Source organism: Poromitra crassiceps, assembly GCF_964638095.1.
Source record: "Poromitra crassiceps genome assembly, chromosome: 7".
NCBI classification, from domain to species: Eukaryota; Metazoa; Chordata; class Actinopteri; order Beryciformes; family Melamphaidae; genus Poromitra; species Poromitra crassiceps.
The window spans coordinates 40492431-40636609 of record NC_139628.1 but is presented as its reverse complement, the minus strand read 5'-3'; the positions used below and the strand labels follow the sequence as shown (position 1 = coordinate 40636609).

Here is a 144179-nt window from a genome sequence, read left to right as displayed (position 1 = left end):
CTCTGACATGTAAAACAAGTGTAAAGTGAAAGCAGGAAACAGGCCCAGGGCATTATAAATCACTCTGTTGGAGAAATCCATCAACCTATTGATTTAGCCCCCACAGTCAGCCGGACCAATCAGCATCCAGAGGCAGCTACTGTATGGGCGGGATTGAGGTGTGAGGACAGTCAGAGCCATAGAGATAAAAGAGTTGTAAAGAGTCCTCTCTATTCACTCCAATGGACCCTTTTTTGTTTACACCTCGCAATTCATAGCTTTCAAGGGGCGTTACGTGCTGCCGGGAACGCCCACCTGGCGGTCAAAAAAAAACTTGTTCATTCCGTTGCCTGCGAGTCGACTCACGCTGTTTGTTCAGCCAAAGTGCCGCATAGCCTACCTGTTGTGCTATCGGTTGCACTAAACCGACGAGGAGACACGCCTGGCTTGTGTTTTACAGAATCCCGTCGGAGAAAGAAAGGAGAAGATTGTGGATTTGTGCGACGTGGTTCAGTCGCTGGGGGCAACATTTTTTTGCTTTTTTTTCTACCATCAAAGTACACACGTCTTTGCTCTTTGCGGCCAACATTTCATCAAAGGTAAGCTCAAGTAACGTTAACGGGGTATTAATCATTATTGTAACGTTACTTGAGCTTACCTTTGATGAAATGTTGCCCGCAAAGAGCAAAGACGTGTGTACTTTGATGGTAGAAAAAAAAGCATTTTTTTTCCCCCTGCCCAGCGACTGAACCACGTCGCACAAATCCACAACCTTCTCCTTTCTTTCTCTGACGGGATTCTGTAAAACACAAGCCAGGCGTGTCTCCTCGTCGGTTTAGTGCAACCGATAGCACAACAGGTAGGCTATGCGGCACTTTGGCTGAACAAACAGCGTGAGTCGACTCGCAGGCAACGGAATCAACAAGTTTTTTTTTGACCGCCAGGTGGGCGTTCCCGGCAGCACGTAACGCCCCTTGAAAGCTATGAATAGTTCCTGGAATTAAGGTTCTATCTGGATTAAGCAGCGCTGTAGAGATGCGGCAGAATGGGCCGTTTGTGATGTACTTTGAGAGGGTCGGATGTTCAAAGAATCAAATTGTATTATTAGCTTTATTTTATGCATTCAAACGTACTTCCTGGAACTATTCCCGACGCACACACTATAGCTACGTGAGTCATGTGACTATCAGGGATTTGGGACTTCCGTTGGTGCCACTCTCTTTTTAAATGACTTTTGACAACATTGAGAAGGGAGCCGTGATAGACGGTGAAAGACAGATGGTTCATCCAATCATACCTGCCAGGTATTTTTTTAAACGTGCCTGCCCTTTTCCAAACACTTTCCAACAACGACATATCAGATGCTTCAAGAGCAACACCTGATAGAAACTTCATACTTACAATAAGTAAGTATGAAGTTTCTATCATGTGGTGTTCTTGAGGTTTTGTGTTCCTCTATAGAAGAGTTGATCTGATCTTACCGCATGTATTTGCAGACTTGTTCCTTCTTCTTTTTTTACAGTCCATGGCTGAAACTGAAACTCTTCTATGTGTTTTTCTCTCTTGTCTCTCTCTCCAGCTGTGAGGAAGCCCAGTTCAGAAAATGGGCCAGTCCACTCAACGGAGCTCAGTTCTACACCAGTCTACACAAAGCTGAGGTGAGCAAGCCGCATTCTCCACCACAGCATTTTAGGTTTTAGGTTGAGCCACCTGGGTCCAGCTAACTCACTGTCAGTGAGTGTGTCAGCGTCTCTTTATGCCTGTTCGCATCAGCACCAGCATAGCCTCGCTTGCCAGACTATCTCTACACGTCGTTTTGCGCTGTACTACTAACTAGCGCAGGAGAGAGTCTGGCTCCACTTACTCTCACTCTGGCATAGCGGACAGTTTCAGATGCTGTGTTAAGGCTTTTGCACACCAAGTCCGTATTTTCGTCCGAAGTTGACACACGAAAAAAAAAAAGAATACGACCTCATTTATGTCAATCATCAATGACACACCGAGTCCGACAATTACGTCCGTCATTTAAGTTTTCGGACGAGGTTCGATTTTCTGCATTTTTCGCATCAGCCAATAGATTTTTGTTTTCAGATGACGGATTAAAAAACACACATACGAAAACAATCGGACTGTGTGTGCAAAGACCTTTAGTGACTGTGGAAAATAAAAAATGGTCTTGATAATGCATCAAAAAGTTTTGAGATTTCCAAGTGGGCCCCCCTGAGTTAGAAAAGGTTGGGAACTGCTGGGTTAGATGTTAACCTTAACTAAGCTGTCATTACACATACCATAACCACAGATAGGCCTATAAACCACACTTGTCCTTATACACGTCCCATTTCATGTAAAACAAAATGTCCATGCTTCTTTGGTTATAAAGGACTTGGGCGTGCTATATAAACATCATGGAAGTCTCAAAACGCAAATAAAGATAAAGCCAGTAAGGAGTACCAGCCATGTAAGGAGAAATGCCTCCAAACGGGCTGTTTTGACTTCTGTGACGTTGTGACATCACAACTTAACACTCATTTAATTTACCCGCTTACAGCGTCACCCACTGCCAACTGAATGCAGACGACGAACCTTGTTATCTGTAGCATAGCTGTGTAGAATGGGGGGAAAAATCCAGAAAACAATCAACTGCACCAAAGTATCCTAACACAGATCATCTTATCGGAGGTCCCGCCCCCTTCCAAACAGTGCATATGAGGGCAGAGACAGAGTCGATAGAAGAAGTCCCACAGAGGCTGGATTTGATTTATTCTTGGGGAAAAATTGGCTACAAAATTCATAACCTTGTTTTAAAAAGCAATGAGATATGTTTTTACAGTGAAACGCTTCGGTAACATAATTTGAGACCCTTAATTGGTATTTCACTTGTGTAAGAGAAGGAAAGCAGCTCTATGTCAGTCTTAAACCCCTTCAGCTCTCATAGCTTCCTGCCCGCCCGGCCGTCATGCGTGTGGGAACCTATTTTCAGCAGTTAGTTCGCCTTCCAACCCTTATATTAGAAGGCTGTTCAAAGTTCGCTTTCCACTTTCCCGCTGTTAGACATTAGCTTTCCTACATATACATTTCTAACATCATGCTTGTCACTTTCATTTTCAATTTTTTTCTACTGAATAACCACTAGGGCTGGGAATCTTCATTGGCCTCACGATTCGATTTGATTATGATTGATCTGTCTTCGATTTCATGATGCATCTCGATACAGCTCAAAGTATCGCAGATCCAAGTATCACATCCTCAATTTTCTATATTATTACTGCACATGGCTACTTTTTCATCAATACAAGCAGTCGGATAAATATCAACTGCCTTTTGTATTTAGAAAGTGTCTTAAAATCTGAACGTACATACATTTTAAACATAAACAATTCAATGATTCTTCTGTTAACAGTGCAATTCGATTCCACGTCCGCATAGCGATGCATCTTAAAAACCATTAATTTTGACGCCCCTAATACACACTCTTCATACTTCATACTCAGTGGCAATTTTTCCATTAAAACTTTGGTGGGGCCACACAATATTTTTTATGAGGAAATGGTATATAATCATACCATAGAGATTAGAGATATATATTAAACTGACACCAAACTGCGCATGATGAGACAGAAGGAGAAACAGAGTTTCCTTGCTGTAACCTAACTAGTACCGTTACCAGTGATGAGAAAATGCCAGTAGGATCATGCCATCTAAAAATCACACAACCAATGAATATCTACCAACATATCTTGTCACAAAATATTTCTCTCTCTGCTCCCCTCAGACGGCGGTGTGGGTGAGCTTCTTCTTCTGGCTGATCATCGGGGTGCTGGTGTTCATCCAGAGGGGTGAAGGGGTGAAGATTTTCGGCCTGCACGTGGGAGGGGCAGTAGCGGGGTCCAGTGATCCAGGAGATCCCAGTGAGACGGAGCCCATCTTCAACCGCCCTGCAAAGCCGTAGTGAGGACGGGCGTGTGCCACAGAGGGACACGCAAAAGTTACAACAAAATACAACGTACAAACGTACACATAAACATACAAGGCGCGTTGCCAAGATAGACGTGGGAAAGGGTGATCTTATTTATCTGTAAATGTGTAAATCTTTGGGAATATCTCAGTGGAGCGGTGTGTGAGCACATTTTCCAAGGTATGTCGTTTTCGGACACCAATCGGAGTAACTTGTGATGAATTCAATCCATTTAAATTCAATAAAACTTTGTCTTTGAAAGTGCGACGAAAACGTTTTTAGGTGGGTCACATCCCAAACAAAGTAGAAATACTTGTGCTTTTCGACGAGGATGGGATTCGAACCCACGCGTGTAAAGCACAATAGATTAGCAGTCCATCACCTAAACCTCATCTAGCATGTACAGTTTAGCAAAACAGCAGAAACAACAGCACTGTGTAGGCTTCCAGTTACACCAGTGGTTCTCAACCTGTGGGGTCGCATGGAATTCAAATGGGGTCGCCTAGAGAGAAAAAGTACACCACGCACATTTAAAGGAGAATTTTGGTATTTTTCAACCTGGACCGTATTTTCATATTTTCTTTATAACTAAGTAATGTGAACAGAAATCTTTTAAATTGATGCATTGACCAAGACGCTTCAGTTGGCACTGGCAGCCGTTTTTCCCACATGCCCCTACTGCACTAAACAAGCTTGTTCTTACCAGTGACAGGATCAGATTATTCCAAAGGGATAGCTTCCATACTGTACCCCTGGTGTAATCCAAGTCTCCACAAGCCCTGAGATGCCAGGTTGACTTGAAAATACGTCATTTACACCCTGTTTTTAGATCAAATCTGCACTGTAGCCAGGTGCTAAAGGAAGAATAAAAAGGGCACATCCAGCTGCATATATATGGATATATTTCAGCTAAAAACAGGGTGTTAATGATGTTTTTTCAAGTCAACTTGGCATCTCAGAATGGAGTAGTATTATTTAGCACTGCAAATACTATTACAAACATTTTTTATTTATTTATTTTATTTTTGGGGTCCCTAGATTTTTGTGACGTCAAAGTGGGGTCACAAGCCAAAAAAGGTTGGGAACCCCTGAGTTACACATTTAGAGTGTGTCTGGAACAGATGAGCCACATCATGCCTAAATTGAGCTGCAGATGTACATGTATCTATTTCACATAACTAACAAACACACACACACACACACACACACACACACACACACACACACACACACACACACACACACACACACACACACACACACACACACACACACACACACACACACATACATACATACATAGGCTACCCAAGCCTTTTCACATTTTCTTCCTAGTCCTGCTGTATCACATAACAGTAATCTGTATTTGTCAGTATTTGTTCATTCTATTATATTTTGTTTACATAGACTTGGGAGAAAGTGTATTGCAGGCATTCATTTTGTATTTCATCAGTGTTGTCAAATGTTGCCTTTTTTGTGATTGACAGCTGACATTGTTTCCCACAAATCTTCACTCACTACATCAGTCATTAACAATGCATTATAAAATGTCAAAAATACATGGGCCTCAATATCGAATTCTCAATATTCATTTCATTTTCTGCAAAGTTGCCATTTGCAGATTTTCTTTATTTTTTGTGTGGACTCTGGTAATTTGCTAATGTGTTTTTCTACTTGGCACTACAGAACTGCGTTTTCATTTTTATGTTGTCTGTGTTTTTATGATTATGAATTGAAGTTTCTCTTGTCTTTTGGCTTATTTTCCTCTTGAAGTGAAACTTCACCCTGAGACAGAATTCACATGTGAACCAAAGTCCTGTATCTCATGGTTGTGTTTGTAATAAGGCTACTACACATATTTCTTTTTAAACCAATAAACCAAAGTGTTTAAATACACTGAGCCATCCTTGTTTGCTGCTATTGGAGAATAGAGTGGCGCGCTACCTCCCTCTGCTGGTTGATGAGAGAGATTGCACCTCAGCACATGGAAGTATTTATCCTGCTTTTGCATCATTTTCCAAACAATTCCTCGCTGGAATCAGTTTGTGAGAAATAGGCTACCCTAGGCATTGGAGATGTCATTTCAAAGCATCAGCAATGTCTTATTTTACACTTGACTGTTTCATTTGTTTATTCACGTGGGCTACATGTTTTAATGTTTAAAAGGCAAAATAAAAATTATACTATAAGAGCTTAATTTAAAAATGAAATACATGTGTCCTGCCTGTCGTTATTCAGAGAAATCCATTATCCAATAGCTCGACGTCGGCAATTAAAATCTTGCATGATCATACAGTCTCTTATTGATTTTTAAATGCTCAAAATATGTCCCCATCACTCTGTTGCATTGACTGGTAATGTGGTCAAAATGATTACTGCAGATATTCTCTACATTTTCTTTATAGAATAGTCAAATACTCGTATTGGACAGTCGAATTTGATTCGACTGGCAGAGTTCTGAGTCGAGGACAGCCCTACTTGAAGCCATGTCGTTGTTAGACTGTTTTATTAGGCTTATGGATAGAGGCAATTTAAGTTACATTGGCTTTTCTCTCGCAGCCAATCATTCATCTGCATCTGCAGCTATATATGAGGCTGATTTGTGAATGTTTGAATGTTCTTGAGCTTTAGGATCTCGTGCTGAGTCAAGGCAAAGCAGTACTCCATGCTGCTGCTGCTTTGGTTTAGTAAACAATTGCTCTGCCTCTAGGATCAAGCTTGTTGGCTAACTCCTACTAAATTAGGAATTGTCAACAGATGGTGTTTTGAGGAGACTCACCATCTCAAAGTGAATGTAATGGGAGGGACACACATGTCAGATACAGTAGCTACTTAAATCAAATAGCAACAATTATGCATAATGTAGTAGCTCAGATTCTGATCTAATTTTTTTTTTAAATCTGATTACTGTCTATTATTACTCTATTTTTTTTTAAACCCATATAATCTTTAGAATTCAGTCAAGACAGGGTAATGGTCTTAATAACCCAATATGTTCAAGATGATCATGACCAACACCTCCTGCTGAAAATTAAGTGACAAAAGTGCATAATTGCTAGGTTGGAAGTGCTATGACGCCACCTTCTGGAGACTAGAGCAAATCACATGGACTGTGGGAACTCAGGCAGCTTGCAAGTGCAGCTAAGTTCCCAGATGAAGTCATGTTCATCTGTGCTCCAATTTGTTTTGAATACACAAATGTAAACCTGCACATAAAAATCCAATTTTTGATTTAAAATTCCATGCATGTGCTTATACTTTTTTTTTTTTAGAAGCATGACCACTACAAGGCGACTCTGGAAAGAGCATTTATTTCACACCATCATACAAAACTACTGTGACAGGTTGAAGGCATTTTCATAAGGTTATTTACAAAACCCAACACACACAGTACCCATACACTTCCTAAATCCCACCCCCAAATATACTGCCGGTTCACAATATTGTAGTGGCATTCCTAGCTGCAGATCAGCGGCTCCATCTCAACAGTCTGCAGTAATGTCCTTCCATTCTCTCGAATGGCTTGGAAAGATTTGTTAAAGATCTGTTGCTCCAGTTGTTTATAAAATAGGAGAAGAGGCAAGGGGAGGAAGTCAATGCGCACTAATGAGACAGATTGAGACTACAGCCAGGTCCAATTTCTTTAGCAAGGTCAGTGCTTTCAATCATTAAGAGTTGCTGATTTCATCAACGCTTGAATCCACCCAAAATTTTAACCTAACTGCTTGATGGGCCCCCACATGTAGATTGATTCTTTTGAAAGTCCTCTTTCCAAATCATCCGTGTCGGTTGATACGTGCCATCTGCGTGTTTAACCCATCAGGTATCCTCTGAAAAGAGAAGAGGCACATTTGTAAGGACTGTGTGACACATCCAAGGGTCGAACTATAAAAACCTACCAGTAATTTGTCATGAATGCCAAATGCGGAAAAACAAGGGATTGTTTTAATTATCACTGCATACAGTATTATTTCAGGAGAGCATTGCAGAGTATTATATTAAATACTGTACATTTTAAATTTATTGTTGTATGGTGTGCCCTCCATCTCATGTAAGTCAGAATGAAATGTTAAGAAGACTGTCTTAAGGCTTTTACACACCAAGAGTGATGCGAATAAACAGCACGAATTTGCGAGGCTTTTTGTTGTTGTTAAGATTGCCAATAGTACAGTATGTCATTAATGTTAATGTTTGCACATGCTTATATCACGGTTTTATTAGATCCACCCAATTCACCCATTTTGTGTCTAAAATGCGGAAAGTAACGCGGGTGCAAGCTAAACCCGTAACAAGGGCCCCCGGCACTGGATCACCAAAATGGATTGGAAGTTGGAGACCCTCATTAATCTTCTGCTTGCACCTGTGTTACTTCCTGCCTTTTAGACACAACATGGGTGAATTGGGTGGGAAGTGAAAAGGGCTAATGTCTACCTTTTCCCTACAGAGTGCACTATGCCACTGTCAAACAACAATTTGACATTCAAGAGTAGTGTAAATGCACCCAGCTATCCTTTGCTTTTATATCCAGGTAATTTTGCAAAGCAGGCAAACTTTGGGGTGTGGTTAACAGAAATATTACTAGATATACAGAGATCTTCACGTCGGTGGAAAACATGCATAAAAATAAAGACTTACGGCAACTTCATGCGCATGAATACCCGGGCCATGAAGAAGCTGAGGAGCACGCTGACAAACCCAATGAAAAGCAACAGGAAGCGATTGAGTTTGGGAATGTTTGGCGCGTTGGAGCGGTCCAGGATTATAAAGCCCAGGCCTCCCATAGTGAAGAGGAAACTGGACGCCAGTCCTTCCATAATGTACTGGCCGTTTACTCTGGAAAGGAAATGTGGCTGCATTAGTGAGGCTTTGCCTTGTCTGGCTAGTGCACCAATCACAAGTGTTGTGTGAGATGACAAGACCAATTAGAGCTCAACAGTCACGTGACACTCATGATGTAGCTTTGGTTCCGGAAAACTATTTCCCCATTCCTTTTCTCCATCGCGATTCGAAAAACCCTTAAATAAAGAGTTTTAAGCCTGGAACCAATCCAACCAGTCAGTTACAGAATCGTGACCTTAAAACATTTGATTCAGAGAGCGCGCGCGCGTGTACACACACACACACACACACACACACACACACACACACACACACACACACACACACACACACACACACACACACAGCATTGAGCTCTGTGTGCATCTTTCTGCAGCAAGGGGGGACGGTTGGGTAGGGTAGAAGGGACACAGGTGCTAGTTTATTTTCTGAGTGAAGTTACTACTCTTCCCATATCGTGAGAGCGAGGCGGGCGCAGATTTGGAGCGAGGCGCCGCAGTTGCGCCCCACCAACTGTGCCCGACTGCACAGCGCAGAGGATGACGAGAAACGCATCGAGCTAATCGCCCATTCGTTCAACACAGGTGCATCACAAACCCACAGTGAAGTGTAGAAACTTCAATTTTATATCTATTCCAAGCTGTCACTCCATATTTTACATAAATACCACCTGTAATGCCTACATTAAAATAAAAATAGGTAATCTAAAGGGCTGGGTCATTTGAGCAGTGAGTGTGGGTGGCGCTAATGCATGTTTTAATTCGTTTACAAACCGCTATTAAAAAAAACTGTAGAAGAAGAAAAGCAGCAGTGAGTGTGCAGTCGGGGGTGTTCGCCTGACTGCGCTCGGCTGCTCTCGTCTGATTTCCAGGTGAGGCAGCAGTCAACTCAAGCGAGCCTAACATTACACTTTAGGATTTTGGGTGGTGTAGTACTTCTTTCTCCATGACAAAAAAAGGGGATGATATACAAATTTGTGGCTTCTACAGGAACATTGTTTCCCCTGTAGCTCGCCTGTCGTAAGTCTACCTTAGGTGGTTACGACATCCTATATACCAAGAATGCGAAGTCTCTGTGTGTGTGTGTGTGTGTGTGTGTGTGTGAGAGTGAATGAGCAGAAATTGTGTTCGGCCACAGATATGCCATTTTACATGGGATGGCGCCGACTCTTTCAGTAAGTGTAAAGAGCACCCCTGCAGTTGACCTAACACAGCGATATTTTTTAATTAGTTAATTAGGGGCGAATAATGGACGAAATTGCAATGGCTGCAGAACTTGCGATGCTGCGTGCGCAATGGCTGCGCAGCGTCCACTGGTCACACAGGAAGCACACACATCAATGCAACACTTACACTCGATACACTGCACAGGTATTCTGCTATATATGGCTAATAATCTCAATGCAGAATATGAATGGGGAATTATTCTTCTGCAACCAAAGTGTCATGTGACTGTTGAGCTGTATTGGCTTCAGTTAAATATGATTTGAGATGCTGAACCTGTAATGACGACGTCATACTGTCTGTGACTGACATACCTGTATGCCAAAAAGGCGACTGGCCGCTGGTGCCCGTGCTCATCAGTCATTGAACCCACACTCGGCGGCTCCACAATCACATCGTAGATGATCCCTACAGAGGAGAAAATAATACTGGTTACAGAGGGGTCATGCCAGGAAGCGACAGAGATGGGGACTTCTTTCTTGGACTTGAGCGTACTTAAGTCGCACACACAGTGACTTGAGACTTGAGTTGGACTTGAGGTTTGGGACTTGTGAAGGATCTTTATTTTTGTGGTTTTGTTTGTGTTTTCTTTTTTGGTGCATTAACATTAAAGAAATGTCTGGCAAGAGTTTAATGACATTAAAAGTTCATCAGACATGTTGTACCTTGTTATTGAAAAACTAGATTACAGCTATTATTGCATGCCTAATGTCAGCCATGTTTTCCTGTTACCGAGTAACTCTATATCCATTTTTTAGCCACCCTCTCTATTTTATCAGTTACTATTAACTTTAATTGAAAGCTTTCAACAACAAAAATCCATATTGGATTGCAATAGCATGTTTAAAGTGATCATATCCAACTAATCAATGCTAATAAGGAGTGATGATAACATGCATCTACTAATAAAAAGAAAGACAGGCAAGTTAATTTTGTATCTTTGGCTCACAGGAGTAACGGTTGAATGATATAGTATATTAACGTTATCTGACTAACGTTATTATCTAAACATTAGTTAACTTCAAAATAACAAGGAGAGAGTGTTTTGGCATGAAAATCAGATGCTAGCTAGCTAGCTAGTCTTGCATTAGCTTAGCATAGAGCGTCCATTTACCTCCAGTGATGAGAAAGTACGAGACAATAACGATTGCATACACCGTCATTGCAGACGGCATGTGCAGCCACGAAGGCTTCTTCAGTTTGATGTTTGGACATTCAAGCACAGCATATGGTAAGCCGTATAGAGTCTCCATGTCCCTTTCCAACGGTACAGCTGCCTGCCTAGTAGAATCTGGTTGCAGCAGCAGCAGCAGCTAGGTTGACGTGTCCAGGAAGCGATCCCCCCCAGGATGGTAATGATCATGGTGAAGGCATGACCCGCCCTTCTCTGCCTCTGATTGGCCTAGAAAAAGACGCAGGATAGCCAAGCGAATGTGATTAGATAAACGTTTGACGCTAGGCCAATCAGAGGCAGAGAAGGGCGGGTCATGCATTCGCCAACCTGAGATAGCTATTATGGAACCCACCGCGGTTCCGGCAAAACCACGCCTTATGTATGCCTACGCAGCAGTCAAGCGCCGGGATTGGCCAGGAGCGAGTCTTTTGTTCCCTTTTGACAGTTCTTGCCACTTGACAGCTCGAATCTCCCACACCACAACACTGCGCCCACGCCGCTCAGCCCAGCGATTTCATTAACGGGGCCCCGAACAAAATGTGATAATTTGCGCTTACCAACGGTGAATTTAACAAAAGATGTTTGGTGTCGATTGGTCGACTAACGGCAGAGCTATTTCAAAACAAAGGCCTGGAATTACACCTTTTCCTGTCTAGTCTGGATGTTTTTTTCTGCAAAACAAAGGGTGTGAAACCGTAACGGTAAACTTGCAAAGGGGCGATGCGCCTTCCCTCCGCAGCTGACAATAAACCTTATGGTATTCACTCACTAGAAATGTCGTGCTTTTTTGAAGAAGTGCACAATTGTTATAAGCATATTAGTTTTGTACATTAGACCCGGGAAAATGGTGGCCATCTTGGAATTTTGGTCAAATCTGACTTCCCTCCCAATCTGAAAATAAACTTTATGGTATTCCCTAACTAGGCTATGTGTCACATTTCACGTTTCTTTCAAAAAGTGCACAATTATTGTGCTTATCCACTCTACTACAGGGAGAGGACAGCCAGAGGGATAAAAAAAAAACATGACGATGATGGCAAACATGAAATAGTCTAGATCAAGTGAAAGTTATGTGGAATGTCATAAATATTTCTAGCTTTCCAAATGGGATGCTCAGTCTGGCCTGTAGCCTACTATCACTCTACCTCTCCCTGCATCAAGAGCAGAGATCTTCACGACCTCCTCGCCTGTCTACGCTGCCACCAAGTGATGGGTGAAGGGCCAGAGCAGAGGCCAGAGAGGCTGCGTAGGGCTGCGCATCACCATGGCAGCAAGGGCTGTCATGAGCTACAACCGTGACGCTGGCTCTGCTCGTACCCTCCCGCCGAACTGTCTCGCGATTTTTTTTCTCATGGGGGGGGACCATTGTAAATAGAGGGGGGGGGGGGGGGGGGGGACTAAGCTTTGGCCACATTTATATGACCATCCAAGATCGTACCAACATGATACAAAATAAAGAAAAGCATAATATAGCCCCTTTAACAAAGTTAGTTTGTTATTCCTCCATGCAAATATAACTATTTTCACAGAACGCCAACCAACAGCTGAAACTCACACCGGAAGGCGTCGTGTCCGCGCACCCAAAGAATTAGCCAATCAGAGAGCAGAGTGCGCTTGTAACGGTATGTTTGAATTATGTACACTGCAGTGCAAGCTGAAAGTCAGAGAGGGTGTCCGTGGATTTATCTGGATTTTCAACAGTTTCGCAGGTGTCCGTGGATTTACCTGGATTTTCATCAGTTTCGCTTGTTCCCCTCAAAACAAAGACTGGAATTCAACCATGAGGAAGAGGTAACGCTTTTACCAATCATACATTTTGGATTTTTTTGAACTGTGTAAAATTAACGTTAGCTGTTAGCTTAGCTTTAGGAGCTAATGAAACTCCATTGCCAGTCAGTGTAGTACGTTGATGTTGTTGGCAGTTGTTGGAGTTGGAGAATGTTTGCTTGTTTTGTCATGGGCTTTAGAGAAAGCAGGTCTGTCAGCAACTAGCTAGTATTAGTTGAGTTCGGTAAAGTTGGAAATATATTAACGTTAATATCTCAAACTATACATCACATCGCGCTTATACTTTGACATTCTGAGTGAGAGCAGAACTGGCTCAAGGGTCTGATGTAGGCTATAATATGTCGTTAAACAGAGGCTTTGGATGAAATCCAAACGTACTAGCACACGGATCAAGTGTAGGCCTAAATATAACCTTTTTATTGAACTAACTTTTCGATGCAGAGTGCGTCTTCATCAGATTCATCAGTCTTGATGAAGTCTAACGGCAGAGCTATTTCTCTACTCTGATGAAGACGCACTCTGCGTCGAAACGTTAGTTCAATAAAAAGGTTATATTTACACTTGATCCGTGTGCTACAGTACTTTTGGATTTCATCCAAAGCTTCTGTTCAAAGACTTGCCCTTTCCTGAGAGCACCGGACCAGCCTGCTGGCTGCTTGGGTCGAAGCGCGCCTATAACTTCATCCTGCAAGTATAATATGTCGTGTTAAAGTTGTGTGAACTGTCGCAGTTCTTAAAAAGAAGTGAATTTTAAAAGCACAGCCTGCTAGCGCAAGACACTCACGGCTGGCTTCATAGCGTCCCCTTATAAAGCTACCCCCAGTAAGCCGTTTGTTTACCAACAAGCTGATCGGCTGATCCCTCGTATAGTATTTCTGTATTCCTAAAACATTCTGATAGTAATCCTATAATATTCCTATAGTAATCTTCATATTTCCTTTTTGGATCTTATTTTTTAATTTATTACCACAAACAAACAATACAAGTGAAACACACGGAGGAAACAAAAATCTCATAGTACATGTAGCATCACATCAACCCCTTTTTCTCTGGTTCAATTCATGCTGGCATCACAGACATGACTCACAACTCAACTTAACATACAATCACCCCAGAGAAGCAATATTATCATCACTCAGTCTCTCTATCTGTAATATTACCGGAGACCATTTATCATTGAATACATCTGTCTTAAGATGGAGTTTAGCTGTAATATTTAGATATATATTTTTTGATGTAGCTCTCCATTGTTGGACATTTGTTGGACATTTGGAGGATGCCTTTTTTCCAAGTCATTGTGATCATCTTCCTTGCGATCAGCAACAACACCCCAAGTAAATAAGTAATAAGATTGGCTTTTGTCAGTTACATTTTCTGGTGTCTCACCCAAAATAAAAAAACACTGGCTCTAGTGGTAGGTCTATCCCTATTATTTGCTTGATCTCGGCATGAATGTCAATCCAGTATTGGCATAATTTGGGACAGTCCCAGAAAATATGGGTATGATCACCAATTTTTCCACATTGTCTCCAGCATAGTTCTGAGGTGTTGCTGTATCTCGCTAACATACGAGGAGTCTTAAATACTCTCTCGTTTTCCAGTCTCGTTTCCATCTTCATATTTCCAAAAACAATATATATCACATGTAGTCAGTCTTTCTGACTGTTTCAGCAGCAGGTCTGCCTGCCAGGTCTCATCAGAAGTTGCACTGTGGACTATGTGCTTCATCTCTTCTCACATAGGAAGAGGTTGTTGCATTGGTTGTCAAAACACATTTGCATTGACCAGCATTTCTGGGGAAGAACCATGTTTCTGCTGTCAGTCCTTATGACCATGTTGTTTCTCCCATCTTTCCATCTTTACAGTTTTACAGCTCCCTCCTTCCCAGATGAGAGATGGCGCATCAAAGCTCGCAGGCCTCTCTCCATGAAGGAATATTGGAATGTGAGTGATTCATATCAAGGCTCATGCAACAGCCATGGCTCCATCACACACACACACACACACACACACACACACACACACACACACACACACACACACACACACACACACACACACACACATACTACACTCACACAGTCTGCTTCACACAGCGCACACATATACAAGCATGCACACCTCCCTCTTAAGCAGAGCCACAGACATAGTCCACAGAGTTACTTTTTTCCTGCTTATTAAAATGGTTATATATATTTTTTGTTAAATTTACCCACACAGGGACTCGACGCTCTGGAGAAAGATAACTTCAACCTGAAAATGCGCATTTACCATTTGGAGGAGGCCATGAAGCAGAAATGCAGTGACTCCAGCGAGGACATGTTCCAAATGGTGTGTATACTTTCAGTTCTCCTGCCTCACTGTAGCTGTATACTGTTCTCCTGCCTCACTGTAGCTGTGTATATACTCTGTTCTCCTGCCTCACTGTAGCTGTGTATATACTGTTCTCCTGCCTCACTGTAGCTGTGAATATACTTTCAGTTCTCCTGCCTCACTGTAGCTGCACACTGTGTGTATATACTTTCAGTTATCCTGCCTCACTGTAGCTGGACACTGTGTGTATATACCTTCAGTTCTCCTGCCTCACTGTAGCTGGACACTGTGTGTATATACTCTGTTATCCTGCCTCACTGTAGCTGCACACTGTGTGTATATACTTTCAGTTATCCTGTTTCACTGTAGCTGGTCACTGTGTGTATATACTCTGTTATCCTGCCTCACTGTAGCTGGACACTGTGTGTATATACACTTTCAGTTCTCCTGCCTCACTGTAGCTGGACACTGTGTGTATATACTCTGTCATCCTGCCTCACTGTAGCTGGACACTGTGTGTATATACTTTCAGTTCTCCCGTTTCACTGTAGCTGGACACTGTGTGTATATACTTTCAGTTCTCCTGCCTCACTGTAGCTGTGTATATACTGTTCTCCTGCCTCACTGTAGCTGGACACTAATAACCACCTTCTGCCTGCCAGGCTGATGTTGGTGCTTTATTTGTGTGTTAAGCCACAGTAACCAGTTTCATTGTTGTGATTGTATTGTTATCTTTTGGGGTGAGAAGTATTTATGAGAATCTCTTTGTCTCACCTGGACAGTTCATCTTCTCTTTTTTCCATTAAGTGTAAGAATAGTATCTTTTTGTAGTACACACACACACACACACACACACACACACACACAATTTCCGTCTTCAATTGGTCGACTTCAAATTGGCCCCCCCTCTTGTCGCTGCCGTCCACCGCTCATCGCCCATCCTATGAATGGGCAGCAGCAACAGCAGGTGTCTACTACATGCGAAAGAAAATGTTGCCCTGTGTCTCATTTAATTTTAACCAGGGAGAAAGTCAGGGAATCAAGTAGCTGCTTTCACACCCCCCCCCCCCCCCCCCTCGGCTAAACTAGGCATGCCTACTCTAACTGCTTTCATTCCTACTGCCAGTGTTTTTGCTATAGATCCATCTGTATTTGTCCTATAATGGAATTAATGTTGTCTCTCCCTAGAACATTGAGCTGAAGGTAGAGCTGGAGTCCATGAAGACAGAGCTGTCAGAGAAACAGGAACTACTGGTGTGTGCATCGTAAGTATCAAGTGCCTTATACAACCCCAACATATTGAAGAAACTATCAGTGTTAGCATCACAGCGGTGATTAGTCATGTTTGTTTGGCATTATTAAAACCCTTTCAGAAAAGCTTAGGATACCACGGTAGGTGCCAAAATCCCTGAAATTATGTAAACTTTACATGAGTTTCTAAAACTTTAATACAGATACAGAACTTTGCGTAGTATTCAGGTCAAAATTCTCAGAAGGCAGGAAAAAAAAGATGTCATGGAAACTTAGTGGTGAAAATGTGCATGGACCCTAACCTAATCTCCTCTGTGTATGTCATCAGGAAGGCATTGGAGAGTCTGGCTGGAGAGGGTCTGAGAGAGCAAGCTCAAAGAGAGATGGCTGCACTTCAAGACGCATTCAACAAGAAGGTCACCAACTTAGAACAGGTGAATATTCAAGATTCTATGGCGCTAATCATTTCCATTGATTTTCGATACACTTATAAGGAGGTGAAAATACATGTTATGCATTACAGGAATAACTGTATAGGTGGTCACCAAACCTTATAAGTCCAAATTTGAGTCAAAAACTAGCATTAACCATTACCAGTAACACCAGTTGTTATGGTACCTGTCTGTTACAGTCCCAAAATTGGCTTTGTTACCTTTTGCCTTCAACGATGTGGATAAGTGAACTGTTGTCTTGCCTGTGATGTTGTGAAAACAATACCGCCCCATCTGGCAGCATCACGTTATTGCCTGTGCTGTGCGCTTCTGCGTGAATTTAACCAAAGGCCTCCTTTTCCAATGTTCTTGCATTACTTTTGCTTGATAAAATCAAAGTACACCACAGTAAATATATTTATATGTCATAAACTGAATAATGATAATATAATAATAATAATCACCCAACACTGCTGTAGATAAATGAACATATACCTGTATGCCCGGTTGATACAGTATTTAAACAGTGTAGAGTTTAATCCAGGAGAAACATGCTTTGTATTCCCTACAAAACACAGCCAATCCAGCAGTGTAATCCAGATTATGATTTTTTAACCTTTCTTGAATTAATAATACTACTCCTTGACCAACATTTTTGCCAGACACAAGTGCATTTTTGCTTAGCTGCAGAGGAAAGAGGTGTCCAACGCAGCAACTGGTCAAACCATCTGCAATAGACGCAAAATATTTGACAACCACAAAGGACAAATCTGTAATTACTGCAGTAGTAGTTGCCTCATTCGGTCTTTCCTCCTCCACCTCAGGACCTACGCACAGCAGAGGAGGAGGCGGAGAAGATGGCAGCCATTGCTAAGCAGGAGAAGCTCAAGAATATTGACATGGAGAAGCAGCTCCGAGCTGTGCGTCTGTCCAGAACCTTCACCCCTGTCTCCGTCCCCAGCCCAGTCCATGACCAGCAGCAGGTCCTGCAGGAGAAAGACAGGTAAGGCACACAGGAGATGTCAATCTGAGATATAGATGTTTTTTTCTGTGCGTGTTATTCCTGTTGGCCACTTTTTGACCATCCTTCAACGTATGAAAGAGACTTAAGTACTTCCCTGGTCTTCTACTCATCCCAGAATCATCGAGCAGCTGAAGATGATGAAGAAGAAGACCCTGGAAGCTGATCTTTCAGCTGATCGTGTTAGGCAACTCTCTTCCCTCCTTGCCAAGAAAGATCAGGAACTTGAGGTATAGCTGCTGTTTATTGGTGCTTTCTTTCTTGTATGTAATGCTGGGTATCACAACTTTTTAGATGTCAATTAAATTATATCGATACTACAGAGTGAAATGTAAAGTCTTTTGGTGCCAATTTTTGACAGTAGATATATTCAGATAAATGTATTGCTACTCTTCTCACATCCAGCTGCTAGATATTTGTGAAGCAACACAATCTAATGTTTATGTTGCTTCAGTTTCAACAAGACCTTAACGTGCAAGGCTACTAGCTACATTCCAGTCACAACCCAACTGAATTAAACACTGCATCATTTCAGGTTGAATTTACTTTTCACAGCACCAATCAAATAGTAATCGATCAGCCATTGATCATAATCAATAAGTATTCTAAATGGGTCATCATCAGCCAATCGTTTCATCTGCCCAATCAAAACAAAGAAATGCTGTAAAAGTATAAGCCTTAAAAGCATTAAAGCTCCTCAGCAGTGTTGGCCACAGTTAACACACTGATATTTATAAGATGCTAATGTTTTTTTATTATCTTCTTTTGATGTATTCTGTTCCTGTGCTCACTAAAAAACAGACCCTGTCTGGGAAGTTGCAGGAGAGGGAGAATGAGATCCACTCTGAGAAGAAAAATGCTCTGAAACGAGACAGCACCATCCAGAGGTTCACTCAAGTCCTCAGTCAAAAGGAAAAAATGGTGAGGTTTAAAACAACACCACTAATTTCACTCATTGATGACATGAGAACAATTTAGATGATAACCTAGGCTGCAGTTTGATTGATGTGTCTTCACTATTATTCTCTGTCATGTGTGTCATAATGTCACACTAAGCCGTCTCTCCTTCTTGGTGATGTGCAGATTTCAGAGCTGCATCATGAGATTGAAGACAAGGACGTGGCTTTGGCCAAGTCTAGAGAGGCAGCATACAAAGCCCTACTGCAGAAAAGCCAGGTAAGTCACCTGCACATTCAGTATGCCAGTGTAACGCTATGCTAGATGCTAACACGAAGTCTTTGAGTGTGTCCATACCATTATTTTGCTTGCAGAAAGTCAAAATCCCTTCGAACAGTCATTGAAGAAAAAAGTAATTTTATGCATATCTTAACATCTGTATACTGTATATCTTGACATCTTCCTCAGGGGGTGGAGGAGAACCAGACTCTATTGCTGAAAATGCAAGCAGAGCTGGCACAACTTGAAGGGGAACACCATACCACACTGCTGGAAGCCCAGAAGCTGCAGCGTTCCCTGACCATGAAGCAGCAGGAGCTGGCTGCAAAGGACCAACTGGAGTTTGAACTGAAGGATCTGAAAGAGCAAAAGAAGAAAGGAGACAACGCCCTGAATGTAAGGCAGCTGGAAACTATCTTATGTGCTAGTAGCTCCAGGAGAAACCCACCAGTCATTCCAAACCTTTTCTCGGATATATATATTCCCATTAATATATTAACTTGTGTGTGACCCCTCCTTGTGTGTGACCCCTCCAGGATCTGCACAATCAGCTGCAGAAGTTGACTGAGAGCGGGCAGATTGGGGACAAGATAAGTGCTTTGACGCAGCAGTACCAGGAGCTGCTGGAACAAACCAAAAGAAAAGGGCAGGCTGACGAGGAGCAACGCAGGACCTTCAAGCATCTGCTGCAGGCCATGGAGGCCCTCAAAGTCAGGCTGGACAAAGGTGAGATGTTTTGCTGTTATTTGTATATTTTGGCTTTTGAGTAATGGTTCTCAACAGAACAACACCAACAGATACAACTACTCATGACTCATATTGCGTAATGGAGCTTGAAGAGACTTTAAAGGCCACATACTAACAAAAGATGCACGCATTTTTTGCATGACAAGCCAACATTAAAATTACCATTCGTATATTTACTTATATTTTCAAAAGAGGCAAGTTGCATGCAAATCCTGCAATGCCTCCATTCTGCCTCTGGTCTGAACCAGGGCTTAAAAGCGGAGAGAAATTTTGGTTAATACAGTGCAATCATGAGCTAAATTTCCCTCTCCTTGGTTGTACCTCTGAGCAGAATCCAGCGAGGCGTCCCAGGAGCCTGTCCCTGCCCCTGGCTCGGTGGACCTAGGGGAGTTGCTGCTGCAGATCAGACCCCTGAGACTGCAGCTGGAGAGGAGCATCCAGAGCAACACGGCACTCCAACATAGGCTGGAGGAGCAGCTGCTCAGAGTGCCCGACTGCCCGAACACCATCAACATCAACTACCTGCACTCTAGCTCAGGTGAGAACCCTTGTCGGGGGTTGGCAAGCCTGTACTGTGCTGTTACAATATGTACAATGCTGTTGCAGTGCTGTTGCAATATGTACAGTGCTGTTACAGGAGGGAGTTAAACTGGTATTCATAACTCTTTCCAGAAATGAAGCGTGGTGCTGAGATGGAGGTGGATGAAGGCTACCAGGACACCGGCAGCTCTGGTGACGGTGTCTCCAGCGCTCCCTCCCGACTGGTGCCAGGCCACCAGCTCTGGGCCAATCGCAACGGCCGCCATGTTTTGGGCCTGTGGGAGGACTACAAAGCCCTGTACAAACAGATCTCAGAGGGCCGCAGGCTCACACAGAAGATGGACACACACTTGCAGGAGTGTCTGCACACACACTCTGATGACAGGGTAATGACACGCTATATCCAACATCTATTTTCTGGTTGTAAATGTGTGGTGGTGGTGGTGTTTTTAGATTAGATCTTCTTTCAGGATTTGATTTCTCACACACACACACACACACACACACACACACACAAACACACACACACACACACACACACACACACACACACACACACACACACACACACTTTTCCCACTTTTTCTCAGTTTCATCTGTTCTGTAGTATCCTGACTATCCAGTGTTGTGCGAGTTCACACTTCACAAGAGCGAGCTCAAAGTTAATTTCACACTGATTTAAATTAACTAGTTCACATTCATAGTTGACTATTTTGAATTTTCAACTAACACAGTCCCTTGTGTGAATAGTCTCCAGGGCCGGTTGCACCAACTGGTCTTACACTGGTCTTAAGCTAAGTTGGTCGGTCGTAACTTTACGACCTAACAGCTACGCCAGTTGCACCAAGACGGCTTAAGCCTTCTTTTCACTACGCCCAGGCGTAAGAGTTACACCTGGTCAGGAGGAGGCGTAGAGCCTGCCTGTAACAGAGATCTCCGCGGAGACCTTTTTGACCGTCATCGTCGTAACACAGCCAGTTCTCCGTCTTTGAAGCACGATGTTAAGATTATAACTAACTAGTTGTGTGGCTTAGCCTTCCCAAATGTTGCCGTTAATTTTTTTAGAATTTAATACATAGAATTGGGAACGTTACATTCAATTTCATTCAGACTGCCTGACACTAATCGCCGCCGCCATTTTCCCCAGGGGCTTCTACAGGAGGAAGGGGGTGGGAGGAGGGAGGGTGTGGTGACGCACATACAGTAGTGGGTGACGGCGCGAGGCGCATTTGTGGGCCAATCAGAGGGCATTCCCCGACAATTCACATGAACGCGCATTGCTACGACCAGCGTAGGTAAGGCCAGACGTAAGCCGTGTTGGTGCAACAGGCGTAAATCCACTCTAAAGACTGGTCTTAACACATTCACTGCCAGCCGTTTTTTTTTTACTGTAGGTAGCTTCTGCCAGAGTTTTTTTTTTGAGGATTCTGGCTCATCTTTCAAGACCCGAGGATTCTTTTCTGCTAAGATTTTGTGAACACAAAATATCTCAAAAGAACTAATAGAATGTGTGCTTTCTCTGTCTAAAAGAGTTAGTTTGTAGAGTTAGTAGTTATGTAGGCATTAGCACTTGAATACAGCATGGTTTCAGCGTCTGAAAATTTAAGCTGAGATAAATAGCTTTTTGTGAAATTCGATAGAACAGTCACTTTAACCATTCATTTTTGGCATCAGTAAGACGTCAGACATCTAAACAATAGTTTTGAACAGTAATTTCCTCCATAACAGCAGGAAACACCCCTCTCCTTCAAACTCCTCCCTCCGTGTGTGTTCTTCTTGGCTGCAGCGGGCGTGTCACAAGCTCGTTTCTGCTGCTGCTTTGCTGCTGCTCCTGTCTGCTGGCGGCCGCTGGGCAAGTCTGGATGGGCTCGCTCGTTTCTTGGGGTTTGGGTTGAGAGCTTTGATGAAGCTTTTGCGATTCTGGTCTTATTTATGCTGCGTGTTTCAAAGTGTGTTCCACCCGTAATCTATTATGCAAATTTGCAATCCCGCACCGCCAGCTCCCAAGCGCGAAAGCGAAAGCGTTTTCGCCAATCCATTTTCATGAGAATGGCTTCCTCACACTGCTTTTTGCTTGCCTTCCTCTAGTCTGGAGAGCACTGTCGCCACTTAGTGGGTCGGTGGAATGGGTTGTACACGTTCGGTGGCTCCAATATTTATATAAGAGATGTAAAAGGGTTAGATGCACATCCCACGGTCAAAAAAAAATATATATTTTTTTTGACGTGTTAACACGTCATTGGCAGTCAACCGTTGGATTTTTTTTGACGTGTTAACACGTCATTGGCAGTGAACGTGTTAACTAAGACCGACGTAGGAGTTACGACCAGGCATAGTTAAGACCAGTTGGTGCAACTGGCCCTGCTGTGTATCTCTGCCACCCCACCCCCGTTGGGAAAACTGGATGGGATGGTTATGTTTTAGATGAGCTTTTAGTTGAGTTGTATTGCCACTTTTCATTGACACTGTTTTTAAACAAAGTCGACATACCGGCATTCAGCAGTTCAGCAACATTCTAGACAACAAACAGCATATTGAAGTGGATCTATTGTGTGCATGTCTAATCAGGCAAAGGAACCGCAGTATCTGAAGAGTTTGACCAGCGGTGTGAAGAGCATGCAGCAGGTTCTGGAGGAGGCCCGTCGACTGCTGAGACTGCTGTGGAGAGTCTCTCTGCCAGCTGGCAACACGCCAGGGGACAGCAGCAACAACCAGCAGGTAGACACACACACCTGCACACACACATACGCCTGCTCACACACAGACACACGTGCGCACACATACACACACACCTGCACACAGTATCCACTCAAGCATCTATAATGGACCACACTTACTCCTCTTATCCACTGTATCAGGTTGAGCTGCTGAAGAATCAGATAGCCAGGCTGAAGAACCAGCTGTCCCAGAAGGAGCGACTGCTGAGTGGAGGCAGCAACCAGATCATTGAACAGTGTACGATTTTATTCATATACTTTTATTAACTTGTCACCTTAAATACCAATATGCAAACAACTGGAGATATGACTCTTTTTTTCTCCTCTCAATGTAGTGTCACTAACCTATGAAGTCTTGAAGAAAGTCAGATCGAATTTAGAGGTAAGTTCAAATAAGCCAAACTAATGTTCTATTCAAAGTCTAATTATGTTTTCTCACATTCTCTATTCATTTGAAATAATGGTAGACAAATTACTATAACCTATTTGGCCTGAAAGGCCCATCTGGAGGACCAGATGAAGGATATTGATGGTTGAGGCGCAGGGTTTTGAGAGTGATCTGATGCAGGAGGTGGTTCATGAGGTGCTGTGGATTTAGTCTTGTTTGTTGCATGAAGCAGATACCAAAACATCTCATCATGAGGAGTTATATTGTCATATTGTGTCTGAGTGACTGGTTAAATCTGTGCATTTATGATGCATGAGAAGTTATCCCTACCAGGGTGGGAATTTCGTCATTTTAGGGGCAAGGCCATCTGGCTTTCGGCATCACAATTCTCTTTAGGGGACAAGGCCACATGCCAGGGCACAAAGGCCATTGCTCTATTGACATCACGAAGAGCGATTTTTCTGAAATGTGTCTTAAAATGAGCCAATGACACATCCTTTGCATACATTAAACTGACATACATTACATACATTAAACTGAGACCACTTTTAAAGCAACTGACAGTAGCAGGCTGGTAGCAAAGCACTGCCAAGGTGGCCTTAGGGATCTCAGGGCATCATGGCCTGAGGGAGGGGCAACACAGGCCGTAGCCTGATGGCCTCCGTGTAATTCGCACCCTGATCCCTACTTGACTGAGGCAGATTTTCCGAGCAAGATGCATGCTTCTGCAGGCAGTGTGAAAGCTTGGACATTCCCATTCATCCAAAATGAACAGACTTTTCCCTGCATGTCTGAGAGCAAAGATATGAAACAGCTGTAAGTGCTAGCCTGGCCTTCATGTTGGTGTGCTGATGCTGGTAGAGTGCTGTAATGTGTCTTTGCTCCCACAGGAGGGCCAGGTCAATGGCCCCCACCAGCCTGAGGAACCACCTGTCCCGATCACCAGGCGGACTGCTGGCAGGCGCGCCCACTGACACTCTGGATCACAACAGTGACCGACCGCTCAGCTATTAAATCTGAGACATGCTTCCTGACTCTTGAGTTCCCTGTCCTTTTTGCCTTGCTTTACATCTTCCATAATGCTTTGTATATAGTTTTTCAATTCCTCCTTTTCTATTCCTTTCCTATTCTTTTCCTATTCCTATTCCTGTTTTGAATATTTGTTATTTGTATTTATTGTTAAATAAATTTACAAATAACTTGTTGGATACAATACTGTGAATTTCTTAACCCTGTATGGTTCTAGCTTTGAACTTTAACAATGTGTTTGACTGTTTCTTAAAGCAGCAGTGCTGGACTTGATGATTTTTATCTATGAAACCATCAGTATTAATATCATTATCCCAGTCTTTATCAAAATAAGTCAAGAGTCCTCGTCTCCTGCGGTGTGTACAAGAGAGTCATTGTAATATGTTTCAGTATTTTTGTAAATACAGGTGAAGTCCATAGAAGTTTTTATTCTATGCAGAGAAGTTTTTATTCTATGCATTATAATTCAAGATACTTATAGCAGTAGCTAAGAAAAATACAGTATATACAAAAAAGAAGAAGTAGAAACTAAAATAAAGTGAACTAAGAATAGAAACACATTTCCATTTGGATGCCAACCGCCATTAAACTCTAAACAAGGCCAGGTCGAAACCTAGCATAGGGCCGGTGCATCGTATCGTCACCCATGTAATGTATTGTGATACATATGGTATCGTGAGGTCCTTGCCAAGATCCAGCTTTAGCTGTGGTGGGGCATTACCTGTCCAACGTGTCAGTGTTGGAAATTAACTCCTGCATCGGCCAGCCAAAGAGGCTGGCCGATTAGAAATTATACCAGCCATGCACATTTGTTTCCCAGGCAGGCATATTTTGTAATCCCACGTTTTGTGTATAACTAACATTTGTGTAATGGTTGTCTTGATTTGGGAAAAAAGTACGGTAGTTTATCTCCAACATGAAAAGAAGCAAATTAAGAATTAATAATCCAAGTGGTTTTTATCAAATGCACAGTATAACCAGGGTATTTTGAAAAAAAGAAAGAAATGGTAGGTCAACACAACAATTACATAGGTCTAAGAAAAAAAGAAACAAATACAACATGTGAAAAAAGCACAAACGAAGGCCAACTTTACAGCAGGGGGGGTCAAACTACGGCTCACACACTGAACAAAGGGTTCTACTGTTTCAACATTTTCTCGAAACAGGAGACACACTTTGCGTTGATACTGAGATTCTTTTGAAAAGTGTGTTCCTGTGTTCGTACTCAGTCCGTGTATATTGTGTTTTCAATTCGTAGTCGCATCTTTCTCTCTCTCTCTAGGCCTATAAAAACATAAACTATCCTTTTTTTTGTAATTCAATTAAATAACAGACACAAGTTTCAAATGCAAGTGATAATTCAAAAACAGATTATCGTCCTACAATGTGTTTAAAACTTGCAACAGTGCAGGTAGATTCATCAATAACAACAGTGAAGAGCCTGGTCAGTTGATGATTTTTTGCTTCTGTGGTGATAATGGAGATATGACCATCTCTGTGCTTCGGTGGTGTTTTCTTGTGAAATGTGCACCACAGCACGCAGAGAAAATAGAACATGCATGCCGGCGCTCCACATCGCGAGCTGCGAGCAGAGCATCACGGGTGGCGCTGCGCTGGCCCGTCCGTACATGGGCACCGTCCCGTGGCCAGCACCACGCACCTAGGCAACCGCCTATACGGCCTATGCCTTGAGCCAGGTCTGGGTGTGTGTGTTTGTGTGTAGTGTCATGGACAGAGCAAGTCGAGCAACACGGGAAACGAGCAGTTGTGGGTCACAGCGCAGGAATCGCTGCCCTATTATATGCTCGAGTGATATCACTGATGACATCAATGTGTGTGTGTGGTGTCATGGATGGACAACTGAGCAACTTGAGCTGGCAGTGGCCAGTTTGTCAGGTGTGCTGGGAGTGGCCACCTACTTATAGAAGTTCTCAATCTGCTCCTTGTACATCTCCATGACCACCGGCCTTTTCACCTTCATGGTAGGACCCAGCTCTCCTCCGGTGATGGAGAAGTCCTGGTCTAGTACAATCCACTTCTGGATGCGCTGGGCGTTGGAGGCTGCATTCTCGTTGACGCGGTTGATTCCCTCCTGGATGGCGTTATGGACGGCACGGTCTCGGCTGCCTGAGATGTCAGAGACGCGCGTGGCGTTGCTGCCCATCCTCCTGCACAGCTCCATGGCCTCCGCTGTGAGCTTATCCTCTGGCGCGCCTGTCACGCCGTTCTCCTGGCACTTAATGGTGAGCAGCATGGAGAGGAACTTCCTTTCCTCGCCGATCAGCATGGCGTTGCTGATGAGCGGCACGGCCTCCTTCACGGCATCCTCGATGGGGACGGGAGGGATGTTCTCCCCTCCTGCCGTGATGATCATCTCTTTGATTCGGCCAGTGATGAAGAGGAAGCCATTCTGGTCGTGTTTGCCCAGGTCGCCGGAGTGCAGCCAGCCATCTTTGTCAAGAGCCTCCTCCGTCTTGTCAGCCATGTTGAGATAACCCATGAAGACGTGACGGCCCCAGAAACAGATCTCGCCATTGTGCAGCACCTTCGTCTGGCACCCTTCGATCTCCTTTCCACAGCTGGTGAGCCTGAAGGCGTCAGGCAGGGAGACGGTGTGAGGACCAGAGCTCTCGCTCATGCCATACAGCTCGCACACGGGAATATCCAGGCTGAGGAAGTACTGCAGGGTCTCTTTGGCAATGGGAGCAGCACCTGTGAAGCACATGCTGCAGCGGTCCAGGCCCAGGGCTTTACGCACATTGTTGAACACCAGCCACTTGGCCATGCGGTACATGAGTGGTGCTCCGTCTTGGGTCATGTTGGAGAGATTAGTCTGCAGACCCACATCCTTCGCCCAGGCAACAACTTTCCTGCGCACAGTGGAAGACCCGGCCCCGACGGACTGCATCTTCTCCTTCATCTTCTCCCAGACTCGTGGCACGCCCAGGAAGCGTGTGGGATGCACCTCCTTCAGGGTGTTTACAAGAGAGCCCTTGAAGGCATCTCGCTGGGCGAAGTAGGTAGCCCCTCCGACCTTTATGGTGGACCAGATGTCGATCATCTGAGCTGCGATGTGGCTGAGTGGCAGGTAGCTGACCACAGTCTCCTGAGCCTGGGTGGCGTCTGTCAGAGTCAAATGCCGGCCATTGGCGAATGCTGTCCATGTCACATTGTCGTGGCTGAGCATGACTCCCTTGGGCTGTCCTGTGGTTCCCGAGGTGTAGATGAGCGTGCAGCACTGATTTGGCTTCTGGCTGGAGATGATCTCATCAAGGAAATTGTCTGGCTCATCACATCCAAGCTCCATAAACTCTGCCCACGTGTACAGATTTGGTATCTTCTCTTTTAGAGCATCTTTGTACTGGATAATAGCTTTCAAGTGTGGCAGCTGGTCTTTAACCTGAAGGATCTTCTGCAGCTGTTTGTGGTCCTCAACCACAATGACATTGGCCTTGCAGTTCTCTGCTACATACTGGCACGCCTCTGGAGAGTTGGTGCTGTAGATGCCCACAGCAAAACCACCTGCCAAAATGGCACCGATGTCAGAGATGAACCACTCGGGAGAGTTGAAGCCGATGATGCCGACACCGTGGTAGCGCTCCAGACCAAGCTTGAGGAAGCTCTTGGCTGCGGCGCGGCACTTCCTGTAGTAGTCTGTGTAGTTCATACGCTTCTGCTGCTCACCCTCCTTCCAGCTCAAAGCGGTGTAGCTGCCGAAGCGATCCACAGCTGAGGTGAACATCTGGTTTATGGTCAAAGGGGGCTCGGCAGCCATGCCAGACGTCCCCATCCTCAACTTCACCTCCCCATTGCCCTGAGACGTCCACAGGCTGGGCTCCCCTACTGCTGGCACCAACCGGGAATCTGGGCGGCAGGCATTCACTTTCTGTGTGTACTCCATGGCTCTAACTTGGCGCAGAATTGCGAACACAACACAGTTGCTCATAAATAGGACAATGTCATGACATCAGTAATGACATCATCACTGATGAGTGACATCATCACTGACATCAGTGATGTCATTGATGAGCTTGGTGATGTCATCAGTGGTCAGTGACATCAGTAAAGTATGACATCACTGATGATGTCACAACATCTATATCCATAAAATGACATCATCAGTTGACCTACCACATGCATATGAATGTGGCTTTATTAGCTGTGACCAGTCATGGTCCATCTCTATAAGCCACTCTGTTGGTTGGACCACAAAAATCAGAAATTCACACATCTGGTCACAGCTATTGTGAATTCACGCTTGTTTATTTTTAAATTAAAATCAGATGAAAGCTTACAAGCGCAAATTCATTATATCCCAGGCAGCATGTGTATTACTAATGACATCACTGATGACGTGTCCTCAGGGTTGTGAGGTAGTCAGGTAGTCAGTCAGCTTAAGACAGTCAGATGGAAGAAATACCTAAAAAAATCAGAATCGTATTTATTGGAATATGAAGACCTATAATACAATACAATACAATTAATCAAATTTCCCTATGTGATTAATAGGCAATTAATCCAATGTACCCTGGAGATAAAGAAATTGGTAAGTTATTTGTCACTGTATATTAACTTAATGTATACATATATTAAATTCCCTAAAAACTCTATTGTTCCAGTGTTTGACACTTCAAGTTTTCAGCGCTTTCCTAAATCATCCAAGCTAATCATGAATTAGAACAATAAAGCTAGACAATAGCCCAGAATATGACATGGCCCCGATAGCCTATAGATGGCAGTGGCGTTAGGACGGGCCCTAGTGCACGCAAGTTACTAGTTATGAAGCACAAACACACACTGTGTGTATGTATGTGTGTGTATAGATATGTATGTATATATATACTGTATGTATATATATACAGTACACCTCTGACACGAGGTAACATGATGGTCAAAGTGCTGAAATGTGAAAATAAGCATCAGCGCCTGAGAGCAGCTTATTTCTGCCATATATTCTACATATAAAAATATGAATATAGCCTGCTGGTACACACGACCGTGTGTAGGACCCGGCCTAGACACCAGCAGAATGTCACGCGTCAGTTCAGCTAAAATCACCATAATAGCCTCTTATTATTCATAACGAGACTAACAACTAACTGTGTTTCTCCACTCAACACATTGTTGGAGGGCTCACTCGCTCGGCTCTACCCGGCCCCCTACCCCACAGCAACACCTCTGGTAGATAGAGAAAATATGACCGATCCAAAGAAAGAAAGACAGTCTCACTCTCTCTTTGATTCTTCCATTCAGCCTCCAGTCTGCTAGCCTGACTCTGCCAGATGGGGGCGGTATTGTGTTCACATCACAAGACCGCCCCATCTGGCAGCATCAGGTTACCAGTCTGCAGCTCTGCATTCAAATCCAAATGAACTCAACTCTCATTTCTGAACCTGAAGTGTGGCTAATACATTTCAGATATACTGTAAAAAAAACAGCAGCGGTGTTGACCTTGACTGAGGTTACTAAAGTATTTACAAATATAACTGGAACTATTTGTTCAAGTCCAAAGACCAGGTAATGAATGCGAGTAATGAATAAAACCCAGCCACCCATAGTTCAGATTTCACAACACAATCAGATGTTCACTGTTATTGGTGATACATAAACAATGACAATAAGTAAACTGTGATTTATCAATATATCCTCAACCTTTTTATGCCAATCACACACATTCCATCCCACAAATCAAAAAAAGGTAGAAAAAATTATTACAAAGTAATAGCAGCTGTTACAAGAATTCACATAAATATCAATGGAAACATCAACAGATCTGATTCTGATTTGTAACCAAAAAAATCAAACCAAAGGTAGCAAAATACGGTACACATACAATTTGATCGATAAAACATTAACAATGTGATTAAAACAAAGAGTACGGTACACACCCACTATAAGAACATAAAATAAGCTTCAAGTGAAGAGTCTTTCAGAAGGACCAGTGGTGAAAGTCACTAAAGAGACAGTGAGCTAATATGTGAATCAGTGCATATACAGTAACTGCTAACTGGACTTGTGGTATAACCTGTATTGTATAGGCAGGAAAGCGAAACATGCATTTACTGAATGCTTACAACTCTGCTGCAACACTTGACCCAGGTCTTTGGCTTGTACGAAAACCAAAGTGCATAATTATGATGTATCAGGAAAGTGAGAAATGTCTCAAAAAGAACATCTCGACAGGCACTTAAAACTATTTGGATACTGTGTTATTTTCCCCAAACGGCAAGCATCGTTCACTACAGGTTCAGCTAACAGATTGCCAAACGAGAGAAAATGGCAGCTAGCTACACTATGCTAGCATTATGCACAAAGACACGCTGACATTTATAAAATCCCTGTTCAGTATAATAGCATCACAATGAAACCATTATAACTGTCCAGTGTAGCCAACTGTATGTTACCAAACGTAGAACAATTTGGTACTTTCGTATATGAGCCATAAAGTTCTACATCATCTAAGACCTTATCATTTAAGACAACCGAAGCTCTGAAATCCTGTTGCTTAGGGTAAAATATAAATCACAATCCATATTTGAAAGGCAATGGAACATAAGTGATTTGTAGATAGAGTAGACTTAAGCTTAACAGACTGTAGATGTGACATTTGAGCCCATTAAGTATGGAGTTCAAATCACCTCAGAACAGACATATACTAGGAGATGCATCATGTTCATGTTGTGATTCTAATTGGCTGTGGCATGTTTTGAGTAATCAGGGCAACAGCTATTAATCTATTATACACGAGAACTTACTCCTATTAGATATACAGCCTAAGGTAGATTGTGTATGCTTGTGTCTAAATTCTGATTTCAGTGTTACTTTAAATTCTCAGCATCTTCAGAATCTGGCTAGTGTCTGTCCTTCATAAAACATCCCTTCATAGAATAAATATGCTTTCATAAAATAACGCAACAAAACATTATGAAAACAAACATACATGAAATATCAAAATCATTATTGATTTATGGGATGTAGTCGATGCCCAATCCCTCCATCATCCACAAGACATGTAAAAGATTGGTCGTCCTAACCCTAACCCTATTCTCTCTTTCTCTTCTTAAGAGCGCTCAGTCAAGAGCATTATTGGATCGAAATTATTTCAGTGCGAGAGTAACATAAAACAAAATAACTGCTCATGCATGACAGATAAAAATTATATAAATAATTAAAAGAACCAAGGCACAAACCACTGAAAAAAGAAATAGCCTTTCTTATGGACACTGTAGGGCTAATGTAGACCGCCTCCGGAACAGATGCGGTACGGCTGCGAACAGACCCACACTCATGTAATCTGTCAGACGGTTTCGGGATCCGGCAAAAATAGAACGGGTGCGTAATTTTTCCGTACCGCATGTATCGCCCATCAGTTAACATGGGCGAGAGTCGATCCAGCAGTTTTGCCGGATCCGCAACGCAGCCGTAACGCATCTGGTGTACATTGCCTGTTAGCGTAGGTGTGTCTGTTGTGTCGAAAGGTTCGTTAAAAGGCTCTTTACTAAAGTAACCTGAGAGGGGCCCCTTTCGCCAGTGGCCTTCAGGTGAAGATGTTCCATCATTCTGATGCAATTGTCCATTAAAAAGTGGTTCCCAAACGCTAAAAGGAGCAGTCACAGTGAGTATTATGTGTTTGACGTCGCCAAAAGCAACGGAGTGGTTTCTTGACCCTGTTTGCAGTTGGTCCGGGAGCTACAGAGAGAGAGAGGGGACATAAAAGCTTTGTCTATCCACTGGCAAACCAAGCCTGCTGCCCAGTTCAGCTCCCACGGCACAAAGAGGACGGTGAAGGCGAGCAGACGGATGCTTTAAGTGTGTGTACAGTGTTACTTCTTGTTTGGACCGGGCAGCCCCTGCCATCGGTGCATGTAGGTAGGAGGTGGAGCTGCTCGTCTTCTACACGTGGGAGCGGAGACGGTGGCCGGCCAGGAGCGGCTGCCTGCTTCGTAGAGGGATGAACCACAGGACTTTCCAGTGAGTGCCAAACACTTCAGCCAGTGCCCACTTCCAGGATCTCCTTGAACCATACCTGGGAGAAAAGAAGATTGGCAATTTTCATGTATGGTTTCTTAAGGGCACCTTAACTAAACTGCAAATAATTTTAGACAGTGTAGGATAGGCGAAGTTACGAGAACTCACACTTCACTTGAGAAGGGAGCCATCTTCTCAATGGTGGTAGTGTCCTGTCAAGGGAAGACAAGAAAAAGGGATAATGTATGGATGGATACTAGTAGGACCGTTTACATGAGTAACCCAGCTATTGGCCTTACTCAGGTTAAGGTTGTATTTGGGCTCAGCTGTTTACATGACGAGATTGGAAAATCACTATCGCTGTAGCGAGGACATTTCAATTGAAACAAAATCATACGTCTGTTCGTCGGTACTCACAGAGAGAATGCCAGCCACCTGAGTGTAAAACATGCTGCTCATGCCACCAAACATGACCAAACCCATGAGCGCTGAGACCCGCAGCAGAGCCAGCTCGTGGCGTGTTGTAAATTTCTCCTGGAAGAAGCGAACACGGGCAAATGTGAATGACAACAAACCCCACCATCTTACTATCGATGCCTGAAAAACTCTTCACTAGGTAACTAACTCTGAGAGAAGAGCTGTATGCATTTTGGGAAAACATGATCTATTTATCACTCAATTCTCCCTGAAATGCAGAGAATGGTGTCTGTAAATTGGAAAAGCTTTTTTTTTGGTCAACTGAGCTTATAATTGACCTGTTACCCTTTAATAATTCTAATTATTGTGATCTATCATTTTGTAAGAGTAGGTGCCATGCTCTTCGGTAGCTATATTATGTTTGGACAAAATGTTTTAAGTACAACTCGTGTTTTTTTTTTTTATGTTATGTTGTCGTTCCTGTTATTCTACTCCAGTGGCTTTACCTGGTCTAGTCCCGTCAATGGCTGGAAGTAATAGTACTGGCAGAAGTCCAGTGCCAGGGTGAGCAAACTGAGGACCTGAGTGTAGAAACAGAGCTGCAGAAAGAGCCAGTGGTTGTCTTCTCCCACACAGTTATTGATCCTGAAACCAAATAAACAGGATTTAGGATATTAGCATTCAATCAATGTTTTTTTTTTAAGCTGATACTGACATTGGTAAGTTTGAACTGAAGTCGATAGCTTTCAATAGACCCTTTTCGCGGGGGCCATTTTGTGTCGAAAAGGCAGAATAAACACAGGTGCAAGCAAAACACTAATGAGGGTTTCCAAATTCCAATCATGGAAGTTTGAAACCCTCATTCGTGTTTTGCTTGCACCTGTGTTTACCCAGCCTTTTCGACACAAAATGGCCCCCGTGAGAAGGGTCTATTTGACCATTTTCATAGCCTGATATTCAGACTGCATCGTCAATTCAGAAACTCATTTCCTCTTCAAGAAGAGCCAAATCCAACTCTGGAGTGGGCGTGGCTTCGAAGATCTGGAGCCAGGCTACCATTTTCATGCTATAGTACATCACAAATATGTAATGCTTCCTCCTGGATTTTATTTTCAGCAGGGTGCAAAGGCTCAAGTGGACTGCACTAAGTACAGGTGTGAACGCAACCAAGACGCATTGAGATCCAATCGCTCAGACCACATTCAGAGGTGGTCTAGAGCTGTCCACTTGCGATTGGATCACCCAAGACACATGTTAATACCAGGTCTGGACAGGGCTTGAACTGGCTGATATCTGAGATCTAATAAAAGGCCAATGTCGATCTAACCCTGTAGGAAATATCTACTGAAATTGGTATTAATATGAAATTCTAATTAAATGATAAGCTACACATAATATTGCCGTTATATACAGGTATAATGTCTACTGTGTAACCCCAGAGGTCTGACATTTGGGGCTCTTCTGTCTATTTTGTTTTTCAACAGTTCGAAACTATAGGTTTGATGTACACATACTGTAAGTCATTTCATACTACGTGTATCCTTACCAAGGACAGTGGTGGTCCATTCTGCGAACGCAATGACCACAACGACTGCAATGGTGGGACCGTTTAGGTCTCATCAAGTTGCACTTGCTGCACAACTCCCAATGCTCTCGCTCTGCGAAATGAAGAGGATAACCAGCAGGTCATTTTAGTGCCAGCCGATTACACAGTAACAGCAAATACAATTCTACTAGATCCAATGGCAGAAGTGCCATTCAGAAGATGGCGGGAGTTTTCCTGGCCATCAAGCTCACATCACTGCACTGATATTTCACAGTGTGCAAATACGTTTACTCTTCAGGATCAGATTTTTTTTTTGGGGGGGGGGGGGGGGGGCACTCGATTAGCAAATGTCATGCGAGGAATCAAACACTGCAGACACATTTGCTTCGACCAGGTTCTTTTACGAATGCAGATTTAGGGTTAAACAAACAAACAAACAAACAAACATGCACACTCCAATAGGGGGTGATATGGTAGACTCTCATTTCTATGATTATAGCGCTGGTGAAGATCTCAGAATAGAGAGGGGGACTTTTCTGTTTCCTTACCTGAGTGAGGTATGTGGGGGTCCACTGGAAGACGGCCGGGGTCCGCTGTGGAAGCTCTGAACAGCGCGGCAAAGCAGAGTGCTGACGCTATGTAATAACCTGAAGAAAGACACAAATATCAGGATGTCGGTGATCCTCGACTGAGCCAGGCCAGCCTATCCTGCATGCAGATAAGTCAGCTCTCTGATGACAGTTTCAGATAATCCAAAGGAATTACTGTATGGTGCCCCTTTTAAACCAGTGGTTCTCAATTAGTTTGACATAGGAAGCCACATTTTCCCTCTGCTATGAAGTTGAGACCCACTGTGTAATATTGAGATATTCAGGCAGGTATCGTCTCAAAGGCATAATTTTGGTATTGTGACAACACTATGTAAGACAGGCATGTCCAAAGTCCGGCCCTGGGGCCAATTGCGGCCCGCGGACAGATCTTAAGTGGCCCTCGGCTTGTCTCTCAAAATATACTATATGTGGCCCTCTCTACACAGTATTGGTTAATCAAGCAAGTTCAATTTTGCATTTTTTCCCTTTACCTAACGATGACAGCACTACTATACAGTTTGTACAACAAGCACCAAGTAGGAACAGCACATGCAGAACTAATGTTTTCAGATGGTAAACAAAATCTTTAGAGTACATTTGTATGTGATTTTTTATTTTATTTTTTTATAACCCATAGGATGCGAGAAGCACCTGGCCCCACGGCATTTTCACATGATCTAATCTGGCCCCCATTCAAAAAAGTTTGGACACCCCTGATGTAAGATTATAACCTGATGCTGTCAGGTGGTTTGTTTTCACATAACCATCTGGGAATGAGTCACTTGGGAAACCGTTTCAAATGGCAGGCACTTTAAAAAAATACCTGGCAGGTGATTGGATGAACCATCTCACATCTGCCTGAAGCTGCCTCTGGACAGCGATTGGTGCAAACCACTGCTGGTTTGCATTCAAACCAATAAATTGGAGCATGGTAAGATGTTTGTCATGTGATTGTGATCTCATGATCTCACGCAAATCCAGCTGTTGAATATATGGTAATGTATATAGGCTATTCAAAATTATGGTTGTTAAGTTAAGCATCACAAACCGCACATCCAGTTCAAAGAGAAAACCTTTCCACAAGCATCGACTAGAACAGTTCTGGCCCACCTGAAGGACGCAACAGGTCACCTGCTGGACCCCCTGCAGTTTGCCTACCGGGCAAACAGGTCAGTAGATGATGCAGTCAATACAGGACTGCACCACATACTGCATCACATCGACTCCCCAAGGACATATGCCAGGCTCCTGTTCATCGACTTCAGCTCGGCGTTCAACACGATCATTCCAGAAATCCTCCGTACCAAACTCACCCAGCTCGGTGTGCCTGCCTCCACTTGTCAGTGGATCATAAACTTCCTGACAGACAGGTCGCAGCAGGTGAAGTGGGGAAAAACTACATCCGGCATCCAAATAATCAGCACTGGCGCCCCCCAGGGGTGCATGCTCTCACCCTGGTTATTTCTGCTATACACAAACGACTTCACCTCAGGGGACCCATCCGTCAAACTCCTGAAGTTTGCAGACGACACAACAGTCATCGGGCTCATCCGAGACGGCGATGAGTCTGCCTACAGACAGGAGGTTGAACGCCTGGTCCTCTGGTGTGGTCAAAACAACCTTGAACTGAACGAGCTCAAAACTGTAGAGATGATTGTAGACTTCAGGAAAAGCCCCCCTGCATTGCCCCCCCTCACCATTTCCAACAGCACAGTGTCTACGGTGGACTCCTACAAGTTCCTGGGATCCATTATCTCCAAGGACCTAAAGTGGGAGGCCAACATTGGCTCCATCATCACAAAGGCACAACAAGAGGCTGTACTTCCTACGCCAGCTCAGGAAGTACAAACTGCCCCAGGAGCTGCTGGTACAGTTCTATACTGCCATCATCCAGTCTGTCCTCTGCAACTCCATCTCTGTCTGGTTTGGGTCGGCCACCAAACAGGACAAGCGCAGACTTCAACGGACAGTCAGGACCGCAGAGAAGATCATCGGTGCCAACCTGCCCTCCATCCAAGACTTGTACTCCTCCAGAGTCAAAGAAAGGGCAGGAAAGATCATCACGGACCCATCTCACCCTGGCCATGACCTGTTTGAACTCCTCCCCTCGGGCAGACGCTTCAGAGCTCTGCACGCCAAAACCAATAGACGCAAAAACAGTTTCTAACCTAACCACAGGCCATTACTCTGTTGAACCCCTTAAAACCACTTAAAACCACTTAAACCAGCCACTCACTTAATTTATGTTCATTGTTCACTGTGTTCACTGTCAACTCCAGCCTCGTTCACATTGAACGGCATACAACTGTACCGTGTACCGTGTAATATCTGCATAATCCTTGTCTACTAAACTATGTGGCGTTGTTGCACATTTTCCTGCACACATTTTTTGTACATTCCCTTATATATTGATATTTAAAATGCAATCCCTGTATAAGCCTTGTTTACAAACCTATGTAGCGTAGCGTTGTTGCACTACTGTACATCCCCTTATATATTCATAGTTAAAAAATGCAATATCTGTATAAACCTTGTTCACAAACCTATGTAGCGTTGTTGCACACTCTTACCGTACACTTTGACTGTACACTCCCTAATATATTCATATTTAAAAATAGCCACTTTACTACATTGTATATAGCACAGTCACCACATTGTATATAGCAGTCACTGTAAATTGTTTGCTTACATGTATGTCCAACAAAGTATTCTTGCCTTGATCGCCTTGACTATGTGTAACCTTCTTTCTCCTTTTTTTTTCTTTCTTCCTCTATATGTGTGTGTACTTGTGTACTCTGTGTGTACTTGAGAGCAAAGCTAACCGGAGCGCAATTCCTTGTATGTGTTTGCATACTTGGCCAATAAAGCTGATTCTGATTCTGATTCTTTTGTCTGTCACTCTGTTAAGTTGTGAAAAAGATCTCTCGCCATTAGTAAAAGGCGCTTAAGAAAAGGCTGACTGTGACAAAGTTCACTCACACTTGAGAACGTGTGATGGAGCTAAAGCTTGTGAGGAAGGCTGCAAAACATTGATTCTACATGCTGAAAACTTTTCAGCCTACCTTTTCTTAGAGCCTTGTCTGGTGAACATGTTTTCTCTGACCACAAAATGCTTGAACTGGTCAAATTCAAATGTGATGGGGAGGTGGAGAGGGGCACCTACACACCAATCACAATTCTATCTCTTTATGCATATTATTTCTTTATTTTTTTGTATCAAAATCAAAGGTTAATTTTGGCCGCATATGCATTCCCCCAGAGAGTAGGCCTATTCTATATAAACAAAATATGACAAAGGTTATAAAGGTAGGCTATATACCATAATTGTGGTTTTAATGTGTGGTGCCCACCCAACCAGGCAAATTGGCTGGTGCCCACTGTGATATATGGAATCCGGCCCAGAAGGTACTCACAAACAACTATGGCCCAGGGGATGTGTCCTTCGGTGTAGTGGGGGAGCAGCACTAGCTTGGAAACGAAGAAGGAGTTGTACAGCCAGATCCCAAACACCATGCTGATGCACAGCCAGCCCATGGGGTCCACCACAAAGTGCAGTCGCAGCTTCATGGCTCCTGTGGCACATAGGAACACATCTCCATCAAATGTCTCCTGTGACACATATTGACACACATGGAATGGAACACATCTCCATTGAATGTTTTGTCAAATTTTAAATCCAGATCACAGACAGGTACTGCTGCAGAATTTTATAGTCTGAATAAACTTTCCATGTTGTCAATGGCGATTATCACGTTTGTGCTGGCCTATGATATCATCATCATCACAATTTGGCTCGTGGCATATCTGAAAAAAGGTGGTGTCCATCATTATGAAAGTGTGATATTTTCTCATTAAGAGTCAAATGTCACTGATTTAAATAGCCATTTTTAATGGTTTGATTAACTACAAAATGCAATGATTGAAGATACAATTGAATTATCTAGCTATGTTATATTTTAGAAACGCCAAATAATGTATAACAAAATGTATTTTTCAAAGTGAATATGTAGCATGAGATGAATCCTCATGCTATCTCTCATGCTCTATCTATCTATCTCTATCTATCTATCTATCTATCTATCTATCTATCTATCTATCTATCTATCTATCTATCTATCTATCTATCTATCTATCTATCTATCTCTATCTATCATGCTCTAGTTCTTACAGGCCTGCTGTACTGGTATAGCAGGTGTGGTGTATGTACATGGTACATACTAGCCAAACCAGCCACTGAATCCCTGTTAGCATCCTCTGCTAAGCTAACACAGCCAAGACAGCATGGACTACTCCCATAACCGCAATAGCTTCGTACACCTACTGTGAAAGTAGACTGCTCCTGTGTTTAGCAGGATTTCTAGATGTCTTAAACCCAAAATTAAAATATGGTTACATACTTGCTGTTGCTGTCTTTTTCAAAATACAAGGTGTGACACTTCCTCATCCGAGCCTCTGGGGGCTGGACAGGACCGGGGTGTCAAGCTAGTTACAATATAAAACAACAACATTGTATCTATCCGGTGGACCCCCCAAAAATAAATAAATAAAATTAGAATTATTTATAGAATTAGAATTAAAACATGTAAGATAACGCTACACTAGCTAACTCATAATATATGTGGTATGGCCGTGTGACAAGAAAATACAGCTCTGGACAGGTGGGCGATAATTCTTCCTAGGATGGCGAAGGCATGGCCCGCCCTTCTCTGCCTCTGATTGGCCAGCGCCAAACGTTGTTAATCCAATCATATTCGCTTGGCTTACAGTCAGCTACTCAGAGGCAGAGATGGGCGGGTCATGCCTCCGCCATACTGGGAAAGAATATCGTGGGCGGTGGATGGGGCGTTATGCGAAGGTGTTTTAAGATTATTATTGTTTACTAGATGAATAAGAACAGTTTCTATGATACTCGATTACATGTTAACGCCATTAACAGTGGATTTTAATGGAACGCAATCTCCCCCAGGACAACGCCCTCAACGTCAAATGACGTCGTTGAACTTCCGCTAACATAATAGCAACCGGTTTTATGTTGAGCACCGTTATAGTTAATGTTAGTTTTATCGTGTTGTCGGAGGCGCAAAATGGCATCATCTAGCTCATATAAACTCAGGTGCTCTATTCCAGGCCACGAAATGGACGTCAGAGGGCTTGCAGCCGCTATTTTTCCTGATGGAGCTTTTGTGTCTGTGTCCAGAGACCGAACCGGAAGGGTCTGGGTACCCAACTCAAGGTAGCTACATTAGCTAGCATTAGCTACTTGGCTACAAGCGTGATGTGATGGCTAACGTTAGCTGTGACAGTTTCGTGATATTTAGATGTAGCGTTAGTTGGTCAAGAGAAGTAGCAATCCAACTAAGCATCCACACAAAAATCACTAATTGCCCAATTCTAATTAATGTTAGCTTTCGTAGCTTGTGAGCGAGTTGGCTATGTTGTTACTCAAATTAGCTTCGTCATTCATTCAACGGGAACTCGGGACGTAGCTGTTGCTAATGTTACATGTCAAAGTCCACCACATTTAGCGTTACTTTAGTGATCATTATGCCTTCTGCTGGACACGCTTGGTTTTACGGCATTAGCTACGTTAAGCTATCTTAACGTTAGAGTTATTAACGTTAGCCACAAAGCTGTCAACTACTTTCTTTCTACTACTAGACACACTTAGCTAAGGTCTGACCCTCCAATTCTTCTCTTCCATACAGCCCAGACAAAGGGTTCACTGAGATGCACTGTATGACTGGACATTCAAACTTCGTATCCTGTGTATGCATCATTGCACCTAGCGAAACATATCCTCGAGGACTTGTTGCCACAGGTGGAAATGATCATAATATTTGTGTTTTCACACTGGACCAACCACAGCCCCTATTCACTCTCCAGGGTCACAACAACACAGGTAAGATGTGTTCAAAAGCACATGCATCAAGGATATAACTGTCATAATCCTATTCACACAGCACAATATTAATAATAATAACAATAAGGCCCAGTTTAGACCAAAGATTCACGTGGAGACTAGTTGCAACTTTCCAACTGCTTGCAACCAGGCCTGTGACTTGACAAGCTGAATTGCTGGCGCCGCCATCAGCCAGCTGGAGTCGAGATGAGACGGGCCAGTTACATTGCTGCAACTTTTCCCTGCAATGTTCTAAAATGGTTTTGTCGCATTGCGAATCATTGGTGTAAAATGGGCTTCAGGCTTCTCATCTGTACTGCTGCCCGCTTCTGTTAATGACACAGATCTCAACTACATCTCTACAGTGTACGTGTGGTGTCAACTCTCTAACCAACTGCTATCATATCCCCAGTTTGCACTCTGTCCTCTGGGAAGTTTGGAACACTGTTGAGCGGCTCCTGGGACACCACAGCCAAAGTCTGGCTCAATGAGAAGTGCATGATGACTTTGCAGGTATGCTGAAGCTTGTGTGACTAGGCATCTTGCTCTGATCTTTTCCTTAGCAAGGGACCATAGCAGGGTTTTTTTTTTAGAAAGAGGCAAAGCAGAGGAAAGCACTAGCGAAATCAGATAAGTTGCTGGAAAAACAGGTTCTCTTCATTGCATATGGCTCATATCCTATGTTTTGCAATCTTCTGGCGATACCTGCCGTGTGGAGAGGCTTCCAACCCTCTTGGATACTTGCTTTTCTCCATTCTCCGTAGTAGCTCCGGCAGAGCTGCCCCCCCCAGCGACGTCATCGGAATCACGCGGTTGCAAACAACACATGATGTACTTACTAAAATAATTTGTGTCAAAATTTGTCCTGACATGGACTTCGGTGTATTATTTGCACATTTATAACATGTTTTGATTGTTTTAGCGAGGTGTGACCTTTGACAGTGCCTTTACATTTGATAAACAGGTTAGCTCTGTTATAAAAACTAGCTTTTTCCAACTAAGGCTCCTAGCAAAGGTAAAGGGCTATCTCTCCCCCAAAGACTTAGAGAATATATGTTTTTATTAATACACAGCTGGATTATTGTGTCTGTCTGTATGCTGGTATCTACCTGGCTTTCAACTCAGTTTGAGCTGGACATCCGAAAACTTTTATAATCTCTTGTATTGTGCTGCATATTTATGTTATGTTGTATGTGCTGCATTGTATTTACTGTGTTTACCTTTTAAATAAAGTTTGACTTGAGTTGAGCTAGCTGTAGCTTGTTAAACCATGAGTGTGCTGTAGGATTTTGCAGAATTTGTACTTGTTTACTTCACTACAGGGCCACTCTGCAGCAGTGTGGGCAGTGGTCATCCTACCTGAACAAGGCCTGATGCTGTCTGGATCAGCAGATAAGACCATCAAACTTTGGAAAGCTGGCCGCTGTGAGAGGACGTTTACAGGTGAGCAAGTCGGCACCTTGTAGTGCTTTGCATGCGTGATAGTATATTGTGTTTAGTTTAAGATTAGAGTTGTGTTTACGTTGACTGTTAATTAATTGTTTTGAGCTTTTCAGTTCAAGTTTTTCACATTTGTGCTCCAGCTCAACTGCAGCAAATGCTTCTGTTTGTTCATATATATTCTATATACTAACTGTATCGGTTCATTGTAGGCGGTCCACCTTACTTTTTTTTGTTGCTGGCTTTAGCTGATAAACCAGAGAGGATGACGGGAAACAACAGCTATGATTGTAAAAACATTTCAAATAATAAACTATTAGTTGTGGCAGTGGGATTGCTATTTTTGTTGGAGGTACTTAATATAGTCTCGCAATAGCCAGCTGTAGATAAATCTGGGACAACCCTACCTTTTTTCCCGGCTTCCTGTACAGCGCACATCTCCTGCCACCGTCACTTCCTTTTCCACGTGCGTTTCGGCTATTCGCTAATAACGTTAAACACACTGCATAGAAGACGTCAACTCGTTTCACAACAACAGTGGAAAATTACTGGAGCTGTAGTTGTTGTGACTAGTAGTATCGCCAAATTCGCAGCACAAGTTGCTATTCAGACTGTAAACAGTGGAGCACGGACGCGGAAAAGGAAGTAACGGTGGCAGGAGAGGCGCGCTGTACAGGAAGCTGGGAAAAAAGCTAGGGCTGTCCCAGAGACTTATTTTTTCAAATAAAAATAGACTCTGGGTTCCCAGATTGGTTGTAGATAAATATCTACGTCTGGGGCACAACTCTTGAAAAGTGGTTAAGGACCGCCCCCTGAGACCAAAACAAAATGCATGACAGACCTATGATTTGACCAACTACAGACCACCTTATTTGTGTGACGCAACTCGTGGGGTGGTACATTTTGAAAGATGCACCAATGCACGGAGACAGTCGGACTTAGAGCCCAGCCGATCAGTGGAAATTCTGACTTGTGATTCAGACCATCCGTAGCGACGGAGAGACTACCATGAATATAACTCCACCTTTTTTGTTTCCTTCCTTTCTAGGTCACGAGGACTGCGTAAGGGGTCTAGCGGTGATCAGCGATACTGAGTTTTTCTCTTGCAGCAATGATGCCAGTATCAGAAGGTGGATGGTGTCGGGCGAATGTGTACAGGTGTATTACAGCCACACCAACTACATCTACAGCATAGCCGTCTTCCCCAATTGCCAAGGTGTGTTTGTGAAAACCCAGCGACAGAAAGTCTATTGCACTTTGTCAGATCCCCAACTTTCAATGCTCCCAATTGAATTGTCTGGAAAAAAATGTGGACGCTTCGACAATGATCTCTCTGAGGAAATGACATTTACAGTACATTGAGTTATCTCTGAGGAAATGACATTTACAGTACATTGAGGTTCAGAAGCCATCTCTGAGGAAATTACATTTATGGTACATTGAGGTTTAGGAGCCATCTCTGAGAAAATGACATTTACAGTACATTGAGGTAAATGATATTTAGAGTACATTGAGGTAAATTACATTTACAGTACATTGAGTTATCTCTGAGGAAATTACATTTGCAGTACATTGAGGTAAATTATATTTACAGTACATTGAGGTAAATTACATTTACAGTACATTGAGGTAAATTACATTTACAGTTCATTGAGGTTCAGGAGCCTTTGAAGATTTCACAAGGAGACATGGATTCATGTGAATGCATGCACAATCATTGGGGCTTTGTTCCTGCTCTGAGATGCTAGCTGGCTGACTCTGACCACAGGCTGCTCTTTCCGTCACAGATTTTGTAAGCACTGGAGAGGACAGGACTTTGAGGATATGGAGGAAGGGAGAATGCACTCAGACCATCCGCCTGCCTACCCAGTCCGTGTGGTGCTGTTGCCTCCTGCCCAATGGTGACATAGCCGTCGGAGCCAGGTAGCATAACTGCATTTGGCACAGTAATTTTTGGTCAGCCCATGATCAGGCAAATGATCATGGGCAGTGATGATCGAATGCTCCTCCTGTTTCTCTCCACTTTTTTGATGTTCACACAAAATGATAGAAAGCGATGATGAACAGAGAATATTATGTCGCTTCTTTTCTAACCTGATGCTGCCCCTCTGCCTACAGCGATGGTATTATTCGTGTGTTCACGGAGGTTGAGGACCGCATGGCCGGTCCAGAGGACCTCCAGGCCTTTGAGGACGAGCTCTCCAAAGCCACCATCGACCCCAAGACGGGCGACCTTGGAGACATCAAAATGGAGGACCTTCCTGGAAGGGAACACCTGGATGAGCCTGGTAATGGATAGATTCACTGGTCTTTTATTTAAATGATACAAAATTATACTGTATAATTTTGTGTCATTTAAATAAAACAGTGATTTTGTATAATACAAAATCACTGCATCTGCTGTTAATGATTCCCTCGACATACATAATATGAACAGTTGGTCAAATAAAGTGACAATATACATTGATTGCTGTGAGTATAAAGGAATACTGTAAACTTTATTTTTCGCAATTATAGCAACCATTCAGATGTGATGATCAAGGCTTCGAGAGTCTGGACATTTTCGGTTTAGGTACCTTGAAAGTGCTTGAATGTTACTCTTAAAAAGCTGTATGAACCCAGCATACAAGATGCTACAGTTCAGTCTGATAAGGAAGAAAAGGCATTTGCCATGCTCTTTCATCAAGGTGGTTTATGCAAGGCGCGTATGCGTTTCTCCAGGGAATCGCGACGGACAAACACGGCTGATTAAAGATGGACAGAAGGTGGAGGCGTACCAGTGGAGTGTCAGCGATGACCGCTGGATGAAAATCGGAGATGTGGTCGGAGGCTCCAACCAGCAGACATCCAAGACGGTGATGTATGAGGGAAAGGTAAGGCCATCATCAGTAGCCCTTGTTATAAGCTCATTGCCGAGGTAAACAGTGGTGCATGCGCAATGAGAGCAGTCGTAAATGTTAAAACGAGCTTCCACTTAAATGACTCCCCATCTCCCCTCAGGAGTACGACTATGTGTTCACCATTGACGTGAATGAGGGCGGGCCGTCCATGAAGCTGCCTTACAACATGTCGGAGGACCCCTGGCTGACGGCGCACAACTTTTTGCAGAAGAATGACCTCAGCGCCGCGTTCCTCGACCAGGTTGCCAATTTTATCATAGAGAACACCAAAGGACATGTGGTGGGCCCGGCTCAGCCCAGTAGTGCCGACCCGTTCACTGGTAAGGCCAAATGACCCGACAGCGGCTGCTCCACACCAGAAAGAAATTATTTGATTGATCCCCACTTAGGTAATCGGGTCACTGCAGCAGCAGAGAATAGGAAATGTATAACAATAGGGCAAATGCGTTATAACGTAATATACTGTTGAAGTACAGTGTTAGTACAAAGAATTACAAAAGAACATATTAGATATTACAAGTCAATAAAAATACACAATCTTTGTGGCTGCTTTTACAGGTTAGCAAATGTTTACGGATCTTTACATTATCACACCATTGTGTGCGCCAATGTGTTTTTGGCTAAAAGTGTTCTCATACTCACCCCGGTCTTGTCCTGTTCTTCGACAGGATCAGGTCGCTATATCCCCGGAGCAGCTGATGGTAGGACAGGCTTTGGAGCTGATCCGTTCACAGGTACAGTATGTTTGCTGGAAGATCTCACTGAGAGTGAGAACACTGAGACAGCGTATGCTGACATCGTATTTTGAACCCCCCCAGGCTCTGGCCGCTACATCCCAGGGTCAGATGTGACTATAGGCGCTCCAGGTGGTGTGGCAGATCCCTTCACAGGTGAGCCACAGTTGCTCAAGGTACAATGGAAACTGTCGAAACCAAAGTGAAACTAAAGCCAACACACTTGAACAGCTGCGGCGGTGTAATGAGGCCTTTAGCAGCAGAAATTTGTAGCGTATGACACATTTTGACACGGCTATTCTATTGACCCTTTAAAGGAGAATTTCTGTATTTTTTTAACCTGCACCCTATTTAAATTTGTAACCGGATGGAGAGGAAAACTAGCGCTGTGGCACCTACTGCAGTAGGGGCATGTGGGAAAAGCGGCTGCCAACTGAAGCGATCTTGGTCAATACGGCACCAATTTAAAAGATTTATCTTCACATTACTTAGTTATACATAAAACAATATATACATAAAAAAAGAAAATAGGGTCCAGGTTGAAAAAGACTGAAATTCTCTAACATTGAGCATTGTGTTACTTTGATTATTACCCCCCCCCCCCCCCCCCCCCTTTTCTCCACAGGTGGAGGTGCCTACTCCTCAGCAGCCGTCAGGCAGACCGCAACCAATATCTACTTCCCTAAGACGGATGGTGTGACTTTTGATCAAGCCAATGTCACACAGATCATTGGTGAGCATTTCTTGTCATACATGACTGCAAGAAATAACTGATAACCAACTTATGAATAATTATTACTTACCTTAAAATTTAAGGCCATGCATGGATAAGACAATTGGTCAAAGGATGACTTATCCAAGAGGCATATCTAAGAATAAGCCACTCTAAGAACCTTGTAACAACTGATAATTTAACAGTCTGTCACATAATATAATAACTTTTCAAGATGTAAAAAAAAAATACATGTCCTTCTAAATATAATAAACCTGTTAGTGTAATACATTGCCAGTAAATGTAATATTGTGATATTACACTGAAGGTGAAGTTCGTATTTTTCTGATGCATTTTTTAAATCCGTCATGCAATAAAAATCATTACGCACAGAAACCTTCCACACTAAGTCCGATGCTTTTTATGCCTCCACCGGCGATAGCCAGACCGGAGGCATTATGGATCCGGGTTGTACGTCCGTACGTACGATGTTTGTTAACGCGATATCTGAGGAACGCCTTGACGGAATTTCATCAAATTTGCCTCAAACCGACTTACACTCAAGGATGATCTGATTAGATTTTGGTGATCAAAGGTCAAAGGTCAAACGAGGTTTGAGGTCTCAAGAAACTAAAGTTACAATTATTTCTATTATATAATTTAAATCTATTTTAAGAAAATACGTTATAGATTTACCTCTTGTAAAGAGAAAATTATGCAGTAACTTGTCACCTTGTTTGATTAGTTTTCCTTGCCAAGTAGATTCATGTTTTGATGTTGTCACCAGCCAAGCTGAAGGAGCTGAACAGTGGAGCCCCCCAGAAGCACAAGCTCTCTGAGGAGGTTCTGGAGAGCCTGGACAGGCTGCTGCTGAGCGTCTGTGGGCCCAGCTCCTCCGAGCAGCCCCCAAACCTCCAACAGATCAACCTGCTCTGGAAGGCCTCTCACTGGCCGGAAGGTACGCAACCACCAACCAGCACTCAGGTCGTAGTGAATGGGACTCCCAACTAATGACAATTTATCACTTTTTTTTAGAAGTGATGATATTCTCATTCAATTTCATAGTTTAATTTTAAGTAATAGCCATAAAAACAAATTATAGCTGCTGTGCAGCAGTGAGTCGGGGCATTCCATTTAAAGTGCTATTAAAAAGTCTTAAAAAGTCTTAAAGTCGAGCTGAACCCAAAAATGACTTATTTTCTTTTAGTTCAAATACCTGGGTATGCAGTGCACCTATTTAATGATGTATGCAAAGAAAATCACAACAATATAATTTCTTTCGTTTTTCACACTTTTTCACATCAAAAGTTCATTTCAGTCTGTATACAGTTTGCTGACGTCACCTAGTACTATCAAATTTCTACCCCATTTCAACCAATCATATCACGAGATGCAGCTGTCAATCAAATCTTTATTTCAGGATAATTTTCTCTTCCAAATGAAGTAGAAAATGGCGCCTAGTGCCTGTCATCTGGCAGAATTCCTATCCCATAAACTAACTACTAACTTGGCCAATTGTTAGAAACATGAACAAAAAACAAAAACTATAATCTCTAAGAATGCAAAGAAATGTAACTGGCTCGTTAAAACGCGCATTCCAGGGATATCGTATTTACAGCAGCGATATTGGCGCGCATCCAAGAGCTTGGTTGTCAGGGGTTGCACTTCGGAGATTCCAGGCCGACGTGCTGCACTCTCCGCTCGGCAACACGAAGGCAGCTGGCTGCCTGTGGCTCGCTGAGCTCCACTCCTCCCGTCAAAAGGCTCTTCCCGAGGGGAGCGCCACAACACACTGAATCCCACTCGATTTGGAGGCGGAACACGCCAGGATTGGCCAAAGCCCAATCCAGTCCCCAGAATTGTCAAATAAAATCATCGACATGATACTATGACCCGCCTCTCAACCTGTCATCTTAGACAAACTATGTTTTTCAGTCTGAAACGGACTCATATGCACGTGACGGACGGGTTCAGTTCGACTTTAAATTTAACTTTTAAACCTGTAGACACATGTATACATTAGGGCAAAATTCTAAAGACTAAAAGAACAAAAACAAACATTTTTTAGGTAAAATTCTGAAATTTGACATACCATGACAGTAAAATGTTGTTGATTTCTTTCATAAAATTGGAGATTTAGCAAGAATTTGCAGTAGCTGTACCATTTATAGCAAAACATTTTGATGCACCATCATTTTTTGATAATTCAAAAATCCGGCTGGATCACAGTCTGAAGATGCTTTTAATGAAGGTTTGGTGTGAATTAGTCTCGCTAGCCAGCCTCTCTTCCTTTCCATCAGAGAGTCTGGCGCTGTGGAAACAGGCAACAGGGATCAGCCCGCCCCCGCTCTAAAGCTGCTCTCCCATTCGAGCGGCTGTTTCGGTGGCAGCAGGATATCCGCTCCCCCGCTTGCAAGCTCTGTCACGCTCTGTTCATTGGCTCCGACCATATGTCAATCAGAGCGGCTTCCGCACCCATTGGGGCGGCTTAGCTCAGGAGGTAGAGCGGGTCGGCCAATGATGCAAGGGTTGGCGGTTCGATCCCCGCTCCCTCCCAGCTGCTGTCGTTGTGTCCTTGGGCAAGACACTTAACCCTCCTTGCTCCCGATGGTGTGTAGGCACCCTGCGTGGCAGCCTGCCGCCATCGGTGTATGAATGGGTGAATGTAAACTATCTACTGATTGTAAAGCGCTTTGGATAAAAGCGCTATATAAATGCAGGCCATTTACCATGTGTGTCGCTGTAATGCTCCCGCCGAACGCTAACTAGCTAGCGTAGAAAGCTAACGGCAGAAACCTACAGGCTAACTCGTTGCTACACGCTGAAAATGGCAAGTTTTGAAGAAAAATTGGATTGTGCAATAAAGAAGGCCTGCTCGGCACAAGTTCCACCCCGAAACTATTTTCCAAGGGCACTAACGCTAAGCACCGCCCAAGACGAGGCTGATTGGTTAACCCAAACAGAGCATTTTTTTTCGCAATCCCACAATGGAAACCTGCGACGCCAGACTCTCTGATGGAAAGGAAGAGAGGCTGGCTAGCGAGACTAGGTGTGAATTGAACAAAACATGGGAGAAGATCAATTTAATTAGTTTTACAGGTTTTAAGAAAAACAGCATCATAGACTTAATTCTAACTAATTTGCTATGAATTTTCAAAGTTTAGAACTTCACATGGTTGCTGTAGTGTGGATTATTGGCCCCCATTTCTTGTTGACGAAGTTTGGCATTGGACTGGACAGACCTGTGTGCAAAGTTTGGTTTATTTTCATGTATGGGAAGTTAGATTTCCTTGGTAGAAGAAGAAGATCTTGGCAAATACAAGCGGGAACGGCAGCAGAGCTGCCCGGCCCCTAAAAACCCAGGTTGCACACAGAATAGTGAGACTGTCTTGCAACAAGGCAAAACGTGAATTTCTCCTACAGTGATTGGAAGAGTAGCATAAGAAAAACTTCACACTTTGGTATTGGAATTCCGAGGTTCTCCAGTACATAACCGTTCACTTATCAAGCTCCTTTTCTGTTCCCCCGGGACTCTAGACATCGTGTTCCCTGTCCTGGACATCATGAGGCTGGCAGTGCGCCACCCGCAGGTGAATGAGAGCCTGTGCGGAGAGGAGGAGGGAGTCCAGCTATGCAACCACCTGCTGAGCCTGATGAGGCCTGAGGGGCGTCCGGCCAACCAGATGCTAGCGTTGCGGACTCTGTGTAACTGCTTCAGCGGGCGGCAGGGGCGAGCCCTCCTCCTGGCCCAGCGCGAGACAGTGCTGTCGCGTGCTGCTGACCTGGCGTCCGTCTGCAACAAGAACATCCACATCGCCTTGGCCACTCTGGTCCTCAACTATGCCGGCTGCCTTCATGCAAGCTCTGACCTGGAGGCCAAGGCCCAGTGCCTGTCCGTGGCCAGCACTGCCCTGGAGTCGGTGCAGGACAAGGAGGCTGTGTTCAGGCTACTGGTGGCCCTGGGCACCACTCTGGCCTCAGACCACACAGCCCAGGACCTGGCTCGCTCCCTGGGGGTCAACTCCCAGATTTCCAAGTACTCCTCAGTGTCAGACCCAGCCAAGGTGGGCGAGTGTTGCCAGCTGGTTTTAAAAGAACTACAATGATGTGAATGATTAGAAACACCAACACTACTTCCCATCATTATTATTATTATTATTATTATTATTACAACTGTTCTGCTCAATCATTTGTGGTGGAAACTTGACTAATTGCATGTGCTGCAATAAAAAAGATGTACAAATTAAATCTTTGAATAAGCATGGCCTGTGTTTTTTATGCTCCTCTAAATCAACTACTCCTCTCTGTTACATGGATAATTTGTATGAAATGTAGAATTAATAAAAATGTAATGAAAATGTATTGCTAATAATAGGAAAGAAAGATGAATGATAACATAATAGGAAGCTACATCTGATCTGTCTAACCCTGGATATTATGAATTGATTTCCCTTTCTTATAATTGGGCTCAAGGAAACCAGGCATAAATGCAGTAATATACTACAGGGGTAGCTATTAGCTAAATGCATTGTGGACAACAATGTGGATGGGAGCACTTTGGGTGGACTGGACACTAAATAGTTTGCACTGTGAAGCTGAAACAATCCAGTAGGTGGTGGTGATGTTCAATCATTACAACTCCAATAAAAGAAGGGTCCTCCTCACACAGGAAGTGCTTGTAAACAACATCCGGGTCAGTCTATTGAATAAAATTGGCGCGTGAGGAGTTTTCTCTTTTGACTAATGTAAACTATGTCATTCGACGGATTTGCTTCTAGTAACAGGTTATCAGTCATCTGCTGTCTTGAAAACATCCCGTCAAAATGTGTATGCTGACAAACTCAAAACAAGTTCGAAAGCTAAGTTGGCTAACCTAACTTCCGTTAGCTACTAACGCTAGTTGGCTAACGTTAGCTGGGCGTTTAATATTAGCCAGGCTGACTGATTTGTCAGCTAGCGACGTAATTATTGCTTTGGTTACTGTGCCTTGATTAGGCGTTATTGAGCGCCAACAGTTTCTGTTTTTTTTTTTTTAAACAATGGCGAATTCAGAACAGAAGACGAACGGTAAATATCTGTGGTTTTCTCTTCTGGGTCTTGGATTTCAACCAGATACTGCTGCGTCACTTTTGACCGGCAGAACCAACCTTAAACACATGAATCTTGGAATGTGAGTATATTACGATCATATGAATAATAACAAGTAATGCATGTGTTACCAATACCATGGTTCCATTCCATTTGTGTTCCAGTGCCAGGAGTCAGGACCCTCATTAATGTTATTGGTTACACCTGCTTTACCACCTCAAAACGGTTGCTGTGATGTTCTTTTCTGGCCAACAGGAATATGTTTGAGAAACCAAACAAGGATGCATTCTACATAGTTACTCATTTCTTGTTGGAGAAACTCAATCCAACACGCTTTCATGAGGCATACAGGTAAAATACTGTCCTACTCGCTCATCTTTAATTCATATTTTAAACATGTGTTTTGGAATCCTTGACTTAATGAGATGTCTGTCTGGTTAGGCATTGCTGGCCTGTTTTGGACCACAAAGCAGATGCTGAGTTCCGAAAAGTCACCTGTGCTTGGCTGCGGGAGATAATGGTAAGAATCAGCATCATGGGAGGTTTTGAGTGTTATGATATGCAATATGTCCACTGTCCAGACATTTGGCTATAATATCTGCCCCGCCTAGGATCATTTCACTGTGTTAAACGTTAGGTTTGTGGGATCCTACACTGTTTTTGTAATGTGCATAGAGGGAATGTCAATATCTCTTTTTTGGTGAAGAACCTTACTTTTAGCTAATTGACAATGATCTGACTTTGTCTGGCCCACATGCAATCAGCAATGAAAGCGACATGAGAGCAACATGATGCCTGCCTATCTATTTAACCTGTCCTTGTTAGACCTGAATGCCAGTAGCACTGATGATAGTCACAGACTGAAACGTTTGCTGCCTTTTAAACCCACCTTTTCTTTTTTGCACTGTGAAAATAAAGTAAGTCTATTTGCTTGATCTCAGCCTCTGGACCTCCTCTGTGGCTTTTTTAGCCCTGTTACATCTGGTGTGCGGGTATTCCCATTGACCTCTAAATGGAGGGAATGGAAATAGAATACCACTCATGAAAGTGGTCCTCGTGTGTGAAGATGATCTCGCTGAACACAGGTTCGCGTTTGAATAAGCTTGCGTTGCCCACAGACTTATTTGAAGCATCGCGCCAAAAACCCATTCAAAAATCCCATAGGTGGAAATAGTGAAGAACCCGGAAGTCCGGGACTTCCGTGTTCTGACTACAAAAATACATCATCCCTGCGGTACTCTATAGTGTCCATGCATGCAAAAAGTGTTTCAGACCAAGAACCCCACAATGCATGAGCTGAGGCACTGGTGAATCACATTCCGGTGCAAACATGCAAGGGACAAAAATGCATACAGAGGGTGACACAAATATCATAAATCACCAATTCAGATTTAACCGTTTTTATGCTAAGTCCTTTTCCGAAACCTATACATACATTGATTTGAAAATTTTGAAATGTGTAGAACCGTTTCCGTTCACTTTTGAAGACAATCAATGTATCAGGCCAAGCTGTTCTTTCATGGTAATGTCAGTTCTCTTATAGTTTATTTTTCACTGTGTCCTCAGGATGAAAATGGCAGTGGAGGATCCAAAGTGGTAGCATCATTGTTCCTCTCACCCGGCGGCGCCAGGTTCATCAACCTGATGCTTGATCTGGCCAAGCATGTCATGCTGCAGGAAATTAAGACTTTCACCACTGGTAGGACTTGAAGAAGATCATATCACACACACACACACACACACACACACTGGGCTGTTCCTGCCAAGAGCCTGCTACAGTTTGCCTTATTGTTTTTTCCCCCTCCCCTTGCTCTTGTTTTTTGAATGGAGCAAGATGCACACCACTTTTTACAGGGTTCCTACGCAGGTTTGGAAATTATGAAAAAGTATTAAAATGAATTTGATCATTTCCAGTTCTTGAAAAGTTTATGAATTTGAAAAAAAGGTCTCGAAAAGTATGGGAAATATCGTGGTTCAGGTCCGACACACACATACTTTTATGTTGTAGAGCCACTTTGAGTCCACAGTTTTTGTTGTGAAGAATCATGTTCAGATAGAGGATGCTCTTATTACCCAGCCACTGTCTGTATGCATTATATCAAATACTGACCAAAATCAAATCCACTCAAGAACACAGTGATCTTGAGGGAAGGAGAGTTTGCTCAGTTCCCTGTCACAGAGCAGCTTTTGTAGCTGAAATCACATACTTTACCAGCATAACAAGAGTACAAACTAGATTCTGTCAAATCTTCTAACATTTGTCATGCTATGGACTCGACATGCACAACACTACATACAGTAATGATGAATATTGTTGTCATCGTTAGATGGCAGCTGGGTTCCTGAGGCTGCAGCGATGCCTGCCTCCTCCCTGGACATGGCAGCCAAGAGACTCCAACTGGTCAAGGCCAGGTTCCTGAAGTCTGCTGTGGAGCAGGACAACCTCATCCAGGAGTACCAGAAACGATCCCAGTAAGTCCCTCTTGGAAGGTGGAGAGAGTTTGGTAGTGTTCTGCATTCACATCACAAGAGAAAAGCCATGGCTACAAGCGGTCTACTTGAACATACAGTTCACATCAGCTTTCAAGTCCTATTATTTGGGTTTGACGATGAGCCCCTACAGTTTCTCAGACATAATGAATGAACACTTTAATTAAACGGCTGCGCAGGTTGGGTAGCGGATGAATTTAGAACATGTAATTAAGCTGGACTGCGTGCGCGTTAAACAATTTTAACACACCTGCCGACCAATCAGAAAAAGGGTATTCACCCAGACCATGGCGTATGCTGCCTTCAAATGAAAGTCGTGAACTCGTGTTTACGAGACTGAAAGTCATGTACCTACACTACACGACATGCTTGGCATTAAAGTGGTCACGACGTGAGCATGGGCAGTTGAAGCCAGTAAGCCACCGCGGCTAACAATTTAACTCTAGCTTATGTAGGAAAATGCAAAAGCATAACAACGAGGAAAAAATGACTGTTGAGAATATCAACATGTTCCTCAGACATTTTATAAAACGACTATGAAAAGCTCTATACAGCTAAATGACAATATATTTACATTACATCCACGTCCATGGCGTCCACCATTTTCTCAAAACACAAGACATGTCACAAATCGTGAACTTGAAGCTTTCAGAAAATCTCCACTTAACATGTCGTAAATACTACGGTACATGAGGGGGTCCATTCATTGGACTTAGGTCATATTCACGCTAAACACAATCTCACTTGAAGGGCCCAATAAGTAAGGGATAATCAACGACTAGGTGTGCATTGTACGATTTTAATGTACGACGTGGAGGCAAATAACCACCCGATGCCGCAGGCAGGTGGTTACCTCTGCGAAGTGCATTAAAATCGTATAATGCACACCTAGGAGTTGATTATCCCGCTTATATCATGGTCATTTGTCAACAATATAAAATAAAAGCATTCGTGAATTTCTGGTGCAAGTTTAGCAATCAAAATCAAAATAACTTGGAGAACCGACTAATACCTGGAACGAGCGTTACCATCCCGTCAGCTTCTCCTGCAATGGAAACGTTTGCTGTTCCAGTAAATAGGACGAACCTTGGATAGGAGCCAGTATGGTGCAGGGAAGCTATAGTCCGCTCAGCTCATAGAAGCTGAGTTAGCGAGTTGAACAACGTTTACTGTGCCGTTTGATGAAACAGCTGTGCCGGTTGGGGAGCAGATGGATTTACAACATGTGGTTAGACTTGCGCTGGACTACGTATGCATTCTACGGTTTTAATTCACACCTGCCGGCCAATCAGAAACGAGTATTCACCCAGACCATGGTATAAATTCAGTTAATCACCGGAAACCTGTAGCGGTTGCCAGAGGTGTCAATGAATCAATGTAATTTAAAACCAAGTGTGCAAGCAGCCACATTGTGCAAGCAACTCATATCTTGCATTTCTCAGAGCTTTTTGTTCCTGGGCATCAACTTAACTTGCTGTCAAAGAGTTTGTCTGCTAACTTGCTTTACATCCATTAGTCAGTTTGTGCTTCTTTGTTGGTCAGATATTTTCTAACTCAAGTCTTCCTGTGGTTTCCTCTTGTGAAGGTCCCTGGCGAAGTCTATGAAAGATCTCAGGGCCGAGGGTGCCAAGTATGATGATCTAATCAAGTACGTATGACATATTTTTTATTCTCTGTATTTCCAAGAAATCTTCTTAGTACACCTAGGTCAATCTATCTTGTTTGTCTTCTCAGAAAAGACAGTGGTGATGCTGCACAGGGGGGAGCTTCTACAGCTGAGAAGATCCAGAAGGTATGCATTTCTAAGCTGATTTACTGTGAAGGGGGGCAGGATCTGTACTCGCATTGTTCAGAAATGTTGGAATTAATTATTGCAAGCTGAAGATCTTTCTGCATCAAATGATGTCAGAGCTATGAAAATGTTCACCTTACATGCGCACAATTACATGGTAAGTTTGTTGCAGGCTTGTTTTGAAATGTTCTCTTTTTCCCCCCATCAAGAGCTGACACTATTTGGTTGTTTGTAGGTGCGCTCCCTGTGGTCGGACATCGATGGGATGTTGTCAACCATCAAAGAGCAACAGCGGGTCGTAGACTGTGTTATGAAGGGTGACGTAGACCAATACACCTTGGACGGGACGGACGTGGTCCTCAAAGTTCCTCGACCTCTGCTGGAGCGAATCGAGCAGCTCCCACAGCATGTGAGAAAATGGAGGGGTGGGATGATTTGTTCTAAATTCTGGTTCTGTCAATGGACAGCACTCTGGAAAAGTAACAGACATTTAATACATTTCTGTTACTTTTCCAGAGTGCAACAACTTTATTTAAATTTTAAATAAAGTATAGACCACTACAGGGATGTGAACATTTGGATAATTTGAATCATTTCACATACTTTTGACGCGTCTAAACATTGCCTTTTGTTTATGTGTGCATGTTTTCCAGTTGAGTACAGGGAACCTGTATGAGGCAGGGCAGCTAAACCTCCTGTGTGTGATGGAGCTGATGAACCACGCTCTGCAGCTCCTAAAGGAGGAGCGCTCTCTGGTTTCCCATCCCCAGCCCCACCTCCCTCACCTACAGGAGAAACGTCTGCAGATGTCCCGTGTGCTGGAGAGCCTCCAACTCATCAGGTACACATTGCTGTCACACTGTCACATGTGAATATTTTAGGTTGGTCGTCTCCATGGTAACTCCACTGGACCTTCACTGCCTTCCCATCTTGGCACGCATCAAATTCAACAAGATATTGGTACTCTCCTACAGGGCAGTACACCAAACTGCTCCCTCCATATCTGCAATCTATGGTCAGGTCTCAGACCTCACATCGCTCCCTCCGGTCCGCCACCCTTGAGCCCAAAACGCACAGGGAGCGTCAGACGCTCGCGTTTTGAAGTCCACCCATTGTTTTAAACGGCGCGTCAAACTGCCTTGACGCCCTCACTCCAAACCTGTTTCGATTTTGGAGCGTCAAATGAGGTTCCAGCAGCCACAACCAAAGCGCTCTGAGCTCCCCTCCCTCTCTGCCCACTTCCATCCCCGTCTGTCTCGATATGCTCCTCAAACAAATCTTGCGCGTCATGTTTAGCTCCCTGTGCATTCCGGCCTTTGCAGATCCATCGCTACCAGCGCTCAAAAGTCGCTCATCCTGATCGTGACTCTTCTCGTCCCTGGCGCCACAATTGTGGAACGAGCTCCCCCCTTCTGTCAGGACGGCCGAATCACTGCCCGTCTTTCGGCAGAGACTAAATACACACCTTTACAGGCTACACCTGGACCCTTCTTGAACTAACCATCCTTCTTAAAAAGAAAAACACAAACTCAAAACAACTAATGCTACTTATTGCTCCAAGTATTGACAAATGCTGCTTATTACCTTTTTAAAAGGTCTTTGCTGACATAAGACTGTGTTGCACAGTTAATTTCACTACTGTTGACAAAATGTAGTATTGTAAGTCGCTTTAGATAAAAACGTCTGCTAAATCTCACGTCTTCTAAACGTCTTATAAATTAAGTGCAAGTGCGACGGCCTCAACCTGGCCCCTCCCACTTCCCAGCTACAGCGACTCGAGTCGGCTCCACTCCGAGGAGGAACCCGGTGCCCCCCGGCTGTTGCTTTCCAATAACCTGCTGTAACATTGGAGTCCTAAATGCAAAAAATAACCACAGGCCCTATATCTTAATCTCCCCGCCTCGGTTTCCACAGACCACGGCTCGCTCCTCTTTTCCTAGAATCGCTCCGCTCCTCCACTCTGCCTACCATACACCGCCCCCTGCTGGTTTTTGCAGCCGGAGCAGGCTGGCTGTCACAACGCTACAATGACTAAACTCTCACACAGACATACTTGGTGACTACCCAATCATATTGTGTGACAAAATATGACCGTCTGCGACATAGCAAAATTCTCCAGGTGCGCAACACTAAAGGAAAGTGTCGACACTTCTTTTGTTGTTGTTAAAGACATCATGCAAACCATATGAGTGATCACGTGAAGTCACATTCTGTTTGGTTCTGGCCTCCAGCCTGCCCCCAGTGATGACATTAGTAGAGTAAACAGCCGTAATTGCAGTTATTGCAGAAATAACAAGTGAACAAGATTAACTATGCACCAGCGGAGTTTCTCAGTGGAAAACAGATTTTCGCCGTTCCTGCGTGTGGATTTGGATTGGATTTGGCGACGCTCATTGGCTGAAGGAGTTGTCTGTCAAGGCAAGTACTCCTGCCCACTGGAATCCATGTAGACGGCTGGGTGGCCAGTCTGATCCGCAGAACCAAACAGAATGTGAGTTCACATCATGTGATCAGTATGGTTTTACACCAAGCTAATCACATCTGTGTCAAGCGACGAAGCATCATACATCAGGGTTTTCCGCCAGTGCATACAATGTCCAGCTGGGTGAAAATAGTAGCCCAGCCAGGGGGGATAACTGACATCACACACGGCAATTTGCATATCAACATCTACAGTCACCGCTCGCAATGGTTGAATCTACACTGTTACTAGACATGTTGTTCAGGAGTCTATCTGGAACATCTATATTTCAAAAACTGCAGCCATTTCCAAATTTTCCAGATTGCAATATTGACACTGCAATTTCCAAACCACAGAAGTAGCAGTGGTCAATACTGCGGTTCGGAAAGTTTTTTATTTCGGGAGGAGGGCGGCCTTTTTTTCTGGCTAATTTGGAAGGTTTAAATAGATATTTTGCATAAGACTGCTCTGACCTGCCATGCTCTTTTTCCAGAGAGAGGATCTCCAAGGAAGAAATCCCTGGGGTCAAGAAGGCCATTAGAGAGCGGGAGGCGGAGTGGGACAGGAAGTGGATGGATATTCTTAAAGACACGCCCCTCGTCTCTTTCCTGAATGCCGATCCTGTGAGTGGAACTGGGAATTTTTGAGCAGAGTCAGACGTAGTGTTGCTTTAGTATCACTATAGTGAACGATGAACTAGTTTATTTTTTATCAATTAATTTATTTAAAAATGGTATGATACCGAATAGGTTTTGTCACATTACTGTCGGGTAATAATAAGCCTAATCACATTTCCATAATGTGCTGCAACTTGAATCTTATTTGATGTCGCTGCATAATCTGATGGCATTGTTCCCATCTCATGCAGGCTCTTGGTTTCCTCTCACCAATGGCTCCACTGTCTTTTGAACCGGCAGCTGAAGCCACAAGCGGTCTCTTCTCCCAGTATCCTGCTAAGCTTCTTGGTGAGCACAATTGGATTACAGACAGACAATCACATTTTTTTTACGTTGGATGTGTCAAACAACTTATCGATTATCCACATGTTTCAGCGGAGAAGCCTGGAGAGACTAAATCACAGGAAGGACTCGCCACTAGTTATTCTGACCTCACAAGGTACTGGAAATGTTGTTTTGTTAACCATGTAGCGACCTGCGTGCTATTGGATGACATGTCTTGTTTGAATGTGTTGTTCGACGTATGCTGAATTTGTTTGTGGTTGTGATGGGAGGTTGATACCTGGGCAGTCCCGAGCAGTGCTCTGTCCGTCACTAGTCCTCCCTACAGCATCCCTGCTCTCTGATGACCGCGGCGAATTAAGAGAAATCGCCACGGACAGATACGGGGCAGACACTCGCCCGCTCCGCACGTTTGCTCTGAAGTCACAGTAGTGCAGTTTTTGAATCGCCCAATGATGCTTCCTCTCTTTTTGAAACAGCTTTTGCCTTCCAACACTTGAGAGCGCTCAAAAAACAAAAGAGAAACTTGAGAGCGCTCAAACGCCTGTCGCCACCACCGAAGTGCCGTCACGAGCGAATACCTCACTCCATGGGCTTTTTGACATGCCAGCATGCCCACCTCAGCTCGTCAGGTCTCCTTCACCACCACCACCACCTCAACAGGCTAGTGTTAACCAGGTCACACTAATGACACCACCACCCCCACCTCCTACTCAACAGGCCGGTATTAACCAGGTAACGGTCACACTAATGACCTGGACTTTGTGTTAAAAGCATCTGTTTTGGTTTGTTTTTTACTCCACAGTACTTTTTTTCTTTCTTCTTCAGACAAACCATTATGTAACACAAATCTCTGATTGTTTTTAGGCCAGTGTGAGGACAAAGACTGGTGCTCCTCCAAAGGCAGCTGCCCCGAGGAATAGGGCTCAGATCCTGAACATGGAATGTGATAACTTGGCCAATCAGGTATGCTGACGGGACTCTCTGACCTCGACGACACTGATCCCCACACAAGTTTGATTTGAAGCCATAGGGATATCATATTTTTGAATGCTGTTTTTTACTAAATGGATTAATTTGCGGACTTCCCTTACTGACGTGTGCCTGTGCTAGTTTGCAGATGCTGTGACCACAACAACCTCTCCCATGGATGGCAGGGTCAAAGGTTTGGACCTGGGAGACTTTCTCACCACTCTGGCTGCAGATCCTTTCTCTACCAGGAAGAACTTGCCACGAACCCCAGAGAGCCTGAGTGAGTCATCATAATGATGATGATGGTGTTCGCTTGCATTCAGTTTTACACTCGATGTTGTATTTGAAAAGTAAATTTAACCTGGACACATAGAGGTGAAAGCTTAAAGACTGGGTTGTATTTGGAGTGGCATGATACTGTGATTGCGATGAATAAATGCTACTCTTTTCATTTAGTTAGTTTTTCAGTGACTTTCACAAGGTTCCAAGGTTCTTAAAGCCCCCTCCAGTGTGTTTTGTCATTTTTAAGATATTTCATACGTTTCTCTTCATCATGTCCTGACGCCGTTGATTAGCCGCACTGTTCACCAAGTATTGTTTGACAAATAACTTGATTTAGTGCTCAAGTTCAAAAAGCTCAGTAAGTTGCTACAGAGGGAATAATGTTCCCGGCGTAACCGAAGGCGCTGTTTTTCTGGGCGTATCTCCTTGGTGTATTACTACAGTACAGAATCGGATGACGTGCGACTATACAGCAGGTGCTGAAATGGAACACAAACCGTTAAAAGGAGTCGAAAACCGACTGAAGGGGGCTTTAAGTAATTTAGAAAAATTGACAATAAGAGCTTTTTAGTTACATTTTCCACCTTTTTTCTTTGGCTTGTAAAAGTAACTGCATATTTCTCCCTTCCCTGTTTTCTCTGTCAGTTATGGATGTGAAGAGCTCCTGGCGAAAGGCAGTGGAGGAAGACAAAGTGCAGAAGAAAACCCGTCAGTCATCCAAGTTCCATCACGACAAGTTGGAGGGCGACAGCATCATAGGGCGCCTCACTCCCCTCAGTGAGCCACGGGACGTCTCGCTAAGCCCCGACGCTTCCTCCCAGAGCCTCTCCTGCGATCTGGATCCCGTGTGCCCCAGCAGCCCCCCCATCCACCAGCAGGGTGTCTCCCTTATGTCCACTCTGTCCTGGGACTCCGCCAACACAGAGGCCCTTCACAGCCCGAGCGGCGGCACCAGCAGCAGCAGCGCCATCCACTTCGGCCCCCTCGACCATGAGACTCTTCCCGACATGCTGAGCCTCAGCGATGAAGCCATAGACATCAACACCTCTGACGAAGAGGAGGAGGAGGAGGAGGAGCTTCTCCTCCCCCACATCCCCTCCCTGAAGTTTGAGGCCAAGCGCACGCCGCTCGCCGCACGGCACCATGTGCGCGGCGCCCCCTTCATGGACAACACTGAATGGCTGCTGCCAACCACAATGGAAATGGACACGGCAACATCAGTGGCAGCCAACGACGAGGTCTTCTCACTGAATCTGGATTCGCTAGAGAACCCTTCGCCCCCAAACATGCGATATAGCCTCTCCAACCTGGTCACATTCTCCCCCATAGATGATGTGTAGCGTTTGCTAGCTTTAGTCCGTAATTGTGCCTCCAGTTTTTTTGATAATAGACGTTGCAAATATTTGTACATAGCTGTAAATCTAGCATGTATTTCTACAGTAGATTAGTTTTCTGTACTTATATTTGTTTTAATTTAAACATGAACTCACCCTAAATATATAAATAAAGGTGTTGTGGACTTACAAAAAAAGAAACATGATTTAATAAAATAAAATTGTAAATGTCTTTTGGGTTGATTCCCCCTTTATTTTTTATGCATTTTTGATTGGGATTAAAGCACGACCTGCTTCGTAGGGGTTAGGGGGTGCTTTATGCTGAATCCAAATGTCCCTCCGGACTTACAAGTGACATATAAGCCGCTGATAGATGGACCTATATTTCTATATAACATACAGCCTAGGCTACACACATTCAAATGCAGAAATGTTTGTCAATAAGGAAGCATTTCTTACCTCGCCCACAAAGTCGACAAGTGGAGTGAAGTCTGGACATTTGGATTCAGCCATAGAATACCTACACAACATGATGTACAGCTTCTTCCTAGCAACGATCCCCATTTGTTTTGGCTAGTGAGAACTATGAGAATGTACAACCTTATTTTAAACATTCAAAATTAGAGATTCGCATTTTAAATGTGTGTGATTGCTGACAAACTGGTCTTGATCAGGGTATCCATGGGATTTGATTTGATTTATTCTGGATATAAAGAGACAATCCAAGGGAGTAAAACATGCAAAAGTGTGGACACTTTCCAGCATGGTCCCTGGTCTTCAAAACATGACATAAAAATTGAACATAAAGGAGCAGTACAAATCAATCAATAGTAAGAGTAGGATAAAAGTTAGGCAATAAAAGACCATACAAAATATACAGATTAAGAGAACTATATAACAATTAGGAGAATGCTAAAGTACAAATAAATAGGACCCCCTAGCTAAGGAAACACAAGTTAAATTACATAGGCACCTTATCCATCAGCCATGATGTATATGTGTGTATGTATATATATTTATATATATATATATATACTGCACCTGTTGCTTTTTGTGTCGGGGTAACACGTTGTTAGAGTAGGATATTTAGATAGGGGGCGTCAGAGACCGAATATTAATTATGCGTAAACCCATCTGCGTCAAACAAGCGATAAATAGCCGAATAAAGGCCGGAAGTTATGCTATTTTGCCTTCGCAATGAAAATTGCGAAGTGTCCCGTTCAAAGAAAGAAAACATTCTTATTTTATGTCGGTATGGACATGTAGTCATCAGCCATAACTATTTCCCCCTATAAATGTAGTCAATAATATAAACGCGTGTGGACGTTTTGGTGGCAGTCTTGTACATTTTCGTCAATTAAGGATTTTATTTCGAAAATACGTGACGGAAGTTATATTATTTACTCCGGCTAGCTTGGCGCTGGTCCTGTCTGTCCTGTCATTTGCAGCCGGGGGAGAGCTCGAGAGCCTCGTCTCTTGTCTGGGCGGTTCCATTCTGCCTCAAACTGCCGAGTCTGAAAAAAAACCAAAGGAAGAAAGCTCACCAGAACTATCAAACACAAACATGGCGTCTGCCTCCTCCACCGACAACTCCAGATGAAAGTGTCGCGGAAAAGTGGCTACAAAGTTTCCAAGGATTATCTACGTGCCTTCTATGCCCGTGGGTTTGGTTGAGCACATTTCGTTTGCAGAACTACAACAAGGGAATATATCGAGCGGGTAAAAACAGCAAGTTGCCTACATGTCAACATTGTGCCTTGCCGCGGTGTAAACAGCTGGTAAGTTGTGCTAATCTTTTCTGATGTGTTCAATAGGTTCAAGTTGACTTTGCAGTGGAAATGAGAAATGGTAGTGTCGCTACTAACGTTACTTCTACAATGTTTGTGTTAACATGTTAATATCACCGACGAAAAATAAATTTAATTCACGACCTGCGACCTTATCCAAGTAAACGTCACGGGGACTGGAAGAGCTATACAACTCTGCATGGGTTGATTTGTAAGGACATATTTCTTTTCCGCAATCATGTGTCTTCCGTACACACCAGAGTTGACCTAGTTCCATGCAACAGTTGGGAATATAACACCTCCCCGCCCCTCCTAGGCTCCAGTCCAGATAATAAGGCTCGGCTGGAGCCTACTAGTATCTACGTTAACCTTGCAGGTGTCTGCTCTCAGTCAGGCACACTTGTCCCTCCCCTAATAAATGATTTACGTTACCTGCTTGCAAAGTTGGCTGAGTGACGGGGCTATTTGACATGTTACTTAGAAGAAACGGACACATTTGTTACCATTTTCGAAATGGTAACGTTAGACAGATACACTTCGTTGTTATAATAAACCTGTTGTACATGACAAAGGCCTAACTATTGCTGCCATCCCATGAGGGCAGACTAGTGGGAAGCCGACTTCCTCTCTGTAAACCTCTACGATTGTGACAGATGTGGCTTTCATTCAGTGACTTTGTTGTAAATATGCCTTGTCTGCATTTGTGTAAGCCTTAATAATGCTCTTTTATGGTTGTAAGGCAAGTGTCTGTCAACAGCGTCTTCTTAAGATGAAAATGATGTAAAAAGACACAAGTATGTACTGGATCTTTGCACACATATTGTACATTTGACATAAGTATGTAACGTTACAGCATTTTTGCTTAAGACACTGTCAACAACCATCAGGGATCCAAACTTGTCACCTTTAGGCGACAGCCACCTTTTTGATCCCAAAATAGGGCCCTTAAATGAATGGTTTTGAGTGGTTTTGTGTCTGCCTTGGTATCTGTCACCTTGTTCAACCTCCATGTGGTTGCATCCCTGAACCATAAAACAGTGTTTACTCCAGTCTCTGCTTGGGGCATGGGGTTGTGTAAGATGCCTCTCTTTGGTGTGTTGCTGCAAGGGGTGAGCCGAGCACAAATGCCTTTGAATGCAACGCCGAGGTGCTCACATATCTTTGCCTCAGCACTTGACTATCTGCCAGCCCTGGGGTTAAACCCTGGGGGGGGGGGCAGCACAATACTCACTACTCCAGCTTCCCATCAGTTTGGTGACTCACGGCATGTGATGTTCCTGTTGTCGTGCCATGTATGGCACAAGTCCCAGCAGAGCAAAGGATGGCACTTCGTCATCAATGCATGGATGGCATTCATCTTCATACAGGCATTACAACACTTGGAAAACTTTGGAAATTGCTCTTGCAGAGTTGCAGCGGCCCAGTGGTTTCCTTTGGAAAGCTGTTTTTGACACATGGAAACACTGTAGAATAATGTCTTGACCTTGACTTGCTCAGATGGCCTGTTGGAAAAAGGGAGCGGAGTGAATGTTGCCTCCTACTAAGCGTTGCAGCAGGATGAAAGTGGGTCACGGCTGCACTGTGCCTTTGTGTACATTCATTGAACTTGCACTTTGGCTGTGTCTCAAACCAGCGAGGCAGTATCCTTTGAGGCAGTGTTTTGCATGAAGTTAGTTACCTATAAGGAGTCTGGATTTGAGACAGACTTCCAAGCATGGATCTAGCTTCCAACACAGCAGCAATGCGTCACAACATCATGATGTCACCAACTGCTTTTTGACGATGTTTCTGTTTCATTAAAAATACTGATTGATGGATTTTGCACATGGAAGCTAAATATATAAAGCACAAATGTGGGTAGCTGCTGATACCTTATATTTTTTTCCTTTAAATTACTCGACTTTTTTTTGCCAGCCTGTAGGGGAGATACCGTCTCCTCCAGTCCTCTTTTCTCAACCACTTCTATGCATAAATGATGTGTGAATAGTGAGAGAAATGAATAGAAATAGAGAAAGTAAAGGGAAACTACTTTGAATTCCATTCGGTGATTTAAAAAACACTCAGGTTGTTTGTACAACATAATGACTGCTTGCAGAATAGCCTACTGGTAGACTTCAGGGATGGAAATGTTTTCACTACTAAACAAAGTCAGCTGAACTTACTTCCATCCATTCGGGGTACTGTTTCTTTGGCCAGTGAAGTCTGGTCAGTGGAGCAGACGCACAGGATTGTGGGATATCTTGACTAGCGAAGGATACATCTATGCTGCCTACTAGTGCCTTCAAAAGCTGGCTAGTTGGAGGCACCTCAGCAGGCAGCATAAACATTTGATTGAGACGTCACTTGATGGCTCCCTGCCTCCGAAGGCTGCCTGATTATGCAGCATTGTCTCCATCACTGGTCGGCTAGATGCTCTTGTCAGGTGACCGAGGAAACCAGGAAGTAGAATGACCAAGGGAGCAGCAACAGGCAGTCGAAGGACGTGGCGGTTGCCTAGGCAAAGCATTTTGACTACTGTGAGAAAAGGCAGTAATTCATACTGTGGGACAGTATAACATTGTTTCCCACGAGTGAGAAATGTGACTGTTTCTCTGAAATCCACCCAATACATTGTAGTGGGTAGATTTGAGAGGAACAGTTAGACTAATTCAGCATCAGGCCTGTTCTTTTCTTCCAAATCAACTCTGAAAGAAAATGCAGTTTGTGGGTTGATGGATTTCTTTTATTGATACCATGATACATTTTATTGAGACCATGCAGCACGTAAAAAATATATATCAAGAGAAAATGTGTTGTCTTTTTCAGAGAGGTGAGGAATATCATTATACTGTATAGCAATGAAATTAACATTTTAGCCACATCTGATCTTCGAGAAAAAGTAGAGACACGCACATCCAATACCTGAATAGGGCAGGTGCAGAACTCGAGGTACAGACTGAAAAAAGAAAAAGAAAGCTCGCACACTGCAAAATAGGGATGTTCATCAATTATCGAAAATCGATAATCGATCGTTAAGGATTGGAATCGATCCTGTGGCATTTGGATCGATTTTTTAATTATTAAAAAAAAAAAAAAAAAAAAAAAAAAAAAAAAAATTTGGACTAGGTTTGGGTGGAATTCGTTCCTCCTCGCCCCACTCCATTGCACAGCCGACTAACGTGAGGTGAAGCTTCATATAGTCTCTAGTTTTCTGGCTGGGCACGGGCCTTTGTGCCAACAAAACTTTTTTAAACATGAGAAATTCACACCGGCATGCGCCGGGGACAGCAGTGTTGGAGAGGAGACACATTGAAATAAAGAGTTCATTGAGGAGAACACGTTGTCTTTCGTATTTTCTGCCATAGGCATTCATTTTGTTAAAAAAAAAAAAAAAAAAATGAAAATATTGAAAATTTTCTAAGTATTAATAAAATCGATAATCGATAATTGATCGTTAATTCTCACCGATTATCGATTTTGGAAAATTTTCAAAATGAACATCCCTACTGCAAAGGCTCCAAGTTGAGTGTATTCATTTTACACCGGTAAAAATGAATACACTCAACTTGGAGCCTTTGCAGTTTGCGAGCTTTCTTTTTCCACATCTGATCTTCAGCATTGGTTAATGAGTTGGGCTACATTTTCAAATTGAAGAGGTTGTGGTGAGGGAAAGGGGCGGGGCTAGGGAACAGCGGCCATAGCTAGGGATAGCAAGGTCATAGCGAGTCGCGGTTCGAGGGGTGGGTAGAGGGAGTGGCTAGGGGGATATGGGTGTAGACTGCAACTTCACTTGTTGGCGGAGGCATCCAACCACAAGGCGGTTACCATATTTTCATTTCAGCACCTGCCCCCGAAGGTAGGTGTGTGTGTGTGTGTGTGTGTGTGTGTGTGTGTGTGTGTGTGTGTGTGTGTGTGTGTGTGTGTGTGTGTGTGTGTGTGTGTGTGTGTGTGTGTGTGTGTGTGAGAGAGAGAGAGAGAGAGAGAGAGCTGTAGCCGTGGTCCTGACCTGTATAGGGTCTGTGCTTGTTGTCCTAGTAGTCTCCCAGTATAGGGTCAGGGCGTCAGGCGTCCTCGTATGGTCCTAGCTGCTGCAGGCTCAGCTAGTTAGGAGATCAGGGATCGTTGCGTGCTCCTAGCTGGTGCACGCTCAGCTAGTTAGCAGATCAGGGATCGTTGCGTGCTCCTAGCTGGTGCAGGCTCAGCTAGTTAGCAGATCAGGGATCGTTGAGTGCTCCTAGCTGGTGCAGGCTCAGCTAGTTAGCAGATCAGGGATCGTTGCGTGCTCCTAGCTGGTGCAGGCTCAGCTAGTTAACTTAGCAGGGGCAATGGGTTTGCCCGCTCTCCGCTCGCTTCAGAGTGGAAAGAATGCTCTCTGTCTGCCGGGCCGTCACGCTCAAGGAGGGAGGCAGTCTTGTGACGTTTTCTGTTGAGCCTAGCCTCACCTCTTCTCAGCTACCTCTCATCTTCTGAGCCACAGACGTGTGCCTCTTTTTCATCATAGTCATATTTTGAAGCAGGTTTCAAATCATTTGACTTGCCTTTAATTTGCTTTCACTCTCTTGCTGTCTTGACATCACAGTTGTTTATCAGACCTAATGGAAAACATGGCTGCTGCTGCTGCTGCTGCTTGCCATGCAGGCAACAGTTGTTTTTGACACCCAGCACTGCACTGCACTGCACAGCAGCACAGCGCAGCACTCTCTCAAAGTCTGTCAGTTTCCCTTGTAAACACACCTGCATCTTTCATCTCAAGCTCACGGCATTAGAGAGACAATCTAGTGTTACTCAAGACTAAAAGGAGCCAGGAAGACAAGGGGAGAATCTTCCCTCCGGTGATCTGGTTTTATTTTTACAGCATCTTTCTCCAGAATGTTTCTGGCCATGTTAGGATTTTCTTAATCAGTCGCTTTGACGTGATCTTGACAAGACAAGCACCTGATGGTATTGCTTGAGAAAAGCTTTTGTGAGGTGGAATACACACAGAGGAGGAGACAGTTTGGAGGAGGGGAAGAGGGTTTGTTTGTTGTGTGCATGTGTTTTTACGTCCAGTGAGCCACTTATTGTTGTTCAGGGAGGTGATTCTTGGGCATCAGGGCCAACCTATGGTAATATTTATTAGAGTGATACTATTTAAGAAATGGCAGATGTTGAGGATAGTCTACCCTATGCCTGATTCATCTTCTTGTTGACTTTGCCTTGGTGCAAATAAAGAGACTTTTAAAGAGTTTTTGTGCTTCTCTGTTTATGTCACACTTCAGAAAATCTTAATTTGACTGTGATCTTTGTCAACTAACACACAACCTTCACAATCATATTTTGAGCTCTAAAATTCAACCAAAACAACCTGTGCCAAATTGAACAACATTGCTTGCAGGGGAAAAAAATGAAAATAACAATAAAATAAATCAAAGCATACACTCATTACACTGTGTTATCAGGGCTATCTGTTATCAGTGCGATTTGACAGCCCGATTATTGTTAGTGTCGCCCAACAGAATTGACTCAGTCGATCAGTTCTTGATGGCGATTGACGAATTCATATTCATATATGAAAATGCATTTGATCTATTGCCCCTGTATATTTGAGCAGCTGCCAGGGTTAAATAAGGATATCAGAGGAAGTGACGTCACTGTTGGCCTGTAGCTTTGTTCAGGCCCGGCAGATGAGATGATAATGCCAGGATATCAGGCAGGCTTATCTCCAGCCAGAAAGCAGATAGACCTCCAACACCACACACCTCTCGGAACAGCAAATATTGAACAGTGGGTTTTTGAACAGTGAAATATCTCTCCTGCCCGTGTGTGTGTGTGTGTGTGTGTGTGTGTGTGTGTGTGTGTGTGTGTGTGTGTGTGTGTGTGTGAGAGAGAGAGACAATCCCTTTATTTTTATTTTCCTTGTTTGCATCTTAAAGTAAAATGTGATGTGGCTCTGGTTCTTGCCTCTGCTCTTGCCAAGTAGGGCAGTTTGAGTCTCTCCACAACACATTGAGATTACTTAACAGGGTGAGGCTATTCCAGACTGCACTGCAGTGTTGGACCCAGCTCTGCACACACAATGGCTTGCACCATCTGAATCTAATCAGACAACGTCAACTGGCTTCAACACTCATTTCGACCCCCCGTTCCAACCCATAGTCCCCTTCAGAAGAAGGTGAGGAGCATACCTGGTTTCTCTGTGGTCGGAGGCTTCATCACCTCGTTGGCACCTTGTATTGGGTCTGGCCTACAGCAGCAGCAGCAGCATGCTGTGATGACAGGTGGGAGGGAGGGCCACTTTGACACAGCCAAGGGCCATTGAGTGGCACTTGAGTCGGACACCGGTCCTGCAGAAGCTGCCACTGCAGCTGAAAGGGTGACATTTTGCAGGCCATCATGGCAGCTTAAATTAGGGATGTATTGCACGGTATATATTGATCGGATAAATTATCGGCCGATATGGGCCATTTTATCTTATTGTTTATTATTCCGATAATGAAGTTTTAACCGATAAATAGAGCCGATAATTTGAACTGAAGCCAACGTTGCTTTCGTCTTGGCTTTCATTGACAGCGCAGGCAGGCTGTTGTCACGTTCATGATCATCATCTATCTATCTATCTATCTATCTATCTATCTATCTATCTATCTATCTATCTATCTATCTATCTATCTATCTATCTATCTATCTATCTATCTATCATTTATACACAGAGATGTGACATCTCCTTGTCAAACAGTTTGACAGAGCAAAGGCATTTTTCCCCACTTTAAATCTTGATTGTACACAAGTTTGTATACAGAGTGCATGTGCAGTTGTCAAAGCACTTCATACTACCATAGCTGGCATAAACCATATAAAAACCCTGGGGCTTTACCTGAAATGAAACATCCAGGGTTTGTCTTTGGAAAACAAACCGCTAACGCTAAGCTAACTAGGGCTCATTCTTGTTGTGTTGTCTTTGGCTTGCCAGAAATGCATTGCATCCAGAAACCTAATAAAAAGTAGAGGGTTTGGAGAAAAGTCAGCGAGAGCAGAGCACAGACAGCCCAGTAACATGACAATAAGAGTCTAGGTTATACAAAAAAAATATATAAATATATATATATATTAAAAATATATATGTAAGGGATAATGTATATTGAGGCGGTGATTACGGGGGAAATAATGACCGACAGGTGATGATTGAGCCCGACGCGCAGCGGAGGGCTTTATAATTCACCTGAAGGTCATTATTTCCCAGTAATCACCGCCTCAATATACATTATTCCGCTTAGAACACGGCCTACAACTAAATCATTCAATAATCTGACAAAAATAATTATTCAAATAGATTTTTTAATAGCGTTTTCAACGACAAAGCGGTTTCATTCGTAATTGGCACACAAGACACCACAGCTGCAACTGGTTGGCCTAATTAGTAGTGTTTGCTGACAAAAAGCTCTTATCAACTGATTAATCCAGGTGTGGCAGAGCAGCGGTCGGTTGTCGAGAAATAATGACCGGTGAATCTTGTTGATTGACCAATCAGAATCGAGTATTCAAGAGAGCCGTGTTCTAAATATATATATATATATATATGTCATTGCCTGGCCAACATTTAAGAGTCAGTACTCAGAAGTCTTCCTTGTTTTGTGTGAACAATAGTGATGTATGTCAGCTTAGCTATGGAATGGAATATTACATCATCCATCTTCGCTCACTACATCATCTTAGGCTTTCATACCCCCAGGTGTGCATAAACGACAGGTTAAGATAAGAACTTAAACTCCCAAAATGTGAAATTATTGATCGGTTATCGGCCATGAGAAGCAGATATTTATCGGTTATTGTCTCGGCTGAAGAAATCCACACCGTGCATCCCTTGCGTAGAATGACATGTATCGCCTTCAGTGGAATCAGCTTTTCCTTGAGTGACTTTTGCCTCAATTGTCTTTCATGGCAATTAGTTGCATTCATTGTTTTGCGTCTTTCCTCAGTAGCCATATCGAACACAGCAGAATAAGCAGCAATTTGTTTCTTCACATATTGACGCACACAAACATGTACGTTTCACCAGAGAGATTGGACTTTCCTGCTGCGGTCTCTTTAACCACGAGGCCACCGTACACTTAGCCTTGTCAAAGTCTGTCTATTATGAGGTCGGGCCACTCCCTATTGGCATTATCACTGCACGTGTCCACAATTAGGCCTCGAACGTGCGGCTTTTCTTTCTCGTCTGTAACGTGCAGATGAGTACATGACGATAGTGGAGTGTGTGTCATCCTCAGCTGCTGCCTCAGAGAAGCTGTGCTGCTGAAATGACTGAGACAGACACAGCACTGTCTGTTGTCCAGCATTACACACACACACACACACACACACACACACACGCACACACACACACACACATTACGTGCCTACACCCCCCCCCCCCCCCCCCCCCCCCACACACACACACACACACAGGCGCTCTCACCCTTCGAGACCCAGCATCCAGGCTCTTTTGTGTGAAAAGGGTGAGATCAGTGTGGGGTAGACCATGGGGGATGCAGTAAGGGGGTCCCACGCTGTATACTTAAATAGAGAAATCTCTCTGTTAAAATCTCTGTCTGTTTCTCTGTCTCTCTCAGCTTGGTTTGAATTGAATTTAGGGTCTTACTGACTAAAAAGCTAAGCCAGGTGAATGTTTTTAACATCAGACAACAAGTGCTGAAAGTGAACAAACATCAACTTTGGCACACAAGCCTGTGAGTAGGACCTCCCCAGTTTTATTTGCGGCAGCCAGAGCGTTTTCCTTCTGCCCCGGGGGGGGGGGGGGGGGTGGTGCTGGCTGGCCTAGCCCACTTTTGGCCCGTTTGCAAGTGGAGACCAGCACCGCAGCCAAGAGACAAGACCTTGCAGTGCTCAGGGAAACCCAAGGCCTGTCCTCTTTTCATGGTTGTGAGACCAAACGATTTAGAGAGAAATCACAGGGGAATGGAAAAGTGAGGAGTGGTCTTGCTGCCCACCCAATTAAATGGGATTTAAAAAAAGTTCTGTCGTCCATTGTGAGTGGAGTTAAATGTAATTGCATAAAGAGCAAGGTTAGGTGAGTGTGTAGAGAGAGGTAAATAGTGCATTGGAATTGGAACGGAGCCTCAGGCAAGGCGTTGTTGCCTAATCCTTACCAATTCATGCAAGGAGGCCAAAGAGCCGTTTCCAAAATATCCATTTAGGAGATGTAGACGTAATATAGTAATATAGTGAGTGTATATATAGTCATATAATGAGTGTCAAGTCTACTCCCTGAGTGCAGTCCAAAACAAAACGTGTGTGACACCCGATCAGCGGGCTCAAGAGGAACAGAGGAACAGGTTTCAGATGGGAAGGGAGGGCCAGTGCACAACCTTTATAGGCAGGGACTCAAGTTACAACATGGGACTTCATACAATGGAAATGCAATGGACCAGTTTGACTGTGAAACCTCTGTAATTCGGCCATCTTTGACGCACTATTTTTGCACAAGTTTTCCTGAATGTCCCCCCCCCCCCCTCTGCATGCTGTTACAAGTCCAGCATAATCCCTCATGTCATGTTCACTTCTATTTACAATAGCTTCAACGCTTTTAGTCTAATCCCCTATCCAGCACAATCGCCATTTATGAGTGCCGCCATGTTTTATTTGCCTGCCTGCCAGGCATTAAAATAAAAATAATAATAATAAACCCACCCTTCCCTACCTTTTTATTTACTGTATGTCTATATAAATGGAGACTGTGGGCTTTATCTGCCAAGTCCAGTGAGTTGGATGCTAGTGTCTAGTAGTGCATGTCTGTTATAGTACATGTACCCTTTAAAGACCTGGGGATCTATTTCCTCAGCGAGCGTAACACTACTCGCAGCTCACAGGCGCAGCCTGGCATTGTTGGGGCTCGGTTGCCATGGCAGCAACAATGTTTGTCTATCATGTGCTGCTCACAAAGATATGTTTGTATGGTGCTGCTGGGGTTTGTGTCTGTGAGTTTGTGGTGGGAGAGCTGTCCACAAACGGTTCCAACCGTGAGTGTGTGCCCGCTATGCTCGCGCCTAAAGCCAGCCATACACTATTTATTTAGCCAGGCATGGACACGTAAAATACACACGCACGCACGCACACACACACACACACACACACACACACACACACCCACACCCACCCCTTCACCAGTCACACATCTTCACCAGTCACACACCTTCACCTTTGCCAGTCAGTGATGATGAAGTGTGAGGAGTTAATGTATGGAACTCTGATAATACTCCAGAAGATGGATGATAATATGATGATAATCAGTTATGAATAGGACTATCTTTATTAGTTTTGAGTGTATCATGTTGGTTTTAGTAGCTAGCTGCCTTCCAAGCTTCCCTCTAAATAATTATCATAGATATTCTGGAATGTAAATTGTACACTGGCAATATAGCATGAGGAATTAAATGCTAAATGACATAAAGTAAAGTAAAAGAATTGTAAGATCATCTAAACTAGGGTTGTGTGATGTCAACCAAATAGCCATCGCTATTTCGCAATGGACGATGGCATCGTCATTGACTGAAGGGGGGGGGGGGGGGGGCTAATTAATGATTTATGAAGTCGTTGCGATGCCGTTTGGCTGCGCCGCACGTTCACGTTTACAACAGGACAGCTGAGCTCTACATGATGAGACCAGCAGGCTTGGATAGGCTGCTACTACAGCACAGAGCCAGGCGACTGAAGCAGTGGCTGTCACTACCAGCAATACTGAGCGCGCGTAAAACAAATAACGTTAACGTTACAGATCCTGACCAACAATGTGTGTGTGTTGAATTTAACTAGCTGGCAGAAAACTGACAGAATTACTGCCGGATATAACGTTGGATTTACGTGGGCTCAGTTTTGAACCTAACATTACGTGGAGAATTATACAACATGTGGTTCCGACCAAGCAATCTGATTGGTCAAGGACCGTTCTTAAATGAGCATAACAGCACACCTAGCCGTTCTTAAATCGTTAATTTAAGAACGCCCTCATCACTAAAATATCACTCCACCGGCCAACATTCTGCAGGCAACATGGCAACTACTCTATATTGCCTGTAACCCCACAGAATTTCTAGCCCATAAACTAGTGCTGCATGATTTGGGGGAAAGGTGCCCCTGAGCGCACTCCCGAAGTTTGAAGTCGATCCGACCAACGGTTCTTGAGATACGCGAAGGACAGAGAGACAGAGAGAGAGACGGAGAGACAGACAGACTTATAGTATTCACCTTATGTAGCCACGCCCATTTGGTAAATGGTAAAATGGTAAATGGACTGCATTTATATAGCGCTTTTATCCAAAGCGCTTTACAATGTGCCTACATTCACCCATTCACACACCAAAGGCGGCCAGCTGCCACGCAGGGTGCTGGCACAGCCATCGGGAGCAATTCGGGGTTCAGTGTCTTGCCCAAGGACACTTCGACACGCGGACTGGAGGAGCTGGGGATGGAACCACCGACCCTCTGATTAGTGGACGACCCGCTCTACGTCCTGAGCCACAGCCGCCTCCAATTTGACCCGGGTTGTGTGGTCGTGTGACGACTTCCGGCTAAAAAAAAATAAAAAGAAAATGGCTGGCTGCTCCAATATCATCTAACTCTGAATTAACTAATAATTTAGCCAATTGTATGTAACATACCAAATGAAAGCAAACGGCAATGTCTAAGAATGCAATGCCATGTAACTGGCTCGTTAAGTCTCGCATTCCAGGCAATTACGTTAACGTCTGCGGGTCTTATAGACGTAAGTGGCTCGAGCTGCGCTCGGAGGAGAGAAAACTATCTGAAGCTTTCTTTGTTGGAGTCCAGGTATGTTTTACAAGAAAGTGCTCGTCATTGTCGACGATAACGTTATCTGACCTGGCTAACAGTGGATACTCGCTTGCTTGTTGTGTACCGAGCTCAAAGTAGTAGGCTAGGCTACGCTCTTTATTTTACCCCCTGCACTGTCCGCTACAAAAACAACTCTCTTCTTCATGATGTTCTTTCATATTTCGTGCCGTGACCGCCGGAAGTGTTAACACGACCCGGAAGAATTTGGCCCACCCCCGCGTCTGAACATAAGGTGAATAGATAAATTTGGGTTAAAAACAGGAAAGAACGTGAAGTTTCTTCTTTGTCTTAACATTTTCACAACACAACCGACTTCTGCTTATCCTCCCCTCCCCCTCCTCCTCCCCTCTACTGCTTCTCCGAATTGGGTCCGCTTGTTTAATGCGTGTCACGGTTGAGTTGAGTGGAGTGGAGTGGAGTGCAGTTGGCCTTTTTTATTATTAAAACTATTTTTTTCCCCCCTACTGCATGTATGGTCCATCTATTAACATGGACGAGAGTCTGTTCCGGCAGTTTTACCGGATCAGCACAGAGCCGTACAGCATCTGGTGTACATTGGGTGTAAGAGAAAGAGTTATTATGACATCACAGCACACCATCTGGTGTACATTGGGTGTAAAGCTGCGTTCACACCGACCTATTAAAGTTTTTCGCTGGCGTCGAGTTTACATACAAAGTCAATGCAAACGAGCGATTGAGCGTATAGTCGCCTGGGAGAAAAATCGCTGGGCGTCCGAGTGGCAGAGACAGAGCGATAGGGAGAAAATACGCTCGTCGCTCGAGATGAAATATCCCAACTCGAGCGAAAATACGCTGGCATCAGTCGCTCGCCGCTCAACGCTGATTGGCTGCCGTGTGAGAGCGAGTCAAGGATCACACTGGCTTGGAACAAACAGCTGGTTTATTAGTGTGGCAACAAACCACATTGACAGCCTGACAGCTGACATGAAGTGAAGTCTGTCCTACCGGTATGGAGCTCGCATTAGGAGCACGCTGATAGGCTTTAGCTTGTAAACAATGACGGTGGCTCGTAGTGGACAAATATCATGACATTGCATAACGTTATATCCCCCACATGTCCGTCATTTCGTGTGCCTGTTGATAAGCGATTTAAACAGAGCGACAGAGCGATTCCAAAGGGTTGACTTGAGCGACAGAGCGAAAAATAAATATCTCGGTGTGAACGCACCTTAAGAGAAAGAGTTATGACATCACAGCACACCAGCTGCACTGGCATGCTCGCCAGCATAATGTCGCGGGCTTTGACGTTGTAGCATGTTTTATGCATAACAGTGGAGATTTGTGTGACCTTAAGTGTTGAGCGGATAGCCTAGTTTCTTGCCCAATGTAGAATTTGTCACGGTAACTGAATGGTCTAGTCTCAGGAGGCATCAAGCTACCATTAAAACAACTGTAACCTTAACACAAGGGAACAGGTCACCTCAATTCCTCACATTTTCAGAGGTTGCTTTGATGATTATTCTCTGAAATCCATGCAGATGTGTGTTTCCTACCATGACAGTTGGCAATTCTGTGACAATTTGTGCCATTGGGAAGCTGTATGACTCACAGCTTTCACGTCTTCATATACCAACATCACCACTGTTGAAGATACTATACTATGCAACTTTTTTAGGGACCTTTAAATGTAAACAAACGTTTTTACTTTTTTACATGTTAAAATCATATTCTTGAAGAGTAGAACTTAGATGGACAATGTGCTTTTATGGTTATTATTGCATCGTAACTCAAAACACAAGCTTGTTATAAATGTAAAAGAGAGAATCCCACCGCGCTTCAGCTGTAGAGACAGGCAGGTCCGGTGCATCACAGGAGGGACGCAAAATCACAAAAGGAAGAGATCTGGAGCAACAAATTGCTCCAGATCTCTTCCTTTTGTGTTGTTATAAATGTAATCAAACCGTTTATGGCATTCAAGTACATCTAAGACTCATTTTTAGCTCTTACAAACTTTGTGCCTTATATCAAGAGCTCTGTTAGAGCTAAAATATACTTGAAAATGTATGACAAAATGACAAAATATAAAAGTTTGTTTACATTTGAACAAGAGCCCTAAATACGTTGCATACTACACCTTTACTAGAGGCTAAAGTCTGTGACAAAAGTGAAATGTTCCTGTTTGACATCTGACCAAGCTTGCATGACAACAACAGCAGAACTTTCTTGTAGAGTCAATTAAATTCAATTAAGAGAATACCAATGAATTGGAGTGTGAGCATAGGGCTCTGGGGCAACAAGCAAACCCCCTTGCTGGCGACCTGTGACCCAGGCTTTCTGTGAAGAGAGAAGGAAGGTGCTAGGAGCATAACGCCAGTTTAAAGAGGAATGCCTGGGAACTAAGGCCAACATTTAAATTAATAATTGATGTTCCCTTGGACGGCTTGGTCTACACTGCAGTAGAGAAAGCTCACAACAACTGGCTCTTACAGCTAGAAAGAAGTTGAGCCCCTTCCAAACTGCTGATGTCAAGCTAATGCACAGACTAGTGTTGAAAGGATTAGAACTGACATAATGGCATGTATTTATGCAATCCTCACCAGCTACCACCTTTTCAAGGGACCACCAGGCATGCAGAGGGCAGCCAATCACATTGTGCTACAGGATATGGATATAAGGTTGATACTGTAGTAAGTGACTGTGGAACCATTTCTTAATAAAGCTTTGCACTGCAGAAACCAGACAAATATGATATTCTCTCTTGCCAGGAGCAAATTCTGGGTGCCCCTTGCCTTGCCATGTGGAATATCGCCAGGCTGACTGACTTGGGTCAATATATCCCTATAAAATGTGCTTCTCAGTTCTCACCAAATGTGTCACCCTGATGAAGACATGTTGAAACATCGCAAAATTAATATAAGTTTCTGCGTTGTGGCTACGTTATTTTTATTTGTATGACTTTGACTAGCGTGGTCAGCATCTCTAACACCAGTTGTGTGTCCTTTGCTCTTTTGAGGATCACGATATTCCCCCCAGTTCCCCTCCCCCCAATTGCCCCGTGTGGGAATGAAGTTCGTATGAAGTTGAACGGGGGGGGGGGGGGGGGGGGGGGGGGGGGGGGGGGGGGGCATCGAACATGCGACCCTCGTGTCAGTAGGCAGGGAATGTCACATGTCATGAATAGTTAAGGGGTTTCACTAAAGCTGTAGCACCTTCATATTCTGCTGAAATAGGCCTAAACATAAAGTGTGTGACTTTTGTATTATGTGGAATGTCTGTTTTTTGTTTGAGCTATATCCAGACAATGCACCCACACACATACATCAAGACTATCCAGTCAGTGGTAAAAGCACCAGAGTACATTTGGTGAGAACATATTTAACAGTGTGGTTTGTTATAAAGCAAATAAAGTCTAAAAACAGCACTTAGCTCTTGAATGATGTTTTGGGCAGTGAGATGTAACCATGGCTACAGTGCGGTTCATGTCTTCAGAGCAATAAGTCAGACACAGTTATGTCCATGTACATTTCCATTGAGCATCAGCATAAAGAAAGAGCTGGACCCAGTCAACACTAGCTGGCTTCAACTGGCTGTTGAAGGAGCAGGACAAACAACATTCTTCACGGTGTTACGAAAATGCACATCTGGAATAATTTAGGCAGGTGTGTAGGACAGGTACAGGATCTACTCGGCCTACAGGAAGTCTTTATTTGCTATTTATTTTCAAAAAGTAAGGCTCATGTTTATGAGAAATGGTCCTGTAACACTTGAATCATGATCATTTAATGTTTGTATGATTCATATTTTTAATGTCTATCATGTCTGATAACATCAGTAGTTTAGCTTGTTAGCTAATGTAAAGCTGTCGGCCATTTTGCTCACATTAACCCCACGTGCCCAACGTACATCTGTCTCAGTGTGTGTATCAGTGATGTCATAAATCCCTTTTGTGTCACTGACTGATGATGTCATATACCCAGTAATGATGTCATAGATATTGTGACATCATCAGCCCTCCAGTTAGTCACAATTTGGCGGGTGGTGTTAATCATGATTTGCGGAGTCTGTTAGTCACGGTTTGATTGTGACATCATCAGTGACATCATCAGTGATGTCATAAATCAATTGTTCACAATTTTAGTCGTTTTGATTGTGACATCATCAGTGACATCATCAGTGATGGCATAACTCCAGAGAAAGCAAGTTCCAAGAGCCAGAGAACCTGAAGACCAGCCAGTTCAAGCTCAAATTAGCCAAAGTTCAGTTTCTCTTTTCTTCCCTCTTAGGTTATTTTTGGGGTCATTTTGCCTTTATTCATAGGCCAGTAGGCAGACAGGAAAGGTGGGGAGAGAGACGGGATGACATGTGGCAAAGGACCACGGGTCGGATTGGAATACGGGCCGGCCACGCGTAAGCCTTTGTGGTGCGGCACGCGTTCTACCCATTACCAGGTGAGCCACCGGGGGGCCCCCAAAGTTCAGTTTCTGACTGAACTCAGTTTCTGACTGAACTTTGCCTTCAGAGTCTCTCCACCCTGTAGAAAGTCCACACTTTAATAACATATAGTCAAGTAGACAATAGGGGGGAAACAGACTCCAAGTTAGAAGAGAGCAGATTTTTGTGGTTGTGAGACTAGAGACTGTGCAGAAAGTGTGCTGTGGTGTCTTGGTGTAGCAGACTCTTTTTCCTCACAGGCAGGTCAGTCAGACTCCTCCCACACCTTCCACAACACAAGCCAACGGATGTCCTGCACTGTACTGCAGCCAGTGGACATTACACACACACACACACACACACACACACACGCACACACACACACTGCTAGGAATGATTGAACAGCCTTATGCATAGTACACTACATGCATAGACATTTCAGAGCTACTCTGTTGTATTGCATGACCTAAGTCATGGGGGTGCATTTGGGCATCTTTGATGCCATTGTGAGCAGCCAGTCACTTTGCAGAGTTTCTGGATTGCCCCCAGTTCTGTTACCTTAGTGACGGCCCTGTTTTGAGATTCCTATCTGCCATCTACGTGGTGAACTCCAGAGTATGTTGTGAACAGGAAGTAGGTGAGTCGCCGTCTAATACAATACAATACAATGGCCCTGTGCTTCACTCGCTACACTTTTCATTGCTGGGTTTTCTCATCTTTTTCCCCATCCATGTTTCCATAGGCTATCTTTTTCTTTTACCACTCTGGTCATCTTTCTTCGGTGACATGGCTTCCATGTCAGACTGTATCCTCTGCCTAGTGGGTTTCACATGATAGCAGTCAGGCATTCCAGCCCCACATGGTACCATGGATTGCTTCACAGTGATGATGATGATAAATATACTCTTCATTTAATGAATATTTCTTAAGTGGAGTGTGTGCATGTGTAACGTGAGTGTGTTGTGTGCTGAATATGATCGTCTTGTTGTCCAAAATCCGAAAGCACTGAAAAGATACGACGCACACAGGCGATATTAATCTGTGTTATGAAGTCTTGGGCCGTCTCTGCTCACTGTGGCAGTTCAGTTTTCCCCCCCTGCCACAGCTGACTCACCACTGGAAAAATGTAACTTCCTGTGTGGGTCCTACAGCTCTTTGAGAGGGACGTGATGATGCGTTTGCTTTTTAAGCCTCTCTTTCTTCTTTGGCTGCCATTTGCTCTGTCATTTTTGGCTGATCTTCCATAAGACAAGTGCTTCTCTTGGACAGTGGAACAAGTTTTCTTTGCACCGTAGTACACAGATGAACTGCAATTGATGTCTCCACCTCCCCCATATTACATAGTAATGATAGTACTTTTTTTTTTTTTTGAACTGGGTTGTTTCAGGCATTAAAGAGATGGATTCATTTTCAGGTCCAAAAGTAAAAATACACCATCTCTCTTCAATAAATAATATATCATGAATTTGATGCATTCCAGGATTTATCTTATGATGAAGAGTTATAATTACTTTCTTGGTGCATCTGCTTTCCCTCAAATTGCCTTATCTATTTCTACTTCAGTTAGTGATATCCTACTAGGAATATTGCAATGACAAATAATCAATAATTACAACTTGCTTATTATGAGTTACAAGAGTGACTGACTGACTGACTGACTGACTGACTGACTGACTGACTGACTGACTGACTGTCTTGAGGTCAGGTCAAGGTTCAAAACATTCATTTGTCACAAATAATTTAGAAAAGGAAAGGTGCACTTTGAAAGTTCCGTTCATGAAGTCGAGTACATAGTCATTTTATATATTTGTTGTTCTTCAAATGAAAGTCAACGGGGGGAATTTCCAAAGTCTTTTTAAAACTTTGGTGTCTTGATTTATGCTCGCTTGGCATTTTCTGAGCATTCCTCTGGGCTCGGCTCTTCTCCCTTGGCTCTCCCCAGGCAGCCAGCAGAGCTTGAACTCTCTCAACATGTTTGGAACAGTGCGCTGATATACAATGACAAGAGTGTTTGTGAATGTGGACAAATCCAGTCCCTTCATTACCCCTAGTGTTTCCCCACTTTGTTTGCTTCTTTATGGTGCAGCAGTCTTAAGGGATCTTCTTTTTGCTCTGCGACAGCTATGCTATCATTAAGCATTCTGTGTACGCTTGTATGTGTAGCCCGTCCCAGTGTCCTGAGTGGGATTGTAAGTGCCATTGCCATGGCTTTGCTTTCACTACCACAGCAACCGGCACGGGTGGGTGGAGCCTCTTCTTCGTCTTCTTCTTCTCTTTCATAAAAATTAACTGGTTACTTTACCGGTAATGGGTCTCGGCTAATCAAAAGCTAAATTAACCAAAACTGACCAAAACTGACCAAACAAAAATGCTTGAATCTATTTGACTCTGAAATCTCCACAAAGTGCTATTGGAGGGCTTGATGACATGAAGCCGTTACTCTTTTGGTTATTAATCTTACTTCTTCACTTTGTTACTCCCCAGGTACGTCCAGCCATGATCGAGGACCAGGGTCACCGTGTGACAGACTACTTTGTGGTGGCCGGGCTGACCGACAAGTCCACGCCCTTGGAGCAGGACCTGTCGGAGACCAAGTCCAGCGGGCCCAAGGCGCCCATCACTGACTTGGCCGTCATCAACAAGTCGGCAGGCGAAGCAGTGCCTGAGGGCTTCACCTGTATCGACAGCACCTACAGTGGCCAGCAAGCAAACCTCAACCATGGCAGTCTCAAGAGCCCAGAGCTCTTCCTGTGCTATAAGAGATGTCGCGGGAAGCCCCCGCTCATTGACATTGGGTGAGTTGTGATTTTCTATCTTTGTGTGTTTTGTTTTGTTTTGTTTTGTCTGATTTTGTCTTGTCTTGTCTTGTCTTGTCTTGTTTTGTCTTGTTTTCTTTTGCTTTGAGTTGTGCATGTGCTTGTAACACACCAGCACATGTTTTATGCCAGCTTATTGTGTAACTAGGTGATATTTAATATGTAATACTGCCCGACCCCATGAATAGCAGTGACAATGACAAGAGTTCAGTAGAGTTCAAAACTAGACTGGTCTACATCTGCATCAGGTATCAGTGTTGCTTAAGTTAGGCTACTCTACATCTCCTGCATCAGGTATCAGTGTTGCTTAAGTTAGGCTACTCTACATCTCCTGCATCAGGTATCAGTGTTGCTTAAGTTAGGCTAGTCTACATCTCCTGCATCAGGTATCAGTGTTGCTTAAGTTAGGCTAGTCTACATCTCCTGCATCAGATATCAGTTTTGCTTAAGTTAGGCTACTCTACATCTCCTGCATCGGGTATCAGTGTTGCTTAAGTTAGACTAGTCTACATCTCCTGCATCAGGTATCAGTGTTGCTTAAGTTAGGCTACTCTACATCTCCTGCATCAGGTATCAGTGTTGCTTAAGTTAGGCTACTCTCTACATCTCCTGCATCGGGTATCAGTGTTGCTTAAGTTAGGCTAGTCTACATCTCCTGCATCAGGTATCAGTGTTGCTTAAGTTAGGCTACTCTACATCTCCTGCATCAGGTATCAGTGTTGCTTAAGTTAGGCTAGTCTACATCTCCTGCATCAGGTATCAGTGTTGCTTAAGTTAGGCTACTCTACATCTCCTGCATCAGGTATCAGTGTTGCTTAAGTTAGGCTAGTCTACATCTCCTGCATCAGGTATCAGTGTTGCTTAAGTTAGGCTACTCTACATCTCCTGCATCAGGTATCAGTGTTGCTTAAGTTAGGCTACTCTACATCTCCTGCATCAGGTATCAGTGTTGCTTAAGTTAGGCTTGATTTTGCTATATTGGACTTGACTTCAGTAGCATGTTTTTCTTTTAAGGGTTAGAGGTAGAAGTAGGTGGGAATTTTATGGACGTATAGTCTTGATCCGAGGCCTAGCCTGCTGCTTACTGTGTCAATATTTGCAGGCTTATTTGCTCATTGATGTGGAAGTTTCCCATTTGGGCAACGAAACACAAATTCCATTTATTGGCATTATCCACTATTCTGCCGTAGTCTTTAATTACGCCAGTAATAGCACATCCCGTAAGAAGAATGAAATAAGCTCTCTACAGTACACACCTCCGTCTCTGTCAAAAGTCTGTTCCCAGTTCCCACCAACCCTAACCCTATCCCATGGCTGACCAATTTGGGGCCCGCGGGCCAAACTTGGCCCTTGCTCAGTTTGTTTTGGCCCTCCATGGTTTTGAAAGGGAAAAAAATCACGGCCAATATTACTGTTAGGATGACGTCATCATTCCTACTTTGACGTCGTCATTCCTACTATGATGTCATCAATCACTGATGATGTCATGATTCATAAGCGTCTTTCATGCCCTTCGCTGGTGATGTCATAACACAGGTGATGTCATATTCACATCTATAAGGGCCTGTTCCTGCAGGTCCTCGCGAGTGATTCATAATCTAAATTCACATCAAGATCAAGGATCATACCAATCTCTGCAACGTCTGCAACCTGCAACTCCTGCAACCAGCAACTTCGGCAATCTCTGCGACCGTTCCCAAACCTCGAACTGTGCAGCCCCAGCCATCAAGTTCCACAACACCCCAGCTTCATCAACTACCCGCGAATAGATCCACACGTCTAACTCCGATCCTGACAATTACTGCCTTTCTGAGGCTGTGGTGGAGCTCATTTTTAAAGCTAGCTTGATGATACTTTTACCACATGAAACTAGAAGAGCTATTTTAGATTTAGAATGTAAATTGTCTATAAAATAATATAATTTAATGTAAATTTCACATAACATCAACATTTATTTTTGCCCCACCATGGCCATCCATCCAGATTAATTTGGGCCCTTTCATAGGAAGTAATTTGGGCACCTCTGCTTTAACCTGTGTGATAGAATGTTAAAGCAGTAGTTCACTTCCCACCAGATCTCCTCCTCCTCTCAGTCACTCACAACAAACCAGAGTTTCCAGTTACATGGGTCTAAACACTCTGCTGGCTCTCTGAAAGGATTCCCCTTATCTCTGCAAACTCAATTCTCTGTGTGAAAGACATCATTGAAATGGATTTTGCATTATAGGGCTGGGCGGGCGATGTAGACAAAATCAAATATCACTATATTTTTTGACCAAATAGCTTGGTATCGATATTGCGACAATATTGTAGGCATGACTATTGTTGCTTTCATAAATTTACACGACCAGATTTTTGATAAATAATCATCAGTAATGTGGGATATGATAACTAAGTGTGTAAAGGCAAATTAACAGTCTTTTAAGTTCAGAAAATGACGTCACTTTCCTCTAATGCAGCCTTTAAAACCAGGAAAAGACTGTGCCATATGTCATATCACGATATTGCACTATCCCAAATCTAAGAAAATATCTAGTCTCATGTCTTGATATCGATATAATATCGCTATATTGCCCAGCCCTAGTTTGCAATATATACAGTACAGTAGATAGCAATATATTGGCCAGTGTCCCACCTGTCTCCTAGATTGAATTTGGTTTGATTGAGCACATTTTATGAAAGTCATTCATGTAGATTCCCCACTTCTGAATGTAGTTTAATTTGCACTGTAGAACTGTGTGGAAAGCACATGCATTACTGCAGCCGTCGCTGCAATGAGCAGAAACACCAGATCTTATGTCAAGTCAACAGATTACACTATCCAGCCATCTGACAGACATTGTGTGCTGCTGGAGAAAATAGATGCAAATTTACATTGAACGATTCCCACTTGCAGTCAAGCTACTACACAGATTTCTTCAGTGGTGGTGGATGATGGACCCTGTTTGTCCAGCATGCTTTTTTGCATTTACTGAGGTTGATGATGAAGGTACATAATTATCACAAGCTCTTGTTTTCTGTTTACACGACAAAGTTGAACACACATCATTATCAAGAGACTCAAGTGTCAAAATGCATGGGAATGCCATCATTGAGAAGTGATACAGCTTCGCCTAGATTGCTGATCAGGTCTGATCATGCATTTTGATAAAAAATTACATTAGTGGTTGGTTGCATTATGGTATTTGTACATTGCCTGATGGCTCTGTTTTGGTTATCTTGGGACAAATCTTCCGTTCCCATCAGCAGATGTCTTCTCCTCCTGCCTCCTGTCATCTCTCCCTGAAAGAATGAATGGAAAAACTAGCAGTGTGTAAATCATTGATTCTTCCTTCTGCCACCTCTGCTGTCAGCAAAGCCAACCTTCCTATCCGGGGGCCTCAGGGCTTCACGGCTGACTGTGCCCATTATTAAGACTTGTTTTGTTGTTGCTTAAATGAGGATAATTTGCTGCCAATTGTCCTTTTGGTCTCTTTTGGTTGTTCCTGCACTCTTTTCCGAATTAATGCTGTGCCGGTTGCCAGGGAGTGCGACGTTCCAGGACTGCAATATCGGCCATCACGAGAGTAATAAAGTCTTAGTTTAAAGAGGGCGCATAAAATCTACGCGTTCTGGCCCTGTGGAGTGTACTGTGTAGTCCAGCTGGTGAGGGAGCCCATGGAGCTCACTGCTATAGGAGCCCTGCCTGCAGTCATGCAAGGCAATACAGTGGGGCACTACTGATTGCTTTCCTGATGGCAACTTGTAGCCGTGTGTCGTGCGATATTGTACAATGTAACATATTAAGGAGCGTGTGGTAACACACAGCCAATTTGTGCATAAATCATATTGAATGAATTGGATGGATTGTACTAACATGGACAGTGCCCATGACCATGAGAAATGAACAATCTGGATGTTTAGCTTCCCTTTACTGTCTGGGATTTTACATGAGTCAGCAGGTAAATATGTCTGAATCACATCGCCCGTTGGATTTTGTGTGTGTGTGCGCACGCACGTGTGTGTGTGTGTGTGTGTGTGTCTGTGTGTGTGTGTGTGTGTGTGTGTGTATGTGTGTGTGTGTGTGTGTTTGTGCGTGTGTGTGTGTGTGCGCGTGTGTGTGTGTGTGTGTGCGCGTGCGTGTGTGTGTTAGGGCTGCACAATTAATCGTATTTTCATCGTCATCGCGATATGAAAATGCGCGATGAACACATCGCAAAAGTCACGTGTTATCGCAAAAAAGAAAATATATATATATATATATATTTTTTTACAGTGCACCTGAACGCAACATGCAAGATACCGGCTGAATAAGTGTTTTAATGTTCATGTCATTCTGGCCAATACTCCACTTCTGTTATAACATTTCAGTCTGGAATATGGAATATCTTTCAATAATCGTTATGTCTAAAAGGCTAAAAGTAATCTCATGTGTAAGAAATTACTGTTCTACATTGAAGTAAAAATGTAAATAGTTAACTTGTTGGTTTTGGATTTGGATTTGAAGTTCAGCATTAATACATTTGTCATTTTTTGTCTTAGATTTACCTTTGTGTGTTATTGCAATATAAAACTACATAATTGAGAATCGATTCTAGATTCTGGAATCGAGAATCGTTGGAATCGAGAATCGATTCTGGAATCGGATCGTGACCCCAGGAATCGGAATCGGATCGGATCGTGGCTTAGCCGGATCGGAGCACCCCTACCCATTAATATTTTTGTTTATAGCATTTTTTTATTTATCGCAGGTCATATCGTCATCGCAATATTGAACAATGTTATCGCACATCACAGCTTTTCCTCATATCGTGCAGCCCTAGTGTGTGTGTGTGTGCGCGTCTGCGTGTGTGCGTGTGTGTGTGCGAGAAAACGCACAGATGCCTCAAAGGGAAACCAGAGCTATGAAGCAGAAAGACAGTGCTGTTCACCACAGACTGACCCTCCCTGCGATACAGGAGAAGCAGCGATGTTCCTCACCGCAGAGAGTTTGAGGCTCTTACGTATCAGCTCCATAATATGCGTCTCTCTCGGAGTGACTGGAATCAGATTGATTGGGCTGCTTTTAAGTCCTGCGTGAGCTTGACCTCTAACTGTCTAACATGTTAAGATTGGCCTCATAACGGTCTTAACAGATTAGCCTCAAAGGCCATTTTAGCTCCGTACTTACTGTATGAGGTTATGGTGGACACCTTCCTTGCATGTGTGAAAGACACAGGATGAGGTTATGGTGGACACCTTCCTTGCATGTGTGAAAGACACAGGATGAGGTTGTGGAGGACACCTTCCTTGCATGTGTGAAAGACACAGGATGAGGTTGTGGTGGACACCTTCCTTGCATGTGTGAAAGACACAGGATGAGGTTGTGGTGGACACCTTCCCGGTGGCTCACCTGGTAGAACGCGTACCATTAAAAGCCACAACAGACTCGTCCGTCCGCCTCGAATTGGAGCCGTCTCGCCGTCTGCCGGCGCCAGCGAGCCCTACATGCTAGGACGTCAGTCAGCACGTTGGTTGCAGTAAACCTCCGACACACACAGAAGCTATTTAGAATCGACGCAGTAGGGAGCGGTTGGCACACAAAGGAAAATGATTCGGATTTGCTACTAACCTCTTTATCGTCGTCATAATTTGACTCCGTGTCCCGGTGTCCCGGCAACGGCCAATCACAACTCTCGTGCAGCTGACGTCACGCACGTATCGTCGCCGCTGAGTTACATTTTGGAGGAGCCCCCGACGGCGTCCCTTCCCCGCATGACGGCGTCCACCCGCCGTCATGCGGGGAGGACGGGGCGAGGCTCTGACGGACGAGTCTGTAAACGCCTTTAGGCTTAGTCCTTCACGCAGCCGACCCGGGTTCGAATCCGACCTGTGGTCCTATGCTGCATGTCCTCCCCTCTCTCCCTCCCTGCTTTCTTGTCGCTGTCTAGCACATACTACCCTATTATAGAAAGGCAAAATGGCCCAAAAAATCATGTTAAAAAAAAAAGTGCTGTCTAACACACGTTTGTTTGCTTGTGGTCTGTGTGTTCATCAGGGTGCTGTATGAGGGTAAGGAGCGTCTGATCCAGGGCTGCGAGGTCATCCAGGCGACGCCGTACGGCCGCTGCGCCAACGTCAACAACAGCTCGGCCAACTCACAACGCATCTTCATCACCTTCCGCCGCGCGCAGCCCGTCCAGCCCCAGAACTCCCTGGCCGTGACTGACATCTGCGTCATCGTCACCAGCAAGGGCGAGACGCCACCCCACACCTTCTGCAAGGTGGAGAAGAACCTCAACTGTGGCATGGTGAGGAGTTGGTGCTGCTGCTCCTTTTTTCTTCTTTAGCTAGCGTCAGCAATTTTGTACCTACCAGTCCTAAGGTGTAACGTCTCTGTGTGACCTTGTTTTAAACTCTTCAGTGGGGCTCCAGTGTCTTCCTGTGTTACAAGAAATCAGTATCTGCATCCAATTCCATCAATTACAAAGCCGGTGAGTGACATTGAGCTGGTTCTTTGATTGCTTTCTGATTTCCATGTAGCTTTTGATATTTAGTTCATACAGGTATGCCATCTTCAAATCTCACTTGGCATCTTACCGGTTCTACATATTACTTTTTTGGTCTTTCTTTCTTCATTTTCTCCTTTCATCATTTTCAGCCTCATCTTGTAGCTGGTCTTACGCAATGTCACTGTCAGTATTTCATTCATCGCCTTTTTTCCTCTGTTGCTGCTTTGGTGAGTCATAGCTGACTGCTTCCCTCCTACTGTTAGGCTTCCTGCGTCCTGCAGTCACTGATAAGAGTCATTACATTGTCATCTTTCTTCTGTCGTTCAAATCCACAGAACCTGCGAAATATCTCATTATCTCAAAGCATTCCTGTTTATGAAGCAACACAGCCTTCGCCTAGAATGTCTGTCAGCTAGGGATGCAACAATATTTTACTTACTTTAGAAATGACAGTGTGCCACAATATTGCCGAGTTGTAAGTCAAATAAAATTGGATTGGGCTTGATTTATTTAAAACTTGCGTTGCAAACTTAATTTATGAAACAAGACAGGGCCCTATCTTACGGCCGGTGCAAGGCGTTGTCATTGCTAGTTTCTAGCACTACAAATTTAATTTTGTTTCTATTTTAATTACCACTGGGTCGCTGAAACGTGTGCATTGATGTGTTGCTGACCCCCAGTGGTAATTAAAAGAAAAAAGGGAGATTCTGAGTGCTAGAAACTAGCAATGGCAACGCCTTGCATCGGCCATAAGATAGGGCCCACAGAGTCTAATAATTGCGTGGCTTCGCTGCATTCTTTAGCTATGTCTATATCAAGTATGCAGTTTGTGAACGAAGCCTTAGCTTTCACACGTGGGCCTTGTTTTTGGCTGCTGAAATAAGTTAAATTAATTTTGTTTCTTTTTTCCTGACTTTCCCTCACGCGGCCCATAGTATCCTGGTAGTATCGCGTGGCTCAATGCCAGATGGCCAGTCCCTCCCTTGAATGTTTTTTTCACTGATGAAGGAAGTGTCATCAAAACTAATTTCACACATATTACTTACATACTACATGCACAATGTATGAATTCTGTAAATTGCACTTCTTTATTTCTGGCGAATCTATGGGTCAGTCAAAACACAGATATTATTAACAGCTTCTGGTCAGAAAAGTATTAACAGATTTTTTTTCAGACAAACCAGCGTTTTACAATGTGGCTGTAAAATGTCATATAATGAAGTAACGCCTACGCCCTTAATTTCCCCCTGAATGTGTTGTTAAACTTTAGTAATAAAAGTGCAGACACTTGGCTGTGTTTGCATTTCAAAGATAACGTTTTACAGCATAATGTTGTATTTCCTTTGTACATTCGATTGTGAGATTGCTGTGGATGCCGACATCAGTCGTAACACTGTGCGGTCTATTGGCATCTTAACTTTGTTGCCTTAGCGGGATTCAAAAGTCCAGCCTTTCTAGTGATTAACTGACAGAACAGTGTGTGAAAGATAGCAGTACAACAATATAAGCCCTTTGCACAGTACATAAGATATCATTAGTCATTTTAATAGGCAAAGGATGGAATATACAACTCCAGTGAACAGGGCGGTCATTACTCTAACTTCAGCGTTTTTGCACATTCACTTTGCGTTTCGTGCTTAGGTTATTATAGAAAAATGTGTAAATGTGAGTTTGTGTGGGACATGAGGAGAAAGCATAGTGCAGATGAAAATGTTAATACAATTACATGTACCGGTAGTAGGATAATGTAGAAATCTTGCCTATGTAGTGCAAATACACACCGTTGCAAATAATTCAGAAATGGCATTGTGTGTGCTGTAGCAATCTGCCCTAGTCATGTTTTTGTGTCGGACTCTCTAAAGCAGTGTAAATGAAGATTTAAAGTCGAGCTGAACCCAAAAATGACTTTTCTTTTCTTTTAGTTCAAATACCTGGGTATGCAGTGCACCTATTTAACTCATTGAGTGCCAGCCACTTTTGGAGAACAGAAGCTCCCAGTGCCAGAGTTTCAGAGCGTTTTCAGTGATTTCTCGAGGCCCACAGAATATTGTGTGATATTACTATGTAAACACTGAACACGCACAAAGAATGAGGAGACTCTCTTCTATCATCTGCAAAAAAAAGTTTATTGATACCATTTTCCGTTCTTTAGTTATGAGCCGGAGAAGATAGGCTGTTTTGAGCAAAAAGACAGGTTTCAAATTATAAGCTGAGATATTCAGCCTTTTGTGAAATGAAGCATTTCAAGCACATTCACTGACTCTAGCTAATATTTTCTGATGTAGTGACGTGGTGTAGTTCTGTGGAGCCTGCGTGCCCCACCCCCCTCTCCCCCCCTCAGCTGCAAACTCCTCCCCACACGCACCCAGTCTATTTTCGGAGCCTCCGTTTTTGCTCCGGGCGGCTCCCAGCGCGACAAGGAAATGCCAAACGGGACTGCAGGGAAAGGTTTGGCCCTTCGGCGTCGGGTGCTGCCTTTCTGGCGGGTAATCGTGTGGAGAAACTATATGCAGACAGACAGACAGAGGCAGAGGAGCTCAGTTGTGGGCGCGGATTGACTGATGTTCGCAGCCAACTTCAGCTGCAGACAGAGCAATCTATATGGCTCTGGCTGCAGCATGCATCGGTTTCTCTTTGATCATGGCTTTTTCCTGCAGTTTTCCGGACCTTTCTGTAATCTGGAGAGCACTGTCGCCACCTAATGAGTCCGTAAAATAGGTTATACACCTTCAATAGCTCCCATATTTGTACAGGAGATGCCTGATGCTTTGATCCACGTCCCACCGTCAAAAAACGCAATTGACGAACATACTCGTCCTTGGCACTCTACGTTACTAAACGAAATGACGAACATACTCGTCCATGGCACTCAATGAGTTAATAATGAATGCCAAAAAAAATCACAAAAATAAAATTTCTTTAGTTTTTCATACTTTTTCCACATAAAAAGTTAATTTTCAGTTTGCTGACGTCACCTAGTACTATCAAATTTCTACCCCATTTCAACCAATCATCACGACATGGTAGCTGTCAATCAAATCTTAATTTCAGGATAATTTTCTCTAACAAATGAAGGAGAAAATGGCGCCGCCTAGTGCCTGCCATCTGGCAGAATTCCTATCCCATAAACAAACTACTAACTTGGCCAATTGTATGTTGATATACACAATAAAGTAATGCCTGAGAATGCAAACAAATGTAATTGGCTCGTTAAAACTCGCATTCCAGGAATATTGTATTTACCGCAATAGCGATAATGGCGCGTGCCTGAGAGCCTGGTTGTCAGGGGTCGCCCCTCGGAGATTCCAGACCGACGGGCTGCACTCTCCGCTCCGGCAGCTGGCTGCCTGCGGCTCGCTGAGCTCCACTCAGCCACTAAACCTCGTATCACCAGGCTCTTCCCGAGGAGAGCGTCACAACACGCTGAATCCCACTTGATTTGGGGGTGGAACACGCCAGGATTGGCAAAAGCCCAATCCAGTCCCCAGAATTGTCAAATAAAATCATCGACATGCTACTATGACCCGCCTCTCAACCTGTCATCTCACTCAGACAAGTTATGTTTTCAGTCTGAAACGGACTCCGACCCACGCGCCACTACGGGTTCAGTTCAGCTTCTATGATCTTGCCAGAGATTGTAATTGCTCATCATAGCTGGCATTTCTGAACTGTTGTGTGTGACATGTTCACCAATTGAAAGCTTTCTTAACACCTTGGCCTTTGGAACAGTTCATTGTGTAACGCACATATAATAAACGTCAATGTGAAAGTGTGTACTCAGACACAGGCTGGCTTTTATCTTTGGCAGGCCTTCTTCCTGTGAAGTGGCTGTTCATTCATCTCAGACTGCAGCACTTCCTGCTACACCCATTATTCATGTGTATGTGTTTGTGTATACGCGCACTCACATGAGAATGTGTGTGTCTTGTCAGAATGTGAATTGGTTAGCTCTAAACTATAGATATTGCTGCACTGCTGTATCATAGTCTGATATTGTTTCTGTTGTCACCACTAGGGGGTTGTAAGTCTAACCTTTAGTGTTTCCTCTCACTCTTCAGGGCTCATCTTTCGTTACCCAGAAGAGGACTATGAGTCTTTCCCTCTGTCAGAGTCTGTACCTCTGTTCTGTTTGCCCATGGGTGCCAAGATTGAGTGTTGGGCACCGAACACACGTGACCCTCTGCCTGTCTTCTCCACCTTTGTCTTAACCATCTCCTCTGGTGAAAAGGTGAGGTCCTGCTACCGAGAGTCTGCTTTCGTTTGCGAAAAACAAAGCAAGGTTTCGCACAGTCGGCATCAAATGTAAATTTGAGTCCATGCGTGTGTCCGTTCCTGGTGCCAGGTGTACGGGGCAGCCATCCAGTTCTACGAGCCGTATCCAGTGGAGCTGTTGAGTGAGAAGCAGAAGATCCAGCTTGGCCTCCTCACCACTGTGGAAAAGAAGATGATCCCCAACCGGCCCGTCAACACCAACAAATGCATCTGCCTGCTGTCCCGCTGGCCGTTCTTCGAGTCCTTCCGCAAGTTCCTCATGTTCCTCTACAAGCTCTCCGTCTCAGGCCCGCACCCACTGCCTATTGAAAAGTAAGAAGCAACATACACCCATTGATATTCTCATATGTCATTTGATGTCTATTTTATCCAGAGTGGACTATAGTATTATTAACTCACTCGGTTATAGATCGCTTTAGCTGCTGCACATTTTTTAAAGGATTTTGGAAACATCTGACTTCCCTTTTGAATCTGACAAATTCATAAAGCTTATGTCTGTATATTTCTCCCAATAGGCACATCTCGCATTTCATGCACACCGTGTCATTTCCTTCCCCCCAGCGGCCCAGAATCTTGGTCCAGGTGAGATGCTTCTGGCCAATTGCAAGTTTACTGTTATGTTTGTTTCTTTTTGTTTTTCTATTGACATTGTCAAATTTGTCCTGCAGCTCTCGCCACATGACACCTTGATCCTCTCCCAACCTGTGTGTACACCCTTACCCCTCAGGTAAGATCGCCACAGTCACATGTGTCTGGCAGCACTCTTTGCTAAATGACTTTTTCACGTGGCAGGTTTTGTCTTTGTACAATGACTGTTTAATTATTTCCATTTCAATAGAGGTAAATTAAGTTGTCTTTGGGTACTCGCACATATTTTACTTAGTCTTGAATGCAAAAGGCTAAGGAAAATGAGAGGGCGAAAAAGTCCAGTGTATTGTTCCAGAGGGAATGGCCTTCACGTTGTGAAGGTAATCATCCATTTCATTTTCCTGGCTGGCTTACACAAAAACACTTTCATCCATGTCACTTTTCCAAGGTCAAATCCTCACACTGCAAACAGCCACTGGAAGTCTACACTATTTATTGCTGTATGTTCTAGTGTTATTTTTAATATATATATATTAAAGCACTTTGGAACTCTGTTTGGAAAGGTGCTATACAACTTTTTTTTTTATTGTTATCATGTAGCCTACCAGTTTTTTTATAACATGGGTCCAATATTTAAATAAGTTTAAAATATATTCTGCCTTTGTCTCTACCTAGTTCCCACATTTCCCTCTGACTTAACTCATGTAACCCAGTTTTACCTTGGACCTTTAATAATGAACCTTTATAGTAGGGTCATCTGTGGCACTTCCGTGACCGTGGAGAGCGAAGGTCCGTTTCTCAATGGATTTGTCATCTAGGAGGGTTAATAAACAAATTTAGCCGGGGTGTATTTTTAAAAAAGGCGGGGAAAATATTTGAGAGACCAAAATCCAAAATGTCTGCCGTGGAAATGAACTTTTTAATGGTTTGACCTACAATGATGCACAATACATGGTTTCAGAGCTTATTCTGGTCAAGGAATACATATTTGGTGTTTATATAATGATTTGACTTATTTTTGACCTTCAAATACAAGATGGCTGCCAATTTTGAGCTCTAAAAGGCAGTTTTTTCAAAATCGTCATAGAGCCTTCATATTAGGCTTGAATGACAGGTCTTCTCATGATGAGTTGAATAATATACAGTATAAGTACACAGAAGTAATCTCTGAGGTCATTAAAGTCAATGTTTGTGTGTAAACAACAGTTGCTGATTTGCGGTTTCCCATTAAATAGGGTAGGCTACTGAGAATATGGTGTCCAGTTCATCCCATCACATTTTCATAATGAACCAAAAACAATTTTGCACTATAGCCTAACATAAAATAGTATTCTGTATGCAAAGCTAGCAAGGTTAGTTGCTTGAGCTGAATTTAAAGGTCAACTCAAAACAAACAATGAAATTAACTTTGAAATTAAAACTGAATCCTAGGCTATTAAATTTCATCAGCACACAGTAAAGGAAACTTGTCTTTGAACTCAGCTGACTGTCTAGTCCTAATCCCTGTTGTGCAATGTCCCTTTTCAGTGAAGTTTTAGTTTTTGTTAAGAGTATGGACTTTTAATCTTGACCTTGTTGGTAGGCAACGGCCCTTTTTCAGTCAAGCATTTTCAGATTAGCCCAGTCAGTCTGTGAAGCAGTCAGTGTCAGCACTTGCGCGAGCTCGCTTTTTCTCTAACTAATGTTAACATTACACACTTTAAGACACTTTGTTTGAGGATATAAAAGGAGGTACGGTGGTGTAGTGGTAAGCACTATCGCCTCACAGCTCGAAGGTCGTGGGTTCGATTCCCACCTGGGACGATGTGAACGCTGAAGGAATGCGTGCCCGTCCGCATGTCCTCGAGTGCCCACCGCCTGGGTGGGGTCGTCAAAAGGGCCTTTCTGTGTGGAGTTTGCATGTTCTCCCCGTGCCTCCCGGGGGTTTCCTTCATATAGGAACCCCCTTCACCAAAAACATGCAATATCCTGGTTGCTAATGTGGTTCCTCCTCTGGTCGTTAAGGGCGCCTGTTCAGAGGGAGGGGAACTGGTTGGAATAGTGTGAACCTCCCACGTGCTATGTCCGGTGAAGCTTCCCCTGTCAGGTGAAAAGAAGCGGCTGGCTAACTGCCCATGTCTCGGAGGAAGCATGGAGCCAGTTTTGGCTCTCCCCAGATCGGCAGACGGTGGAGTAGCAACCAGGATAAAGAAATTACGTTAGCACTAATGGGGGATAAAAATGGGATAAAAAATCGGGGGGGGAATATATAAAAAAGAAAAAGAAAAAGAAAACTTTGTTTGAGGTTATCAACGTTATTCACTAGTCTAAAGATAGTTCTACCATCAAGAACATATAAAACAAAAGCAAAAACAATTTTTATTTGCAGAAGTCATCATTGATATTTGGTGTTAGCTAACGTTAGGTAACGTTATTATTTTTAGCTAAAGTTAATGTTATCTGTCTCCACAATTCTGTCAACTGACATATGCATTTGCTTTTGAAAATAAACAGCGTATAACAGCAATATAATATAACAGTAATATAATAGCGAGTTGCTTTCCCTCCCAATGAAAGACAAAGCACACAATGTCCTATGAATGTGTCCTAAAATGTGACAAGCCTTGCAAGCCCACCGATACAATAAATCAAGGCAAATGGGACAGCTTACAATTAAAAGCCCAAGACTGGTCAGGACTTGATAAATTTGATGATGTTTACACCACCACCTCCTGGGAAGATGGGGCAACCAATCGGTACATGCATTCGTCATGTTATATTTCTATTTAATCTTCAGTTATGCTTAAGCAAGCCAGGCTGTTTATTTTCAAAAGCAAATGCATATGTCAGTTGACAGAAGTGTGGAGACAGATAACATTAACTTTAGCTAAAAATAATAACGTTACCTAACGTTAGCTAACACCAAATATCAATGATGACTTCTGCAAATAAAAATTGTTTTTGCTTTTGTTTTATATGTTCTTGATGGTAGAACTATCTTTAGACTAGTGAATAACGTTGATATCCTCAAACAAAGTGTCTTAAAGTGTGTAATGTTAACATTAGTTAGAGAAAAAGCGAGCTCGCGCAAGTGCTGACACTGACTGCTTCACAGACTGACTGAGCTAATCTGAAAATGCTTGACTGAAAAAGGGCCGTTGCCTACCAACAAGGTCAAGATTAAAAGTCCATACACTTAACAAAAACTAAAACTTCACTGAAAAGGGACATTGCACAACAGGGATTAGGACTAGACAGTCAGCTGAGTTCAAAGACAAGTTTCCTTTACTGTGTGCTGATGAAATTTAGTAGCCTAGGATTCAGTTTTAATTTCAAAGTTAATTTCATTGTTTGTTTTGAGTTTACCTTTAAATTCAGCTCAAGCAACTAACCTTGCTAGCTTTGCATACAGAATACTATTTTATGTTAGGCTATAGTGCAAAATTGTTTTTGGTTCATTATGAAAATGTGATGGGATGAACTGGACACCATATTCTCAGTAGCCTACCCTATTTAATGGGAAACCGCAAATCAGCAACTGTTGTTTACACACAAACATTGACTTTATTGACCTCAGAGATTACTTCTGTGTACTTATACTGTATATTATTCAACTCATCATGAGAAGACCTGTCATTCAAGCCTAATATGAAGGCTCTATGACGATTTTGAAAAAACTGCCTCTAAATTGGCAGCCATCTTGGATTTGAAGGTCAAAAATAGGTCAAATCATTATATAAACACCAAATATGTATTCCTTGACCAGAATAAGCTCTGAAACCATGTATTGTGCATCATTGTAGGTCAAAGCATTAAAAAGTTCATTTCCACGGCAGACATTTTGGATTTTGGTCTCTCAAATATTTTCCCCGCCTTTTTTTAAAATACACCCCGGCTAAATTTGTTTATTAACCCTCCTAGATGACAAATCCATTGAGAAACGGACCTTCGCTCTCCATGGTCACGGAAGTGCCACAGATGACCCTACTATTAGTCCATTATTTTAAGCAGTACCTGTCCTGACAGTTCTACCATCGCTGCCTCTTCCCCCACCATCCCTGCTCCTGTGGTTCTCCTCTCCCTCTCTCTCTCTCCCCGTCTGTGTCTCCCTCCCTGTCTGTGTCTCCCTCTGTGGCTCTCAGTGGGGCGGACTACGGCAATCTGCTGCTGAACCTGGGCCCAGAGAACTGCGCCACACTGCTGCACTTTATCCTGCTGGAGAACAAGATCCTGCTGCACTCTCTCCGGCCCGCCGTGCTCACCGGGGTGGCCGAGGCTGTGGTGGCTGTGAGTACGCTCCATTTGCATACAAGTTATACTGGAGAATAGAATAGAATAGAATTCTACACTCTGCAAGACGTGTATTTAAAAATACACACATCTTTCCAAGGCATTTCATACCCTCAATTGTGACTCACACATCATCATCACCTTCAACCGCTTATCCAGGATCAGATCGCGGAGGTAACAGTTCCAGCAGGGAACCCCGAAACTTTCCTTTGCCTGGCCACATTAGCCTGCTCTGACTGGGGGATCCCACGGCGTTGCCAGGCCAGTGTGGAGATATAATCTCTCCACCTAGCCCTCGGTCTGCCCCGTGGTCTCCTCCCACCTGGACGTGCCTGGAACACTCTAGAGTAGATTGATTCACTCTAGTTGCCCAAATGAAATTCTGGTGTTAAAGAATTGAAATTTCAGAGTGAAATACAAAGCTTTCTCCTAAACTGCAGGAAATGAGCTCAAGAGAAAGCTGGACCTCACGCACATGACTGTGGCCTTTGGTGTCCTTTTTGTATAAAAGCCTACACAGCTTTCAGTACTAGAAGGATCAACAGCTGTAAGACAGATGCTCTGTGAAAATTGTGATGTGATTCTTTAATCGTGTTAGTTTTGCATTTTAATTAACGGCCCTTTGAATTTTTATACCTGCAGCGGTTGTCATTTGAACCCCTTTATTATTGAGGTAATCCTGCTTCTCTCTCTCTTCCCAGATGATCTTCCCCTTCCAGTGGCAGTGTCCGTACATCCCCCTGTGCCCCCTCTCTCTGGCGGGCGTCCTCAACGCTCCCTGTCCATTCATTGTGGGGGTGGACTCCCGCTACTTTGACCTTTACGACCCCCCACCAGATGTGGTGTGTGTGGACCTAGACACCAACACTATCTACCTGTACGTCTCTGGTTTGATACTGAGCCCATCTCGCTACCTGCTTTATATATTCACACTTCCTGCTGAAAATGTTCAAGCAATGCCACCACAGCTGTCTCAAGCATTGCAACAAGACATTCATTCAAGCCTCAGCACAAGGTAGTGTTTTTATAGCCATGCCATCACTTGTAGCTAACCGTCTGCTGGGTATTGTGTGTTACAGGTCTGACGAGAAGAGAAACAGCAACTGGAAAAACCTCCCAAAGAAGCCCGGCAAGAGCCTGATCAACTCGCTGAGCAACCTGCACCACCAACTGGCCACTAGTACAAACAGCATCTCTCCTCTTGATTTTATCATAGTTGAACCATGCTAGTAGAATGCAGTTGTAGAGTTAATTAATCTGAATTGAATGGATAATTCAGTATTAGCGTATATTATTTTCACACGGATTGCTATACTACTACAGTACACTATGCAAAAGAAGGCATGCAGAATTAGTTTTTCTTTTTACATGAAGAATCTAATTGAATGGTTTAATTTGGTTTGGCTTTCAGTGCGTCGAACAGCGCAGGAGGGCATGGCGGTGGAGATGACCCCCATCGAGGCGGACTTCACCTGGCACAAGAAGATGACAGCCTTGGAGATGGAGATCCAGGAGGCCTTCCTCCGCTTCATGGCCACCATCCTGAAGGGCTACCGTGGCTACCTCAAACCCATCACCCAGGCGCCGTCCGAGAAGGCCACCGCCGCCGACTCCCTCTATGACCTGCAAGGTAAACGCTCAAACGAATGGAGACCAGGGGGGGAATGAGGTTCAGTTTCTTGAAAGTCACGGGGATTGATGTGTAAAGACACAGGGATCGACGTATAATACAGTAGGTCATGTTTTTGATTATGGATGATATAATGGAACTTTGCATTGTTAATGGGTTGTCGTCCATCCATTGCCCGACTACACAACTCATGCATAATTCACTTTATACAAATTGCTTCATCGAATGCAATTTTTTATTGGCATTTCTATTTGAAAGACCATTTCAACCAAAGTGTTTCCAGAAATCAATCACCTTTGTCATTGGCTATAAAAAGAGTCCGCTAATGCATGTTTCTTGGAAATGGATTACACCCTGATTTAGGTTCACAAGGGGATACAAAACCACTGAGGAGGGTAAAAACTGGATGTCTTGACACTTCAAGCAGCTACACATTACCTCAAAAGATGTTCAGAAGATTCCACACAGGAATAAATAAAGAATGCTCAAATAAACAATTCTGTTTTAAATCTTTGCTAATTTTGAACGGCAACATTTGAATTTCAATTTGGCTTGAGAAATGACACCTCGACCTGCCGATGTCCTCCCCCCAGGACTTCTAAAAAGTAGGGACCGCGCCCACCAGAAGTTCTACTCCCAGCTCACCAAGACTCAGATCTTCATCCGTTTCATTGAGGAGTGCACCTTTGTCAGCGACAAGGATACAGGTCTGGCCTTCTTTGACGACTGCATCGAGAAGGTGATTACCAACCCAGCAGCAATCCAATACACACACACATGCACACACACACACACACACACACACACACACACACACACACACACACACATTTGTGTTTTTAGGCAGGGTTTTTTTCTTTATTTTTTTTACCACTGCTTTCCATGCATGAAAGAGCCTTTGTTTGCTGTTGTTTTATTGGCTAAATGAACATTCATCCTGTGGGAGAAGGAAGCCCAAATTTCCTCTGATTCAATCTGTTCCTTTTTCTCTCTTTCCCCCTCTTGCAGCTTTTTCCCTCTGATAAAGGCGCCGACAAGGGCACCAAGGTAATCGGCCACATTGTAATCAGATTTCCTAGCACCTTGTTTTTTATTTTTAAAGAAAGTAACTGTATTCAGAATGCCACACATTTAAATTGTGACTGTAATACAGTGTAATACAGTTACTCATATTTTATATTTTAAATACTGTATTCTGAATACATGTATTACGGTAGTTACTCCCCCACCTCTGCTCGGGGGAGGTCAGTCTGTCTTTCCCGCCTTTCTTCTTTCCTCAAGTCCTAATCGGCAACAATAATTACCAATCATATAAGCGCGTTTCATTGGTTAATCGGATTTGCTTATGAAATCCCTTAACTTTTAAAGTGTAAGGGGTTGTCATTATGTTACTGTTATTGTCTTTCTGCCGCGGCACCAGACAGGACACAGCCTGCCATGTAGTACATGGACGCATGAGTGTGCTCTAGTTTCTCAGAGAGCCGTTTTCAGAAACCGTAAGGCTCTTGATACAGTCTGATCGTCACTGCAGGTTGAAGGAGAGTCGTCTGAGGACACGAGGCTGATGGAGCTGGACGAGTCCCAGAAGAGTGAGCACACCGTCTTCGTCATGCCCCCTGAACCTGCAGCCGAGGACGGACCTGAACCCCCATCCCGATACAGGTCAGTCTTCTGTTCTAAGACAAGAAAACGCCATGCAGTGTGCGGTTATACTAGGACAGGGCAATATGACTTCAAATCAATATCACAATTATCTCAAACGTTTACCTCCATTCCTATGAATGATTCTTTATTTTATACGCTTTTGTTAACACTGCCCTCATAGTTCTGTGACAAGGTCTGTACTGTAAATATGCTTAACTATTCACTTGAGTGAAGACAGGTCTAGTACTGTAAATAATATGCTTATCTATTCACTTAACTGAAGCCAAAATGTGTCCAAACGATGGACATGTCATTCTTTTTAGGTCTAAGTTGCTCAGGTTTATTTGTTGGCTCGGTGTTTTCGCTCGTATCATCCATGCCGACAACTTTGCTTTGAGAGAACACCTGAACACGGACTAAAGTTAGTTGGACCTGGTGGAGGCACATGTCTGAACACGACAGTCTTTTAACACATTGGGGAAAGTATTAACCAAATTAGCCGGCATGACTAAGATTAAGTCTGTTAGATGTTCTAATCTAAATGTCGGTTTCGATACATTCTGGGTTAATTGCCCCTAGGTTATACTATAATGGTCCCTCACATGTACTGAGGTTTCATGTTTGACTTGCAATTCTTTCCTTTGCCCCTCCCACACTTTGAGTTGCTATGAGGAAGTGTCTATATATCTATCCAACCTCCGACCAGGTTACCTGTCACATCACCATTGTTATTGTTGTTCCTCTGCCCAAGTTGTTCCCTTTTAGAATGCATGACCACAGTCTGATAACTAGTTGCTGATCTGGACAAGTATTTTGAATGCATCGTTGTTGTCAGTGCATTGTAACATTCTCCACAATAAATTATCTCAGCGCCCATCTCACGACAATCCTATCTTTCTCCCTCCAGCTATAAGAGTTTCCCCCGGCTGCGGATGGAGCTGTTTGACCGTCCCAGGGAGTTGAGGCCCGCACTCAGCACCAGAGCAGCAGGGGCCAGTCTGTCCAGCAGCCCTGCACTACTGGCTAAGAGGACTAAGCAGGTACACACAAGCACACTCTGCAGTGGCACTGCTGTAATAGTGATGCCAAAGACGATGGGATATCAAAGCAAGACATCCCAACTTCCAGTCACTTCCTGTATCTGAGGTTTCGCCACTGCAATGCCCACTTAGGAGACTGGTCAGCCAATGAAGTTTCATACCATTGACAGACAGCCAATCACAAGCTGATGACCACGCCCATTTAGGAGACCGGAAGAGTACAATTAATTATTATTGGCGGAGCCTGGAGTGGGGTGTCTCTATCTATTAAACGTCTCTGGTGATGCCCTGTTACTTGACGTTTTCTCCATTGGGATTTCAGCCACACATCGTCGTATGCTTTGATGAGCCATTCTTTCACTTTAGGATTGCACATTGGACTTCTAATCTGTCATTACTCTCCAGTAACTTATTTACTGAACACTTATTTACAAGGAACACTCACTGTCTTTGAGCTTTGGGCCAAGTGCAGAATAGGCCTGCTCTGATGGTTTGTCTATCACACAGGATGCTAATGGGTTCAAGTCAACGGAACTCGGCATGTGTTGGGCAAAAGCTGCTTTATTTTGTATGGAGATAGGGGAGGTAGAAAAGCCTTTATTGCTGCAAGCGACAGATGAATGACTAGAATAACATTCCCTTCAGGATGTTTTTTTTTCTGTTTAGTCACTTTGCTCCACTGAGAAGCAAGTTTCATGTGCCGTTGTTGAGACAGCAAACACACACACACATTTTAATTTCTTTATTGGATTTTCGATTAGAGACATTAATCGTATCAAAACCCAATAGTAGCAAGAGTCAATGCAATACAATACAAGATCATGCTCACAATGTTATCTGTAGGCTATAGACATGGGCAGATCAAAAAAGAAACATGAGGCTATGGGTATAAGTGACAGCATCTTTTCCAAATGAAATGACTGCCAATGATGGCAGACACAGAGCAGTACTTGGCCAACTGTTTTGCAGCTTTTTTTGCCAGTCCAGCAAGTTGGAGTCCTCGCACACACATTTTATGAACATGCCCCAGACTACCAAATATCAAGACTATAATTTTACAATTATACCCACATGCAGAGATGGCATTTGCAAGTGTTTGATATTTTAGCCATTTACATTACATTACATTTATTCTACAACCTGATCAATACAGGTTTGAGGTTTGGGTGTCAACCAATTTACACAAACTAATCAGAATTGGTCCTTTTGCATATCCCTCCTAGACACACAATCACACACATTAATTAATTAATGCAACCTTTATTGCACCTCAGGGAATTTGCATTGCCCAAAGAGCATAAAAAGAATGTCAAAACATAACAACCATACATGACAGCATATGATATAACGTAAAACATAAGCATATAAGACATCCTAAAAAAAGAATAATTTTGTGAGGACCTTATACATGTAGTAGAAGAAAATCAGAGCAAGCTGTGTCTGTTAACCTTTGTGAAAAATTAACCTGACTTGTCCTTTCTTCTATCTTCATTCTTCTGGTCTCGTTCCTGTCTTACTAGAAAAATCAATATGATTATTTCAAACTTTTACCTCAATTACGATTAATGAACAATTATTTTTTATTTTTTTACCACTGCGCTCATAGTTCTCTGACAAGGTTTCTACTATATATATACACACACACACACACACACACACACACACACACGTTTTAGTCAGTTCCATGTCATCTTCCTCCTCCAGCACTTGTGAATTGAGGTTTGTGTAGGACAGACTTTTGCACTTTTGTACTGAGCTCAAAACAAAACAGTTGCAACACGTGTTTTGTCGATGCATTTATTTTAAAGATTATGATTGGGACACAGCTCGTTGAAATGGCTTTTATTTTTAAACGGGCCCACCTGACGTTCTGCATCTCGCTGTGTTGCTTGTGGAGCCGAGCGAGAGGAAAGCCGAGAGAGGAATCACAGAGGAAGTTTGTTGTCACGTTGTATGGATTGCGTTTACACACAGCTAAGATCCGAACACAATGCATCGCGACAGCTTTGCTTTGAGTGAATGCCTGATCACGGACTAATGTTAGTTGAACGGGGGGGAGGCACGTGACTGAACACAACATAGTAGTTTTTTTTAAGGAGACAGTTAATGCGCACACACGCATTAGGGAAAGTATTAACCGAATTAACTGACTTGAGCAAGATTACGGTAAGTCAGAAGTTCTAAATGTTTGTTTCAAGCCCTCTGTCTTGCTCCAAAATGCTTGAAATGTAACTTGACAGGATGCGTTTGGTCCGGCAGGAGATCAAGCTAGCATACAAGATGGCCAAGCGTTTCTACTCCAACCCGCCGCTGTGGGCCCGGTGTCTGTTCAGTCACTGCTACAGCCTGTGGTTCATCTGCCTGCCAGCGGGCGTGCGCCTGGCCAAGTCTAAGAGCCGAGCCATGCAGCAGGCGTACAACATCCTCCTTAAGATGAGGACCGCCGAGGTGGAAGTGCTGGACGAGGTACCCTCATATTTGTGCAACATGAGAGGTTTTGTGTTTTCATGTATTAGTGCTGACATCCTCCCTCTGGCGTTCAGGTGTGTTACAGGGTGGTGATGCAGCTGTGTGGTGTGTGGGGTCTGCCTGTCATGGCTGTGCGTGTCCTGGTTGAGATGAAGAAAGCTGGGGTACAGCCCAACGCCATCACATACGGATACTACAACAAGGTAAAACTAAACATTTACATAGCCTCTCTGTGTTTACTACAAGGTAATATACAGTATAAACCTATTACATAACCTAAATATATCCCCAGCTTGCAAAGAGGTACCAACAGAGTAGTTATTACCATCAGCAAAGTTCCAAGGACCACTAGTAGAAACCAAACATTTTTGTCATTGTGAGCTGCTGGATCTTTAAACCTTTGCACCAACACTGAAAGCACCGACGGTTACAACCACAACAATTTTGAGGCTTGCTGTCTGCTTATTTCCTCACCCTTCATTGTGGTCCTTCTCCAGGCCGTCCTAGAGGGTCCATGGCCTAGCCGTAACCGCAGTGGCCTCTTTCTGTGGGCTAAGCTGCGTAACATGCTGCGTGGAGTGGGCCAGTTCAAGCAGGCCCTGGACCCCACACCTTCCACTAAAGGACCCACTCTTACTGGCACAGGTGAGAATGGAATATATGATAAGGCTGCCTAAAGGGAGACATCACCTTTTGCCGAATTGAGAATTATAGAACAGTGAAATTAACCAATTAACAAGTAAATAATGGGAGTTGTAGATGGGGGTTTTTTTTAAGTTAGGAGGTTCAACATCCACTTGAAAATAAGGTCTGTGGTTAACAAAAGTTTATGGGGACGTGAATTTGGGTTCAGCAGGATAATCTTCATCAACATCAATAACTTGTGTGACTTTTGGAATGTAAATGCATTTTTTTTTTCAACGCGGTTTTTAGAAAACGCTTCAAAAGTCATACAAGTGATTAATGTTTGTGAAGATTATCCTGCTGAACCCAAATTCGCATTCTCACAAACTTTTGTTAACCACAGACCTTAAATTTTGATGCTTTCAAGTGAAATCCCCATTCTAAAACCCCATAGACTTTTCCACTGACGAACCAAAATGGCGGCGATTTCTGGTTAAGCCTAAAAAAATATGTCATCCCTGCGGTACTCTGTCATGTGAGACCTCACTTAGTTTTTTTCTCTCTCTGTTTTACTTTTTGTCTTTAGCTGCAACAACAGGTGGGGCAGCAGTCAGCGATGGTGACCGTCTGAGTCACGGGAGTGCTGATAGCTCGAGTGAAGTCAACGGCGAGGAGCACACACTCTTTGCCCGCAGCCTCGTCATGGGAAACGCAACAAACAACCATTGTAGCACCGGTACTGATTCCCCAATACTACTGGCTTAGCATGTCTGACCATTTCCCCTAGCCGTTTGTTTGCCCATAACATACGTTGAACCACATCATGTTTTGAAAACAATATATATATCAAACTGAAAGCTATTTGCTACCTCAGGGAGGCGCTTTCGGGCCCTGAAAACCAAAAAACCTACAGACTGAGAAACAGCTTTTATCCAAAAGCTGTAACTGCACTTAACAATGCAAAGTTCTGATGCACTTTGAAAATGGCTGTGCAATACGGATGTGCAATACCTAGATGTTGGTTGTTTGTTTTGTGATGTGCCATGTGTCTGTGTGTGTGCCCTTGTTTTAGTCTAAATGTATAAATAGATAGGTTTTTATCCCTTTTTATTATCTGTTTTTAAATGTTTATGAATGCTTTTTAATAGGTAGATAGGCTTTGACTCTTTTTATTTTCTGTATTTAATGTTTATGAAATGCTTTTTAACTGCACTGAATATGAGAGGGGTACCCTCAATTTCGTTACAATAAACTGACAATAAACTCCATTCATTCATTCATTCAAGTGAGCATGCTATATACGTGTGATCCACAGGAGGGCAGTCTGACCAAGGCTATGGCTCCAAGGATGAATTACATCAGGACCTGCCTGACTCGTCACATGCAGCTGTGCTCCTGTCCATAGAAGAAAGCAGTAATGCTAAAGCACAGCGCAATGGTACTAGTTCCACAAGAGTGCAAAATACTGCCATTCTCATGTGCTGCATGTGGCATCAGGATTATATTTAGTTCTAGCCATATATTCAAAGGTGTGTGTGTGTGTGTGTAATTCCCGTATCGAAGCGCCATTTCCTTTTTGTACCTTGATGTTAGCGTGTGCCCCTCTGTGTGTGTTTGCAGGTGGGGACATGGCTGGCTCAGTGGACAGTGCAGTAGCAGTAGCGGAGCCCCCCAGCCCCATCGCTGTTCTGCCGCATGTCCCCAGTATTGTGAAGCTGTCCACAGGGAGCTTCGACGCTGCCAGGGAAACAGGTGAGGGCAAGAGACCAGGCTGTCAGGTTTATGCAGTCGTTTTGATGTCTTGGTGGGAGGTGGCATTAGAATTTGGAATGGGAATTTGTAATAATTTCACTGCTAATTAATCTTGAAATTATCTCTCTTTAGTCTGAAAATAGAAATACATAACCGGCAGCTCTGTTGCTTTGTTCGCCAAAAACATAGGATAGAAAGAATGTACAGCACAGGTGATGGATTGATTCTTTTTGTTTTCCACTAAGATTAATAAAAATTAAATGTAAGTGACCGTTTACTTAGTGATAAGCAAAGGAAATGTGATTTGTTTGGGCAGCTCTGTCTGTAGCTGAACTTTAGTTGAATGACTTTTACTGTCAGCTATTACATCACCCATTTCTTAAGCTAGTAGTCCACGTCCAGAAATGGCTCAAAGATTCCTGTCTCCTCTTGAATACAAAAAAAACGGTCTGTATGATGTTCACACACAAAAATAACCAAACTGTCACTCACTCAGGTGTGTTCCTGAACGGTGAGGAACTCGTTCTAGTAAGCGAGTTCAAATATCTCGGAGTCATCCTGGACTCAACCCTCACCTTTCAGAAACACATTAAGAAAGTGACCAACTCAGTCAAATACAATCTGGCGAACTTCAGACAAATCAGAAATTTCCTGACGGACGATGCTGCCCTGATGTTCTTACACTCTATGATTTTTTCACACATTGACTACTGCTTAACAAGCTGGTCTTTGGCATGTAAAACAGCTCTTAAGTCAATTGAATCTCTATTTAAAAAAGCCCTAAAGATCTTCGATAAAAAATCTACCTTCGCCCATATCTGTAACATTATAAAGAAGCATGATTTCCTTGATTTTGACAATTTTAAAACCTTCAGACAGGCCTGTTTTGTTTTTAAGTGTCTCCATGGTCTTGCCCCACCCCCTCTGGGAGAGTTTTTTAAACGGAGGTCCGTGGAGGGCGTGACCACTAGGGCGTGTCTAAGAGGAGACTGCGAGTTGGGCCATAGACGCACCGCTTTCGGGAAGAACGACCTGTCCATTGTCTCCCGGCCGCAGTAATGGAATGCCCCACTTACCCTACTTTTAAAGTCAAAATCAAGGAATGGCTCAAAACGACACAACATTGCACCCATAACCAGTAGCCTTCTCTTGGACATTTAATCTTTTTATCATTTTATTTTCTTATCTGTTTGTGTGTATTGTTTTTATTCTGTATTTATCTTGTAGTTTTTAGTTGTCTATGTCCCGAGGACTGCGGGTGAAAATTAGCTTCGGCTAATCCCGGCACTTTTATCGTTGTCACGTATGGATGATTCTGTATGTGTATAACTGTCTTATTAATGTGCATTGTCCTGTCTAAATAAACAATAAAGTAAAGTAAGTAAAGTTTAATTGTTCCCATCCCAAATGAAAAGGGACAACTCTGACTTTGTCTGCACCTCTGCCCCAGGTACGTTCATGCTGCGCAGCAAGAGTGAGGATGTGTCTCTCCCTGAGGAACATGCCTCGCTAGCATGCGCCGATGGAGGCACCCCATTGCAGCAACAGCGGCAGAAATCGTTTGCCGAACGCAGCTGTAGCTTCAGTGCTGAAAGCCGGGCTGGCATGCTCTTGGAGAAAGGCGTGGACCACATGGCCAGCCAAATGGGTGCCGACGCCCGCATCCTGGCCGCAGCGCTCTGTGTTAGCACGAGCCCACCCCCAAACACTGTGTCCAAAGCCCTTTTCAAAGACCTGGAGGAGGAGCCCGAAGATGAGCAGGGCTTGATATTTGGGAAACTGCCAGAGGTAGAGGGTCCTGGAACAAGCACACCTACTCTGGAAGAAGGGAAGGGACTTGATGATGAGCCGGCGGGGAGTGAGGTAGAAAGGGAGGAGCTAGACAAGACGCACACTGAAACACACGAGGAGGAGGAGGAGGAGGCTGGGGTGCGGGGGGTGACCCTGGAGAGGGCGGACGTGGAGGTGGGTGCCGACCCCCTTTCCCTCTTGGTGTCAGAGAATGAGGAATCCGCCTCTGTTACCAGCCAGGAGCCATCGCGCTCCCTGCCCGTCGTGGTTTCCCGCAACCTGGCAGAGGAGATCGAAATGTACATGAGCCTGCGCAGCCCTCTGGGCGCCAAGTCCTCCAGCATGGAGCTCCAGCAGGCCCAGGTAGACTCCACTGACGCCCCTCCGGTAAAGCAGACCCTGGAGCGGAGGTCCAGCCTCCCCGTGCCTCCTATCAAAACTCCAACTGGCTCCCCAGGCGACACACCCAAACGCAGCCCCAACACTGTTATTCGCTCCAAGACTTTTGCTGTGAAGACCAAGACCCCAGCCAGCGCCACAGCTAGTCCAGGTCCCAGGTCGTCCTCTCTGACAGCTCTGGTCAAGTCCTCCCAGGGGGGCTCATTAGGCTCGGTCATTAACACCTTTTCAGGCATCAAGATGGACGCCCTGCTCTCTGGGCCTAAAATGGATGTGCTGAAGTCAAGCATGAAGCAGGCAGCTAATGTAGCCAGCAAAGTATGGGGGGCAGTGGCTTCAGCTTACTCCTACTCAGATGATGAGGTGAGTGCCCTCATCATCAGTGGGGGGGGAATGAAAATAATGTATATGTTTGTAATCTAATGTATGTATATTACCCTTTGAGACATATCCACAAGACTAGACCATGGTAAGAGCAAATGTGGCATTTTTCTCTGTGAATTCCATTCGATGTAAAACAGTCTTTATTCTGCAGGATGAATTAGCTCCGGGTGGTGGTGGCTTCCCAGCCCGCCTGGATGAGAACATGCTGGCCACACACGATATAGTTGATGCTTCCACCGACAGAGGGGTCATCCCAAGTTTGGTGGCCAACGGCCTAAACCAGAGTCGCACTAGCCTGGGCAGCAGCAGTGGCAGTAGTGACACGGGACGAGGAACCCACCAGACACGTAAGCACTCACTCTCTCTCTCACACACACACACACATACACATATATATATATATATATATAGTCTTTTCTTATTTTAGAGAGGTCCCCAATGATATTGGGGAAAAGGTAGAGAGGAGAATGGCTTAGTAAGTTCCTTTCTGTATTCACCTTATTCCTGGACTTACGTTTCCCATGATTCTCAGTGGTTGCCGTTATCGATTAATCAATTAATTTTTTTTCACTAGCAAAGACATGCGCACCGCTGTCAAAGAGTGGGAACGTATGGCTTATTTTATCCGAAATGGCTAAAAATAGTAACGTTGTGTGGTTGCATAGCGGCGATATTTGACAAAAACGAGGTGAATGTCGATTCACTCGTACTGTACGGGCTTATTTTAGCCGAAATTGCTAAAAATAGTATGTGGTTGCATAGCGGCCGCTTTTGTTTTGAAGGCTAAACATCCAAACCGGAACTCTTATTATTTGGTCATTGAACGTAGCTTTAGCGGTCTCTCTCTTTCAAGATTCAATATATTGTCACTCCGTTGTACAATTATGCACGTGTGAAATTATTGTGCTGCGGGGCTCCATTACAAGACATGGGTAGGTACAAAGTCACAACAATTGTTATGATTAATTTCAGTCTCTTTCACTATGAACGGTCCTGGGCGGAAACAGGCAACCGGCAGCTGGAAACAGGGAGGGAGGGTGTCATGGAAGCGAATAGCTCAGAGAATATTAATTATAACAAGTGCACATGTTTGTTTTTGTCTCCATCTGTAGATCTGACACCAGGGCGAGCAGTCAGGGGCCCCGACTCTGAGCAAGGCTCCTCACATCACGCTTCCTCCTCCAGCATCTATCAGAACTGTGCACTGGAGGTCTGACACACACACACACACACACACACAGACACACTCACTCACTCACTCACTCACACACACAGACTCTGAGCAAGGCTCCTCACATCACGCTTCCTCCTCCAGCATCTATCAGAACTGTGCACTGGAGGTCTGACACACACACACACACTCAGACACACACACTCAGACTCTCTCTCTCTCTCTCTCTCTCTCTCTCTCTCACACACACACTCTGAGCAAGGCTCCTCACACCATGCTTCCTCCTCCAGCATCTATCAGAACTGTGCACTGGAGGTGTGACATACACACACACACACTTATTTTCTGCTGCGCTTACTTAGCAACATGTACATAATATGTAACTGGCTACATGCATCTCTCTGCTGCTAGGTGCTGATGTCCAGTTGCTCTCAGTGCCGCTCCTGCGAGGCTCTTGTGTACGATGAGGAGATCATGGCGGGTTGGACGGCCGACGACTCCAACCTTAACACCAACTGCCCTTTCTGCCGCACAGCCTTCCTCCCCTTGTTGCACATAGAGTTTCATGACTTACGCACCACCAGTGGGTAAGGACCTGTCGTCTTGGCGTTCAAATAGGCCGGGTCATTTTAAGCCATGCCCTCCCCTTATTTTAAAGTTGGTTGTAAAGGTTCATTGTAAAACCGAGATTTTGATTAAACAAGATTTTTGTTATAGATTGTAGCATCATAATTCAGTTTGTAGTCATAGGCGCATATCTTCCGTATTGTGGCGCAGCAGTGATGCCAGGGCGAGTAACGCCACCTTTCCCTTTAAGAGCGGCTGTTCTCGGAACTTGACACATTGCTATTTTAACGGAGGATCATCAGCTTTTGTCTGGACTAATTACTCGTAGCCAAGCAAGAACAAACAGCATCAACCTCATATACAGAATGTGGATCAGAGTGTGCCTCACTACAGTGTAGGAAATTAGCCAGGAACAAAGGCAAAAATGCCCCCAAGAAATCTCAGAATGCACCTAAAAGCCATGATCATGGAGCAGAAAATGCCCCCAAGATTTGGATCATTTTATTTACGTTCAATTTTTTCAATTTCCATTTCCATCTCTTAACACACACTCAGCACCTGCAAGCTGTTTGCCAGAAGAAGATAGATGAAGAACACACACAAACAAACGGCACTATTGTTCACACAGACACACACTACACTTTAGCAACTTTAGGGTTGCCACTGTTTTGTAATGGTACATTTCAAGCAGTTTTCAAGCAATAAAGCCTGGGGAAAAAAAGATTAAAACAAAAATGTATCCACCGCAGGTTACCTAAGGCGACCAGCCGCATATTTGAGCTATGAACGCCTATGAGAGAGCACAGCAGCCAATGACAGCTCAGCGATCAGCAAATCGCTGTATACTTGTAGCCTACGCAGGGAGTGATACTGTAGATAGGAAGAAAGTGTTTCAAGCTTGGCCCAGCACTACTGATGACATATACAGTACATGTAACAATGGTATCATAGGTGAATTTAGAGATTAGAGAGTGCACAAGGCTATTCAACTGTCTTGTTATAAGATCTACTATGACCTGGCATGCAATATATCTTTAACTAGAAATAATGGCCTTGAAGCTCCCTATGAGTCCTCTGTACTCCTCTGTAAAATAGTTTCTCACTGGAAATTATTCACTAGTATCATACATGTCAATATAGTGATAACTTCCGTTTTGGAAAACACACACGGACTTAGTAACTTTTATGAATTAATTTCCTTCAAATACTTCACTATGGATGTACTGTAGACTGCAACTTGACTTGTTGGCGGACAACCGTGAGTTACAGTATTTCTAATTAAAGATATATTGCATGCCAGGTCATAGTAGATCTTATATTATAACCATACTATATAATGTAAAGCACTGTATATATTGAACATTGCAGCACTTGCAGTAGATGGTTAAGGGAAACTGTGCTGACAGATGAGTTCAGTATAGCCTGTCCTTTTCCCTGACAGGTTCTATATGAAGTCCAGTACCTCAGGAGACAGTATCCACAGCACCAATACCCACGCTACAGCCAGCAGCTCAGCTGACACCAAGACACCGGACCTCATCACTTTCCCACAGTCATCTGGAGAGGAACCTAGTGAGAGCCTGGATACCCATCCTGCAACACATAAGAGGTAAACCCAAAACAAATTCACATCAAACCATTATGTGCACCCAAGATTACAGGGCTCTGTCTATAGAATCAGTTTCACCTTGAGTGTGAAATGCCATTGGCAGGGCGATCTGGTCATTTACAATAAAATGAGCATTCTTACTCCAAGAAGTATGCTGAATACCTGCCCAGATTCTTCCAGCACCACCACCTCCTCACTTGTCTTTGTCTTGCTTTGCCAGTCTGGTTCCAGAGCCAGTGCAGTCGGACCCCCTGGGTCTGCTGGAACACCAGGCAGCAGGGAAGCAGCAGCGATGCAGCGTGACGTCACTGACACGCAGCAACAGCGTGGGCGGCCCGCTGCAGAGCCTGGAGTCCTCCCAAAGACCTGGACATGGTGTCTCTACCACCAGCCTGCCCTGCAGCCTGCATGAGGTGTCGGTGAGTGCCCCCCTGGTGTCCAAAATAACCCCAACATTCTTAAACAATGCAGAAAAGGCTGCAATGCTACATGCTTTTATTGATGGGGATAGGAGGACAATATATTGATATTCAGTATATTGCATATCGAATCATCTCATGAGATAAGCATATCATGCAATCCCTAGTTCAGGCCTAGTCAAGTCAAGCCAATCAAGTCACACCGGCCCGCCGATCAGTTATGACCAAAAAGAAAACAAAAATTGCCTTGTGTTTTCCAAGTTTTCTCTCTCTCAAGATTTTCCGCCATTTTGAATTTTGTCCAAAGCAGTTTTTTACCGCTGCTACTCCTGCAGATGTTGTCCAATCTGCACCAAACAACAATACACAGTATGTGTGGACTATCCTGCACAAAACTAATCGAGCAAATGTTTTTTGATAGTCCACACCGTTTTCATATGATCCACTTCCAAAGTTTCGTGAGTGGGGCCTATTTTACAAAAAATCTTATAACTCAGGAAAGCATTGTCCTATTGTAACCAAATGTTGCATACAGTACGTGTGCAGGTATGTACTCTGAGCTACTATATTTAAAAAAGTGTAATTTTCCCTATAGCAACAAAAAAAGGTATGTAACTTGTGTAGGAAGTACGTCACCGGTGGGTCACTAGGATGATGGAATTACATGTACTGTACAGCATATTTAAATTGTGTGTGTGTGTGTGTGTGTGTGTGTGTGTGTGTGTGTGTGTGTGTGTGTGTGTGTGTGTGTGTGTGCGTGCGCGCGCGTCTGTGTCAGGATGGCATGGGAGCAAAACGGCCAAACCCCAAGCCTGTGTCTGTGCCCTACCTCAGCCCTTTGGTGCTGCGAAAGGAGCTGGAGACCCTGCTGGAGAACGAAGGAGATCAGGTAATAAACACACATACAGTACATGCAGTACTAATCCTGAGAAATGACTACTCCCAACGTCTCAAGCCATTGTAAGCCCAACTGCTCTAATGTGTCCTCCCAGGTGATCTACACCCACAAGTTCCTTAGCCAGCACCCCATCATCTTCTGGAACCTGGTGTGGTATTTTCGTCGCCTGGACCTGCCGAGTGACCTGCCTGGTCTCATCCTTACCTCTGAACACTGCAACAACGGAGTCCAGGTTGGAGACACATTCTCTCTCTAATAATCTTAAACATTCTTTCTTTCTCACTGAATCTTCCTCTTTCCCCTTCGTTTTCCTCTCTTGGTCATATAGGCCTCACCTTCTTCCCCAAATGCTTTGATTGAATTATTTTGGATTGTGTGATGATGTCCTATGTTTTTGCATTTCTAATAGAAGCTTAACTTCATCATATTGGCGGCAATGTGAAAAAGCTGTGTGTGTGTGTGTGTGTGTGTGTGTGTGTGTGTGTGTGTGTGTGTGTGTGTGTGTGTGTGTGTGTGTGTGTGTGTGTGTGTGTGTGTGTGTGTTCATCCATCCTTGCAGCTGCCCCTGACTTCGCTGTCGCAGGACAGTAAGCAGGTGTACATCCAGCTCCTGTGGGACAACATCAACCTGCACCAAGACCTAGGGGATCCCCTCTATCTCCTCTGGAGAACCTTGCGTGAGTACACACATAGCGGACCTCTTACTTCCCTATAAGGGCTGGACAACGCTGTACATACGTCATATTGGTAGGTAGCAGTTGGCTCACCTAAATACCTGAATAAATAAATAACTTTCTTCCTTATATCTGCCTTGTATCTGTCGCATAACATAGCATTATGTTTGAAAAGTCAAGTTCATATTAGCTTGTGGTAGCTTGTAGTAATGCAGCAGCAACAAAAGTAGTTGAAAGTCATGGTTTGCAATGGCATGAAGGAAGTGATTTGACATATTGCTTGCTAAGTACCAATGTTTCAGACAGGATAGGCTGATATTATGGCACCAAGGTTAGCTTAAATGGTTACAATCAATTTAATTAACTTAACTCATTATGTGATGCTCCTAAAATAATATTCTCCACTTTGGTTGCCATGTTGCTTTTGGCCAACAGAGGATGCACCTGGATGCTGTGTTGAATGCCCATTTGATTAAACTAAACCATGCATATACTATAATGGACTTGACAAGGTTTTACAAGTTTTTTCCCCAAGGTGTTTTGCACTAGGTTCAATCGATTAAATTTTCGACCACACAGGCTCTTCTTCAGGGCATGTTTAGGAAAGATCATGTAAACACGCCCTGAAGAAGACGTCGAGAAGTGTTGATGAGAACTTTGATATGCCCTAGAAAATAAAGGCTTTTTAACTTTAATTCCTTGACTCTGTGAGTTCAGTGCCTGGAGAAAGCTGCTGCTTTTTCATCTGGATCAATTTGTATGCTTCAAGATCACCTCACATTCACCTGGAGCCGACCAGTGAGCACTCAGTAACTGTTTTTAGCTTTAGAAATTCATTGGTAAAAAAAAAAGTGTGTGTGAACCCTGAGTGCCTCTAACCTGCAAATTCCAAAAATGCATCAGAATGTACACTGTATCAAGTTGTGCAGCACTGGGGGGGGGGGGGAGAGGGCACTTCAGCAGACAGCCTCCCCACAGTTTCACAGCAGGGAATGCTGCTTAGTTTTTCATGATTTTGAAACTTAATTTGATATGAAACAAGTGGATCTAGGAGCGCTGCATGGGTTTGTAATCAGTGGAATCAAGAAACATAATAAGTTTGTCTCCCTTTGTGAAAGATACTGAAAGTGTCAGGTATCAATGGTGAACTTAAAAAATGTCCCAGGCACACTGTTCTGTAGAAAAAGTTAAAAGGCCTTTATTTGTCGATTGCTGTACTGTACAAAAGTTAAAATCAGAGCAAAGCAGACGGGCGCGTTTCACTTGGCGACATTTTTAATCATTAAAATTTGGTGTGTGTGTACACTAGTGGAGAAGAAGGCGACGCTGGCTCCAACTGACCACCAGGAGACTCGTACCCTCCTCAACACAATTGTTCGCAACATCCAGACAAACGATGTCTACGGGCCCATCAACCTGCTGATCCGAGAGGCCAAACGACGACCGGACGAAGTCAAACGCCAAAGGTAAGCTCTCTTCTTCTCTTCATCTTCTGTCTATTGTCAAGTGTTGCCAGTGTTATTTTTATAGTATATTTTAGCCAGTGTTACACTTCCCCAAGGCTCTCTCAATGACAAAATTTTCCCTCTACTGTACTGCCTATTTCTCTCAGGAGTATCTATAGAGAAATATTGTTTCTCTCATTGGTGGCCTTGGGACGGGAGAACATTGACGTTGGTGAGTAAATGTCGCTCCAGTGAAGTGTTAATTACAGGGGTTATGAAAAATCCGGAAAAGTCATGGAAATTTAAAATATAATTTCCAGGCCTTTGGAAAAGTTATGGAAACAAATATGTTTTGGAAAGTTTTGGATAAGTTGAGGAAATGTAACTACATCAGCCGAATCGCCTTCGTTCTTGATGTGTTTGATGTGTTTTTCAATTGTGAAATTGGTTTCATATTTCATTCTAACTTTCATATAAACCGTTTTAAAAAGTCTTAAATTTAACGTGAAATTTGAAGCCACCCTGATGTGTACCCCCCCCTGTCGTAACTTTGTGAGCGTTCCTTCCATTCCCGTGTGTCTGCAGAGGCCTTCGACAGAGAGTACCGCCAGGCCTACGACGAGCTGAGCCCCGAGCAACTCAAGTCTATGAACCGCATCGACCGTCCACCTACCACCAGCGTCCAGTGGTGCCTTAAATGCTTCGGAGCCCCCGTCATCTGAGCCATGTCACCCCCTGCAGGAGAGACACAGATGTTGGCGAGTCGGGTGCGAGAGACGAGGATCGTCAGATAGATGGGAGGGGAGGGACGAGGATAAGATGGGTGGGCCCGGGGTGCGAGGGAGAAATAGCTTTTGCATTTGAGCACCTCCAATTGCCCAAAGATGGTACTTCTTCCCCTTACCATTTATCTGATTTTTTTTTTACAGCCTTATTCTGCTTTTCATAGGTTTTCCAAGATGATACCTCTAACTGGGACTATGAACTGCTTGGAAAGGTGCAAGTGAATCTTTTGGGACTAGTTGGGCTGTTTTTCCTTACAGATCATGGTGTATAGAATGATTATCAGCTGTACAGAATGTGTTGGCTGTCCCTAAGGTGTGTGTGTGTGTGTGTGTGTGTGTGTGTGTGTGTGTGTGTGTGTGTGTGTGTGTGTGTGTGTGTGTGTGTGTGTGTGTGTGTGTGTGTGTGTGTGTGTGTGTGTGTGTGTGCGCGCGCTTGTGTTATGCAGTCCCTAAGGTGTGTGTGTTTGTGTTATCATGCAGTCACTGCCCAGTCTGGAGTAGTATTGCGGCCTTTTGTCCACATTACTTAATCTGTTCTAACTATCCCCAGGTTAGATCAGTCCCAGTCGATCGATTGAGTAGCGGATCATGTACAGACCCCAACTGTTTGTTTGTGCACTTTCTGAAACAGTAACTCAAGTCCATCTCTCTTTTTGTATATATTTTCTACCTTTTATTTTTTATTTTTATTTTTTTTGGAGGGGGGGGGGGGGGTCTGAAACCATGGTTGCCTATATTTTTGAGGCAAGACGTCTTGATGCCTTGACTACTTCTACCGATCCAAGTCTTAACAATGAATGTCTTGTGAATGTTAGTGTTTGTTTCAGTGCAAATGTACAGTTTCAGAGTAGGTTTCTCTCTGTCTCTGTGTAAATATGTGTTGGCTAAATGGGAGAGGACTGAGGCCACGGACAATCAGTCAAATAAATTTCACAACATTCCAGATGCCCTGCACTCAAAACGGGTCTTAAAGAACGATTGTTCCCTAAAGTCAAGAGTCCATCACATACATTATTTGAGAGGGGGTCATAATGAATCCATGTATTGGAAGTGAAATGAAATGGCATGCCAAACTACTGAAAAACAGCCTTCACAAACAAACAAACAAAAGTCTCCATTCCCATGCCTTATAAAGCAAGACAAAGAGGGAAGATGCAACAGCTTGGTGCAGAGACAGAGATGGCAGTAGTCAGTCCAACTCATGTTTTTTAATATCTGCATTTTTAACAGTATTATACTGTACTTGCTCCGATAACATGGCTTACTGTTATGATAGATTAGAATTGTATCTCACACATGCTTGGGTTATTCCTTATTCACTGACTCTAATATAGTCCTGTTGTAGCATAGAAGCAAGGTTCCCTTGGACAGTTAAACCAGCAAGGGTTTTTAAATTGGTCATATATCATACTATTTGCTGACAAGATAGCTTTTAAGGTTTACGCACAGTAGTGTATAATGCCTCTTCATTATTTTTTTAATATTTGCAGTGGTAATAGTAATAGACCTTTATATGGCACATATACGGCTAAGGGCTTTTTCATACTGCTGATACTGTGTCAAGGAAGAGAGAATCTGTCAAGATGACATTCCAGAAAATGCTGTAACAAAGCAGAAACAAGTGCTGCAACAGTTTTCTCAGTTCCACAATGAATTGGTGGGAAATGGGTGTAGATGGTCCTATTGTGGATTTGGGAGAGTGAAGCTGAGTTGTACAGATACAATGATGTTATTGTAAAATTTTCAATTTGCACTGCATAGATTAAGATGTGACCTTATCCCAGGGTGGGGCTTGATTTAGTGCGACGCCTCGCAGGGTCTTCGTTCAGTCAGATCACCTCAGACCATTAACATTGTTTTCTCTCCAAAACAAAAATCCTCATTTCAAAGGAATTTGTCAATTATTTATTTTTGTATTATTGCCACAATGACATTTGGATTGCAGTGTAGTTAGTAATTGCTATTTCTATGACTAACCCCCCCCCCCCCACATGCATCTTAAGGGATTCCACCATGTGCTGACTTTGTAAATGTGATCTCCTCGTGGCAGATTGGTGAAGGTGCACCCAGCCAGAGAATGTACAGAAAAGACTGTTCTTCTTTACCAATGGTTTAAAATCTCTTACCGTCCTGTGGAATGGATTTGAATGTCTACACACAATAATTGAGCTGCAATAAATGAGGTTTGACCTGATTGAAAACTAAACCGTGTAATTTTTTCTTTTGTTTTTAATAGGCTACCATTAATGATGGTTCCATTCCATTTAGGTGTTCTAGTGCCAGGTCCCTCATTAATGATATTGGTTACACCTGTTTTTCTTCCTGCTTTACCTCCTCAAAACAGGTGCTGTAAAAAGGCCATATAGCTGACCTAGAGATCCGGTCTAAACCATGCATGTACAAATTACCACTCTGTACTGTCAAATAATTTGTCATGCAGCATCGGTTTACTTGACATGTTTTCTTCTCAACCTTTTTCATATCAAGGACTCCACATTTAGACCACATTTGCAGCATTATGACAACCTTGGCGCTATAGGCTATCACTCTCTCATTACAGTGACATCATCATCACTCTGATGATCATCACGCTTTTTACAAATGAGATGTCTAGCTCCAGAGAATTGACTGAGGTGAAAAAGTTGTCTTTAGACAAGAACTTGGAACAAAGCATGTGACGTCGTTTGCCAATGTGCTTTACAATTGCAGGTGTGTGATCTGTTGTCCCCATTAGTGAAACAAAGTTGCTGGCTAATGCTGCCGAGCGAGAGTTGTATCCAAAGGTTACCCCGCTAGCCGGGCGCTTCTCGCATATATTCCAAAGGTAGGATTAGGCTACTTCTTCAGGCAGTGGGAGCTCCTCAAAAGTCTCATCTGTGTTGACTTGCCTTTACCTAGCATTTTGTCTTTCAGTTAACTGACAATTTTGAGCTAGTAGATTTTTTTTAACTATATGCCTACTAGCCAAAAAAAAGTGTGTCCTAGTATATTTATTATTATTATTTTATTAATATTATTTTATAACAACATATTTGCGAAATGTGCAGGTGTCATTTTTATCTCTCCAGTGCGTGTTTGACTGAAATACATCTCGTTGCCTGTGAGTAACTTTGTCCCATGCACGCCCACGCTGCATACCTTCAGGGCGTGCTGGCCTTGAGGGGGGGGGGGGGCTGCTGGAGGAGTGTGTCGCACTGTCGCAGCAAGGTCAGGCTGGTTGCAACAGTCCTGATCATCAGTTTGGTTTTAAAGAAAATTATAATAGGCTAAAGAAAACATTAATTTTGAAAAGCATTGTGCTGCATTTGAGGCCATCAGCACGATCACAGTATAATAATGTGTTAATTACAGGAGAGACGATGTTCCACTCTGAAATTAGGTGGAAAAATGTGTGCATCGGCATTAAAACATCAAATTCTGCAATCACTAGATGACGACTGTAGCCTAAATATCTGCAAGATGAAAAAAAGTTCAAACTAAATGAATGGACTTAATTAATATGTTTGCATGTAATATGCTTTGGCTTATCATTAAGGGTTTCATTATTCGATAGGCCAAGGCCTACATGAAAAATGAAATATATTTGACTATGCAGAATTATGGTTAGGCTACTTAGCCACAAATCTTTCTAGCAATATCATTGTCTTACTATATAAACAATTTAAGTAATTATTTTCTTATAGGCTTTATAAGTTGGAGCCTTAGTTACGGGCTGAATTATTTGTTGCTCTCTGCCAGAGCTCACCTGAGCTGTAGCCGAGGAGCATTTTGGTAAACAAACCGCGTCACTGGGTGGCAACGGCAATGTAACCCTATGGAGCCTGAGTTTGAGCGTCTGTCTCTTGCCGGCTGACCGTGTTTACAATTTAAAACTGTGACAGTTCACACAACTTTAACACGACATGCATATTATAGCCTACATCAAACTCTTGAGCTACTTCTGTTCTCACTCAGAATGTCAAAATATAGCCTATAAGCGATGTGATGTATATTACTTTTTGAGATATTAACGTTTATTGTTGGCACAACTCATAGCCTACTAGTTAACTGCCGCGGGGTTACGCATTTTTGGGTGGCAGACTGGGTGGCTGATTCGTCCTGCTGGGCGCCGCACGCAGCAATTCCAGCATCGATAGTTATACGTGCGCGTCAAGACAGCCAGAATGTAATGACTTCCGCTTTATGATTTTCAAAATAGACTATTATTGCAACGTTAACCTTCATATTAATTTTGAGTAAAGCTTTACAGCCACACATTCACTCCATATGAAATCTTAACATGACAATGAGTATTTTGATACAATGTTTGCCGTTTCGTTCGCTGAAAAAAAGTTTTTTGTCTAAGGGTGAGAATTTTAATGCCTTTATTCTGAAAAAAAATTGCGTCATTTCCGTTGCTAGTCTGGCCTAACTGTCGCCGCCTTGAGACAGCCAGAGACATCCTACTCGAGCCTCGAGCATCATTACGCACGCACCTGTGACAGCTCCCCGACACATTGGTAACTGGTAAGAGCTATGCTCTGTTATTTAGCCTATTTATTTTTTGTTTTAATGCTATGTCAATCTCACTTAGCCTGCCATCGGTGGTATTGCAGACTGTAACTATGTTTGTGCTGCAGTGCTTTCAATTCTCTTATCCATTTGGTGTCCATGTCCAGTAGGCCTAGTGGTCACTGGTCCCCAACCTTTTTCGTTGTATGTAGCCTACCTATGTCTTCTATTAAACTAGCGTTACTCGTATTAAACTTGTAATAACTATAATTTATGAGCATCGATCCGACAGCATGGACTTGAGTTCGTCCGCTGCAGACATGGGAGAATGAGATTTTCAACGAATGTGACAATTCTTGCTTTAAGTCATCAGTTTTCTCAATACTTCTTGAGTGTTTGGTGCTCGGTGTCGCTGTGGAGGGGCTGGCTTCGTTGATTTTTTTGTTTTGTTTATCTACTAGGCAACTTCTAGCCTACACAAAATTATGAATTATGAGGGATATGGAAAAAGCCGTTTATCAGGGCCGTTTACCAAGGGTGCGCTCTGAGTAGCGGGCTGCGGGCGTGCGCTGTAGTTGACACGCGCAGCAAAAGGTGAGCGCGAGTGAGGACTCGAGAGTGCAGGTTGTTTCTGCCGTCCAGATCTGTGCGTCCTTCAGGTCCTTGAGACCTGTGTAATATCATGAATGACATGATTGTTTATGTTACAGTTAATTCTAATTGTGATAATCGATAAGTTTATGTTGGTGATATAGGTTAACAACATGCATGATAGACTCCGCATCTGCTGAATAGAAGGTCGTTAATTGTTTAATTGGTGAGGCTGAATGCCTTGCTCGTGCTTACGTCATTGAGTGCCTATGTGCACGGGGGCATTCCCGACTCGAAAGAGTTATTGTGCCCTCCCCCACACAGGCCAGATAAGCGCTGGCTGTATATATCTTTGCCTTTTATTAAATTTAAGCATCAGATTAATAGTGAAGTGATGATCTTCGGTATATGTCTATTTCAAATAGCCTATGTTTTCACTTCCACCAATGCGTAATGACGCACGGTGCCACAGTGTGTGTGTGTGTGCATGCCCCCCCCCCCCCCATCTTTTTTGTTGTGCCCTCCCCCACAAGGCTTGTATCTTTGCCTTTAATATAATTTGTGCATCATATTAATAGTGAAGTGATGATCTCTTGGGTATGTCTATTTCAAATAGCCTGTTTTCACTTCCACCAATGCGTAATTATGCGGTGCTACAGTGCGTGCATGTGTGTGTGTGTGTGTGTGTGTGTGTGTGTGTGTGTGTGTGTGTGTGTGTGTGTGTCCGTGCGTGCGTGCGTGCGTGGTGTGTGTGTGTGTGGTGTGTGCGGGCGCGTGCGTGGTGTGTGTGTGTGGGTGCGCACGTGGTGTGTGTGTGTGTGTGTGTGTGTGTGTGTGTGTGTGTGTGTGTGTGTGTGTGACAGAAAGAGAGAGACCTCACATATAGGCTATAATTTGTGCAGTGGGACTGCACAGTGCAGATGGAGGCTTTACAGCATGTTTTGAAATTGGAATTGCATTGTTTGTGCAACACACTGTGACTGCATAAAGCTTATGCAATTAGGCCTAATAGTTGTAACTAATGGCTAGTTATACTGTATAAGTATTCTACAATCTCTACAACCCAGGTTGCACAGGTTACTTTACCCGAGTTTGCGGTCCTATTTCAATCAGTTACAGTATGTACAGTTAGTAGTGTTATGACTGCATTGTTGCCTGTGTCTGTGGATATTGTTTGTTTCCTGTACACCACACACCTACCTGCCAATAAACTCGTAAAAGGAAGTTATCTTGCGTTTCACATTTTAGGTTTTTATTGAGAGTCGTAATGGTTCATCAGATTTGATAGCAATCATTATTCATCATATATTTACTCTTATTTTTTCAAGTATAGACATACACACCCAAAGAACATAAACAGAGTGCACAGTTAAATAAAAGAAAATGGGATGGGGAGATGTTGGCCATGGCACAGAAGAAACAGATTTTCCTGGAATCTTTCCAGGAGATTCCTGGAATCTGCGTTTGATGAAAACAAGTATCGTACATGTGTACTGGAACAGTTTACACACAATTTAGTTACATATTCAGTCAAATTCTTCCTGGCAGACAACGCCTATTCTCACATCTATTCAACCCCTATTCTCACAGCCACAGGCCCTCTGCATAGCACACAGCGACTCAGCTGATAACATGTTCACTGACCTTGACCCTCGGAATTGTAACCAAACTGCTATGTGAACTTCTACATCTCTTAACAGTTAAGTTAAGTTATGCTTTATTCATCCCCATGGGGAAATTCATCCTCTGTATTTGACCCATCCCCTACTCAGAACCTTCCTAGAACTACTGTAGGAGCAGTGGGCAGCCGCAGTGCAGCGCCCGGGGACGAACGCCAGTTCTTGTTGCCTTAGACCATTTTCACAGGTGCCATTTTGTGTTGAAAAGGCATAAAAAAACACAGGTGCAAGCAAAACACTAATGAGGGTTTCCAAATTCCAATCATGGCAGTTTGAAACCCTCATTAGTGTTTTGCTTGCACCTGTGTTTACCCTGCCTTTTCGACACAAAATGGCCCCCGTGAGAAGGGTCTATTGCCTTGGTCAGGGGCACTGACAGGGCTAGTAACCCTAACATAGCCTACATGTCTTTTGGTGGTGGGAGGAAACTGGAGCACACGGGGACAACATGCAAACTCCACACAGAAGGGACCTGGGACAGACCGGGGTTTGAACCCGGGACCTTCTTGCTGTGAGGCAACAGTGCTAACCACTGAGGCACCGTGCCGTCCATGACTCATTTAGTCTATTTCTCAAAGCCTAGAAGAGTCACGTCACCCTGTCAACACTTAGGCCTACTCCCCTGAATGTCAGCCTTGATGGTGGATGAAAAGTTATAAAGTGTGATGTACCCTGTGTGTGTGTGTGTGTGTGTGTGTGTGTGTGTGTGTGTGTGTGTGTGTGCGTGTGCGTGTGTGTGTGCGGAATCATTTTCTTCCCCATACAGATATTTAAATTTTTAAGCATTTCCATTAATTTGCTGAGGCCCCCCTAGTGCCCCCGGGAGGATCACACTATCCCCCCAGTTCCCCTCCCCCCAAACAAACACCCGACCGACCATAGGAGGCGCTAGTGCAGCGACCAGGACTCATATCCCACCGGCTTCCCACCCGCAGACACGGCCAATTGTGTCTGTAGGAACATTTGCCAAACCAGAAGTACCGCTAGGAATTGAACCTGGGTATCTGCATTGGTAGGCGAGTGTTTTTACCGTTGCACTACCCAGAGGCCCAGGGTACATTCAGAAATTGTTTCTCAGTATTATTTACTGATAAACATCACTCTATAGTCTTTTACTCTCATCTCTCTCTCCCTCTCTCCTGTCCCTTTCCTCTCTCCCCGCATGCAGGAAGTTATGGCAGATTCAAAGTATGCGAATGTCCCCAAGGAGGAGGTCGTGAAGTCTCACGGTGGTGGCCAGCCTCACCATCTGGTGGTGGAGAACCGGATCACTAAAGCACAGTTCTTCTCCAACCTGCCCAAATGCTCAGCAGCAATGGACCTGGAGTTCACCGACCTCTCCTACACCATCCAGGAGGGACCCTTCTGGAGAAGGAGAGGTAACACCTGCTTGGTCACCAGAATAAAATGTCAGCATACGTTTCTGCAATCCACGGGTCCGTAGAAATCATGTTTCTGAAACAAAATACGTTTCATATCACATTTCTAGAAGTGTATATTAACAACGTTATACACGTCATAGAGTCTGCTATTGAAATAGTGTGGTGGCCAGTAAGGGGGTTTTGTGGGCGGTGTGGATGGAGGGCGTAAACATTTGCCTTTCACCCTGGAGGCCCGTGTTCGATCCCCAAAGTCTACATTTCAACCGCGAGTCACATTTAACGTGAGTTAATAGCTAAGCGAGTGGTTATACTTTACATATGAACAACTGTGATTAATAATAACAAATAACTAATCAGTGAACAATTAATGAATAATTAACGTTAGATGCTCTGAATTCCTATCACAAAACCCATGACCAAAACAGTCATACATTCTGTCATTGTGTTAATTATAGTGGAAATAATTTGCCCCGCTTTTTGCGGGGGATCCCCTGGAACCCCTTCAAGGACCCTTGGGGGTCCCCGGACCCCTCTTTGAGAACCACTACACACACACACACACACACACACATGCACCGCACATACACACACACACACACACACACACACACACACACACGCACGCATGCAATCACTATGTCACTATTAGAGAGCTGAGACGGTGTCCATCTTTCTTTTATGTCTATGTTTTACCTCTACGACACTCCCTGTACAGTCCATCTCCATTCTCGCTCGTGTACTGATGACGTCACTAGCAGGAGACGACAGTAAACACTACTGCAAGGCACTCTGGTAGGGTATTGTAGAGCAGAGCTCCCGTTTGCGAGGCTAAGAGGCTAGCTAGCTACCTTTTGTTTTCTCAGAGGCGGGGTGTTCCGGGATGCGACTCTAACTGTGGTATATTTGAGTGGTATACGCTAAATATACCACAGCTGTGAGCCAATCAGATTGCTTGATTTGAGAGAGCCGTTTTATAATTAAGCAATATATCACGAGAGCAAGTGTGTTGTGGTGAATATATCCCCCTGATCAGTTGTTATCCCACGAGGCCGCAGGCCGAGTGGGATAACAACTGAGCAGGGGGATATATTCCACAACACACGCTGCTCGAGTGCTATATTGCTTTTATAAAAGGGTTCCAAGTATAATAATATAATAATAATAACACTATAAGTCCGACTGGCATGGTATTCTGAGAGTCAGTTGAAACACTACTGTAAGGCGGGACCTCTAGCAAGAAGATAGACGTGCGGGTGATTTGATTGGATCGTTCTGGAGACTGAAGTCGACATTGGCCAATCCTGGCGGCTGGCTGAGAGCTTTCTGGAAACCCAGGCAGCTCGAGCGCAGCGTTGCATTCTCAGGGCTTGCCCGACACCAACTAACGTAACGGGGTTAAATGCGGGGTTAAATGCGGAGTTAACAGCCTTTCTTTTGCAAAGAAGACATTAGCCCGCATCTATTCTTGTACAAAACATCATTTTCTGCGAAGTATTAGTAAAGTTATAAGCGAAGATCGATTCACAAGGATCTGACAGCTGTCTCCGCCATTTTTTTTTCTACGTTGTCATTTGAGGTAAGCCTTATTATTACTCTCTTAGTAAGAGAGTTGCCATGGCAACCAATAACCCATGGCCATGGGTTATTGAACTCGGTTACTGGAATTATACAATGGCTGTGAACCAATCAGATTGCTTGATTTGAGAGAGCCATTTTATAAATATATATATAGTATATACAAAATGTATTTCCTGAGACGAGAACAGAAAACAAAGGCAAAGGCTTGACCTAAGTTTTTGTATAAGCTGGTCTACTTAGCATATAATGTGATCTTTCTTTGTTGGTCTTGGTCATATTGATGTGGTCAGTTTTTGGTTGTTTCCAGATGTCCCCTTGCTGAAGTCCATGTCTGGGAGGTTCTCTAGCGGGGAGCTGATAGGCATCATGGGGCCTTCAGGGTCTGGGAAGTCCACCCTAATGAACATTCTGGCTGGATTCAGGTAAGAGCCAAGACCCACTATGGCAGACATGTCCAAAGTCCGGCCCGGGGGCCAATTGCGGCCTGCAGAACGATTTTAAGCGGCCCGCAGCTTGTCTCTCAAAATATCCTATTTGTGGCCCTCCACACAGTATTGGTTAACCAAGCAAGTTCACTTTGTGTTTTTTTCCCATTCACCAAATGATGACAGCACTATCATACAGTTTGTAGACACGCACCTATAGGAACAACACAGGCGGAACTATGGTAAACAAAATCCTTAAGAGTACCCTACAATTGTATTGTATATGGATTTTTATATGCTGGCCCCCCGGTATTTTTCACATTATCTAATCTGGCCCCCATTCCAAAAAGTTTGGACACCCCTGCACTACGGGGTCATTTATACCTAAAATACTTTTACATTAGTACACCAAGGCTGTGCCTTATCGTTCTACACACATGAAGTGACTGCATGCATGGGACGCAGTTGAAAATATATATTGTAATTTGCAAAATAAAACCAAAGCAGACTATTGTTGATAGTCAAGATCGGAAAATGCGTGCGTGCGTGCGTCGTGCGTGCGTGTGTGTGTGTGTGTGTGTGTGTTTGTGTTTGTGTGTGTGTGTGTGTGTGTGTGTGTGTGTGTGTGTGTGTGTAGGCAAACAGGGGTGAAAGGTCAGATCCTGGTGAATGGGCAGCCCAGGAACTGGGTGAACATGATGAACTTCACGAGGATGTCCTGCTACATCCAGCAGGATGTCGAGCTGCTGCTGAAACCACTCACCGTGCAGCAGTACATGATGGTGAGAGCCAACTGACACTGACAGACAGGCACATGGCACATCTGACTGACAGACAGGCACATGGCACATCTGACTGACAGACAGGCACATGGCACATCTGACTGACAGGCAGACAGACAGACACATGGCATGTCTCACTTACAGACAGGCACATGGCATGTCTGACAGACATATGAGAGAAATAAAGAGGAGTCCCGCACACTGTCAATTACTAGCAAAAAAAACTTTAAACTTTAATTAACGACGTTTCGGTCTATCGACCTTCATCAGGTTAAAAAATGTCTGACAGACAAACAGACGGACAGACAGTCACATGGCACGTCTCATCTCACCATTGCAACTGAGCATGCTCAGAACAGGCACTGCACTAGTTCTGTCTAATTTTGGCTTCTCACAAAAACTAAAGCAGCCAGCAGTATATAAGCAATTGAAGTAGAGTGAGATAGTGATGAAACTGAAAGACTTGTAGTAGAGGAACTGGCTCCTAAAAGTTGAGATACCCCTTCCTGAGTTAGAACAAACCATGTTTTTCCTAACTTTAATATCATTTTTGAGATGGATGGTATGCAAATTTTTTGGTTGATGTTTGGATTTTTTATTTCCTATTCAGTTACTGCCTATAATTCATGTGTTTAAGTTTATACATTTCCGAAATGGAGAAAGGTATCAATGAAATGTTTGCTTTGTATGAAATAACTGTGTGTTACATCCAGTCCAAATTTGTTGAAATTCTGATCATTATTTCCAGAGATAAATGTGATAAGGCAGATGCTGTCCATTTTGGAGAAGCCCACATTTTCACTATTTTCTGTTTTGCGGAGGATCCAACCACCAACCAAATAAACTAATTTTGCAATAAACTAAATTTCATACAACCATCCATTTAAAAAACTAGACATAACGTTATGAAAGAAAAAAAGAAAAAGAAAAACATGGTTGTGCTTTGTTCTACCTCGGGGAGGGGTATCTCAAAAGCTTTTTTGTGGAGATGTGTTCCTCTACTGGTGTTCAGTCTGCCAAGGCGCTGCCCTATGGTGCTGCCAGAACAGTCCTGTGACTTGGAGAAGACTGCCACCTGTTGATGACAATGTGTAGGTGCTGAATATTTGCATGGTTACGGTATGACACATTTTCTCATTGCTTCAGGTTTCAGCCCACTGGAAGCTGAATGCAAGCATGGACATGAAGAAAAGGCTGGTGAGCTGAACATAATATAACATGAGAGACTAAACTAAAAACTAAAAAAACAAAGCAATATCATCTCCTGCTTTTGTGTGTCTGTATATAGTGTTTGCTTTATATTTCACTCTCGCCCTGTCTTCTCAGTAATTTGGTGGTTTAAAGCAGTGGTTCTCAATGTGGGCTCCATGGACCACGAGCCAGGAGGAGTACTGCAGGGGCTTCCAGGGGGACAAGAACTTACAATTAGAGAAAGTAGAAAAGTAGGGGCGGTATTAGCTCAGGAGGTAGACACTGAACCCCTAGCTCAGTCGTTCCCAAACGTAGGGCCTGGAATTCAAATAGGGTAGTTTTTTTCTTTTGTCTTTTTTTACACCACACACAATTTAAAACTAGCAAAGATGATTAGGGTCACTTGCTATTTTCTTAATAGTTCCGAGTTAACAAAACAAAACTGAAATCTTAGAGATGATCACTTTCACTTTAAAGCAACTACGAGCAACATTTCGCTTGTTATGAAACAGTCTAAATTTAATAGTGATGCCTCACATCTCACCTATAACAGCAGATGAGACCAAAGCGAATTGAATAAGACCAATTGGCGGGTGTTCTCTTGTTGTTTATAGAGTCTCTCTCCGGCACGGAAAGAGTAGAAAGCCCCAGGAAGTCGCGAGGAAAGCCGTTCTTCTTGTTAAGGGTCTGTTGCTAGGCAGCTGCCGTAAACCGTTTCGTTTCACTTCTGCGTCTTTCTGTCACGGAGAGAGACTCTATAAACAACAAGAGAGCACTCGCCGATTCACTCGGCTTTGGTCTCATCTGTATAGGTAAGATGTGAGGCATCACTATTAAATTTAGATTGTTTCATAACAAGCGAAAATGATTTCAGTTTTGTTTGCGTGACACCTATGGCGATGAGTGGTAATTGCATGTGAGATCCAAACTGTCAATGGGCTCACTATCAGATAGATAGTGACTTTACTTTTTTTTTTTTTTTATGAAAAATGTTTGAGATTATAACTTTAAATCAGGATTCTGAGAATAGAGTCAGAATTCTGAAAATAAAGTCAGAATTTTGAGATTAAAGTCAGAATTCTCAGATTAAAGTCAGAATTCTGAGGGGAAAAAGAAGCATACTGTTACATGTGACATCACTGATGATGTCACTGATGATATTATCGATGTTGTACCGGAATTTGAATGCCTACAGTCCCTAGATTTTTGTGACGTCAAAATCAGGTCACAAGCCAAAAAGGGTTGGTAACCCCTGCCCCAACTGCTCCCGATGAGCAGTTAGCGCCTTGCATGGCTGCAGACCCTGTCGGTGTGAATGGGTGAATGTGAGGTATTCATGTAAAAGCGCTTATATAAAATGCGCTCTATAAATACAGTCCATTTATCATTTACCAAAAGACCAAATGTACTCAGATTTGGGTTTGAGAGACAAAATCTCATCAAATGGCGGTTTGTGGCTCTAAAGTGGACTAAATTAGGGTCCTTCTTATGAAAAAGGTTGAGAATCGCTGTCACTCACTGACTGTGTGTGTGTGTGTGTGTGTGTGTGTGTGTGTGTGTGTGTGTGTGTGTGTGTGTGTGTGTGTGTGTGTGTGTGTGTGTGTGTGTGTGTGTGTGTGTGTGTGTGTGTATGTGTGTGCGAGAGAGAGTCCGGAATGCTGGGGCTAGGGTTAGGGTTGGGCCTCCTGGGGGGCGTATCCAAAAACCAACAGCACCATCGTGCTCAGCGACCAGAAATAGGCCTAGTAGGATGTGTTTAAAGATTTGGACCGATAAAGAGCAGGATCAAAGATTTTGGGAGAGTAAATTTGGGGAGAGTAAACTCATTTTTGTGGATGTACTGGATGTGTTTAAAGGGACAATAAGTACAATTTTCAGTTGATAAGTATGGTTTTTACTGTTCCATAGCACAACATTACCTGAAGGTGTCTGATAAGGTCTATATACCACATATATAGCAATGGCTCAACAATTATCTTCCCATACTGTCACCTACAGGTCACACTTTTGTTTTTGTTTTATGGCTACAGGAAGAAATGTAAAGTGTAAGAATTGCTTTTTAATTGCAAAATAACAGGCTAGCTAAAGCTCTCTCCCCCTCTCTCACCAGGTGAATGAGATCCTGACTGCCCTTGGCCTCCATGAATGCGTTCACACTTGTGTCAGCTCTCTGTCAGTGAGAGAGTATAAACGTCTGGCCATCGCCCTCCAACTGGTCAACATCCCTCCAGTCATGTTCATTGACGACCCCATCAGGTGAGACCATGGACTGTAAATAAGTGAGACACACACTAATGCTAATGCTAACAGGGTAGGACTGGGACTAAAAAACTATGCTGGGCCGGGGATGCTCTGTTTGGTTTAACCTAGTCTCGCTTGCCAGACTCTCCCCCCGCAATGGGAGATCCAATCGTTTTCAGCGTATAGTAGTGAGCTAGCATTGTTGATGTTTCACAGCGGCGCCGGCATTTGAGATCGACAGATTCAACACGCACAGCAGCAGAGGCATTTGAGATGGACAAATTCGTCACAGAGGGAGTGGAAAGGAAATCCACATATGGTCACAGCCGGTCAGTCAGAGCGGGTCGGAGCCAATGGCAGAGCTTGCAGGGAGCGGAAAGGGATTTTCTGGCGACTGAAATGATCACCACCAATGGCAGAGCTTATACCAGCAGGCAGCAGCCTGGTTCCATGCAGCCAGACTTCTCTCCCGGAAGGGAGGGATGTCTGGCTGTTAGCTGTAGGCTACTGAACCTCTTTCATGGTGATGATTTGGAACAAAAAATATTAACTGTAATAAATGACATAAATTAAATCATCTTAAATGCGGCTCCTACACTGTGGTTTTGAGCTCCTGTCAGTCAGAGGCTGTTTTAATGTTTGGTGGAATAACAAAAATCACCATGTCTGCAAGTCCACAATGCACTTTGTCAAGTTCATCTGTTTTGTGGCCATATTATTTATCCGATCTGGCTTATGTCTTTAACGTGTGTGTATCTCTCCTCCCTCTTTTCTGTCTGGCCCCTGCATTGGTCGTTTGGACAGTACGTCGTGCTACGAGGTCATCTCCCTGATGCGTTCGCTGGCACTGGGGGGACGAACCATCATCTGCAAAATCGCCGATCCCAGTGCCAAGCTCTTTCAGATGTTTGACAAGGTATCTACCCCCTCCTCTCCTCTTGATTTTGGCTGGGTTTAATCCATCAACCCCATGAAAAGAAATCGCACCCCCTCCCCGCTGGATGTCAGTTGGACGGACGTCCACACTCCCAATTTTATTGTAGAAAACATCACACAAATGATTAAACAAAGTCTTTAACATCTTAAAACATGTTTGGAGGGGATCTTTTAAGTTTAATAGTCTTTGAATTATATTAATATGACGTGAATTTCAATTAGCTTTGCACAGAAACAGCCATAAAAGTAAAATACTTTTTTACTTTGATACTTTATTAGATTTCAGAGCCTGTACTTTTTTTACTGTTACTTGAGTAAACATGTTGAATCAGTACTTCTACTTTTACAGAGTATTTGTTTGCACAAATAACTACTTCTACTTAAGTCAAGAATGTATGTACTTTTCCAATCTCTTCCTGCAGCTCTACATTCTGAGCCAGGGTCAGTGTATCTACAAGGGCACAGTCCCTGACCTCCTTCCCTACCTGAAGAAGACTCTGGGGCTGGACTGTCCTCCCAACACACTCCCTGCACACTTCAGTATGCTCACTTAATATCTATCACACTCTAACAATAAACCGTATTGACTCGAATATAAGATGACCCCCCCCCACCACCAAGACTCATTAAATTTGATAGAAAAAGCCAATTTGAAGTCCAAAATCATTATAAATCATTTATTTATTTAGTTTTTAATCTTTTAAATTAAATAATGTTTTTTTCAATATCTTATAGATGAAATTGTCACATTTAAATTAAATTAGATGTAATCACATTTTTGAACAAACCAGTTATGGTATTTAAACACCAGATTTTATGGTTCTGCAAATTGGGGATGATCTGAAGCATCTCTCTCTCTCACTCTCGCTCTCTCTCTCTCTCTCTCTCTCTCTCTCTCTCTCTCTCTCTCTCTCTCTCTCTCCATCTCTCTCTTTTTCTGGTTCAGTCATTGAGGTGGCCTATGGAAAGTATGGAGAATTGAACCCTGTGTTGGTTCAGGCAATGCAAGGTGAAGAAAGGCCTGTCTAAGGTGGGTACTGGTCTGGGCGAGGTGCTGGTGTACTGTAGTCAGAGGTGGATACAGTATTTATTTACTGACAAATCCTACACAAGTATAAGTAGGCCTATTGTTAATTTAGTGCAAATTAACTCAAGTAGCCTACAAGAAAAATTACTACTCTAGAAAATTACTCAAGTAAGGGTAAAAAGTAAAGTAAAGAAAAAGTACTTTGCGTTACTTTACTGTTTTATATTTTAATTATTTACCCTAATAATGACATTTCACACATCCAGCACGTTAGCAGTGTTACCTAGCCTCGACACGAGACTCAGCCTTCATTCTTCATTCTGAGTCATAGCTAGCTACCCCTCAGTCAACTGTAGGCTCGGTTTGGCTGCAAGCGACATAAACATTATCAATCACAATAAATCTGTACCCACCTCCGACACAATGCTGTTATCCAAGATTTGGGTCCCATGGTATTCCCAAATATTGCGTAGTTTCCAATACTGAGCCCTTATTCACATTTCTTTTCCCTTTTCCTTTGCCCTTTCACATCAGTATTGTGCTGGGACTTTGTTGATAATTAACAGATACAGCACTTTGTTATTCTGTCTCTTATTCATGTGCCTTGATGTTTGTGTGTCTCTCCCAGTACGGATTTTGAAGGGGTGATGCTGTCCACCTATGGGATGAACTGTTCAGAGCTGGAGTTGGATGCCAAGATCTGGGTGGATTTCGTTGGCCTGGGAGCTGCCGCTTATTCTTTTATTTTTCTTTGATCAAGTTTTTTCGGGTTTCCCTACCCCCTTGTTTTCTCCCCAATTGTACTTGTCCAATTCCCCCTGCTGTCCCGGTCATTGCTTCACCCCAGCGTACACCCAGGGTTCTCCAAGTTAAATTTAAGACTTTTTAAGACCTTTTTAATACCACTTAGAATGAAATTGAATGCCAACTTCACTGCCATACTGGCAAAAGTATGATAGATCTAATGGAAAATCAGTATGGTAAGTAAGCCCTAGAAAATAATTATTTAGTACTTGAATTTTGACTTTGACGTGCAAGCTAAACATTGCAGACTGACTGGCTGTTGACACGTTTATTTCTGCTAAAATAAAATAAAAATCCTCTAAGTTGTCCCTACGAAGTAACAAGAGCAAATTTAAGACCTTTGTAAACAAAATTCAATACCTTGTAAACGAAATTCAATATTTTTAAGGCCTTAATTTGAGAATAATAAATTCAATGCCTTTTTAATACTTTTAAGACCCCGCGGGGACCCTGCCACCCCCTCTGCCGATCTGGGGAGAGTTGTAGGCTAGTACATGCTTCCTCCAATACATGTGCAGTCTCCAGCTGCTTCTTTTCACCCGAGAGTGAGGAGTTTCACCGGCAGGACGTAGTGTGTGGGAGGATCACGCTATTCCCCCCGGTTCCCCTCCCCATGAACAGGTGCTCCGACCGACCAGAGGAGGCGCTAGTGCAACGCCCGGGACACATCGCTTAATCTGGCTTCCCACCCGCTGACATGGCCAATTGTGCCTGTATGGATGCCCGGCAAGCCGGAGGTAACACTGGGGTTCGAACCGGTGACCCTTGATTTGGTAGGGGGATTGTAAAGACAAATTTAATCTTTTCTACATTTTCTACATACATATCTTAACACTAATACATTTATACTTATCGTTATCGTCATATTCAGTGTGTTGTGTGCATAATCTTTACAAATATATTTCAATCAGGAGACACAACTATTTACTTAACAATGTTTTATTAACATGAGCAATGATTTATTTACATGTGAACAATGATTATGAATAACAATGATCATGAAATGTTCCATAATTATGAAATGTGCAAAGGCGCCCGACCAAGCCGGAGGTAACACTGGGGTTCGAACCGGTGACCCTTGTGTAGAGAGAGAGAGAGAGAGAGATGTGTAGGATTGTAATGGCAAATTTAATCTTTTCTACATTTTATACTTATTTTATACATTTATACATTGTTCTTATCTTAACATTAATACATTTATACTTATCGTTATCATATTCAGTGTGTTGTGTGAATAATCTTTACAAATATAGACGGTTTTAACTTAACAAAAACATTCTAGATTGAACCCCAGCTCACTTCCTGTTGCAGTGTTTGCTATGGACAGAAAAGAAAAGAAAAACATTAAGGTGGAGGAGTGACCATTCTGTGAAAACCGTCTATATTTCAATCAGGACACAACTATTTAGTTAATGATTTACTAACATGAGCAATGATTTTTTTTTACATATTAACAATGACTATGAATAACAATGATTATGAAATGTTCAATAATAGTGAAATGTTCAAAGGCACCCGACCAAGCCGGAGGTAACACTGGGGTTCGAACCGGTGACCCTCGTGTTGGTAGAGAGAGAGAGTTGTGTGGTATTGTAATGGCAAATGTAATCTTTTCTACATTTTATACTTACTTTATACATTGTACTTATCTTAACTTTTAATAAATTTATACTTTTCGTTATATTCAGTGTGTTGTGTGCATAATCTTTCACAAATATATTTCAATCAGGAGACACAACTATTTAGTTAACAATGATTTATTAACATGAGCAATGATTTATTTACATGTGAACAATGATTATGAATAACAATCATTATGAAATGTTCCATAATTATGAAATGTTCAAAGTGTTTGGCGATTAGACGTCATCATGATTATGAAGGGGGTAGTTAGGCCGTGAGTAGAATAGGATATCCTCCCCGTGGAGTCTAGACCTGGTGGTGGTGATGAACTCTTAGAACTAGAAGGGCTTCTGGAGGAGAATGGGGTGGAGGAGGGTTGCAGCAACCAATCACACTGAAATGACAGCAGAGTATGAGAAGAGAACAGCTCTTAAAGGTTGCTGCTAAGGCTGAGATTGGCTGAATTGGAACATGAGGCCAACTGTGATTGGTTTAGCAAAAGCGCTAACACACCCCTAATCAGCTAAATGCAGGGCACCTGAAGGAGAGAGGGGAAAGAGTGAGCTTGAAACAATTAAAGGTGTCTCTGTCTGAACTTTCGCTATTTTCGACGTATATCAGCTTCGTGACCCTCTGACCGGGTATGCTCTTATGAAAATCATGCACCGAGCTAGCCCCATAAGTGACCCTACTACTGTACTTCATACCAGGCATGTCCAAAGTTCGGCCCTGGGGCCAATTGCGGCCCGCGGACAGATTTTAAGTGGCCCTCGGCTTCTCTCTCAAAATATACTCTACACCTCCACACAGTATATGGTTAAGCAAGTTCAATTTGCATTTTTTTCCCCTTCACCTAACGATGACAGCATTATCATACAGTTTGTACAAGCACCAAGTAGGAACAGCACAGGCAGAACTAATGTTTTCAGATGGTAAACAAAATACTTATTGTATGTGATTTTTTTTTTATAACCCATATGATGCGAGAAGCACCTGGCACCCCGGCATTTTCACATGATCTAATCTGGCCCCCATTCAAAAAAGTTTCGACACCCCTGCTATATACTATACACTTGTGCAGTATTAGGGTCACACTCGACTTTATAGGGGGGAACGGCTGTTCAAAACGCTCTCCTACCCATCTCTGACATCCGATTGCAGATCCGAAGATATCTTACGGAATCTAGTAATTTAGCCGGGGCGGTTAAAATGATACTGCTGCATGAAACAACCGTTTAAAAGCAGTCTTTCCACAGGCTGTGCTGAATTTACAGCAGGGTGTGTTTGATCTCACTATCATGGTGCACCGCTTGCACGCCGCGAGCAAACAATGCAGTCACACAGAGACAGCGGCTTAGTTAGTGATCAAATAATCAAATCCAGCGCACCTGGGAAGCAAAACATGTCATGAAATACTCAAACTCCCAAGGTTCCTGTCGGCACTAGGAAGCTTCTCCTCTCCTAAATACGGCAAAGCACAGGCTGTGGAAAGACTGCTTTTAAACGGTTGTTTCACGCAGCAGTATCATTTTAACCGCCCCTAAACTCCCGAAAAAGTGGCATATCCCTTTAAATACAATTGTGGCCCATCTACACCAAAATCACTTCCAGGGGAGAACTCGAGTACAAAGTAACATTTTGCTTTGTAGGCATAAACAAAAGTAAAATAACAAAAGGGGAATTTCCTAACTTTGATTGGAATGATGTTCAGGCAAGACAATACCTAAGCCCTAAAGTAGGAGTTTGCAGTCAACTATTGGAAATTAATATGTGGCAATGAAAATCTATTTCTGGTGGTCAAAATCTATTTGAGGTGTACTGCCATAGTGTGAGGATTTGTTCCAATGCTTCAATTCACTTTCCATAAATGTTCTGTATATACCATAAACCACAATTCAGAATAAGAAACACTGTGACTAAGTGCGTTAGTTGAAATCTCCCCAAAACACCACCTGAAGACCTCATGACCTTGAGAGAAAAAAATGTGATGCTGTGTATCAATAACTTTTGAGAATTGGAGATTTGTGCAATTTTGACAATGTTGACGATTATGACCCTGCTGCCCTCAGGGAGAAGATACAGCATCCCGAAAGCACGCACAAGCCGCATGCGGGACAGTTTCTTTCCGCAGGCCACGAGACTCCTCAATAAATAAACCCTCAATAACCCAGATTATTGACATTTGCACACCTCCCTGGACAAATGGACACTTTTTTTAAATATACATTCCATCTCATTCTATTTAATATTTAATTCCCTTACTACATATTTATTACCCTTCATATTTTAGTGTTGCCACAGCTGCTTTACTAGTTAGCTATATTGCCCTATTGTTGCTGCTGTGATTGTGTTTGCTGTGATTTTGCACCTATTTAAAATTGCATCTTGTCTGTAACGGAGCCTACAGCATAATAATTTCACACGTGCGTACTTGTACTACAGAGTGACAATAAAAATCTTGAATCTTGAATCAAAAACGTTGCCGACTTTGGAGCTATGTTACACCCACTTCCCAGCGAGCTAGCATAGCATGGCTGGTACCTACGGATTCGTCTGGATGGGGCTCAAGCCCCCCTAAAAAGGGTCTAAAACCGCCTACTGTATGCTTAGGCCTATAAACCATTCACTGAGCGCCCCTTTCAGGTCAACCAGCTGGTCAACCAACCCAGGCTAGGGCCAGGGTAGGCCTGGCAGGCCTAAACCCAACCCCAAACCCTTAGTCATCACCCCAGCCTGTACCACGAATGAATGGAGATAAACAGATCCAGGATCTGTCCCCTTGATCTGGTTTGACTTAACCAGACAATCACAATCGAGCAAAATGATACCAGGAAGGAGGTTATCATCTGGGTCTGTCAATTTAGGATTCCCCTATCCAGCTCTGAGCTCGTGCACATGAAAATGCTCATGCACAGGAGCTTGTGCCACAATGCCACAATGCCACAATGCGATATGGACAGCTCCAGCTTTTATAGCGCCAGACACACCTATTTCCTCATTCATTCAAAGTGCACATCAAAGCATATTAATTATAGCGGAGCTTTACTCTATGTCAGAATCAGAATCCGTGTTGGATATGAGTCTGTTACTGAAGGACTGTCTAACATTACCGTTTTTATTCAGTCATTTGATTTCTTCTTTGATCTATGATGTCCCACCGATCAGTGATGATATCATCAGTGAGTGTTGTCATCATTGATGAAAGTGACCAGGCCGCCAATGATGTGACGACATCACCGATAACATCACAAGGTCACCGATGATGTCACACCAATGACCTCTGATGACATCACATTTGCTCGAGTGACATCACTGATGACATCATCACCGATGAGACAATTGCTTGAGTGACACTGTCTATCCCCAGACATACATCAATGCCCATGACAGTTTCAGATCTGCACATGGGCATTGATGATGTCAATACAGAAGGCCTTATAATTGTTCAGATGTACAAAGAGAAGACATTTTAGGCAGGCTTGAACTCTGGCTCTACAGATCAAGCCACAAGTCAAACACCTGGGTGTCATCCTGGGCTCTGAATTGAATGTTAAAACCCATGTCACCAATGTTACCAAGATAGCTTTTTATCATTTAAGAAACATTGCAAGAGTCAGACCCTACCTTTCCTTGGAAGATGCTAGGAAATTGACATGCCTTTGTATTTCCAGGTAGACTACTGCAATGCTCTTTATACTGGCCTACCAAAAACAACAACAAAAACAACAACAAAACACATTTGGCTGCAACTTGCCCAAAACTCGGCAGCAAGAATTTTAACCGAAACCAGGAAAAGTGAACTATGATCACAGAATGCTGGCCTGCTAAATGTGGCAAAAACAAAGCGCAGGAAGCATGGTGATGCAGCTTGCACCAAGGATTTTAAACATGCTCCGCCTCCTCCCCACCACTATCAGACAAGCAACCTCTGTTGACAGCTCATTCATGTATTTTTATGGCCTTGCTTTTAATTAATTTACCGGCATGCACGGACATGGAGACTTCTCATTCTGATTCAGAATTCAATAATGTCTTTTTTTCATTTTTTCTTCTTATCACTCTTACAAAATTATTATCCCAGTTGTTTCATTGCAGTATTTTCCCCTTTTATCGGCCCCTATGATTTCTTTTAATTATTTTTCTATCACCTTACTATTGCACTTTGTTATGACAGGTGCTATATTTTATTTATTATAGACATTGTGACATCAGTTCAGGTCAGTTACATTTATAGCCTCTTATCACACAAGGCAAGCATGTCTGGAAGCATCATCACAGTATAACTATATCATATCATCATTGGTGGTTCAATCCCTGCCTCCTCCAGTTTGCATGTCGAAGTGTCCTGACAAGATACTGACCCCCAAATTGCTCCCGATGGCTGTGGCAGCAATGTCACTGTTTAGCCACTGTAGTCGCAATCAGTGTAGGAAATTATAGAAATGTTTTAGGGGCAACTTTTGCCCCCACTGTCTAAAACAGCGCTGTTTGTTTGTTTGTGTGTGTGTGTGTGTGTGTGTGTGTGTGTGTGTGTGTGTGTGTGTTCTTCATCGTCATTTTCTGGCAACCAGCTTCCAGGTGCTGTGTTAGAGATGGAAATTAAATGAATTGAATGAAAATAAAATGATCAAAATATTGGGGCAATTTTTGCCCCTGGACAATGGTTTTTAGGGGCATTCCGAGATTTCTTGGGGGGATTTTTGCCCTTGCCCCTGGCTAAATTCCTACACTGGTCACACTCTTTTTGCATACGTGCCATCAGTCGCTCAGCCTTGACCTTGTAGCGGAGGACGAGTAAGGTTCCCAGTCGAAAGATGAGGAAGAAAATTCCCAGGACAATGAAATCCATGTAGAGCTTGGCATCTTCCATACTGAAATGCTGGAGAACCTCCTTAGGGTCTTGGAACGTACACTTGGGATCCGGACACTCCAGCTCTGAACGGTTCATCCCATAGGTGGACAGGACCACCCCTTCAAAGCCGTACCTGATATAAGACACATAAGAGCACCACTTAAGGTAGGTGGGGATGGTGTCAAAGGTGACAAAGAATCCAGAGAAGAGGAGCACTGGGACAGCTGTGATAGGTCCAACAAATGTAGCAACCTGTAGCGAGGTGGCAGCAGCCCCAACTAGTAGGCCTAGGGACTGGGCTACCAGGGCAGTACAGATGGACAGGGTTAGGAAGAGCAGGTAGCGACTGGTCTCAGCAGGCTGCCCTGTCATGAAGTACACTATGGTGCAGTACAAGGTGGGGCAAATCACCTGGAATGGAATATCGGCCATGGTCTTGGCCAGGTAGTAGGCCTTCAGGCTGTACCAGTAGTTCAGATGTTCCCTCAGGAACACAGATATTTCCAGAGGAAAGGTTAAGACGGTAGGCATGAGCGCTCCAAACATGAGGAAGAGCATGGTGAAGAAGAGGAATCCTGTGTTGTTGAAGACATTGCTTGCATCATTGCCAATGCCCAGGTACAGGAAGCCTATTAACACGCCTATGGAGATGTGGGACATCAGTCTCAGGTGGGTCAACACATGGTCTCGACATATAGTTATGAATGTTCTCTTGAAGAGGATGCAGAATTGGGTCAGTGTGCTTGTGGCAAAAGTATGTCTTTCTATGTGTCCGGAGTCCTGAGGGCGCTTTGTTGCACAGACAGATTGGCCTTTCTCATCACACTTCTTCTTCTCTACATCACACAGTCCACGTTGCACTGCATCGAACAACACAGGGTTCAAGTCTCCATACTCTCCCGATGCCACCTCAATGACGAAGTCTGCAGGGTTGTGGTAGGTAGGACACGACAGGCCCAGAGTTTTCAAGTAGGGGATGAGGTAAGGGACTGTGCCTTTGTAGATACACTTTCCCTGACTCAGAATGTAGAGCTGGTCAAACATCTCAAAGAGCTTGGCACTGGGTTGGTGGATGGTGCAGATGATGGTCCGTCCCCCCAGTGCCAGAGAACGCATCACGGAGACGACCTGGTAGGACGACGCACTGTCCAAACCACTGGTGGGCTCATCAAAGAACATGATTGGAGGGTTGTTGACCAGTTCGAGGGCGATGGCCAGACGTTTACACTGACCACCTGACAGATAGCTGGTACGAGTGTGAGCGCTTTCATGGAGCCCTAGGGCAGTCAGGATATCTTTCACCAGTTCTTTCTTCACGTCCATCTTTTCATTCATCTTCAAGTTGGCAGAAACCATCATGGCCTCCTGCACGCTGAGGTGTGGCAGCAACATGTCATCCTGCATTATGTAGCAGGACATCTTCCTGAAGGACCTCAGCTCCCTGGGCTTCCCATTCACCAGGATCTGACCCTTTATCCCTGTTTCCCTGTAGCCAGCCAGAATGTTCATTAGGCTGGACTTCCCAGACCCTGAGGGCCCCATGATTCCTATCAGGTCGCCGCTGGAGAACCTCCCAGACAGGCACTTGACTAAGTCTTTGTAACTTCTGTCCCTCCAGCAGGGCCCTTCCTGAATGGTGTAGGAGAGGTTGGTAAACTCCAGGTCCACGGCAGAGCGTTTGGGCAGGTGGGAAAATCGATGTGCTCCAGTGCTCTGGTTCGCCACCTTCTTCAGGCGGGTCAGCATGAACGCCTCCTGCGGCTGAGGTGGTGCGTGAGACTGGCGACCGCCATTACACATTATGGCCTCCTCCATGGGGACACTCACAGTCTCTGGCTTCACCGTCTTATCTGTCATAGCAAAACTCTTGATTCACAGCTCTGTCGGGTCAGAAGTTCCTTCTCCTCTGAGGTGTAATGGCAACAGAACAGTCTGAAAAGATTGCTGATATATATCTTGGACTTATGACATCACTTATGACATCTTGATGACCTCACAGTTGCAGCGACATCATCGATGACCTCACAGCTAAGTGACATCACCGATGACATCAGCTCCAAATTTTTTTTCTTTTAAAATAATAACAATAATCAATAAGAATTCCACATGATCGATTCCATTCCTTAACGATCAATTATCGATTTTCGATAACTGATGAACATCCCTACAACACACACTAACCTACCTACCAATAAACTGGTAAAAGGAAGTTCTCTGCGTTTGACCAACACACCTGCCTGTCACACCTGAACCACTTAGTCTCACCTACAATACCCACTTCTAAATCCCCTATAACTATAGAGCAAGGAGTGAAGGAATATGTAGCTATTTATTGTTGTTTGATTAACTGTAATTAAATATTAGCTATAGCTAAATAATTTGCAGTGGTGCAGCCTATCATATCTTTGTATTAACACATTCACTGCCAACAACGTATGAACACGTTTTCAGAATCCAGCTGTTCCCTGCCAACAACGTGTTTACACGTTTTTGGCATCGATTTTTTTTTTTTGACGGTGGGTTGTGCATCTAAGCCTTTTACATCTCTTATATAATTATTGGAGCCACCGAACGTTTACAACCCATTCCACCGACCCACTAAGTGGCAACAGTGCTCTCCTGGCTAGAGAAAGGAAAGCATTTTTTTAACTTGTCAAGCCATTCTCAGCCCAGCCATTCTCCTTTTCGCGCTGATTGCTGGCGATGCGGGATTGCAAATTTA

At 43.5% G+C, this 144179-nt stretch overlaps 6 protein-coding genes and 2 pseudogenes across 8 annotated transcripts in view; 4 read left to right on the top strand and 4 right to left on the bottom strand.

Moving 5' to 3' along the window:
- tmem179ba (transmembrane protein 179Ba) overlaps positions 1–6126 on the top strand; it is a 12172-nt gene extending 6046 nt beyond the window's left edge. The window contains exons 5-6 of the mRNA XM_083640340.1: positions 1559–1637; positions 3752–6126. Coding sequence (XP_083496466.1) covers positions 1559–1637; positions 3752–3928 — 256 coding nt within the window. The 3' untranslated portion in view covers positions 3929–6126. The remainder of the gene's footprint in view (positions 1–1558; positions 1638–3751) is intronic.
- Positions 6127–7238: 1112 nt separating this feature from the next.
- Positions 7239–11329, bottom strand: ostc (oligosaccharyltransferase complex subunit). The gene is made up of 4 exons (XM_083640761.1): positions 11111–11329; positions 10311–10404; positions 8570–8767; positions 7239–7764 (listed from the first exon to the last, which is right to left on the bottom strand). The coding sequence occupies exons 1-4, from the start codon at positions 11247–11249 to the stop codon at positions 7746–7748; spliced, it is 450 nt and encodes a 149-aa protein (XP_083496887.1). The 5' UTR covers positions 11250–11329; the 3' UTR covers positions 7239–7745.
- A 15157-nt stretch (positions 11330–26486) lies between these two features.
- On the bottom strand, positions 26487–28472 carry LOC310779602 (long-chain-fatty-acid--CoA ligase ACSBG2 pseudogene; annotated as a pseudogene). Its single transcript has one exon. The product of its transcript is annotated as a long-chain-fatty-acid--CoA ligase ACSBG2 pseudogene (transcript).
- Positions 28473–30243: 1771 nt separating this feature from the next.
- zdhhc21 (zDHHC palmitoyltransferase 21) lies at positions 30244–39557 on the bottom strand. The gene is made up of 8 exons (XM_083639899.1): positions 39490–39557; positions 38506–38664; positions 35051–35149; positions 34503–34614; positions 33463–33601; positions 32957–33073; positions 32708–32751; positions 30244–32597 (listed from the first exon to the last, which is right to left on the bottom strand). Exons 2-8 carry the CDS (start codon positions 38657–38659, stop codon positions 32465–32467), a joined length of 798 nt encoding a protein of 265 aa, XP_083496025.1. The 5' UTR covers positions 38660–38664; positions 39490–39557; the 3' UTR covers positions 30244–32464.
- Positions 39558–40129: 572 nt separating this feature from the next.
- On the top strand, positions 40130–51007 carry plaa (phospholipase A2-activating protein). Its single transcript, XM_083639630.1, has 14 exons — positions 40130–40325; positions 40798–40991; positions 41404–41504; positions 42314–42434; positions 43480–43647; positions 44219–44354; positions 44550–44719; positions 45153–45304; positions 45432–45651; positions 46000–46065; positions 46150–46221; positions 46691–46798; positions 47565–47735; positions 50315–51007. Exons 1-14 carry the CDS (start codon positions 40144–40146, stop codon positions 50881–50883), a joined length of 2430 nt encoding a protein of 809 aa, XP_083495756.1. The 5' UTR covers positions 40130–40143; the 3' UTR covers positions 50884–51007.
- An 809-nt stretch (positions 51008–51816) lies between these two features.
- Positions 51817–62335, top strand: haus6 (HAUS augmin-like complex, subunit 6; the record flags this gene model as incomplete). The annotated part of the gene is made up of 16 exons (XM_083640114.1): positions 51817–51947; positions 52121–52216; positions 52307–52385; positions 53432–53564; positions 54193–54337; positions 55941–56003; positions 56090–56147; positions 56383–56556; positions 56801–56988; positions 59102–59231; positions 59477–59573; positions 59661–59724; positions 60047–60302; positions 60435–60533; positions 60681–60819; positions 61467–62335. The coding sequence occupies 16 exons, from the start codon at positions 51817–51819 to the stop codon at positions 62159–62161; spliced, it is 2547 nt and encodes an 848-aa protein (XP_083496240.1). The 3' UTR covers positions 62162–62335.
- Positions 62336–63814: 1479 nt separating this feature from the next.
- dennd4c (DENN/MADD domain containing 4C) lies at positions 63815–120039 on the top strand. The gene is made up of 34 exons (XM_083640711.1): positions 63815–63933; positions 82624–82934; positions 88972–89224; positions 89338–89407; positions 93484–93653; positions 93768–94009; positions 94213–94279; positions 94366–94424; positions 98407–98551; positions 99256–99431; positions 99634–99734; positions 99966–100184; positions 100778–100923; positions 101193–101231; positions 101716–101846; positions 102736–102868; positions 105128–105334; positions 105412–105540; positions 105835–105982; positions 106548–106697; positions 107277–107399; positions 107582–107713; positions 109164–110266; positions 110439–110634; positions 111400–111497; positions 111870–112045; positions 113467–113634; positions 113855–114053; positions 114832–114942; positions 115046–115183; positions 115511–115628; positions 116935–117091; positions 117238–117302; positions 117656–120039. Exons 2-34 carry the CDS (start codon positions 82636–82638, stop codon positions 117790–117792), a joined length of 5805 nt encoding a protein of 1934 aa, XP_083496837.1. The 5' UTR covers positions 63815–63933; positions 82624–82635; the 3' UTR covers positions 117793–120039.
- A 19282-nt stretch (positions 120040–139321) lies between these two features.
- LOC310779600 (ATP-binding cassette subfamily G member 4 pseudogene) lies at positions 139322–143314 on the bottom strand (annotated as a pseudogene). The gene is made up of 2 exons: positions 141358–143314; positions 139322–139338 (listed from the first exon to the last, which is right to left on the bottom strand). The product of its transcript is annotated as an ATP-binding cassette subfamily G member 4 pseudogene (transcript).
- Between the last annotated feature and the right edge of the window lie 865 nt (positions 143315–144179).

Coding starts and splice junctions, on each gene's coding strand:
- ostc (XM_083640761.1), bottom strand. CDS start 11,249: ATGGAGACTCTATACGGCTTACCATATGCTGTGCTTGAATGTCCAAAC. Junction 10,405..11,110: donor GTACTTTCTCATCACTGGAG/GTAAATGGACGC, acceptor TCTCCTCTGTAG/GGATCATCTACGATGTGATT. Junction 8,768..10,310: donor GTCGCCTTTTTGGCATACAG/GTATGTCAGTCA, acceptor TTTCCTTTCCAG/AGTAAACGGCCAGTACATTA.
- zdhhc21 (XM_083639899.1), bottom strand. CDS start 38,659: ATGAAGCTGCGACTGCACTTTGTGGTGGACCCCATGGGCTGGCTGTGC. Junction 33,602..34,502: donor ATGGACCACCACTGTCCTTG/GTAAGGATACAC, acceptor ATTTGGTTTCAG/GATCAATAACTGTGTGGGAG. Junction 32,598..32,707: donor GCTCCCTTCTCAAGTGAAGT/GTGAGTTCTCGT, acceptor CTTTTCTCCCAG/GTATGGTTCAAGGAGATCCT.
- plaa (XM_083639630.1), top strand. CDS start 40,144: ATGTTAGTTTTATCGTGTTGTCGGAGGCGCAAAATGGCATCATCTAGC. Junction 44,720..45,152: donor GGAACACCTGGATGAGCCTG/GTAATGGATAGA, acceptor GCGTTTCTCCAG/GGAATCGCGACGGACAAACA. Junction 45,652..45,999: donor TAGTGCCGACCCGTTCACTG/GTAAGGCCAAAT, acceptor GTTCTTCGACAG/GATCAGGTCGCTATATCCCC.
- dennd4c (XM_083640711.1), top strand. CDS start 82,636: ATGATCGAGGACCAGGGTCACCGTGTGACAGACTACTTTGTGGTGGCC. Junction 98,552..99,255: donor TGGCCGAGGCTGTGGTGGCT/GTGAGTACGCTC, acceptor CTCTCTTCCCAG/ATGATCTTCCCCTTCCAGTG. Junction 114,943..115,045: donor TGGAGAACGAAGGAGATCAG/GTAATAAACACA, acceptor GTGTCCTCCCAG/GTGATCTACACCCACAAGTT.